General features: G+C 43.8%; 2 protein-coding genes across 5 annotated transcripts; both read left to right on the forward strand.

The window, feature by feature from the left end:
- The first annotated feature begins 16,770 nt into the window (after window positions 1-16,770).
- On the forward strand, window positions 16,771-100,414 carry LOC126036496 (uncharacterized). Of its 2 annotated transcripts, none has more exons than XM_049796375.1 (2): window positions 16,771-18,333; window positions 100,129-100,414. In XM_049796375.1, exons 1-2 carry the CDS (start codon window positions 17,446-17,448, stop codon window positions 100,234-100,236), a joined length of 996 nt encoding a protein of 331 aa, XP_049652332.1. In that variant the 5' UTR covers window positions 16,771-17,445; the 3' UTR covers window positions 100,237-100,414. The 2 variants fall into 2 exon arrangements, with proteins under 2 accessions (XP_049652332.1, XP_049652331.1); XM_049796374.1 differs by lacking the exon at window positions 16,771-18,333 and adding an exon at window positions 23,008-24,570.
- On the forward strand, window positions 18,453-116,005 carry LOC126036497 (uncharacterized protein K02A2.6-like). 3 transcript variants are annotated; one of them, XM_049796378.1, is made up of 2 exons: window positions 18,453-19,706; window positions 115,959-116,005. In XM_049796378.1, exon 1 carries the CDS (start codon window positions 18,457-18,459, stop codon window positions 19,231-19,233), a length of 777 nt encoding a protein of 258 aa, XP_049652335.1. In that variant the 5' UTR covers window positions 18,453-18,456; the 3' UTR covers window positions 19,234-19,706; window positions 115,959-116,005. The 3 variants fall into 3 exon arrangements, with proteins under 3 accessions (XP_049652335.1, XP_049652333.1, XP_049652334.1); XM_049796376.1 differs by lacking the exon at window positions 115,959-116,005 and adding an exon at window positions 25,532-26,129 and having other exon boundaries at window positions 18,453-19,284; XM_049796377.1 differs by lacking the exon at window positions 18,453-19,706 and adding an exon at window positions 24,657-25,943.
- Window positions 116,006-144,179: the final 28,174 nt, after the last annotated feature.

Genomic DNA, 144,179 nt, shown 5'->3' on the forward strand with positions numbered 1-144,179 from the left:
TATTTAACGCAGTTGTTCCTTTAGTACTCTATTATGTAGCACTGTGGAAAATTTAAGTCTGCCAGAAACTGTGTCTGCTGGGCCACTTCTGTGTTAGCTTTACCTTCCAGCATAAGGTGTCTGTCTTTTGCTTTTCCCAAAACTCTGCAAAAGCAGGAGCCCCAGAGTACGGGATGTCAGTCTGAGACATTCTTGAGTCTGCTCTAAAAACTAACCTAACACCTTCAGACAAATGAGCACACTTGAGTGCTTGTAGGGACAGTCAAGCGTTCTTGTCCTGGTCACTTGTACCATATGAGCTGTACTGGTACTTTCCCCAGTGTGCAGCAAAACACGACCACAGGCTTTGGAGGTGCAGTAAAGTACCCTCAAGTGTTTAAGGCTCTGCACCAAACTTGCATGAACAGCTCAGCATTATGTGCCTTTGTCTTGGCTTCCCTAGCTGAAAGGTCACTGTTACTCTTGGGCAGGCTCTACAGACATATTTGTATAGGCATGATAACACCGAAGTGTAAGGCTATGCAGGAAGAGTGGCTGGGGGATGCATAAAGTGAACCTTCGACAAAGTCTTCCCTCACTATCCGTTGGATCAGAGTAGCAACAGGTCATTTCTGTGATATGTCCACCACTCCTTCTCTGCATAAATGACACACATAGTAGAGGGCTGTATTCTCCCTAATCTTGACTGGGCTTGTGAGTCACTTAAGGATGTACAAGTTATTTGGGTCTAACTGAGTGCCTATCTTCCCACACAAAATGAGACCTTCAGGTGCCACATCTGGCCTTGTCTTCTGGCCTCTCCTTTAGGGAACAAGTCTTGGTAAAATGTTGCTGCCCAATGTCCACTCAGTCTACAGTCTAAAAAATTATTACATTTTTAATAGCATTTTGATCAATTTTTATCAATTTTGCAGAAGTTTCAATTCCTCCCCCTCTTCCCTACATTTGATCAGACCAGTGGCTTGGGAATGGAGATAACCCCAGTGAACAGGGGTGTTCTTCTGAGGGACAGGCTACAGGGTGAACTCAAACTGTTCTGCTTGCATTGCTGGCCAGGTTGGGCAGCTGGCACGCAGCTTACAGCAGCCTGGCTGTCTGGCAACGAGAAAGGAGAAAAAAGAGGTTTGCCTTTGCACAGTTGTATGGGATATTAAAAGGAGGGATAGTATAGTGATGTATAGAATACTGATGGCTTCAGACATCCATGCCTGTTCTCCACACTGCTCCACCAGCTTTTCGTATTGGAAGGCAGGTAGCACCAATCTTTCCCTGCTAATTTCACCTGGACTTTCAACAACATCTTACAGGTTCACTTGACCTCCATTTTGCAGTTTATACAGTCTGGAGTCCTCTGCCCTGCCGAAGTGAGGAGGCATTGGCCATGGAGGCAACTGAAATGTGGACCTACCTGGAAGTTTTGCAGAAGGTGTTTTCTGCTCCTGTGTGGGAATTCAGAGCCATGAGCTGGTGTTGCAGGAAGTTGAGAGTAAATGTTAACTCCTCTGACCCCTTCTAGGATATACTTAACTTCTCTCTGCTTTGGGGCAAGGCGGGATAGAAGGCACTTTTCAAGCAATGTCTGATTAAACAATTAACCTTGCTATACTAGCTTTTCTTGTTCTACCCTCCTATTTGTCCCTTTGTTTGACCCCAGGCTGTTCCTGTGAAAATGACAGGTGAACAAAATCCACTCAGAAAAGAGCAGGCACTCTTATGTAGTTCATGCAGGCTCAGTTACAAAAATATCACTACAAACACTACAGGAATTCAGTATAACAATTAGGACAGTGAAGTTACCAAAGGAGAAAGGAAGGGTCTGAACTTCTAGAATGACAGAAAAAGAGGTGGTTTCTACCAATCACTGTGGTGTGGGGCTGCGGACTCCTTAGGCTAGCTGGGGCCTTCTATTGGCCCTTCTCATCCCCTATGTAAGAGGCAGGCTAGACTGTCTGACAGGAGTGGAAAGGGGATCCTGGGCCCACAACAGTAGTGACTCTGGGTTGAGAGGGAAGCGAATGGGAAAGCTCTGTTTGGAAAATGCCTAGGCTTGCAGGCTTAATAAGACACAGTATTCTGTTCAGATTCAAACGGATTATGATTATCTCTCTCATATTAAAAAAAAACATCAAAGCTCCATCCAAAAGTCCAAGGGTGTTAACATCGTAAAGGCACTTGAGTTTTGATAGCTATTGGCATACAGTGTGTTGAATAGTTAATACATTTAGTTAGCCACAACTCATTAAAAGTAAAATCAACAGCATCTGAATTATGATAGCATCTCTCTGCTACCAGGAGCAAAACATCACATTTATTTACATGTCCACAGCCTGTTCCAGCATCAATGAAATCAGGTCTTACTCATGAGTTAGGTTTTGGCTAAAAGTCCTCTGTTGTAACCCCAATAATGTGGCTATATGTAATAAGGTTCTGAGAGTAATGGTTTAGTATACAATCTCAGCAGTGCCAGAAGAAAGCATGTTTACTCCTGCTTTTCTAATTACAAAAGTTTCAAGCTCTGCTGGACCTGCAGGATCCTGCATAGGTGGAGTTCAAGGAAGTATTTGTAATAGTGGTTATCTTATGACTGTTCAGACAGCATTGAACTACAAACCCTGCTATATTTTTGTGAAGCAGGAGCCTGGGAACACTAGGTTTGTATGGAAGCAGGCTGGAGCTAGGTTTCATTGGAGATGGCATGGGATGTTTACCCAGAAAACAAGAAGGGCCCAACTGGTGTCCTGTACTAAAAAAGGGTCACATTTTGCTTACAGGTTTTTACCTGGGAAAATTGCAGATCCCCATATACCTGGTGACTCAGATTGACTCTTGCCCTGGTCCTAGAAAAAGCAAATGAGAGCAACAAATATTGTGAAGTAGTTGAGTGATTAGCTTAAGGAAAGCCATGTGGATTTCAAAGTTCTCTGAGGAGGCCTGTGACCATATGCAGGAGTCATGAGTTCTAATTAATCTTTCAGGAAACAGATCCATGTGACTGTTAGGCCAGCTTGCCCATGATTTTTGGTGAGAAAAAGCATGCAGAAAAGAGCACTTGGTTGTTACAGAGAGAACGCCACTGTTAGAGGATGGTCCTCAGACACCTCTGCCCTTAACCAAACTTGGGGAAGATACCTTTACCTGCCTTCTACCTCACTGCTGTGATGGGGTGTAGCAGGGGGACCAGCTAAGATCCAGTACTTCCCAGTAAAACCCGGTTCTTCACAGAGTTGGCTGTTTATGAAGGGGGCAACATGGTCCGATATCTGAGTGTCGGGGGCAGCCTGGTCTCTCTTGCTAACAGCGAGATAGAGCTGATTAGGAAGGACATGCTCAACCTAGCGTCTCGTAACTTGCACAATCTGTAAGCAGACTGTTACACCCATGGGGACCAAGGACGGTTTCTTCTTGGAGGACTGATTTTGTAACTAAAGATAAGCATGTGCTATAGAAGCAGGATGTAGGAGTAGGATTTAGAAAGAGGAGGAATGCTGCGAGCAAGCAAAAATTAACCGCGAGAAAGGTCAAGCCGAACTTAGATGTCAACCAATCATGAGCTCAACTTTTGTAATATGTATTAGGTGATTAACCGCTGTGCCAATCAGTGTAAGTCACATATCGTTTATTGTCTGTTTGAAATGTATAAAAATCGGTTGTTGTATTTAATAAAGTAGATCCTAACTTGCATCAAGCTGGGTCTCCGTCTCTCAATCGCGGCATCTGAGCATGACAGAGTTCTGGCTGGTGGTCTCAGAGCTACCTGTCAGGTCTTCCCTGACAGAGCAGTGAGAGGCACTGAGCATTCTTGTCACAAGTCTGAGAGAGGTGCCTGCTCTGAAGGTGGCTCACCCCTGTGGCAGCATATGTCTAGGCTTGAAAGTTGCCCTGGGAAGATTTAGCCAGCTGCTCTGGTATGACCCTGTCCTTGGTCAGAGCAGGGGAAATGTGAGGTTTTCTTCCACAGCTGAAAATACCTGAACAGCAGAGGACAGCTAAGGATCAAGGTGTGCAGTTTTTTGGTTAAGAGCAGATAGGCAAGAGAAAAAACATGATCCTTTCAGATAAAAACAGTGATCCAAATTCACATGGGTCTTTTCTCTGAAGAATGATGGTCGCTCCACAGTTAGCAACGAGCCTCCTCCCAGCTCTATCTGGAAAGTGTCATCCTGAGTAAACACAGGCACAGACAGGAAACAGCCCTCCCTACTCTTCTCATCTAGCTGTTTAACATTAAGTCCTTATTTCTTCTATGTGCATACACAGAAGGGTCCAAGTTATTGATGCCCGTGGATTTGTGCAGTTCGCAGCACTTGGGAACAATCAAAACACTTTTGCTTTGGCCCCAAATAACAAACCAAGGAACCCAAAGTTGGTCACAGGAAATGGACTGAAAATGCCTTTCATGCATTACCAACAGTCCGAAAGCAGGCCTGTGGCTTCAACCCCCTGGTCTGTTGTCACTAAACAATGACTTCCTCATCGTTTGCAAGGAATGGTTTGGCCTCAGTTTGGCTGTTTGCTTATCAAGCACCATAGGAATGGATTTGTTTAAATGTCCAGGAGACTGGGGGGAAGTCTGAAGGAAGGAGGACTTGGTTCTCTTCTTAGAAGAGATTCAGATTTACTTAAGTAAATTGAACATACCTAAGGCCATGAGCCCTGATGAGATGCACCCAGGAGTGCTGAGGGAGCTGACAGATGTCATTGTGAGGCCACTCTCGATTATCTTTGAATGGTTGTGGTAATTGAGAGAGGTTCCTGAGGAGTGGAGGAAAGCAAATGTCACTCCTGTCTTCAAAGAAGGCAAGAAGGAGTACCCAGGGAACTACAGACCAGTTAGCCTTATCTTGACTCCTGAGAGGGTAGAGAAACAACTAATCCTGGAAACTATTCATTCCTGGAAAGAAGGGATTAGTCAACATGGATTTACAAAGAGGAAGTCCTGCTTAATGAAGAAGATGATAACCTTCTATAATGAAATGACTGGTTTGGTAGATGAGGGGAGAGCAGGTTGCCTACCTTGACTTCGGTAGGGCTTTTGACACTGTCTCCCACGTGTCTCAGAGAAGGTGATGACTTATGATGAGCAGACAGTGAGGTGGATTGAAATCTGGCTGAATGGCCAGGCCCAGAAGGTAGTGATCAGTGGCATGAAGTTTGAGGCCAATAGCTAGTGGTGCACCCTGGGGGTCAATACTGGGTCCAATACTGTTTCAGCATCTTCCTTAATGATGATGGAATAGAGTGGACCCTCAGCAAGTTTGCTGATGACATCAAACTTGGAGAAGTGTCTGATACACCAGAGGGTCGTGCTGCTCTTCAGCAGTTCCTTGATCTCATACAGTTCAGCAAAGGGAAGTGCAAAGTCTTGCACCTGGGGAGGAATAACCCCATGTACCAATATATGCTTGAGGCCAACTGACTGGAAAGGAGCTTTGCAGAAAAGGATGGGGGGTCCTGGTGGACATCAAGTTGAACATGAAACAGCAATGTGCCCTTGTGGCAAAGTAGGAAGATGGTATCCTTGAGCTACATTAGGAATAATGTTGCCAGCAGGCTGAGAGAGTGATCTTTCCCCTCTATTCAGCACTGGTAAGGTCACACCTGGAGCATTGTGTCAAATTCTGGGCTCCCCAGTACAAGAAGTGAAGGACCACAAAGATCATTAAGGGCCTGGACCATCTTTCGTATGAAGAAAGGCTGAGAGAGCTGGTACTCTCTCAGAGAAGGCCCAGGGGAGATCTTATCAAAGTACACCAATATCTAATGGGAGGGTGTAAAGAAGAGGGAGTCAGGCTTTTTTCAGTGGTGCCCAGTGACTGGCAATGGGCAGAAATTGAGACACAGGAGCTTCCCTCCAAACATCAGGAAACACTTTTTTACTGTAGGGGTGACTGAGCATTGCCACAGGTTGGCCAGAGAGGTGGTGGAGTCTCCCTCCTTCAAGATTTTCAAAAGCCACCTGGACACGGTCCTGGCAACCAGCTTTAGGCGGCCCTGATCGAACAGGGGGTTGGACCAGGTGACCTCCAGAGATTGCTTCCAACCTCAGCCATTCTATAATTCTCTGATGTTGTAAAGTATTGAAGACATGCAAAAGATCCTACAGGTCAGGTACTGGCAGTTGAAAGCCATGAGGGATACTTAAAGGTCTCTAAAATTATATCAGACCTGTGTTTAAATGCCTGAATTATGCCTTGAGTGTGTCTTGGCAGTAACTTCTCCACAGAGCAAAGCTGTTCCACTCAGAGCTGTATCTGCGGAAGGGCAGGGCCAGGATGTGGATCCTGTTGAAGAGGAAGAAGATATTTGACTTACACATGTTGGCTCATTTGGTGTGTCAAATGACACATTGCAGAAATTCCTGCAGTTTTTTCCCAACCATGAACTTTTTACAGCGTTGTTTATTCTTTTTTTTTTTTTTTTTTCCCCTGGTCAGGTTTTGATTCTATTGTTTGGCAGTTTGGGTCCTTGTAGGACCAGATATGTTTTTAGATTTTATGGTGGCAAGGGACAATTTGAAACATGTGGCCTCAAGTATCATGGTAGAAAATTTCTGGGAGCTTGAATTCCTTTATAGATCTGGGCCTTACTGCTTGATACTTCAAAGGTGAAGATTACAGTCTTGGCAGCTCTGAGCCAAGTGCCTGGGACTTCGTGCTTTTGGAAAGAAGGTCTGGGCCAGGAGACTTTGACAGAAAAAAGTTGAAATCAGGGTTGGTCACTGGGGTCTTTAAGCTGAGGGTCTAGGCCTGGGGTCCATTTGGGATTCGTGTTTGTCATGGTTTAACCCCAGCTGGCAACTAAGCACGACACAGCTGCTTGCTCACTCCCCCCGGTGGAATGGGAGACAGAATCAGAAGGGTAAAAAAGTGAGAAAACTCAGGCATTGAGATAAAGACAGTTTAGGCAAAAGCCATGTGCTGAAGCAAAGCAGAACAAGGAATTCATTCACCACTTCCCATCAGCAGGCAGGTGTTCAGCCATCTCCAGGAAATCAGGGCTCCAACACACGTAATGGTTACTTGGGAAGACAAAATGCCATAACGCCAAATGTCCCGCCCTTCCTTCTTCTTCCCCCAGCTTTATATACTGGGTGTGGTGTCATGGAATACCCCTTTGGTCAGTTTGGGCCAGCTGTCCTGGCTGTGTCGCCTCCCAACTTCTTGTGCCCCTCCAGCCTTCTTGCTGGCTGGGCATGAGAAGCTGAAAAATCCTTGACTTGGTCTAAACACTATTTAGAAACAACTAAAAACATCAGTATGTTATCAACATTATTCTCATACTAAATCCAAAACATAATGCTATACCAGCTACTAGAAACAAAATTAAATCTATCCCAGCCAAACCAGGACAGGGATGTGCTGAAAAAAACCCTTTATTGATGAGAGGAAATTTTCAGGGTTGTGCTACTGTTGCCTACAGACACACAATCTTTCCATCCTAGATCACCTGCCATTGCATCCTGCCTGTTTCTGACTATAAGCTAGACTAATATGGAAAGCTACTGGAACAAATACCATTGTACTGGATTCTTCTCTGTGGAGAAATTTAGATGTTTTATTTGGGCTTTTTCCCGGTGCAAACTATGATTGACAGGACAGCCTTGCTTTCATGACCATTTTTTACTGTTGGATCAGTCCCCAAAACAGAAGGCCTAATTCTCTCATCAGAGTTTAAGTGAGGATCTGAAATGTGTGGGATCTGAAATGTACTGGATCTATACCTCCAACAGATCTTTGAAAATCTATGGGTGAGAAAACAAGCCCTAGATGATGCAGATTTCCTGTATATAATGGATAGAGTAGGCATATTTGCTGGCATCATGCAGAAGGGGGACATATAATAGAGCCAAACTCAAAGGAGTATTTGTTAAGCAAGTTTTCCTTTAAAGACAGAAAGGCAGAGCCATCTTCTTGCATTAAAAGCAAGGGGAGCAACACTGATTATACTGTGTGAGAGCAGCCCTGAAGGTGAGTTCATACTTTATGTTTGAGATAAACAGGGGACAGAGCAGGTCTTTTGGTTCTTGGCAAAAGCATTTGCAATGAACTGTGTGGCTGACACTCTTCTACAAAGAAAAGACAAAACTTGCATACATATTGAGGATAACTTGCATACATATTAAGTTTTTGAGTTCATCTCAAGGAAAAGTGAGGTCTCTGCTTACTTCAGCACTTTTGCTCGTCCAAGGTTACAGGATGCTGTACCAGCAAAGTGCTTTGGCAACAGTGCAGCTCTGTGACTAAACTTGTCATACACTCATATCACTTTTGCTGCAAGAGCAAGATGTGGTATCCCAATAAAAGCTCAGGCCTGTGAGACAGCTGACCCCCTCCTGTGGTATTTGTGAGCGCTGCTTTGTTAATAAATGCTCTTTGGCACACTCCTGCCCTTCAGAGCTCTGTTGATAGAGGTGCTGGTCTAAAGCTTCCTTCTGGGTCCTTCCTGTGCAGGCCTATGTCAGAAACTGACAGTACAGCTCCTCATTGCAGCATTTCAGTCCAGTGTTTTCATTGTCCTCTTCAGAACCTCTGCTGAAACCTGTCCTGAGGCAGAATTGAAGAAAGCCTAGCTCTGCAGCTAAGATGCTCTGTGGTTATGCGCTGCTGAGCTGAGGGAGATCTTACGCATCTGTGCCACAGAGAGACAGGAAGGGTCTAAAGGACATTCTGGTTTATGTTCTGTCCTCACTGGATTTTTAGTCCAAGTGAGGACCCTAGCAGACTCCTTTCTTCAGGTGAGGCCAGCAGGCCTCGTGTAGACAGAGGGTTTAGGAAGCAGAGATGTAGGGTATGTGACACCTCTTCACAAATTTACTGCAGTGAAGGCCTACCTCATTGATTTCACCAACCTTTTCTGACATTCGTTTCTGTACAGACCCAAACACAGAGAGTCCTGAGGTAAATCTGGCTCTAAGCCTTCAGAAGAGACTCTTTTCCCAGTGCCCCAGGGTGTCCATCTTCATAATTATCATGCATACTTCTAGAAAGGATAAGAAAGCATGTGTAGAGTGCAAAGGTTTCAAGCATTCCTGGCACTAAACCTGTTGAAAAGTTTTAGTACTTCATATGTTTTGCAATTACTCATGTATGGGCTTTCTGGTATCTGAAGAGTTTTTGAAAATGTTTTAGTCTTTGTATTTCAATGACCCCAAAACAGCCAAACTGAAATACATCATAATGGAGGAAAACAAATCACCTTTGAGAGAGTAGACTAGAACATTTCAGATTGAAAGAGGTTTTGTTTGCGCAAGTTATGCACAGTCAGAGGTGCTGAAACACATAGTAGGCCTAGCTGAATTCTTTTCAGCCTAGTTTTGAAAGCCTTTTTTAACAGCTAGGTCTTGCTGAATTTTAGTTGAGGGAGGGCAACTTTTTAAAGCTACTTTGGCACTTAAAATATAGAAAGACACTGCTGGGTTTTTTGAATATGCATTGGAAGGTATTGAGATTCCGAACTCCCCTTCCCTCTAGTACCTAGCCAATTGGGATCTAACTCAACCAAGACCTTCCTCCATCCATAGAGACTGCAGTGTATTTGAGAAGCTGACTGTGTGATGTCCAGCTTTGTCCTGAAGCAGAGAGCTCTGAGGCTGTTAGACTGACAGTACAGTCATTCCGGACTTCAGCCCTGGCTGAAGGTAGGGAAAGTATTAACAAATCTGCAGGAAGGCTGGCAGGACTCTGGGACTTGGCACCATCTGTGTGCACTGTTGCCTCTTCCTCTGTGTCAGAGGACTTTCAGGAGTGGCATGTCATGGCACAGCAGGAGGTAGAGCATGGTGAGCAGCTCTTCTTTTGCTTCCTTCTCCCGTTTAGGTCACATAGTTGTTTTAACAAAGGGGTACAGTTCTGATACCAAACCCCAACTCCACCCTCTTGGGTATGTAGTCCCACAGCAGCACTGTGCTTAGCAAACTGCTGCTATATAATCTGTAGCCAGTCTAATGGCATAGAGAAAAAGTGGGGGGGGAGATGTTGTTGTGCTTGTACTCCTTGCATATGATTGGCTTTTCTTAGGGGTCTGTTTAAGCTGCAAAACTTAAGGGGGCATAGTTCTGTCAAAGGATAAGCATGGCTTTGCTCTATGGCAAAAATCTGCAGTCAGGGAGAGAAAGCTGTAATACTTGTGTGAGAATGGCATGCCTAGCACCCAAACAATGCAAGATTGTCAGTATTTGGCTAAAATGTGTAGCACATAATAGCTGACATGGACCAGTCTTTCCCTTCTTGAAAAATACAGATGAGAACAAGCCAAAATTAGCTCACAGAACTTGGCTCAAACATTCAGGAGTGAGCAGGTCAAAGGGCAGGGCTGTGATCAGATGTCCTGCTTTGGCGGCTGGTGATCAGGTAACTTCCAGCCACTTCTCCATCAGACCTGGGATGCCCACCACCACTACATAAGTGGCTGTTCTTTGACATAGCCAATCCATATGACCCAGTTGAGACACATTTAAGCTAACCCCAGATCACTGTGACACCCATCTGTAGGCATTTGCACATGCAAGCTGTGCTGGCCAGATGGAATGAGTGGAAGTCTTTTGAATTTAACTACTTGAATTTAAGCATATATTTATTCCCTATTGAAATCAGTATGGAGTGAACCCACACCTTGCTATTTTGCTGACTGTTGTTGCACATTCATCTTCATTCTAGTTATACTGTTGGGCCTCTCTTCTTTGAGAGAGCTTTGAAAAGCTAACAGTGTGTGAACACCTTACAAATTTAATTCTGTATGCCTTTCTCAGTCCTTAGGAGTTCTTCTCCTAAGGTCATTTGATGACTGTAGTATGTGGCTTTTGAAAACCACAGACAAGAAAGTATGGGCATAACATTCCTTTATTTATGCAATTTTATCAGTGTGTTCACACGGAAGAATGTATTGGTAGATGATATCACTCATGTCAGAATTAATAGCAGTATTTTATACCTATACACTTTTATAAACATAGAACATTTAATACCTAAGCCCAAGATTCTGAGTTGTTGAAGGAAATGGGACATCTGTTGAATAAATCTCCCAGGAGACTCAACACAAAGAACTGTTCCACACACTTCTACAGGTGATGCTGTACTCTTCTCCCTGCAACACCCCCTCCAAGTCCTGATAGTCCCTTTCCATTTCAAATGGAAAAATAATTCACTACTGAACCCAAATTTGCTTAAGTAATTAATCATGACCATGTAAGCTAGTGCTTTTTGTGGGAAAGAAATGAATGCTACTTCTTCAAGACAGGTGAAAAGGAGTGATTTCATTCCCTTCCATCTCCTAGATCCTCTGACACTAGAAACTTCCTTCTATTTATATTTTATTTACCTAGTCTCCTGGGACTTAAGTTTTATTTTCCCCAAAGATGTCAACAGAAAATTACTTACTTTTCCTTTGCAGCAGAGACCCAGCTGATCTGTACCTGAATGTTGTTAGTCAATCAATACCTTAATCAAGGTAGGCTGTGTTTGTTCTTTAACCTGTGTCTCTTTCAGCACATCTTTCAGAAGGGGTCAGGAGAGTATTACATCCTCTAACAGAGATCAGGAGGGATTTTCCCTCTAGAAATTAAGAAAATCTAAAATACATGTGTCAAAATCCTCTCTTACCTTTTGGGAGAATAAGAGAATAAAAATAAAGTATCTGGGGTTCTCTCCACTTTTCCTTGCTTTCTTTCAGTCAATTTGAGCCCAGTTTCTTTTTGGGAGGAGAAACACAAATACATTTCCTGAGACTGCAAGGACCCTATGATCTAAGAAGACAGTCAGAGAAAACCTGTGCTGTATCCTGAAAGTCTGCATACCTACAGTTGCAAGAACAAGGGAGTCTTTCAGTGATTCTATAATGGACTAAGCTTAGGGACAGTTAGAAAGGCCATGAACATCTTACTATGGCCTTTTGCAGGGAAAGATTGCCTCTGTGAAATGGTGTGTGACAGGATAAGGTGGGGACTTCTCTGTCAGTACGAAGTGCTCTGTAACTAGTCACAACAGCTGGTTTAGTGCAATAAAACTGCTGCAAAGCAACAGGGGAAGTACTCACACGCGTCAGCTGTGTTGTCTCACTCTGTGAAGCTTCATGGTGTGTTTTATTCAGGTCTTGCCAAATAGACTGTGCTAGGATGTAAGAAGTCAAAGTGGAGCTGAAGTTGTGAAAGGACCAAGAAGAGCTGTAGACAGATGTCCAGAATTCATCTGCAGCAGCAATGAAGAGACCAGGAAGAAGCAATTTTAATTAGAGAAAGCCAAGTCCCCCTTGAATTGGCTAGCTCTGGCACTGTTACCTCTTTCTTGACATGGCTGAACACAGCTTAGCGTAGGCTAACGGGGTCTTCCTGGGAGAGGTCATCATATCTCTTTGTCTCACTGCTATGGGTACAGCATTTGAAGCCAACATAGGTATTATGACACATCAAGGTAAACATGGCCTCCCCAGAAGATCAAAGGACAGGTTATGGACAGGAAGGCCAGGTGTCAAGGGAAGCTGTAGGCAAGTTCACCTAAATCAAGCCGAGTCTTTCACATTGGGGAAATTTGGGTTGGGCTTGGGAGGGGCTGCTTCCAAGGATAGTCACCAAGAAGCACAGTGTTGTCAGTGTTAGAAGTCTAAGTGCCAGTCTCATGGTACTTGGTGTCTGAATTTGGACTTTAAAGAAGCAGCAAAATGAATTTGTAGCTCTTAGGACTGGGATATGAGAAATGTTCTCTGAAGGTAAGGGGAAAGATGAGACCTAAAAGGACTCAAAACAATAATAATAATAATAAAAAAATCTGACTGGGATTGGCATTTCTGTGATCCTATTCTGTTTGTGTCCCTGGGTGACTAATCCTCATTTCCTATCCATATATTCCAGGCTTGAATGAAGCAAATGTTAACCTGAAAGATAAAATAACAATCCACATGCTGGACCTTTGGACCTCTGACATATATACTTCTGATATGGAAGAAACGTCATGCAGTCTAGGTGGACAACAGCTCTGTTCATTGGCAGCATGATGAGGCTCAGATCCTAGTATTCTGAGAGGTGTAGCTTGCTATGGGACTTGCATACTGACAGTGGACTAACTCAAGAATTGTTCTAATGCTGCTTCTTTGGTCTGCAAGTCCAAGGTTTTGTTCAAACTTCAGCTGCAAGCACTGCACAACAGGAAAGCTGCAGTGATACTGGTTCAGGGCTTGGAGGATGCTTCTCTGTGGAACAATGTGTGCTTGGAGCTGATGGGCTGTAAGGCCTTGAGTATTTTCCTCAGCACCTTCCTACTGTTTCCAGGACAGTTAATGAGCAAAGCAGTGATGGAACTGTGGAGATATGTGATAAATTCAGCTCTCCTGAGGAACTGGGACTGGCAAACAAGAACTGTCACTTTATCTTTTAGTAAAGCAGAATGCTTCATAAAAAAAAACCTGCATTCAAGCCTGTGGAGGCATTTGCTTGCTTAGCATATGCTAAAAACTGCAATACATTTATGCAATAAATGGTTTCCTCCTCCATAAAATTTATTTTCCTTGATGTTTTTCAGATGGGTACTGTCCTGGGTTCAGCTGGGATAGAGTTAATTTTTACAGGAACCTGGGAGGTGGGGGCATAGCCAGGGCAGCTGACCTGAACTAGCCAAGGAGCTATTCCATACCATGTGACATCCTGCCCAGTATATAAATGGGGAGCGGGCCGGGGGGTGGTCTCTGTTTTTTTGGGTGGGGGAAGTGGCGGAGCGTCGGGTCCCGGGTGGTGAGCAGTTGCACTGTGCATCACTCTTTTTGTATACCTTTTTTTCATTAGTGCCGTTGTTGTTGTTGTAATCTCTTTTGTGTTTGTCCCAGTAAACTGCCTTTATCTCAACCCTCGAGGTTCCAGTTTCTTTTCCTTTTCTCTCCTCCGTCTCCTCCCCATCCCACCGGAGGGGGGCGGAGGAGTGAGCGAGCGGCTGCGTGGTCCTTTGTTACCGGCCGGGCTGAAACCACGACAGTCCTTTTTGGCGCCCAACGTGGGGCAGAAGGGTTGAGATAACGACAGATCTGGCCAGAGCGTGTTGAAACAAATTTGCCAAACGCATTTCTTAGATATATAGATGTTAGTCACAATGTTGTTTCATTTGTTTACATGGTGGCGTTTTGTAAGCTCTTATATGCTCTATGTATTGCCTGTAGTTGCGTATCTCATCTCTGGGAGAGTGATTGGGATTATCATTTTGCTGTACTGGGCAATGTCGACTTATGAAATGATTACATCACTGGTCATGAGGTTAAGCTGGTATCTGTATGAGGCAGTGATATCATTTCCATACTTTGGGCGCCTTCTGTCGGATTTTATTGGTAATTACACCCAATCCATGGGGAAATTAGGGGGGGATACCTCCCCCCGTCCGTTCACCTCCCTCTTCTCCTTCCGACTAATTACAACAGCTTTTGAGAATTTTGAATATCCTTGGGATGTGCAAGCCAGTGTGCTGTTAGTGCTATGCCTCCTGAATATGTTTCAGGTCTTGTTTAGGGCTACAAAAACGCTCTTTAAGAGTACCACTCAGAGATCTCCCCCAAAGCTGGAGACTCATGGGTGGCACGGCATGTGGGAGCATATGGGCAAGTATCTAGAGAACTTCTCACCGCCAGTGACTTGGAAGTTCACTCCCGAACAACTACAGAACCCTTATGAAGTGACAGAATATTTGAAAGAAAAATGCTGTGGCTATTCCAAAGACATACAACTCGCTGCACTGTGCTGGGCTCTGGCCAATATCTACCAAACACTGCTTGATATTATGCAGCACCCTCGGGGGGAAAAGGGGGAAAAGATGGAAAACAGGACAACATGTACCGTGGCTACCCAAACCCTGACAACAGACACCGTGGCTGCCCCTACCCCGACAACAAGCACCGTGGCTGCCCCTACCACGACAACAGGTACCATGACTACCCCTACCCCGGTGACAGACACTGCAGCTGAACCAGAGAACCAGCCTGTGCCAGTATCAGTCGCCCCTGTACAGAAAAAGAAACACACAAAGAAATCAGTTCGCTTAGCGAGAGATGAAGATGAACCAGGGTCATCGCGAGAACAGGAGGTAGAGGCAGAACCTGAAATAATTACCCGATCTCTATCCATGAGTGAGTTGCGTGACATGCGAAAAGATTTTAGCCGCCACCCAGGTGAGCACATTGTTACCTGGCTGCTCCGATGCTGGGATAGCGGGGCTAGTAGTGTGGAATTAGAGGGTAAGGAAGCCAAGCAGTTGGGATCTCTGTCTAGGGAAGGGGGCATCGACAAGGCGATTGGGAGAAAAACACAAGTCCTCAGCCTCTGGAGGCGACTTTTGTTAGGTGTAAAGGAAAGATACCCCTTCAGGGATGAAGTTACATGTCACCAAGGCAAGTGGACCACCATGGAGAGAGGTATTCAGTACCTGAGAGAATTAGCCGTGCTGGAGGTGATTTACAATGATCCAGAAAATGCGCAGTCACCCACAGATCCAGATGAAGTCCAATGCACACAACCCATGTGGCGGAAGTTTCTACGAAGTGCACCACCAACCTATGCCAACTCATTGGCAGTAATGTCCTGGAGAGAAGGCTATGGACAAACGGTGGATGAATTGGCTGTCCAACTCCGGCAATACGAAGGGAGTCTCTCTTCCTCCCTACGGGCCTGTGTCTCAGCTGTGGAGGAGTTGTCCCGAGAGTTCCAGCAATTCAAAGTGGATCTGTCCTCCTCCTCACCTGTACAGGCCCGCATCGCAGTTATTGGGAGTAAGCGTTCCTCTGCCCAAGAGAGAGGAGAGAGAAAGTACACTCGACGGGCTAACCTGTGGTTTTACCTGCGTGACCATGGAGAGGACATGAGGAAGTGGGATGGAAAACCCACTTCAGTCTTGGATGCACGGGTACAGGAGTTGCGAGAAAAAGCAACCAGAAAAGAGAATTCTTGGAAAACTGCTGCTCCAGTTTCCCGTGAGCAGTCCCCCAGACGCAGTAGATGGGCTGATCTCATTTCTGATCCCCTTGAAGGGACTTCCGATTTACGTGTGCAGAAAGTGAGTAACGGATGTTCTAACCAGGATTAGAGGGGCCCTGCCTCCAGCCAGGTGGAGGAGAGGGACAACCGAGTCTACTGGACAGTGTGGATTCGATGGCCTGGCACATCAGACCCACAGGAATATAAGGCTCTAGTGGACACTGGTGCACAATGTACCCTAATGCCATCTAGTTATAAAGGGGCAGAACCCATCTGTATCTCTGGTGTGACAGGGGGATCCCAAGAGCTAACCGTATTGGAAGCTGAAATGAGTCTAACCGGGAATGAGTGGCATAAACACCCCATTGCGACTGGCCCAGAGGCCCCGTGCATCCTTGGTATAGATTATCTCAGGAGGGGGTATTTCAAGGACCCAAAAGGGTACCGTTGGGCCTTTGGTATAGCTGCATTGGAGACGGAGGAGATTGAAGAGCTGTCTACCCTGCCGGGTCTCTCCCAAGACCCTTCGGTTGTGGGGTTGCTGAAGGTTGAAGAACAACAGGTGCCAATTGCTACCACGACGGTGCACCGGCGACAATATCGCACCAACCGAGACTCCCTGATCCCAATCCATAAGCTGATTTGCCAACTGGAGAGCCAAGGAGTGATCAGCAAGACTCACTCACCCTTTAATAGTCCCATATGGCCCGTGCAGAAATCCAATGGGGAATGGCGACTAACAGTAGATTATCGTGGGCTGAATGAAGTCACGCCACCGCTAAGCGCTGCTGTGCCAGATATGTTAGAGCTTCAATATGAACTGGAATCAAAGGCAGCTAAGTGGTATGCCACAATTGACATTGCTAATGCATTTTTCTCCATTCCCTTGGCAGCGGAGTGCAGGCCTCAGTTTGCTTTCACTTGGAGGGGCGTCCAGTACACCTGGAATCGACTGCCCCAGGGGTGGAAACACAGCCCCACCATTTGTCATGGACTGATCCAGGCTGCACTAGAAAAAGGTGAAGCTCCAGAGCACCTGCAATATATTGATGACATCATCGTATGGGGCAACACGGCAGAAGAAGTTTTTGAGAAAGGGAAGAAAATAATCCAAATCCTTTTGAAGGCTGGTTTTGCCATAAAAGAAAGTAAGGTCAAGGGACCTGCGCAGGAGATCCAGTTCTTAGGAGTAAAATGGCAAGATGGGCGTCGTCAGATCCCTGTGGACGTCATCAACAAAATAGCAGCTATGTCCTCACCGACTAATAAAAAGGAAACACAGGCTTTCTTAGGTGTTGTGGGTTTTTGGAGAATGCATATTCCAAATTACAGTCAAATTGTAAGCCCTCTCTACCAAGTTACTCGGAAGAAGAACGATTTTAAATGGGGGCCTGAGCAACGACAAGCCTTTGAACAGATTAAGCAGGAGATTGTTCACGCAGTAGCTCTTGGGCCAGTCCGGACAGGACAAGATATTAAAAATATGCTCTACACTGCAGCTGGGGAGAATGGCCCTACCTGGAGCCTTTGGCAGAAAGCACCTGGGGAGACCCGTGGCCGACCTCTGGGGTTTTGGAGTCGGGGATATCGAGGATCCGAGGCTCGCTATACTCCAACTGAAAAAAGAGATCTTGGCAGCATATGAAGGAGTTCGAGCCGCCTCAGAAGTGGTTGGTACTGAAACACAGCTCTTCTTAGCACCTCGACTGCCAGTGCTGGGCTGGATGTTCAAAGGGAAAGTTTCCTCTACGCATCACGCGACTGACGCCACGTGGAGTAAGTGGATCGCACTGATCACACAGCGAGCTCGCATAGGAAACCCCGGTCGCCCAGGAATGTTAGAAGTGATCACGGACTGGCCAGAAGGCAAAGATTTTGGAATGTCGCCAGAGAAAGAGGTGACACGGGCCGAAGAAGCCCCGCTGTATAATAAACTGCCAGAAAATGAGAGGCAATATGCCCTGTTCACTGATGGGTCCTGTCGCATTGTGGGAAAACATCGAAGGTGGAAGGCTGCTGTATGGAGTCCTACACGACTAGTCGCAGAAACTGCTGAAGGAGAAGGTGAATCGAGTCAGTTTGCAGAGGTGAAAGCCATCCAGCTAGCGTTAGACATTGCTGAAAGAGAAAAGTGGCCAGTGCTCTATCTCTATACTGACTCGTGGATGGTGGCAAATGCCCTATGGGGGTGGCTACAGCAATGGAAGAAGGGCAATTGGCAGCGCAGAGGTAAACCCATCTGGGCTGCCGCACTGTGGCAAGATATCGCTGTTCGGATAGAGAAGCTAGTGGTAAAAGTACGTCACGTAGATGCTCATGTACCCAAGAGTCGAGCCACTGAAGAACATCAAAACAACCACCAGGCAGATCAGGCCGCCAAGATTGAAGTGTCTCAGGTGGACCTGGACTGGCAACGTAGAGGTGAGCTATTTATGGCTCAGTGGGCCCACGATACCTCAGGCCATCAGGGAAGAGATGCAACATATAGATGGGCTCGAGATGGAGGGGTGGACTTGACCATGGACACTATCGCACAGGTCATCCATGAATGTGAAACATGTGCTGCAATTAAGCAAGCCAAGCGGCAAAAACCCCTGTCGCATGGAGGACGATGGCTGAAATATAAACAGTGGGAGGCCTGGCAGATTGACTATATCACACTCCCACGAACACGCCAAGGCAAGTGCCATGTGCTTACAATGGTGGAAGCAACCACTGGGTGGCTGGAAACATACCCTGTGTCCCATGCCACTGCCCAGAACACTATCCTGGGCCTTGAAGAGAAAATTTTATGGCAACACGGCACCCCAGAAAGAATCGAGTCGGACAACGGGACTCACTTCCGAAACAACCTCGTAGACACCTGGGCCAAAGAACATGGCATTGAGTGGGTGTATCACATCCCTTATCACGCACCAGCCTCCGGAAAAATTGAACGGTACAATGGACTGCTGAAAACTACATTGAGAGCGATGGGGGGTGGAACTTTCAAGCATTGGGATACACATTTAACAAAAGCCACCTGGTTAGTTAATACTAGAGGATCCGCCAATCGGGCTGGCCCCGCCCAACCAAGAGATCCACATACTGTAGAAGGGGATAAAGTCCCTGTAGTGCGCATGAGGAGTATGTTAGGAAAGACAGTCTGGGTTAGTCCTCCCTCAAGCAGAAGCAAACCCATTCAAGGGGTTGTTTTTGCTCAAGGACCTGGGTACACCTGGTGGGTGATGCAGAAGGATGGGGAGGTTCGATGTGTACCTCAGGGAGATTTGATTTTGGGAGAGAATAGCCAGTGAATTGGGCTGTATGATATTTAACTGCTAAATAACCTGCCAATGCATGTCATTGTATCTATAGTGTCTATATGCCATATCAAGGGTATTATTGTGAGAATTATCCAAATGACTACAGGATGGACTTTTGAAACTGAGCCAAGTACAACAGCGATAGAACTTGAACTGGCACCCACCAATTTCCTCAAGATCAACATCTTCGACCTGCAGACCAGGGGCATGAGTTGCACCAAATGTACTAGCCACAAGTTCCAGAGGCAGCGTACAACAACCCAACATCTCACACCATCTCTCTCTTATCCTGAAGAACTGTTACAACAGATAGAGCCCCAAAATTGATGGACACATTAGAGGGATAGCCCATAGGCTAAAGGAACACCGTGTGTGTGTGTGCGAGGTCAGGGGGTGGAGTCCATATACTTATATATAAGACAAGGAAAGTTGTAGTGGTTGATTGGAAAAAAAAAATAAAAAAAGTAAGATCTGGGCATGATGTAGATGGTATAGAATAAGGGGTGGATAATGTCCTGGGTTCAGCTGGGATAGAGTTAATTTTTACAGGAACCTGGGAGGTGGGGGCATAGCCAGGGCAGCTGACCTGAACTAGCCAAGGAGCTATTCCATACCATGTGACATCCTGCCCAGTATATAAATGGGGAGCGGGCCGGGGGGTGGTCTCTGTTTTTTTGGGTGGGGGAAGTGGCGGAGCGTCGGGTCCCGGGTGGTGAGCAGTTGCACTGTGCATCACTCTTTTTGTATACCTTTTTTTCATTAGTGCCGTTGTTGTTGTTGTAATCTCTTTTGTGTTTGTCCCAGTAAACTGCCTTTATCTCAACCCTCGAGGTTCCAGTTTCTTTTCCTTTTCTCTCCTCCGTCTCCTCCCCATCCCACCGGAGGGGGGCGGAGGAGTGAGCGAGCGGCTGCGTGGTCCTTTGTTACCGGCCGGGCTGAAACCACGACAGTCCTTTTTGGCGCCCAACGTGGGGCAGAAGGGTTGAGATAACGACAGATCTGGCCAGAGCGTGTTGAAACAAATTTGCCAAACGCATTTCTTAGATATATAGATGTTAGTCACAATGTTGTTTCATTTGTTTACATGGTGGCGTTTTGTAAGCTCTTATATGCTCTATGTATTGCCTGTAGTTGCGTATCTCATCTCTGGGAGAGTGATTGGGATTATCATTTTGCTGTACTGGGCAATGTCGACTTATGAAATGATTACATCACTGGTCATGAGGTTAAGCTGGTATCTGTATGAGGCAGTGATATCATTTCCATACTTTGGGCGCCTTCTGTCGGATTTTATTGGTAATTACACCCAATCCATGGGGAAATTAGGGGGGGATACCTCCCCCCGTCCGTTCACCTCCCTCTTCTCCTTCCGACTAATTACAACAGCTTTTGAGAATTTTGAATATCCTTGGGATGTGCAAGCCAGTGTGCTGTTAGTGCTATGCCTCCTGAATATGTTTCAGGTCTTGTTTAGGGCTACAAAAACGCTCTTTAAGAGTACCACTCAGAGATCTCCCCCAAAGCTGGAGACTCATGGGTGGCACGGCATGTGGGAGCATATGGGCAAGTATCTAGAGAACTTCTCACCGCCAGTGACTTGGAAGTTCACTCCCGAACAACTACAGAACCCTTATGAAGTGACAGAATATTTGAAAGAAAAATGCTGTGGCTATTCCAAAGACATACAACTCGCTGCACTGTGCTGGGCTCTGGCCAATATCTACCAAACACTGCTTGATATTATGCAGCACCCTCGGGGGGAAAAGGGGGAAAAGATGGAAAACAGGACAACATGTACCGTGGCTACCCAAACCCTGACAACAGACACCGTGGCTGCCCCTACCCCGACAACAAGCACCGTGGCTGCCCCTACCACGACAACAGGTACCATGACTACCCCTACCCCGGTGACAGACACTGCAGCTGAACCAGAGAACCAGCCTGTGCCAGTATCAGTCGCCCCTGTACAGAAAAAGAAACACACAAAGAAATCAGTTCGCTTAGCGAGAGATGAAGATGAACCAGGGTCATCGCGAGAACAGGAGGTAGAGGCAGAACCTGAAATAATTACCCGATCTCTATCCATGAGTGAGTTGCGTGACATGCGAAAAGATTTTAGCCGCCACCCAGGTGAGCACATTGTTACCTGGCTGCTCCGATGCTGGGATAGCGGGGCTAGTAGTGTGGAATTAGAGGGTAAGGAAGCCAAGCAGTTGGGATCTCTGTCTAGGGAAGGGGGCATCGACAAGGCGATTGGGAGAAAAACACAAGTCCTCAGCCTCTGGAGGCGACTTTTGTTAGGTGTAAAGGAAAGATACCCCTTCAGGGATGAAGTTACATGTCACCAAGGCAAGTGGACCACCATGGAGAGAGGTATTCAGTACCTGAGAGAATTAGCCGTGCTGGAGGTGATTTACAATGATCCAGAAAATGCGCAGTCACCCACAGATCCAGATGAAGTCCAATGCACACAACCCATGTGGCGGAAGTTTCTACGAAGTGCACCACCAACCTATGCCAACTCATTGGCAGTAATGTCCTGGAGAGAAGGCTATGGACAAACGGTGGATGAATTGGCTGTCCAACTCCGGCAATACGAAGGGAGTCTCTCTTCCTCCCTACGGGCCTGTGTCTCAGCTGTGGAGGAGTTGTCCCGAGAGTTCCAGCAATTCAAAGTGGATCTGTCCTCCTCCTCACCTGTACAGGCCCGCATCGCAGTTATTGGGAGTAAGCGTTCCTCTGCCCAAGAGAGAGGAGAGAGAAAGTACACTCGACGGGCTAACCTGTGGTTTTACCTGCGTGACCATGGAGAGGACATGAGGAAGTGGGATGGAAAACCCACTTCAGTCTTGGATGCACGGGTACAGGAGTTGCGAGAAAAAGCAACCAGAAAAGAGAATTCTTGGAAAACTGCTGCTCCAGTTTCCCGTGAGCAGTCCCCCAGACGCAGTAGATGGGCTGATCTCATTTCTGATCCCCTTGAAGGGACTTCCGATTTACGTGTGCAGAAAGTGAGTAACGGATGTTCTAACCAGGATTAGAGGGGCCCTGCCTCCAGCCAGGTGGAGGAGAGGGACAACCGAGTCTACTGGACAGTGTGGATTCGATGGCCTGGCACATCAGACCCACAGGAATATAAGGCTCTAGTGGACACTGGTGCACAATGTACCCTAATGCCATCTAGTTATAAAGGGGCAGAACCCATCTGTATCTCTGGTGTGACAGGGGGATCCCAAGAGCTAACCGTATTGGAAGCTGAAATGAGTCTAACCGGGAATGAGTGGCATAAACACCCCATTGCGACTGGCCCAGAGGCCCCGTGCATCCTTGGTATAGATTATCTCAGGAGGGGGTATTTCAAGGACCCAAAAGGGTACCGTTGGGCCTTTGGTATAGCTGCATTGGAGACGGAGGAGATTGAAGAGCTGTCTACCCTGCCGGGTCTCTCCCAAGACCCTTCGGTTGTGGGGTTGCTGAAGGTTGAAGAACAACAGGTGCCAATTGCTACCACGACGGTGCACCGGCGACAATATCGCACCAACCGAGACTCCCTGATCCCAATCCATAAGCTGATTTGCCAACTGGAGAGCCAAGGAGTGATCAGCAAGACTCACTCACCCTTTAATAGTCCCATATGGCCCGTGCAGAAATCCAATGGGGAATGGCGACTAACAGTAGATTATCGTGGGCTGAATGAAGTCACGCCACCGCTAAGCGCTGCTGTGCCAGATATGTTAGAGCTTCAATATGAACTGGAATCAAAGGCAGCTAAGTGGTATGCCACAATTGACATTGCTAATGCATTTTTCTCCATTCCCTTGGCAGCGGAGTGCAGGCCTCAGTTTGCTTTCACTTGGAGGGGCGTCCAGTACACCTGGAATCGACTGCCCCAGGGGTGGAAACACAGCCCCACCATTTGTCATGGACTGATCCAGGCTGCACTAGAAAAAGGTGAAGCTCCAGAGCACCTGCAATATATTGATGACATCATCGTATGGGGCAACACGGCAGAAGAAGTTTTTGAGAAAGGGAAGAAAATAATCCAAATCCTTTTGAAGGCTGGTTTTGCCATAAAAGAAAGTAAGGTCAAGGGACCTGCGCAGGAGATCCAGTTCTTAGGAGTAAAATGGCAAGATGGGCGTCGTCAGATCCCTGTGGACGTCATCAACAAAATAGCAGCTATGTCCTCACCGACTAATAAAAAGGAAACACAGGCTTTCTTAGGTGTTGTGGGTTTTTGGAGAATGCATATTCCAAATTACAGTCAAATTGTAAGCCCTCTCTACCAAGTTACTCGGAAGAAGAACGATTTTAAATGGGGGCCTGAGCAACGACAAGCCTTTGAACAGATTAAGCAGGAGATTGTTCACGCAGTAGCTCTTGGGCCAGTCCGGACAGGACAAGATATTAAAAATATGCTCTACACTGCAGCTGGGGAGAATGGCCCTACCTGGAGCCTTTGGCAGAAAGCACCTGGGGAGACCCGTGGCCGACCTCTGGGGTTTTGGAGTCGGGGATATCGAGGATCCGAGGCTCGCTATACTCCAACTGAAAAAAGAGATCTTGGCAGCATATGAAGGAGTTCGAGCCGCCTCAGAAGTGGTTGGTACTGAAACACAGCTCTTCTTAGCACCTCGACTGCCAGTGCTGGGCTGGATGTTCAAAGGGAAAGTTTCCTCTACGCATCACGCGACTGACGCCACGTGGAGTAAGTGGATCGCACTGATCACACAGCGAGCTCGCATAGGAAACCCCGGTCGCCCAGGAATGTTAGAAGTGATCACGGACTGGCCAGAAGGCAAAGATTTTGGAATGTCGCCAGAGAAAGAGGTGACACGGGCCGAAGAAGCCCCGCTGTATAATAAACTGCCAGAAAATGAGAGGCAATATGCCCTGTTCACTGATGGGTCCTGTCGCATTGTGGGAAAACATCGAAGGTGGAAGGCTGCTGTATGGAGTCCTACACGACTAGTCGCAGAAACTGCTGAAGGAGAAGGTGAATCGAGTCAGTTTGCAGAGGTGAAAGCCATCCAGCTAGCGTTAGACATTGCTGAAAGAGAAAAGTGGCCAGTGCTCTATCTCTATACTGACTCGTGGATGGTGGCAAATGCCCTATGGGGGTGGCTACAGCAATGGAAGAAGGGCAATTGGCAGCGCAGAGGTAAACCCATCTGGGCTGCCGCACTGTGGCAAGATATCGCTGTTCGGATAGAGAAGCTAGTGGTAAAAGTACGTCACGTAGATGCTCATGTACCCAAGAGTCGAGCCACTGAAGAACATCAAAACAACCACCAGGCAGATCAGGCCGCCAAGATTGAAGTGTCTCAGGTGGACCTGGACTGGCAACGTAGAGGTGAGCTATTTATGGCTCAGTGGGCCCACGATACCTCAGGCCATCAGGGAAGAGATGCAACATATAGATGGGCTCGAGATCGAGGGGTGGACTTGACCATGGACACTATCTCACAGGTCATCCATGAATGTGAAACATGTGCTGCAATTAAGCAAGCCAAGCGGCAAAAACCCCTGTCGCATGGAGGACGATGGCTGAAATATAAACAGTGGGAGGCCTGGCAGATTGACTATATCACACTCCCACGAACACGCCAAGGCAAGTGCCATGTGCTTACAATGGTGGAAGCAACCACTGGGTGGCTGGAAACATACCCTGTGTCCCATGCCACTGCCCAGAACACTATCCTGGGCCTTGAAGAGAAAATTTTATGGCAACACGGCACCCCAGAAAGAATCGAGTCGGACAACGGGACTCACTTCCGAAACAACCTCGTAGACACCTGGGCCAAAGAACATGGCATTGAGTGGGTGTATCACATCCCTTATCACGCACCAGCCTCCGGAAAAATTGAACGGTACAATGGACTGCTGAAAACTACATTGAGAGCGATGGGGGGTGGAACTTTCAAGCATTGGGATACACATTTAACAAAAGCCACCTGGTTAGTTAATACTAGAGGATCCGCCAATCGGGCTGGCCCCGCCCAACCAAGAGATCCACATACTGTAGAAGGGGATAAAGTCCCTGTAGTGCGCATGAGGAGTATGTTAGGAAAGACAGTCTGGGTTAGTCCTCCCTCAAGCAGAAGCAAACCCATTCAAGGGGTTGTTTTTGCTCAAGGACCTGGGTACACCTGGTGGGTGATGCAGAAGGATGGGGAGGTTCGATGTGTACCTCAGGGAGATTTGATTTTGGGAGAGAATAGCCAGTGAATTGGGCTGTATGATATTTAACTGCTAAATAACCTGCCAATGCATGTCATTGTATCTATAGTGTCTATATGCCATATCAAGGGTATTATTGTGAGAATTACCCAAATGACTACAGGATGGACTTTTGAAACTGAGCCAAGTACAACAGCGATAGAACTTGAACTGGCACCCACCAATTTCCTCAAGATCAACATCTTCGACCTGCAGACCAGGGGCATGAGTTGCACCAAATGTACTAGCCACAAGTTCCAGAGGCAGCGTACAACAACCCAACATCTCACACCATCTCTCTCTTATCCTGAAGAACTGTTACAACAGATAGAGCCCCAAAATTGATGGACACATTAGAGGGATAGCCCATAGGCTAAAGGAACACCGTGTGTGTGTGTGCGAGGTCAGGGGGTGGAGTCCATATACTTATATATAAGACAAGGAAAGTTGTAGTGGTTGATTGGAAAAAAAAAATAAAAAAAGTAAGATCTGGGCATGATGTAGATGGTATAGAATAAGGGGTGGATAATGTCCTGGGTTCAGCTGGGATAGAGTTAATTTTTACAGGAACCTGGGAGGTGGGGGCATAGCCGGGGCAGCTGACCTGAACTAGCCAAGGAGCTATTCCATACCATGGGACATCATGCTCAGTATATAAATGGGGAGCGGGCCGGGGGGTGGTCTCTGTTTTTTTGGGTGGGGGAAGTGGCGGAGCGTCGGGTCCCGGGTGGTGAGCAGTTGCACTGTGCATCACTCTTTTTGTATACCTTTTTTTCATTAGTGCCGTTGTTGTTGTTGTAATCTCTTTTGTGTTTGTCCCAGTAAACTGCCTTTATCTCAACCCTCGAGGTTCCAGTTTCTTTTCCTTTTCTCTCCTCCGTCTCCTCCCCATCCCACCGGAGGGGGGCGGAGGAGTGAGCGAGCGGCTGCGTGGTCCTTTGTTACCGGCCGGGCTGAAACCACGACAGGTACTTACCTCTATCTTTTTCACATTGATTAGTCAGTCCCACTTGTAAATGTAGAGCTATATTTGTTTTCCATTCTGGGTTTTACTGGTCTTATATTTCTGAAGGTGATGATGGTGTCCTGTGGTGCAAGGTATACATAGGAAATTGAGGGCAGAGCTCCTACCTCAGACAGCAAACAGACTCGATATCAGAGCCACTGTCATGTGGATAGGCCAGAGAGTGAGGACAGGAGAATGAGATAACATATGGACCTTGGCAGGAAAAGTCTTAGCTCTTCTGCAGGAGGCAATGGGGTCGATGGCTAGTTGTCTAGAAATAGTGTGAAAGAAAGGGTCCCAAAATGCTACATTTTGTACAGTTCATTTCCACCTCCAAGCAATGTTCAACTGTTACAAAGATGATCTAGGTCAGAGTCACAGCTGTCTGAAGAGCAGATGCTACAGTACTTGCTGTATTCAGCAGGCTATGCTGCTCCAGTCTCTGGGATGTTTAATAAATAGTCCTGATTGCTACTGTTAATGAAGGGAAGCTTTCCACTCTTCTAACCACCAGCTCAGACCAGTCAATTATTGAACTCTGTGAGTTAAAAATAAACACAATGCAGTAGTTCTGAGAACACCATCTGTTTTACACAAGGTAACTAAAGGCGTTTCTCAAATTGATGGTGGTCATGCATGCAAATTTCTATGCAAGCCCATCTTAACTGGTCTTTACAGGTCATTATTTCTGTGCAAATATTTGTTTAAAGGTTTAAGTGTAATTTCCATCTCTGAATCTGGCTCTTTGTCAGCTTTTTCCTGGCTGTGCAGAAAGGTGAGATGGTATTCAGGCCTATTTTAGACAGGCAGCAGAACTTCAGCTGTCAGCCTGCCTGTGCCAGCCTACAAGCAAGAGTCCCCTCTTACATCTTGTGCCTGTGCTGGAGGCAGGAGGGCAGGAGTATGACAGGTCCTCTCTCATGCCAATCAGAGTAGAGCAAAGGGCCATACACAGCAGCAGGCTGTCTGTGCCTGGGAAACACCCAGGTTGGCATGTCCTGACTGAAGACGAAAGTGTTGCATGTTGCTTGTTTCCCATGTTGGCTGGATTACACCTTGATGGGGTATTCAGAGCTGGCTAAGACTATGTCATTAAAGCTCCAGGGCATGTATTTTCCCTTTTCATCTATTATTTCATCAATTCTTGTATGTCTGGTTTGCCATTTGATGAGATTTTTTTATTTGGACTGTCTTCAGTTCACACTTGGATCCTCACTGTAATTGCTCCAGCTCCTTTGAGGTCCTCATAGTATTTCCGGGAGTTAGCAGAATAGAGTTCCTGAGCAAATAATTTATTTTTAGCTTGCAGACTTGTATACGACCAACCACAGTGGACCTGGGGTTGGTGTACATTACTAGAAACAGAGTATTTCATCGCAAAATGACTACTCATCCTTGCAAATCAACAGAGATTTTTATTTTAATATGCCAGCAAAGGTGAAAAATGTTTTCATTTTAGGTTGACTGAAAGCTCACCAACCAAATAAAAACTTCTGTCTTGCTGAGCATGCAAAGCCCTTGAGAGAGTTTTGTTCAGGGACAAAATGTTTCAGTCAAAAGCAAAACACGTCTCTCATTTTTGTTTAAGATCCAGCTGAACTAAAGTAATGAATTCTTGTTACAGGTTAAAAATGGAAATCTTTTGTTTTGTTTTAAATGACGAATATGTGACATTTGGGGAGAAAAATTCCTAACCAGGTAGATTTGCAATTGAGCAAATTAATTGTTTCACTGAAATATTTTCCTTTCTCTGCAAAAAAATGCCAGTTGAATTTATTTGTTCCATTCTACTTCTCAGTTGGGACTTAAGAAAACATTCATGAGCTCCTTCTGGGAACAGCTGCTAAACTCCTGCCTGGCATGGCACATATGGCTTCTAGAGCTATATTCTAGTCTCTGTAAATTCAAGGAGGGTGATGTCATATAAAAAGCTCCCTCTCAACAGCTAGAAGAACCATGTGTGATTAACCAAACCAAACGTATGCAATTATCTCATAGGATTTGCTGTCCAGGAGACAAAGCTACAGAGTGAGACAGTGGGAGGTCCAAGAAAATTCCAGTGGCTGAGACTGGAAAAATGATAGAGGGATCGTAGTACACAGCCAGGATACTCACACAGATCTTTCCTTCCTCCTCCTGTAGTCAAATCCTGGCTAAATGCTGGTTACGCTTTCACAGCTAGCAACCAGGAACTGTTGAAGGGAAACAGATGTCTGAAACATTGTGCGTTTTTGCACTTTTGGAAAGTTTTACTGGTGAAACAGATGAACTTGGCTCTTTGTGATTGCTCCATTGAGGGAGTGGTACTGGAGTAGTAGCTCTGCTGGTGAATCAAAGGAGCAGGTAATGTGGCAAGAGAGACAGTGTGAAGTGTGATGTAGGAGCTGTAGTGAGCTCCATTGTCATTGCTGGATCTGGCAAAAGGTACATTAAGCACCCTTGTATTCCTTCAAGAAAAGCTGCATGCTCCTGCAGTGGTAATCCTGCAGGAGGTTTGCAACCTTGCTGCGGTCTCAGAAGCCAGCTGTTGTCCTGCAAGTGCTAGCAAAGAATCACACTGTTGTAATCTTAAGCACACACTATTCTCCAAGTTCTCATTTCTTCAAGTCCAGTAGGGAGCCTGTCTTAGAGTTTTTTACCTTCTGATGGGACAGGGAATAATTTAACTCAGTTTCAGTGTAGTTTATGTTTCTTTAGTATCAGATTGGTTTACACATCAGATACTCCAAGAATATTCACTACCGATAATTAACCCAGAGAGCATGTGCCATAAAATACTGTATTGCTGAAAGCTTGTGAATGGGTTGTAGTCTGTCATTCAGCAGAGTACAGACTTTTCAAGCACTCTGAAAAGGGCATCTAAACTGTGCTTCATTCTCATATTCTGTTCAAAGTGTGTCACTAAATTCAGCTTAGAAACCATTATCTATAAACTGAGAGTCAGTTTACAAAGTTTCCTGGTAGAATTTAACATTCAGTTCCTACTAAGAAGAAACTGGGCAAAACTGGGAAACTCTAATCCCCAAGAGTTCAGAAAACTCCAGTTATTTTGGAAAATAATTTTAAATTCTTTGCTTTGAAAATTATTTTCAGTCCTCTGCACTCAAAAATACTGATATTTACTTAAAATCGTAAAGCAATATATTTTGCCATCTTACTGTCTTCTTTGGGTCTTTGAGTCTTTTGGGTGCCATTTTTTTCAAGGTTTTTTTCTGCAACTGTGAAGGTCAGAACCTTCATTTTTGGATAAAAAGGAGCAAGTAAGATGATGTGACTTCAGGAGCTGGGTCTTTGGGCAAAAACAGTGTTTACAAGTATAGTTAGTTGGGTGTTCTGTCTTTAAACAGTACCGACTTATCTAAGAACATAGAGGGATAAAAATTGATGAAGAAGTTAGTGAAGTTAGATTTTGCACATACTAACAAAACGAAATATGTACACAATGTATCAGGATGACCGTCCCTGAGGTTGTTAGAAGTGATGAGTTAGAGAACTTCTAATCAGGAGTTGGCTATCTTTGAAGAAGAAACATCCTGGAAAATACATCAACTATACATATTCTTATTATCATGTTCATACTTAATTTTGGATAGTTAGCTAAACTGTATCGTTCAGTGAACTACCCTTATTATAATACTAAAAATCACATCCACTAGGCAGGAGACCCTGGCCCAGGCAGAGACCCCTAATCATAGAGCATGCATAGTAAGAATAAAGATTGTGTAACTATGCAAATTACTAACCAATTGGTATTAGAGAGAAGTCTGTGGAAACCTACCAACTGATAAGAATGTATATAAAAGGAACTTTGGAGAATACTGAGGTGTGCTAGCTTTATGGAGTTACCACCTGGCACCCAAACTTGTTCAGCTTTGTAATAAACAATATCTTGTCTCTGTGTGGGAGATTGGCTCATTGCATTCTGGGCACTGAAACCCACTATTGGGACAACACAACTGTGTATTTGAGGCTCCACATCAGGCTCCTGGAACAGCCTGAGTTATCTGCTCAGTGGGCAATGTGCCTCAGAGGCGGGTTGTGTAAACCACAAATCAAGTGACTGCACAAAGCATTCCTTTTTATATATAGGGCAGAAATTCCAGTTTGTAGTGAAAAACAACTAAACCTGGCCACATTCACAGCATTCACTGAACAGAAAGTTGAGGTAACCCTGCTGTTAGTCTGTAGTGGAATTTGAGAATAGTGTCAGCTTTCTCCTGTACATTTTCACATCAGCTGAGACAGGAATCCACTCCTCTAAGTTAAGCCTCATTCCTATAACTCACTTATCATCCCCTGGGTACTATGTTGTTGCAGACACAGCCTAGGGATGATGGGCAGAGGCTAGCTGAGGTATCGAAGAAGGACTAGACTCTTTGACCTTTTGCTCCTGTCCTCCATTCCTCCTACATTCTTCAGCGACAACCCTATTCATGTTTCAGTCTAGAAGGAGTAGAAATGGGCTTTTTCCCAGGAAGATAAGTGGGATTCCCTTCAAAATTTTGTCCAGTGTGTGTATGGGAAATTTTAGGTCTCTCTGCTGTAGGTTAAGACCAAGACTCCGGTTATCACAGAACCTGGAATGTGGATGGAAGAATCTTTATTGCCAGAGATGAACCTCCCTGCTGGAGCCTATGGACTGTTTCTCTTTGTGACCCTTGTCTTGGACAGCTCTCCTTGGGAAGGGAAAAGTCTAGCAAAGGCCTCCCTGACAAGCAGGAGACTCCAGCTGAAAGACCGCCTGTCTCCCTGCCTTTCTGCAGTCAAACAACAGGCAATGGGAAATATCTGGAAATAGGTTTCCCTCCTGTAATGGCAAACCCATCCTGCACTAGCAATCCAAGCATTGCAGCAGGTGACAAAGCAACCTTTCTATCACAGTAGGTTGTGATTGGATCCGGTCTACCAGAACATGTTGGGATTGGGTACTGCAGTAAGAAAAACAGTAAAGTCTTTGAATTTGCAGGGAATAAACAGTGATCCAAGAAGTCTGTCTCCAAAATCAACTGTGCATTTTGTATGGTTTCACCAAACCAGATTAGCAATCAAACTGGGAGTTCTCCAGGAACACACCTATCAGGCCAAGTCCAGCAAATCATTTATGAGATCTTATGAACATCTCCAATGCTACAGTATATTTTTCTGGAAGCCTGCAACAGTAGTCTGTCATTGTTGTACCAGATGCTATAAATATGCATAACCAGCTTTTTCATAAAATGCTTCACTTCAAAAGAGAGAGAGAAAAAAAAAGAGGAATAATAAGAGGGGCATCAAGCCATAGAGAGATTAAACCGTTTGCCCCCAAAGTTAGTGATCACACCAGGAGCATGTCCTGCATTTCTAGACTTCAGTTATCACCCTCTCTGTTGAACTATGCTTCCCCATGGTTTTGTCTTAAGGTTGTGTCTGAAGCCACTGTAATCATATCCACCTTAAGAAATCAGTTATGTTGCTGAATCAAATCAGTATGTTTGGTAGCTTAGGTTTCCAGCTGAATGTCACTGTGTGTTGACTAGGCAGGAAGAGAGAGACCTTTGCTTGTGGCTTTTTTTCTAATGATAGACCACTGACCAGAGCTAGGTAGAACATTTCCATCTGAGTAATAGCCTCTGGGAAATAAAATTTTTACAGTCAAAGTGATCCACTAAATTGTTATAGTTTCAACAATATTTAGTTTAAGAAAACCAAATCTGAATGAAAATTGACCCTAAAAGCTGTGACCTTCCATTTGAATCAGTTTTATTTGACCAGGTCCACTTGAAGAAATAAGACTAAGCAGATCAGTATTGCAGGAAAGTGCTTAGAATCCACAGAAACTAAAAAACCCAACAAAAACTGGCTTCCAAAATGATGTCTTCCATCTCAAGCTGGGATGAATATATGAATATGAAATATGAAATGTCAAGTGTTTCTCATAGCTTTTCTTCCTATTGTAGGTCTGAGTCAGTACAGCAGGGTACCCTGAAAATCTACCTGCCTTCCTAGGAATGAAGGTCCAGTGAAACACTTCATCATACAGTGCTTAGAAGTAGAGCAACAGCATGTTTGCCACAAATGCTGCATGTTGCAAGAAATACTTAATGCTGATTTCAGTTTTATACCCTGAAAGGCTGAAGTTCTTTGAAAGAGAGAAAAACTCAAGCAAGGCTTGCTGTTCCTTTTTTCTCAGTCTTCTATGCTGTGTCCACAATATTTCCTTCCTTGCCAAAATCCATTCCCAATATTGTGCAATAGCAGGCAGCATGAAATTTCCAGCTAACTACTCAGGTAGAAAATGAGGCTGTCATTGGTTACCTTGCTCTGCTGAAAGCAGACAGGCTAGACAGTGATGGCAATGGTACAAACATGTTGGGCCTGTGCTGCTGGTAGAGCCTGGGTAGTATTTCTCAAGTGACACTGGGGTGATCTCTCTAGGGTGATCCTGACAACCGTGACTCCTGGAGTGCTGGTTTCACACTTCACCCTCACAGAGATGTTTCTGGTGTTTGGCTTCTGTACTTTGAAGCTAGAGCTTGTAGGCTTCTTCAAGTGATTACAAGTCCAAAGGTGGAAGATTAAATTAAACTCAACAGAGATAATATCACAGCATGGGGATGATACCTCCTGCTATGCAAGCAAAATGATTAAGTAATCTGTTAGTGTTCTCTGGGGAATGGCAGTGAATCACCACGGATAACCCATACCTTTTTATGCATAAATAGTTTTCTGAGACACAGAAACTGAATGGGTCCTCCACAGGCCAAAAACTGTTTATTTTCCTCTTTTTGCAAGGAAGGCACCATATTTCTCATATGTCTAATCAAACCAGACATTGCAAGGGGAAATGTTTGGTTATGTGGAACAGGGCCAGAGGAAAAGCTAACCTTCGTAGTCAGGCTGCCAGTGTTTAAGCAGATGGACCTGTGAGAAAAACAGACAAGGCTGGTTTCACCTTTTGATGGACAGTTATCTTGTCACTCGACAGTTTCAGCCTACTCAGTGGGTGTTGCCTTTAGTCATTGAAGGCATCTTGAGAGCTAAGTATCTACATTTTCATGAGATTTTCTCCCATTAAGTGGAGTAGTGGGATTCCTTCTAAACATCTGATCTCCTTGGCATCCTAAACCTTTTTGTTGTAAACTGGATTCTGCAATGAAAACCCCCACATTTTAAAAAGAAAAATGTTGTCCAAGTTAGATAATGTTTTTATGTTTCTTTGTCTTGTTTTCAGTGATACTTTCTTCTTTCTTCTCTTCTTGCAGTTTATTTCTCTTACTAAGTTAGCAGACAGCTGTGTTTGCTATGATAGGTTTCCATGATAAATGTGGCTGAAACTTGGGGTGTTCTTTAGGCCAGAGATGGCATGCAATTGTGCTCAATATTGCAGAAAATGCCTTGAGTAACTCATGCTTAACACGGATGAAAGCATGAGGTATGTGCAGCGCATATGGCAGTATCACACGCATTGTGCTGTCATTGTAATTAAACTGGCTCAACTGGTCTATGATATCCTGGTGTAAGTTTTAGACATTATTGATAGCATAAACCCCCTCCTAATTTAATCAAAATAAAACAATAACTGTAAGGAAGTAGACCTGTGGAAGCATGCATCCTATCTGAATGTCCCCACACAGGAGAGAGGAAAAAACAATGATGTTTCCCACAAAACAGTTTCTTACTGTGTAAGTCTATGAATCCAGTGTCAATCTTTTTTGACCTTGCAGGTACCACTAGGGATGGCCATTACTGCCCACATGGCAGCATATACATTTATTTCTCTACACACGCAGGGGGTGTGGTGGTGGGAAAGAATCTAACAGAGTTTGGTTTGGCAAGCACACACTCTTGAATGCTGCTCTGGTTTTCAAATGGTGGGGTGTGGTTTAGAGGGAGTGAAGCTCATTTGGGCCACATTGCCATCATGGGGACATGAAGCAATCCCTGCCATGGGGGCAGGTGAGGGATAGAAACCAGCTGTGTTCAGTGCAAAAGACCCCAAATGTTGTGGGGAGTCATCAGTTCACTGTGGTTTTGACCTGAGAAATGCTAGAACTATGGGGAGATGCAGCCAGCAAACCTCTGTACTGTAAACTAGTGGAAAAGAGAGCATTTTCAGAGATTTCTCATCTGCCTTCTTTAAGATTGTTTAAATGTGCATAAATTGAATTTAAAATAATTTTAATTTGTAATTCTAGAAAAATGACACAGTTTGACTGCAAATCTGCTTTTGGCCTTTTCAGTTTGTTGCTAGGAGTCAAGACAGGGTTTTTTTTGATAAAGTTGAAACTTTTTATTTGTTTTGGGAAAGCTGACTTCCTGCCCAGCTGGCAAGCACATAGCTCCTCCCTCTTCAGGCTTTCAAAAAACCATGAAGAATACCCAAAAAAGGCATTCAGCCAACCTGATTCTGATCCCTCAGAAACTTATTCTCCATTGCTAGCTGTGAGAAATCTTGTCTTTATTTTTTTTTCTTTTTCTAAGGAAGCAGAGCTGTTCTCCAAACTGGACCTGGGATTTTTTAAAAAATTCACACTATGTGTGATACTAATTGCAGACAGCTGAAGATTGTTGTGTTAGGGGACCAGGCAGGATCTGAGCATGTGTCCCACAGTTGCACAGAGTGGTTTTCCTACTTTCACTAAAAAGCCTTTCTGGGATGTTTTCCTTACCAGAAAGAGGAGGGAACTTATAGTCACTTTTGCAGAGGCTAAGTTCAGGACTGAACTTTGCTTTTCTGGTTGATTTTCCTTGCTGCCATACCCATGGGACTGGATTTCTGCTTAGAAACTGCCACATCTGGCAAATGCAAGAAGTACAAGACTTTCACAACCCACCTCCTCTTATTTCTGCAGCTCCACAGTACAGCAGCCTTTTCTGCTTCTGGATCCTGTGCACTAGGGGCAGGTGGCTGGTATGGTCTGTGTGCAGCCAGGCTGATGCATACAGTTCATGTTGCCTCAGAGCCAAGGGTAGAATGGAGCACATGCAACAGCTCTGCATTCACCTTGCAGGAACTCATTGTTCCCTGTAGCCCTTACCAAGCTCCACCTCTCAGAACTGCCTAGAATGGGATCTTGTCTACTCTTTGTGCCTCCAGGAGACACTTGCCAGAGTGCAAAAAGGAGAGAAAACAGAAAGGAGACATCTTACCTCCTATTGTGGGAGGGAGGGGTCCTGTTGGAGGTAAAGTGCCTGTCCTTTTTGCAGCATAGAGAAGTCCTCCCTTAGCGGAAAAAAACAGAAGAGCCAAGCGTGCTCAGAACTTGCCATCACAGTTACAACCTGTCAAGAGAGAAGAGAAGAGAAAGCACAGGTCAGCCCAAGCGGTGCTGAGTGTCTTAGTTCTGTGCATGGGAAAGGTAGTTCTGTTCCCTCCAAGTGTTAGCTAACTTTGAGTGCATCGAACAACACGTGGATTACAGAGCCAGGGTGGGGAGGCAGGGGAAATGTCAGGGAGAGAAGCTTGTAAATCAGAGAAGAGACTCCTGGATGGGGACAGAGCAGCAAATGGGACACTGGGAGATGTATTGTGCATTTATGACAGCCAAGGAAAAATAAGAATCTCTGTGTTGCTGCCAGCTGGAAGCCTCCCTTGGCACACTGAGCCTGGGGATGGCTCATTTGGCTTGCAGCAAGAAGGAGCAAGCAAGAAATCCTCATTTCTGCAGCCAAGAGGAGCAGGAAGGTTCAGCTTACACCGGCTCTGGGGAAGTGCAACCAGACAGTGCACTAAGCCAAAGTGGGTACAGAAACCTGACAGCTCCGCCCAGTGGAGAGCTGTCTGCACTGTTCTTTCCCTGGGCTGCGTGCCTGTGGTGGACGACGTGGAGGGAGGTGAGAGTCTGGACAGTAGACCTTCACCCACCAATCGTCCTGGAGGGCTCCCTGGCCTGGATGTTACTTGGAACGTCGCTTTTAGCAAACCATCTGATTGCTAGGCTGGGCCTAAGGACAGTTCTGGTCATCACCCTTGTCTGATGGCCTCACACTCCCTGATGAAGTCAGAAAACTTGAACAAAAGGGGCATCCACCCCAGACAGGGACACATTCCCACCCATAGCTCAGGAAGCACTTTCTGGGAAAGGCAGAGCTGTGCATAGAGACCTGGCCTGCGGGGGAAGGCAAGAAGCTGAGAGCTTATGGTCCAAGTGCTGGCTGAGGTGAGGGATTTGGGTTTAACATTCCCAATTCTTACCTCCTGTTGTAGTCTAGGATAGGTATAGTTTGTGCCTCCCTTAAAATGGAATCACAGAATTACCTTTCTTCCCATGTCCTCTTTTTTCCTAATCAAAACACTTGGCAAGGCCTTAGGTTTTATGTAGCCACTCCAGTCAGAGAAGACAAACAGATACTGACAGAGGCTGTACATAAATATAACTCAAAAGGTGCTGGAATGAAAAGCCAAGGTGACCTGAACTAGTGAAACTGAAGCTATGCTGGCTCCTGTTGGGTGACAATTGGGCCCTGTGTGTTCCATCAAGAATTTTATAGTCTTACATTTTGGGTTCTTCTGCCTCCTTATGCTTTGATACTTAGTACAGTAGTGACCTCTGACACCAAGATCTCCCATAGCCTTTGTCCTCCAAAAAATGTTTTACAGATGTGGAGCTAAACCATTGACAGGAAGGGAGTTTCCACTGTATATGTCAGTGTCAGCCACCTTGGGCTTCTCACATTTCCAGAAATAGCACTTAGGCTTGGATTCATTCACCACCTAGGTAAATTCCACCGTGTCCCTCTAAATGAATGCCATTTTGAGATTTGCATTGATACAACTAAAAAAATTGATTGTGGGAATGCAGTCCAGCATCCCATTACACTTAATTTGTCAGAGTGTCACTCTCTCATCTGAGCGATGGGCACCTCTAGACTGTTGCAACCCCTTGGCTGTCAAGAACATAGCAGGGCCCTGGGCATCCCTGGTATCATGCTTGGCATAAGAAGGGGATGTTTTGCAGTTGAGGAGGGAAGCACTGAAGAAAGGTGGCAAATCATGGGCAAGAAATGGGGAAGTGACAATGTCTTGTGAGGCCTTCAGTAGCAGTCACTTGAAATGGCAGGACTCTGCTCCATGGCTTAGGCAGGCTGGTACAGTGTTTAGAGCCGGGCCTGAAGAGACCTAGGCTGCTTCCCACCAATGAAGAGGCCAACCAGAGCTGCAGTCTGCATGGGTGAGATCTTGCACAGCTTGTGCTGTTATGGAATAAGCAAGCATATACACTGCACTGCGTAATGCTAACAGCAAAGCTACAAACCCCTAAACTGTCTCTCTTCAGGACTGCTCTTCTTTCCACCGAAGATAGTGAGCTTTTCTGTTGATGACCCGCTTGAAAACCCCACTCTCTAAACTATGGTTAACATTTACCATCCCCCGCCTCCTTGAACTCCAGTGCTCTGTGGGAATCCCCCTAGTCCATTTCTACCTCCTAAGGAGCTCCGTTTCTTTGGAAGGCTTTACTCTTCCAACTCACCTTCACGCCTCATCAAGTTGTCACAGCCCTTTTAAAAAAGGTATCTGCTTTGAGCAGGTGCAGGAGTCCTTGAACTGCCTGGTCCCTGTTGTCTTTGACACTGACAACAGGAGCGCACCTGAAATTCAGACTCAAATCACCGGCCCTCGTTACTGTGTAGGCGATCACCTCTTGTGGAGTACCAGTGACACCCGGTGGCCATTAAATAAATTCGGACAGTCACTTTCACCTGAATTCCACCGTTCTCCCCTCCCTGCCCTATCCTCGGTGCATTTGCAGGGACATTAAATACAGGGTGCAGTAACATGATACTCACAAGTTCCGCAGACAGCCTCATTCAGCTCCTTCACACCTCTCAGCGATCCAAGACAAACGGTGAGCAACAGATTTCTTTCATCTCCTGAGAACTGTGGGATCAAGTGCCAGCTGTATTTGTTGCACTACATAAGAATAAAACATCTCTGGGAGATGAAAGATCAGATCTTAAGAACAAGATGTGTGCTAAAGAAATGACTCCCCTAAATTAGCTGTACCCAGTTTATAATCCCTAGCAAATAGCAGAAGATTGAAATGATGGTGATTTGTAACAACGTACCCCAGAGCTGCCCGGAACATCTTTGCAAACCTTGAGGGTTTGCAAAACAGGAGTGAGACTGTGCTGTACACAAGCCGGTTTATCCTTGCAGTAGCAGGCAAGTACTTGACCAGAGTTAGTCTGATCATCTGTAGATTTTATCCCTTTTTCTTTTTGCCTTGAGAAAATTGTGAGTTATGTGCAAGCAGGAGAATACCCTTCTACAAATTTACAGTCAAAACTGGCAGATTCTGTGCAGCTTCGCTAGCCTACAGCTGTCCACAGAAGTGTTAGGGCTGGCAGATACCACCTGAGATCATCCAGTCCAACCACTCTGCCCAAGCAGGGTCAGCTAAAGCAGGTTGCCCAGGACTGTGTCCAGTCAGATTTTGAAAAGCTGCAAGGGTTGAGACTCCACAATGTCTCTGGGCAACCTGTCCCAGTGTTTGACCACACTCACAGTAAAGAAATCTGCTCTTCTGTGCATATGGAATGTCATGTATTTTAATTTGTGTCCATTGCCTTTTGTCCTGTCACGTGGCACCACTGAAAAGAGCCTGGCTTTGTCTTCTGTACTCCCCTCATGAGGTCTTTATATAAATTGATAAGTTCTCCAAACCTGCTCCAGGCTGAACAGTCCCACCTCACTCAGCCTTTTCTCACATGACTGATGCCTCAGTCCCTTAATCATCTTAGTGGACCTTTATTGGTCTCTTTCCAATATGACCATGTCTCTCTTGTACTGAGGAGCCCAGAACAGGACACAGTACTCCAGGTGTGGCCTCACCAGTGCTGAGAAGATGGGAAGAATCACCTCCCTCAACCTGCTCAGGTGCCTGGGCTTACTCTTCCCCAGATGCAGAACTTCACATTTCCCTCTGTTGAACATCATGAGACTCTTGTTGTCCCATTTCTCCAGTCTATCAATGTCTTTCTGAATGGCAGCATAGACATCTGGTGTAGTAGCTACTTCCCCCACTTTTGTGTCTTACGCAAACTTGCTGCAGGTGCACTGTGTGTAATTGTCCAGAGCATTAATGAAGATGTTAAACAGTATTGGCCCTGGTAGAGACCCTAGGGGGTACATCACTGGTGACCAGCCTACAGCTGGACTTTGTGCCACTGTTCACAACACTCTGGGCCAGCCATTTGGCCGGTTTTTAATCCATCTCGGTCCCCACTTATCTAACCTTTTTTTTTTTTTTTCCCATTCTCTTTTAGGATGTTATGGAAGACAGTGTCAAAAGCCAACCTAAGGCAATGTAAACAATGTTCACTGCTCTCCCCTCATCCACCAAGCTAGTCAAATTGTTGAAGAAAGTTATCAAATCAGTTAAGCATGACTTCCCCTTCATAAATTTATGCTGAATACTCCTGATCCTCTTCCTGTCCTTCATGTGCCTAGAAATAGTTTCCAGGATTAGTTGTTCTATCACCTTCCAGGGACTGAGGAGGGCTGGACTGGCCTGTGCTTCCCTGGCTTTTTCTTCTTGCCCTTCTTGAAGACAGGGTTGACATTTGTTCTCTTCCAATCCTGAGAACCTCTCCCAGTTACCTTTCAAAGATAATCAAGAGTGGCCTCCCAATGATATCTGCTAGCTTCCCTTAGCACTTGTGAGTGCAAGCTGTCAGGTCCCATTGACTTCTGCATGTCCAATTTGTCTAAGTATTTCTTAACCTGACCTTCCTTCATGAGGAATAAGTCTTCCCTGGTCCAAATTTTCTTTGTGGTCTCACGAGCCTAGGATTCCTGAATGCTAGTCTTGCTAGTAAAGGCTGAGGCAGGGAAGGCATTGAGTGCCTTGGCCATTTCATTTGGCACCGTGTTCCCTGCTCCATTTAGTGGCAAGCCCACATTTTTCTAACTTTCTTTCTTTCATGTTCTTGTAGAATCCCTTCTTGTTGCCCTTCACATCCTTCACCAGATTCAACTCCAGATGGTCTTGCTTTTCTAATTCCATTTCTGCATGATCATACATCATCTTTATCTTCTTCCTTGGTCACAATTCCTCCTGTTCCTAGTCATCCTCACAGAAGATCTTCCTCCATGCTTAGGAGGAAGCCAAAACTAATACATTTGATGCTGATGAAGCTGGCTGTGTACTAAGATCACAGCTGTTGACATTGACTACCTAAAAACATTTTGTTCCTTCCCCCAGGCTTTTTCCTGCCTCATGCTTAAACATTAAGCTCTTTAGGGCTAGGATGACTTTTTTTCTGATTTTGTATGACAGCTAGCATAGGATTTAGGGAAGAGTAGCCATAAGAGTATAATACTGCAATAGGTAGCATGAGCAGTACTGGTAACACTAAATAGTTTTTCACTTATTGATCTAGAGAAACTACATGCAAACTTGCTCCTTTATTCATGTTTTCACTTCAGTCATAAGGAAAGGAGTATTTGTTCATCTGTGTTTCTGCCATAGACCCACAGAGTCATCAGCTGGGTTGTAAGTGCAATGCATAGTAGGCAAATAAGCAGAAAGGCCTGAGATGATGGAGTGTGCTTTTGGCAAAAGCCCTCCCTGGGAGCAATTCTCTCCTGTCCTGGGTAGGCATGGTCCATTGGGATTCCAGATGGTTCCCTGCATGCTGCAAGTCAGACACTTCCCTGTCAGAGAGGAAAAGGAAACTGCAGCTTTAAAAAGAAATCAGATGACAAATTTTCCCAAAACTCCTGCTAGAAGATACACTCTATAACCACTTAAGAGGATCTCAAGAGCTTTACTCTTGAATCACCCAAAGGTACCCAGTGGAGACAGTTTTCCAAATGGAAAAAGAAACTCCCTATAATATTTATTAGGAAAGTTAGGAGAGATCTGTCTTACCTATGGTTGCACTAGTTGTGAGGTACTCTAGGAAACCAGATTTTTTTCTTTCACATTAATAGCTGGATGCTTCTTCTCTGCAGTGAGCATATCTCTACCCCATTAAAAAAAAAAAGCAAATGGGATCACTGTTGCTCTGAGTGACATACTTCCATCCAGTGATTTTACGAATTAGCTCAAAACCCAATGCATCATTTATGTAGCTCAAAACCCAATTCACATCACTCAACTCCAACAGAATTATATCAAGCAAAGACAGAGGGATCAATCTAGAATCCAGCTAATGAATGCTGTTGAGAAAGATGATTGCTTATGTGAACTCAATTTTAGCAAATAATTTTATTTACGTCAATTCTAACTGCTTAGATCAGGTTTGTATTAGTAATTTTTATGAACTATGGTCTTCTCAAGCTTTTTAAAATTTGGTGCTCATAAAACTGCTGATGAAACTAGAGTTTCAAGTTTATCATGTGCTACTAAAATGCATTTTTAAGTCATATATAAAATTCAGCTCTGCTGTGACCGCACATTGGCGTTGTGGTGATGCTGTTGGCTGATCATGATACTCTGAACAGCATGGCTTGTAGCTTTTCTTTATAGTCAAAGTTAGGATGAAAGGACATATGTTTCTGAAGCAGGCATGTGAAGTAAAGTGTTGCTTTTTTAAGCAGATAGACACCCTCAAAGACTTGGCAACCCCATGGCTCACTCCGAATAGCTCTGGCAACTTGACTGCCTTAGACTTAGTTGACCTGGGCCTTTGTAGGGTTCAGTTATGAAATTTAGTTATCGGGCCTGAAAGTAGCTCATGGTTGCAAGAGCATTCCAGACACCTTCAGAAGGCCTTGAACAGAATAAACAAGAAGATAGAAAAAGAAAGATCCCAATTAGAAAAACACAGGTGCACATTCCACGATAAAGGGAACTGGGCACAAACAACCTCAATTCAGGGGCTTATCTTGACCAATTGGACTAAGACAAATCTTGCATGCTCTAATTAACACAGCCAATTATGTTTGGTGTTTATGCGCGTGTATAGAGTGAGTATAACTAACTTTATCTTATACTTATGCGCGTGGACAGTATCGTTGTAACCAATCACCACTTATGCTTGTGCACGTGGACACCAAATGCTTTCATGCAGCAGCCAATCAAGGTTTCTAAACAACTTAGAGAATTGTATAAAAATGATCAGCTAAGCTCAATAAAGTGGCGACTTTAATCATCATATTGGTGTTCTATTGTCCGGGCCCTGCACGGGTTAATCCCTAAACCCTACAGGCCTTACTCATTTCTTAGCCCTGCTTCTTTCTCTTCTCTGTGCTACAGCCTAATGCTACTGTACAAAGGATAAGCATGATATTTCAAGGCCTTACTGCAGTTTTGGTGAGGACATTTAAGGAAAGGGTATTTCCTGAGGTCTGGGCTAATCAGGACTGACCCTAAATACCAGTGTGGGTCTAGCCAAAATGTTTTTTTCTCAGTAAAGAGATTTCAGCTCAGACCTTATCTGCAAGACTTGTCTGCGTCTGTTCTAATGGCCAATCCGGTCACATACTCACAGAATAACTTAGGTTGGGAGGGACCTCCAGAAGTCATGTAGTCCAACTACCTATACCAATCAGCTCTAAACGGATCAGCATGTTTAGGGCTGCATCCAGCTGGGTTGTGACTACCTTCAGGGATGGAGAACCTCCAAATTCTGTGGGCAACATCATCCGATATTTGACCACCCTTAGGCTAAATCTTTTTTTCCTAATATCTGATCAGAATTTCCCATGTTCCAACTTGTGCTCATTACTGTTTGTCCTATCAGCATGTACCTCTAAGAAGAGTCTGGATCCATCTTCTCTGTACCCTCTGACCTTGTAGTTGAAGACAGCAATGAAGCCTCCCCTTCACCTTCTCTTCTGTAGGCTAAACAGACCCAGTTCCTTTAGCCTCTCCTGATATGCTATGTCATTCAAGTCCCTGACCATCTTAATGGCCTATACTGGACAGGCTCAAGAATGCAAAATTTTTCTTGTAATGGGGAATGAAGGTGATAGAGAGCTGCCTTGCAATGATATCTACATACTGCTGGATGCATTCCATATGAACCCATGGACTTGTGTATGCCTAAGTGATACCTAGCCCGATCTTCCTTTTCTGTGGGTACTGCTTCACTCCCACTTCTGCTGGGAAGCTTAGGGACCTGAGAGGTGTGAGGACAAGCCTTACCAGGCAAAAGTGAGGCAAAATGGCACTGAATATTTCAGCACTTCCTGTATGCCTTTTCATTAGATGTCCTGCCCTAAGCAACAGGCCCACATTCTTCTTAATCTTCCTTTTGCTGCCCATTTTCTTATACAAACCTTTCTTGTTGGCCTTCAAACTCCAGATAAGCGTTGACTTTCCTGATCCGATACCTACGTTAGTGGGCAATGTCTCTGTAGTCCCCCCAGGTAGTCTTGCTTCTACCTGCTGTGCACTTCCTTTCTGTGTTTGAGGTCACTCAGCTTCTCTATGTTTATCCATACTAGCACTCTGCCATGCTTGCTTGACTTTCTGTATATTGGGATGGACTGTTCTTGTGCTCTGAGGAGGCTGGCTGTAAAGATTAAACAGTTCTCCCAGGACCCTTTAACCTCCAGGGCAATTTTTCTTGGGATTCTTCCAAGCAGGTCCCTGAACAGTTCAGATTCTGGTCTTCTGATGTCCAGGGTTGTATTTCTGCTCTTTGTCTTGTTCATTCCCCTCAGGATCTTGCATTCCAGAGTCCTATGTTTGCTGCAGCCAAGAATGCCCTCAAACGTCTTACCTGTAACTAGTTCATCCTTGTTTGGAAGTCACAGGTTGAACACAAGGTCTTTCCACATCAGTTCATCAGTCACGTGGATCGGAAATTGCCTTCAGCACATTCCAGATATATTGTTGCTTCTTGCCACTAGCTGTATTGCTCTTCCAACATACATCAAGGTAGTAAAGTTATCTATAAATATCAAAGCCCGTGATGGTGGAGCTTTCTGCAGCTGCCTAAATAAGGTTTCATCTGTATCCCTTTCCTGATCAGGTGGTGTGTAACAGACACATCATATTAGCTGGTTTGTCCTCTAATCCTTACCCACAAGCTCTATACCGCTTTGTCACCTGTCCAAAGGCAAACTAATATGCATTCAGGCTACTCCTTCATGTACAGTACAATCCCTTCTCCTTACCTTCCCACCCTATCTTTCCTGAGAAGCCCATATCCCTCCATTGCAGCACCCCACCATCGCAGCTTATCTTACCTCTCCCACCTTGTCTCTGTAATCCCAGTGAGGTCATAGATCTGCAACTGTGCATGGACATGTAATTGCTCTTGCTGGTTCCTCATGCTTTATTCGTTGGTGTACAAGCATTTGAGATAGGCTGGAAGTCATACTGTTTTTACAGTGGAAGTGTGAGAGCTTCCCTGTCATGCTATCCCCCACATTTGCTCAGCCCCATGTGCCCTCACTTCCCTTCAGGTTACAGTAGACCTCCTAGGCATAGCTAGTTTAAAGCACTCCTCATTAGGTCAGCAAATCTGCTTACAAAGACAAGTCTTGCCCCACTTCATCAGACTGTCAACTCCTTGCTAAATACTCCTCATTTCTTACAGAAAGTCAATGGTCATAGAAGCCACAACCCTGCCTTTAACACTTGCTATGCAGCCAGGTGTTGGCCCGCTCAGTGACACCACTTCTGCTCGAGCCTTTCCCTTTTACTGGTGGGATTGAGGAGACACCACCTGGGCACCTATCCCCTTCACCTTCACCCTTGCTCCAGAGGTCTGTAGTTACTCTTGACATGCTTTAGGTCACCCTGGCAGACTAAAATGTTTCTCAAAAATATGGTTTTGCAGCCTAAAATATTTCTCAAAAGTATAATAAAAAATATTTTTGAAAAAAAAACCCCAAACCCTCTGTTTTCTGTGGAAAAGGGAAAAGAAGAGAAATTTGAGGTCTAAAAAGCCCTCTCCATTGCTGGGCTAGATGGGCAGAATTTGGCTTTAACTGTAATTGACTGTGAGCTGTTCAAGGCAATTTGAAAACAGAAAAGAAATAAAGTTCATCATCTGTAATTTTACTTTGAATTATTTGCTAAACTCCATAGAGGGAGCTGGTATTCCTTCTAAAGCTCTTTAAAATCTGCTTATTATTTCTCCCTGCCAGACAGACTGCTATCTTCCAGATATGAGTAAATAATAATTTACAGTGTAAAATTTATATAACAAAGTACACTTATTCCACCACCACCCCCCCCCCCCCAGTTCATGAATTGTCTGTGAAGTAATAATGAAATCCTCATTATTTTGGCAAGTGTTTGTGAATTTTCTGTACCTAATCTTGATTCACTATAGATATTCACAGCCCTCTGATCAGTTCTAAAGGCCCTATAGGAATATTTGAGTTTCTTCCTTGGGTGGCTGAGATAATGAATGGAGTTCATGAGAATTTCAGATGACATGCTTGATTTCTGAAAAGAAAAAAGGCACTAAAAATAGTTCCTTACATGTAAAAGTAAAAATTAAACTCCTTAAATGGAGTTTGAAGGCTGAACAGGAGTATTCATGGAAAAAGAGGTTGAACTTTAATAGCTTTCCACAAATGTATTGTAGAAGAATGCTGAAATACAGAGAAATAATTAGAATAACAAATAAACTCTCAGGCATTTATGGTAAAATGTGGGCAGATGCTAGCTATGACAGCATTTGGAAAAAGGGAACACCAAAGTATTTGCTGTGGCAGATTTATTTTCTGTCTCACCCTCTCTCCCTCTCTGAATATCCCTCTGCTGTCTGCCTTTCTCTCTCTCCCCCTACCAGCAGCCTGTCTTGTCTTTCTCCCTTCACTCTTTCTAACTCTGTGTTTCTCTGTTCCTTCTGTCAGTCTCTCTCAGACTCTTTGTCCCTCCATCTTCCCTCCTTCTTTCTCCTCTCACTCACCTGCCCCCAGCCCTCTCTCCTTTTCCTGTCTCTTTCACTGTCTCTGTCTCTCAAAATGACTGCCCAAATGTGAAGGAGGACTTCTCCCCAAAACCTCCCTGTTTTTTCCTGTGCTATTGGGTGGCCTCATTAAAGATACTTTTTTCTCCTTGCACACTCTGCCTGGTTAAGTGCAGTGTAATGCAATCACATAGTCATGGATGTTTTAAACCTACAGGAAAGCCAGAAACATCTATTTCAGTTGAACTACCTGCATTAAGGACGTAATCCCCAGCAAGAAAGCGGTACTCAGGATCAAGACTCTGCAGCTGTACTAAATTGTTTGATGAAAACTGGCGAAGTCAAAATGGGCTTTGAGAAGCAAAAGGTCTCTTTCTCCTAGCACAGAACATTTGATAAAGCTAAGAAGCAGTTTACTGAAAAGTGACATACTTAACTCACTTATGGCATAAGGCTAAATCATCTGGAGAGGCTAGGCTGCATGGTTGGGACTGCTGCATGCAGTTTACATGACTGAAAAGTTATCAAAATTTGTGAGGTCCCAGGCTAGTGGAGAAAAAACCTTTGCTGTTGATCAGCTTTTGATTGTGGTGAAGACCTTGAACTAAGCTTATCTGTTCTCTCTGCAATGTCTTGTGATGGTTGGTTCGTCAGCTCTTAGATAGTGTGATCATGGCTGAGAAAATGGTGAAAGACAACATAAGACTCATTTCCCTTCAGTAGATTTACAGAAGGGATTCAGTGGTATGTTTGCCTGTGATAGCAGGATTGGTTTTGATGATTAGAAAAGTTCCCTTCTGTCTCTTCTTTCTGCAGCCTTGAAAAGTACAGTTGCAGAAATCTGGCCTCATCTTAGTTTACTAGTTTGTAAAACTAGAATCTGTTGAATACTGGTCACTACTGAATTCCTATTGAATTAGAAGCTGGGTTCTTAAGCCCTTCCTGAGTGTTATTTCCTCCTATGGGGTCTTGCTTCCTCCTCCTGCTGAGGCTGATTTCCTACTCTGTCTTCTACTTTATCTTCTATTTTTGCTTTTGATAAGACAGCCACCTGTCTGAGAAACTGTTCCAGGTAATTTCTCTCCTTTCCACATGCCCATGCCTTGACAGGGGAAGCAGCAATTTTCCAGCTAATATTTCTGAGGTATTTTCTAGTGCATTTCTCAAAGAATCTCCATCTTTTACCTTCTGCATTTTGGCACCCACACCTTTGGCTTTTATCTTCTTGGGCTGGTTTTTTTTTTTTTTTTTTTTTTTTTTTTTTGCTTTTGCTCTTTCTGTTCCAAAATCACTGCTTCCTGACCTTGTCTTAATTCTTTTCCTCAAGGATAGTTCAGGCTTAGTTCTGTCAAAAATGTTCACAAACCCATTTAGTTAGCCCCAGCTTTCCTCTCTCCTTTGGCACTATGGGTAATTATAGGGCTGTGGAGATGGGACCTATATGGCAGGTTCATTTTGTCAGGTGAAACACCTCTATTAGGTGTCATGGTGCTGGGCAGAAGATAGTACTATGCTATTTGGGCAGTTGTCCTGTACAGTATTTCCCCAAATCTCCCAAACAGGCTGTTCAAGTATTATACAACTCTTTCCCCTCCTGTTTGCTGCAGTGGTAGTCCTGTGAACTCTGACTGAGACTTCCCTGGCAAGTCTGTGCAGCACCCACTGCCTCTTACTTCTCCAGACACTAGCCAGAGCAAAGTGCTGGACCTAGCAAAACACTCCTTGAGTAAGTATAATCCTGACACCAATTTCTGACTCAGCTATTGGTGAAACAGGCAGGGCACTGATCTAGTGCCCAAAACAGGATGCCAGTATGGAAACTGTTGGGTGATCTCATTTCCTTCTATCTGACTCTCTGGTGTGAGACACTTCTTTATGGGACGGTGATTCCCTTAGCTTTCCCTTTTGCAATGGGATGGGCTTATCCCACCTTCCTGCAAGGAGCCTGAAAAATCTCTCTGCATCTTGACAAGGCAAGTACCAAGGCAACTCAAGAGCCAATGTTTCAGTTTGGGGATGTTTTGGGAAACAGCTGCTCCCACACATGCCGACAACCTGTTGCACATCCCTGAGTACTTCTCAGCCAGGAAAGCACATGGGTATTGAAGATGACTTCAGGAACACAACAATGACTCCATGAAGGACTGAGCTCATCATTCCTTTCATCTCTGCACTGGTCACCCAAGACTGGGTGAAAACAGCAGAACAAGGTGAGGGTGTTCTTTTCCCACTCATCACATCTTTGACATAGCACCTTCAAAGACTATGGGATATGCAGGGGCTGCATGTGCTGGGGATGTTTGCCAGAGGAAAGTGAGTGCTACTCGGAGGAGCACCACAGGAGACTTAGCTATTTATGCAGAATTGTTGGGGCATAAAGTACCAGCTTGTCACTGAGCCACAAGTAGTGACTCTAATTCCCGTGTTTGGTGAGAGACTCTTATGCTCTGTTTGTGTTCCTGATAGCAGCACCCTGCTGCAGGACAAGGCAAAAGCAGTGGTCTGCTCATCTAGATGGATCATACCTTCACCCATGTTGGCAAATGTCAGAGAAATATGCAGCTGTTATGGTTATAGCCATGCAAATTTGCATTTGGCAGGAGCCTCTTCATGCATGCAGCTTACTACATTAGCTCTGGTCATCCCTGTGGCCAGTCAGGAAGCAAAGCCACACCTTGGAAAGCCCCAGTAACACAGAAGTATAGATGTCTTCAATGAAATGGTTTAGAGGGCATCTAACAACATGGTGAATTTTGCAAGGAGATGCATCTTCACACAAATGATGAAGGGTGACTAGGTCACCCTTATAGTACAGTTATCACTGTTACAATTGATTCCTGTTATCATTGTACATGAATCCCATCTTTTTTCTGAAGGGAAATAGTAGTTTGTCCTCATGCTCCCTCTTACTTTTCCAAGTTAAAAAATCCTGATGATCCTTTCAAAAGGAACTGTTATTTGTTATTCTTTATTGTTCTTCAAGTGAACTATGCATAAAAGTTTTATGTCATGCCCAAGGACAGATATATCTGAAGTCTTTCCAAGGGATATACTTCCTGAAAGCTCATAGACTCAGGAAGATGAGATCTGTTGGCAGAAGTATGAAGGGGCGGGGGGGGAATTTTCTTCTTCACGAGCAAGGGATTGAAGTACATTCAGTCTATTTTTTTTAAGCTGCCATGGTAAATCAAAAGAGACAGTATGAAAAAAAAAGAATTTATTTAACACAGAGAAAAAGTGACTTTAAAAAATACATCCCTCTGAAACAGCACCTTGTATTTCAACTTCTGAATCATTATTCTCAAGTATCTGCTAGTGCCCAGTGTGATGGAAATTCACCATGACAACCACCACACCTTACTGTATTTTTATATCCAGAGCATTAACATCCTGCTATGGTTGTGATTTCTGATACCTTGATTGATATGTGAAATTCCTTTGGATACAAACCACCTCATTCATGGACTGTATCAAGCTGCCTGTGTAAGAACTAAAAGTTGCCTTCCTCACAGGATACAGTTTCTTGCCTGAGGACAAAGATACAAAATAAAAGACACTCAGGTCATTCGTGATTTCAGTTACAGAGAGGTTCCTTCTCAAAGTGAATTTTGCAACACTGAATTTTCTGTTATAGTTATGTTCTTTCTCCACAAAAGCAAAGAGGACATTGGGACTTCAGCAACTTGGGACTCACACAGCCTATATTCCAGCTTCATGTATCTCAGTAGAGAAATCCAAATAGGGATCAGTGGTAGTTCCTTAACCTCAGGTCAAATTCAGGTGCTGCAGTGAGTGTGGCATAATACTCCTGCTTGAAATGCAGGTCTTTGTTAGAGAGAGAAAGACTTTGGGTGTCCTGCCTGCAAACACCTGCAGATGAGCAGCAAAATACACAGATACATCCTGGCTATTTCTGCCTGTGTCCTCTGCTGACCTGTTGCTGCCTGTTGGGAGCACTCTGTCCTCAAAGTACACATGGGTTAAATCCAGTCAAAAGCCTGTGTGTAGCTATTGGCACTGCCTAGATATAAAAACAGCAGAAGAACTCCAAACAGGTCCTCTTTCGATGACCTCCCTGACACAGGAATATGATACAGACTTCCTATTATCACACCCCCCTTCCCCAAAAGAAATGCAAGTACTAAATTTAAGACTTATCCTTAGCTTTCTTCTTCCCTCCATTAAAACTGGAAGCTTAATGTTCATGCCAGTAGCCTTAGGACATTTAGATTTTATTGAAAATTGCTGGAAACCCCGACACACACTTTTTTGGAGGCTGGAAGTATATTCTGAGGAAGGATCACTCCTTGCTTCCTCTGTTTTTGAACTGTCCTGCAGATACACACTTCTGGCCCTTATATGAGATGAGACCCTGGGCCAGATGACCTTCTGATCAAGAGGTGTATTGGGGTATTGTGTTGTACTCTGTTACTATGTGGTCCTATAACACAACATTGCCATTGCTAGTAACAGGCCATAACCTTTGCAATCTTTGGTAGTACGCTGCTACCAGGCTTGCTTTACCTGAACTTAACAAGATGTGCCTGCAGCTTGTTTTACCCGATTTAGCTATAACAGCAATTTTTTCTGATTGACCAGGTGCTAATTTGTTTTACTTTTCCTTAGCTTTGTAATGTTATATCACTCTAACATAATGATGTAGTGTAGAGAAATACAGGTTTGGTATGACAGCAGAGGCCCTGAGAAGTGGAGACAGAGGATGTTGTGTAGAGGACTACAGGCATGGTATGATAAGAGGCAGGGTACAGGGTACACGGTGGAGATGCCACAGCTGTGTGGTCTGCCCCCAGGGTCCATACTGGAAGTCCCAGAGGCAAGGGAAGCATGGTGGGGGGGAGCCTGAGGGTGTCTGACTTGAAGCTGGCAGTGCAAATCAAATACCTGCAGTCCCATAGTGCCACAAGATGAGACTGTGTCAGAGCATTATCATTTAGGCTGATCTGCTGTGAAAGCACTTAACTTGTGCATGTGTGTACACAGGAAAGGCTGACGGCTACTAAGATCTCATAAGACAACCACTCCAGAGAGAAAGGTGGCTCCTATAACCCTGTTAAAACTCCAGGGCAATTGCATTGTCTACCCTATGGTGTCAAAAGTAATGGCTTGGGCATGTGGATTGGATGGTTAATATCTAGCCTGTAAGGTTAGACAAGAGCTGATCTAGCCTGTAGCTGTTCAAGGCAGAATTGATTCTTTCTAAAGCATTCTTTCTAAAGCATTCCTGACAGTTGTGTGTCTAATGTTCTCTTTCTACTTCCTGTAATGGGGATCCTTCTTTCACAGGCAGGCATTGTTTGGGTCTCATTGTTGCCTTTACAAAATATTTCCTCTTGCCTAATAAAGCTCTACCATGAGGCAGTTTCAGGATTTGTCCTGTTTTTTTTTTTTTTTTTTTTTTTTTTTTTTTCTCCACTCTGAAACATTTAGGGCTATTTTTTTCTCCTGGCTTTCCATCTCAACCATAAGCATCAGAAAATATCTTTACTGAAAGAAAGATGAAGTTGTTACATAATATCAGGGGATAAGGCCTTATGGAAACAGCTCCTTGCAGTGCTGTGGTCAAGGCCACATACAGGTAATTCAGAATCCTTATTTGGCAAAGACAATCTCTTTGTGGCTGGAGCCAGGCTTTTGAGTTGTATTGTTTCTGCCCCTGTTTAGTAAAGCACATGTTTCTCTAGGCAACTGTTTGAAGAGAGAACAAGGCCAGTAAGAAATAGGCCTATAAACACTGAGGTCTCTGTATTTAGGAGTTTAGCTCCTGTTCAGATGCCCAGCTCCTACTAGAGAAAGAAGCTTGGAGAAAGTGCTGGGTAGAAAGATACTCCCAAGTGTCATTGCCTGACAATGCTGCAAGGGCATTGCCATATGACAATGCCGTGTTGGAGCCCATAGCGAAGAGGTAACAGATGGAAAAATCTGAGGGCAGGTTAAGTCAGTGACAAACTGCGTCAATATGGATCAGCTTTCTTGACCCTAGTGTTGGAAGCACATGGAATGATCCTACTGACAGTTAGCTCCAGCCCTGCTTTTAGCACAGTATGTCAAGTTCTTCCTCCTTTTCTGCTCCTGATAGGTTTCTGATCAACTTCTGGTCTTGCAGTTGAGGTGCTGTATCCAGAACCCAGTGTTGGTGATGGGTGTCCTAACTGGAAAGTGAATAAAGGACTGAAAACTCTCTGCACCCCTAGTGAAGCATATGGACAGCTAGCACAGAGGTTGGTTATAATCATGGATTTATATTGCTGAACTGTCCATCCTGTCCCTTTCCAACTGGCATCCTGGGTCCTGCAGGAAGGAAAAGGCAATGTTGCAATATAAGGATGGCATGTAAAATAAAGTTTTATAGGCCATTTGGAGTTGATGAAGCTGCTGGGTATTTATGCCTAGCCCCAACGAGGTACAGGAGAATAACACAAGTGGTTGTGCACTTACACGGTCACCGTTCCCAGGCTGCTGTCCTGAAAGCCTCTGTGAGATAGTCTGTCACCCAAACTGTGACAGTAAGCATACATCTCTAAAGAGGCTGCTTCAGAGAAAGCAAGGAAGAACCCCTTTTGGAAGGAAGCTTTAGCCTTATGCTTTTGGTAGTGATGTCTTCTCCTTCTGGCTCTCAAGAGAAGTTTTCTGGTTACTTCATCTTCATGGTGGGTTGTTTGGTGAACAAGGGAGGAAAGAGCATTTAATCTGAAGGGACTGTTTAGACTGCCATCTTCCTAAGTAAGAATCTACAAGATGGTACAATTTTTAAGGGCTCAGCCCACATGAGGCTCTGATACAAAGATTCCACTTAAGAAATTAACATAGTGGAAATCTATCAGGAACAGTGGTAGGCCATTGCAGATCTGACCAGAAGACATATATTCTGTTTAAGTAGAAAATACAAGGTTGTGAGATCTGTTTTCACGATTCTGCTGAACAAAACTGAGGACTTTCTAATTCTCACATGTGTTGTGGTTTAAGCCCAGACAGCAACTAAGCACCACACAGCCACTTACTCTGCCCCCACCTAGTGGGATGGGGGAGAGAATCAGAAAAAAAAGTAAAACTCATGGGCTGAGATAAGAACAGTTTAACAGAACAGAAAGAAAGAAACTAATAATGATAATAATAATAATTAAAAAAAGACAATAATAATAAAAAGATTGGAATATACAAGTGATGCACATTGCAATTGCTCACCATCCACTGACTGACACCCAGTTAATTTCTGAGCAGCGATCCTCCCCAGCCCTAGTGCCCCCAGTTTATATACTAAATGTGACATCACATGGTATGGAATACCCCATTGGCCAGTTTGGGTCAGCTGCCTTGGCTGTGTCCCCTCCCAACTTCTTGTGCCCCTCCAGCCTTCTTGCTAGCTGAACATCAGAAGCTGAAAAATCCTTGACTTATTATAAATATTACTTTAGCAACAACTGAAAACATCAGTGTGTTATCAACATTCTTCTCATCCTGAATCCAAAACATAGCACTATACCAGCTACTAGGAAGGCAATTAACTCTATCACAGCTGACACCAGGGCAACATGGTGATATTAAGACCTTGAGTCCTCCCTTTAGTATGACCCACACCCTCTTGACATACCTGCATTTATGACTCTGTTCTGTACTGTTGCTTACACTTGTCTGAAGTGGGTATAAAATACTAATTAATAGACAATATGTAATGTGGAAATTTTTACTCTCTGGTGGAAAGACTCAGAAGGCTCTTCAGTATGTGGAATAAGGCTATCAGCAGGGAGAAAGGTAGGTGTCTAACTTTTGCCAATCATTACAGGCCTGCCAAAATATTGAGCATTAGAAAGAAAGAATGAAAGAAAGAAAGAACGAACGAAAGAACGATCACCAAGAATATTGTCGTGGTTTCAGCCCGGCCGGTAACAAAGGACCACGCACCCGCTCGCTTACTCCTCCGCCCCCCTCCGGTGGGATGCGGAGGAGAATCAGAAAGAAGAAAAGAAAAAAACCCCGGAGCCTCGAGGGTTGAGATAAGGGCAGTTTACTGGGACAACACAAAACCAGTAGTTACAACAATAACAACAGTACTAATGAAAGAGTATACAAAAGGAGTGCAACTGCTCACCACCCGGGACCCGACGCTCCGCCACTTCCCCCACCGAAAACAGAGACCACCCCCCGGCCCGCTCCCCATTTATATACTGAGCATGATGTCCCATGGTATGGAATAGCTCCTTGGCTAGTTCAGGTCAGCTGCCCCGGCTATGCCCCCGCCTCCCAGGTTCCTGTAAAAATTAACTCTATCCCAGCTGAACCCAGGACAAATATCTTGGACTCTAATATCCTATGAGGAGATAAGAACCCTGGAAAATGGGTTTGCCTTCATCTGAGATTAGAAATCAAGATGTTTTCAGGAGTTTTAAAGCAGAACAACTGAATGAGCTTTATGTCTCTATGGAAATGGAAAATGAGGATATGCCTAATAAAAAAGAAATACAGCAATGCCACTGTACTTGATATTGGACAGGTAGGTTTGATTAGAGCAAGGAATATGAATGCAATATTACAATTTAATTGTGGCACCATCAGTCATGGACTGGGAGTACAAAAGTGTATAAGAGTCAGAAGACAGTCAGGTGAACCTGGAGAGCTGATCTCAGGGGTTGGATGCTGTATTGGGAACCCTGCAGAAGGCATTATTGTTTGAGGAGTTAGTGATCTTGAACAGGCCATGTCTGCCCTCTTGGGCCTTGTACTTAAGGCTTGAGCAGCCTGTACACTAGCTTGAGTAGCTGCTGTATGGCAACCTGAAGCAATATCCTGTGCTGGGCTGTGCCGTGCATGGGTGGGTTGTATGAGAGAGGTAACATTTCAGCCTGTCAGAAAACTTTCTATTATCTGAACAGCTTACTAATATAATCTGTAAATTATAAGATCTTTGAGAAAGGTAAACTGTATGTGGATCAAGGGGTGGAATATATTGATCCTGACCAGATGATCATTGTACATCAAGGAGTTAGTGATCTACAGCACAGTTAACCTGAGCACACCCAGGCTTATGCTGTGCTCTGCTGCATTATGCTGCTCATACAGCTTGGCCTGCATGCTTGTGTTGTGCTGCAGAATCCCTTGGCTGCAAGATAAACTCAGCCAGCTCATTGTAACTGCAGTCAGCTTCCACTTGGCACCTGTAATTACTACACCTGCATGGCCTTGCCTTCATCTAACAGAGCAGCAAGAGGTTTTCATGGAAACATCCTTTTACAAATAAAAATTTTTTCATGGTAGGAAATAATATAATATCTCAAATGACCAAAAAGATAACTTCTTTCCATAGATGGGATCTGCACAGTGTGCTGTGGGAAAATCCATCTAGAGTCCATTCAATGCTGCACGAATGTGGGGGCTCTCAAAACATGAAAGAATATAAGATTTACTTATTTTCTTTATTCCTCTTTTTATTCTATCTTATTGAAACAGCTGTTTTATTACACCATTTGTTGTTGGATATTTCTTACTGAGATCCAGAAAAAGCCCTGCACCACCTTTGCCCCTCTCATCCCTGGCCCCACTGGCACAGAACAGATGGCATTGCACAGGCAGCTGTAAGCTCCCTACTGGTGCCCTAAGTGAGCAACACATGGGAAAAGAAGTACAGGTGAGTTTGGGAGTTAGGGTTCATGGTACACACAGCTCACTCCTTGACTACGCAAGGATTGCCTCAAGATGGAAGCATCAAAGTATTTCTGTTCCTTCAGTGCATATGTGGCAAGCAGACGTCCTGGGACAACAGACAGTACTTTTTAGAAGAGTTTTAGCATACACTAAGGGGAAGGCAGAAGATTTACTTTCATGCTGATAAGAAATAGTTAAGTAGGGAAAGTGCTGTTGAAGGAGTGGTTTCAAGCTGAACAGCTCTGACAAAGCCTTTCTCCTATTTTTTGCAAAAGCATCTGGGACTTGCGGTGGTAAGAAAACATCTTTCCTCTGAAAATTTACCTCAGGAGTATGTGCTGATAAGTCAGCTGAGCATCTGACCAGCCGTCTAGCACATCTTGTGCTCTTGCATCTTTTCAGTTAGGTGTGCATGTATGTATGTGTTGTTATGTGGTATGTGGTATGTGGATGTTACCTCTCTCATATGCACACACACGTGCTGCTTTCTGAAAAGAAAAATTTGGAAAGTGAAGTCATTCAGCTAGCTGAGTGCAAGTGAGTGCAACTGTTCTTGGCATGGAAATTGCTTCTTTGCTCCTTTGTCCTCCACATGAAAATAAACCTGCATAGTAACTAAACAAGAGCCATCCATCAGAAAGCTGTTCACCATGACACAGTGAGTGTCATGCCTAAGTCTGCAGCAGAGAGACGATCTCTATACAGTCTTAGACAATGAGCAGCAAGAGTTAGTTATTAGTCCTGCAGTTTGGGAATACTGTGGACAATTTTCTTCTTTTTCTCTCAGTGACATAGAAGTGGATACTGTGATTTCCCTTACTCCCATACTCATTTTTTGAGGATGTTTATGTTGTTATCATAGCAGACAGAGTCCCTGCTGGGAATCCTACATGGTAACAGGTATTAACTCCTCAACCTTTACATTCTGCTTTGTAGTCTTGCTACATGCCTCAAATCATTTAATCTTGCTTTGTGCCTGCTTCTTCCAGGGAACTAAGGCTCACGCCATTTCACTGCAACTGAAATCATGTTGCCAGCCAAAGCTAATCTGTGTGCTGTGTTCTTTCTAATATTGTCTGGAGTCAGCAAAGCAGAACAGATTTTGGGGACAGGGATAAGGCAGAGTGGGTAGGAAAAGGAAATGCCATCATGGGATCTGTTTCCCAGCTTGACCTGGACATGATGTAGATGGTATGGAATAAGGGGTGGATATTGTCCTGGTTTTGGCTGGCATAAAGTTAATTTTCTTCCTAGTAGCTGATATAGTGTTGTGTTTTGGATTTAGGATAAGAATAATGTTGATAACACACTGATGTTTTAGTTGTTGCTAAGCGGTGTTTATACTAAGTTGAGGACTTTTCAGCTTTTCATACTCTCCTGCCAGTGGATGCTGGGAGTGCACAAAAAACTGGGAGAGGACACAGCAAGGACAGCTAACCCAAACAAGCCAAAGGGGTATTCCATACCATATGACATCATGTCTAGTATATAAACTGGGGGAAGTTGGCTGGGGGGCACCATGGCTCAGGGATTGTCTGGGCATTGGCCCAGCAAATGGGATTGTCTGGGCATTGGTCCATTGGCAAGTGACTTTGAAGCAGGGCCAGAAATAGAATTGTTGCGTAACAGGACAGAGCAGAGCTCAGTGTTGAGGAGCAACACTTGTGTCCCTCTGCCACAGTGACCTCAAACAGAAAATGACCCATTAAACCTTTATCTCTGCCCTTGGACAGTTATGGACCCAGCAGATCTTGAGAAATGCCAGCATCAGCTATTTTAACCATAAGAAGTGGGGCTCTGAGACATACTCCATATGTTTCTGGAGCAAGTGGCAAGGGATGAGTGATGTTATGCTAGCACTGTAATTGCCTGTTGTTTCTGGGGAAGCTGGATTTATGATTGTCTCTGGCCTGTACTTCCTCCCTGTGCATGGTCTTGCCTTCCAAGACAGAATATTCAGACCCCATTCTGCTAGCATTTCAAATGAGTGAAGAATTCAGCCACTGACAAAAAGGAGGCAGAGAAAAACACAGGCTTTCCATATGCTGATCATTCTCAGGGCTGTGCCTTTGGGAGACACTGTGCAATGTTCAGTCACTCAGCTGGGAGCTGGGAGCTTGCCCAGGATTAGCACTAACTCAGGAATTCCTAGTGGGATAATGTGCCGTAATGCTCAGCTGCTAAGGAAAGGCATGATAAACCCACATGGGAACATCCCAAATAATTATGTGATCACTGTGTTGCACCACAAGCTATTATGAATGGGATACATTAGAAACGAAGCTCAGTTGTGGAAATGGGGTATTACCTGTCAACTGAAGGCTAGATTCTCATTCCTTTGAAGCTGCATATTGCTTTTAAGTCCAGGTGCTTGTTAGATGCACAGACAGCAGGGAGCCATGATTTAGGAGCCTCAGTCCTACACTAGGCCTGCAGTGGCCTATTCAGTTTGGCAGTGATGAGGGAGAACTGATACCCTGCCTTCTAGTCTGTGGTTACTAATTTTACACAATTTTCAGTTTAATAGGAATTACTCCCTTCCTAGGAGGGACAATGAGATATTCCCATAACAATTTATGTAATTTAATGATGACTAATACCTTGGTCATACACACTCTATCATCCTCACAGGGAAGCTGGCAGACAAGCACTTTGATCACAGCTGCTAAGCTGTGGTTGCCATCTGCTGATGCATGTCTTCGAGCTGTTAGGAACGGTCAGAATTTTTCGCTGGAATACTAGTTTAGCATAAACACTGTTTTTTTTTTTGACTGTAACTGAGTTAGTTTTGCTAGATCTGTCTATTCTCTGCAGATCAATCCAATTCTCCATTGCAAGTCCAAGCATAAAAATATAGAAGCATATCACTGCTATATCAGATGGAGGACATCCTAGCTGAGCAGTCTGTTTCTAATCACATACAAAGCACATGCTGAGAGAAGAATAAGATCAGGGCATGTATGCCTGATACTTCCCTTGAGGATTCCTTAGCTTCCTGCTATTTTTAGCTCAGGAAACTCCATGAACATGGTATGCTTTTTCCATTTTGTAAGTCTCACGCAAATACCTACTCATTTTTCCTTTAAATATATGCCAACTTTTTTGCACTCAGAGCATCCTTCAGCAATGAATTCCACTAACACCCAAATTGCTACTTCAGCTGTAAGCATCATGAAAGCAGTAGTTTTTTCTCCATTGTATTCTGTATTCCTATGTATGTTAAGGTTTTCTAAAGTGAATAAATTTTCTACAGTATAAACACAAGAAGGCTAGTGTGCTTCAGGGAATTGTGAAAACCAGGGAGACTGAAGTCAGGAGGGTGTGAGACACATTTCCAGCTTTCATAAGTCACTAAAGTTCATTGGTAAAATGAAACTATAAATCAGGTGAAAAGGTGAAATTTTCAGAATGCTTCTTTCTCTCTTGCTGTCCACAAAGTAGTAAGAGTGGGGCTGCTTCACAGGGGAAGGGAATTCAGGAGTTAAGGGTGAGCCTAGCACAGGCAGGGACACTGGTCTCCCTGACAGGGTACCATCACACAGCACCTGAAGATGGAGAGCAGTAGCCAGAGTTAGACAAGAATCCAGTGCTGGCCAGACAAATCTACAGTGATGAGACAGGTCTCAAGTCAAGTCTGGTACATGGTCAGGGTCAGACTTGGGATCAGGCAGGGATCAATGCAGCTCCCAAGGTAAGGGGTGAAGAGTGTGTGGGTGGAAGTCCCAGATGAAGATTTTCACTGCCCTTTTTATCTAGCTTTTTCCCAACAGTTCCAGGTTACAAGGCTGTACCATGTCAGAGCTGGACTTGTACACAGGCAGCCAAACCCTTGGAGAGTAAGAGATTGCATGGTCTATTGGTGCACTCAGGGTCCTGACTCTCATTTTCCGGATGGCTGCACATCCTTCTTTTCCTGATAGGTCTCTAACACAAGAGACATCTAAACTTCTGTGCCCATTTGATTTACTGTTTTTACTGAAAAGCAAGAATGAGTTTTTCTGTCCAGCAGGGACAGTGGCAGCTCCTGTTGATGTGTATACTGGCTGGCTGGCAAACCCATACAGGCTGATGGGCTGGCTCATAGAACAATGATAATTGTTAGAATTATGCCTCTGGTTTTATGGCAAAGGGGACCCTGATTTGCAAACCCTTATCAAGATACTTATTTTCAAGAAACGTGTTGAAATTTTGTATCTTGCATTTACCCATGGCTGAAATAAGTTAGGATAGATAGTTAAATCCTTATCTGCTTAAGGAATCAGGGCCTCTGCCTCTTATGCATACCCTTAGGTGTCTGTTTTAGTGGTCTGAAGCTTGCTGAGAAGATGAAAACAAGAAATTGCAATAGGGAAGAAAGAATGGCTCAACTTCTACCTCTTAACACAAGCTTCTGTCAGTGTGGAAACCATTAGAGAGCTACGCACTTTAGGGAATTCCCTTCTTTAAAGGTATAGTAATTGCTTGGGCATATGAGGAATGGTGAATAAACTGGTGCTGATCATCAGTTATGCAGTCTGTAAAGATGACAGGTTTTGTTAGCACTTTGGCAGCTTCACACAAAACCCCAGCATAGAATTAACCTGAGTGCTAGGGAAGTAGTACTTTATTAGCAGCTACCAGTCTCATGTGGCTTCCTCAGTATACCTGCAAGCTGAAATCATCACCCTGACTTTGCAAGCCTGCATCAGGAGTAGGTTTTTTTCTGTCTATATGTCTGAACCTGTTTCTCCAGGTCAGAGACAAAAGAAGTCAGCTAAATTTCTGAATTACTTTGGTGGCTGCCAGGTCACTGGAAGACCCTAAATACTGGCTCACAAACACAGGAGCGCTACAATGATCAAAACATTTAGCTTGTACAGCTCTTCGTCTCCCATCACTCCCTGAAGTTACTGGGAGTAGCCTGTGAAACACCTCTTGAGCTGCTGAGCATTACATCATGATAGGTGCTGATTTAGGATTACAAATACCATTCACTGGGCTTCTTTCAGCCTCTCCAAGCTCCTGCCTCTGGGTATCCTTCCTTGCCCTACCTTTCCCACTTAATATTAAACCTCTCCTTTCTGGAAAGGTCTGGGCAGATTTGTCTCCAGCTGAGACTCTCAGCTTGCTCACTGAAAAATCCTTTTCTTGCTCTCTCCTTCATGGCTGTAAGTAGGCACTTTCTAGTGTGAAATCAAACCTAAAACAAATAATAATTTTATACTTCTGTATTTTGCCGTGAGCCTGGGGGGTTGATGGACATGTGATACTTGCTTATAGTAAAAGTAGGTTTTACCTCTGTTTCAGTAGAACACATTCACATACATTGCAAATATAAAAAGTGGAAAAAAAGAAGTAAGTTTTCCAATTAAGCTGCAACCTCTCTTTTTACAGATGGCTAAAAATGACCAAGTTATATTAGGAAAAACCTGAATTATGCACAAGTTTAATTTTATAATTCCTATTAATTTTGACACTGAATAAAAATGACAGTATTTTCTCAGCTTCAAATGGTTTTCCATAACTATGTTCAGTGCCTCTTTGGTAACTATTAATAGCTTGAAGAACATCATTGTAAAGAGGATGTTAACAGTATCTTCTGGTTGGAAATTTAATTTAAGCAATCTCCTAAGCACTGTATTAAAATTACTAGTCTGGGACCTTAGTGGGAGTTGGAACTTAAATCCTATACATGACTTCAAAAAATTTTAGAGGGTGACCACCATAGCATTTCACTTTTCTCATGAAACCCAGTACATATGTAGGGAAAATTCCATTTTCCTAGAGTGTAGGAAATCTGTTTAAGTATTCTGGCTGCTCCCATGCTAAACAAGCCCTCTTGAGGCAAATTGTTGGGGAACTGAAAGTGCTTTGCTTTACATGCCTCATGCTTTCTCCCTACTTCAGAGGATTTCTCAGCAACTTCCATTTTTTTGTTTCACTAGTATTGTTTGTAGTGTGGCAAGCAGAAACCCATTTCCTCTCCTAGCACCCTGGAAAGCAACACAGATGAATTAGGAGTGTTCTCCTCACTAGTTCGCAATGCTTTCCTGTCATACCAGTGTTACCAAACACTATGGGCACAGGCAGATTCTTCACGGATCCTCAGTAGAATGATGATGCAACAAAGTTGGTGTTACAATCAGAACTTTATTTTACCTGGGGTCTCTGAAGATTGGGTTGTTTTAACACATCAATCATAACTTGAGCTCAAAGTACACATAGAATAAGTCACTCAGTCCTTGGACGAAGTAGTTGATGGTGGAGGTGACCCTGACCACTGGGGAATCACAGGCCTGCTGCCCAGCAGCAGCTTCAGTCCTATTCCCACCTGGGACTTGCAGTTGTGCATTTTTATAAGCAGTGCTCATGTGATGTTATGCTTCCCTTTTCCCCTACATATGTCACCCTGACTGGTCCAGCACCCGGGACACTTTTAAAGGAGGGGTGCATATGTGACCAGCTCGTTTGTTGCTAATGGCCAATTGCTTCACCAGATGGCACTAGTCATGCAAATCATAACACCAGGGGTTAGGAGCAGGGGACACCCGTCACAACCAGAGACAAACATTTGGCAGAAGATAGGTATGGGCTTCATCTTCTTTAGAAGTTTTTGTCAGAGCCTTTTAAAGATATCTGAATTCACTACAGCTTATTACATTTGAGTTAAAGCGGGGAAAAGCCTAAAGTTCCCCAGAAAGGCAAAGGCCAACGAGAACCCTGAGCTTCCCAGGCTCAAAAGCTTCTGGGTGATTCTTAGGGCTTGGCCTCTTGGTCATGAGTTGTAGACTACTGTAGATCTGGTGAACTTCCTGAGGTCTCCTAAAGGCATTGCAAATACGTACCTTACAGTCCTCTGAAGGCATTCTTAGCAGTTTTGTGCCTTCCAAGGCATATTTATGTTTACCACTGTATTTTCCTCTGTGTACATGTGGGGCCTCTGTGTACATATGGCTGACACCACATCTCCTGTTTACTGCCATACCCACTGCAGTCTGCTTTCAGTGTATGTTCGTAGCAAACACTGCATTTGTGTGTCCACACAAATGCTGAAGTCCTGTAACTATCATTGTCCTGTATTCCTCTACTGGATATATGGCAAAATCAAGAGAAGGAAAGCAACCTGAAGAAAGAGCAGCTATTCTGTATGTACAAATGCCCAGGCAGAATTTTAGTATAGGGACAGGAAGGATCATTTGAACTAGCTTTGCAGATTCTCTGAAGATAAGAAATAGCCCAAGATGCTCACTGGAGCAAGCTGATGCCTGGTCTATATTCATTCCTCCTTCCCTCAAAAGGCTAGGGTTGAACTACCTACTGACTAGGGTACCCTTTACCACCTTGCAGTTTCCCCACTGCTATTGATCATTTCTTGCCCCCTTCTCTTTCTGTCTGGAAAGGGCAGTATTACCTGTCCCTTGCCACTGCTGCTAAGCAGCTCTCTGATTTCCTGCAGTATTCTATGCCAGCACGTGAGGAGATACAGTGCATTCAGAATTCTGAATTCAATTCTGGCTTTGCAACAGCTGATTTGGAAGTAATAGGAGCATCTCTTAACATCCTATGGCCTCATAGTGATTCAGAAGAAGGAGAGCAGACCTATTGAACAGGAACATGGGCACCCTTTAGATACACCAGTAGCCAGAAAAGACTCACTGTACTACCAGGTACTGTAGAACATACTGGTTATGGCCCACACATTCTGCAAACTGGCACACAGGAACACTTCTAGAACATCAGCTCACTGGGGATCTACAACACAGCAAAGACCTTTTTGCAGTATACTCCCTTCCTAAACACTTGACTGAATTGCTAACCATGCTGCAAACTGTGGTCTTTTAATGTATGGATCATATTCCTGGCAATTTCAGAGTGGATGATCATATACATCTGAGGGCAGAATGTGACCCTGTGATCTAGGAAAAGGATGAAACCAGCCTGCTGCCTGTGGGATAGCTCAAGCCCAGCTATTCTTCATTATGAACTGATCACATACACTTTGGATTGTCCTTTGTGAAAGGACTTAGTGGGGAATCTAAGAAATTTTCATTAGCTCTTAATCTCATACAAATCTTAGCCATGACTCCAAAGGCACCAAATCAGAACAGCAACATGTAATGTCTGCTTGGTATTGCAGTCAGTGACTGTCCAGAAAATGGGGCTGTTGCTGAATTGAACTTATTGCAAAACTCTCACCAAAACCAGTAGAAAAAAATAGGTCAAAATGAAGTGTTTCTGACTACAGAGATGAATGAAGCATTCTAACTTGCAGTTTGCCAAAGAACTCATCTTTGCTAGTGCTCCATAGCCTCATAAGACACTTAGGGATATAGGCACAAACATGCTTCAAGCGTGACCATTTCCAGCAGTAGGTGGGTGCTGGCCCCAGTTCTGATACTATCAATAGATGACATGTAGTGTTTATCACAGGGGACTGAGATTTGAGAGCATGTGACTGTCCACCCACAGCCTGGAACAGTTGTGCAGAAAGGAAATTCCTAACATTCTCTGTCCCTTTTTGCACATGCAACATTTCATGCTGAAGACCACATTTATATATTAACATGGTTTAAGTTGTTGGCAACAATTCCATGGTAATAATTTTCCCTTTTTGCTTTGATTCTGTGCATTCTGCTTCATGTGTACTTCACAGCTTATGCCAAGAAGTAGAAAAATAATAATAAAACCAGAGAAGCTGATATGACCCAAGAAAAATGAAAATTGCACTGTGATTTTCCTGAAATACTGAGTAGAATTAGGAGAAAATAAATCAGAGTTGACCGCTTACTGTGTTTTCTAGTACAGAACCCAGGGTAATGATATGAAACTAGATGCTAGCAGCTTTAATACAAATAAAGCAGATGGTTCTTCATTTAGTTTGCAGTTAGGTGTGGAACTCCATGCTGTAGGATGTTGATGATGCTGGAAATGTATGTGGTTTCAAGAAGGATAATGCACAATTCAAGGAAGACAAATTCTTAGAGGGTTATTAAATAGACACTCATCAGCTGTTGTTTATGATTTGCTTGGCCCATAAACTGTGGCAGACTGGGAGGGCTAGTAAACTATACTGGAGGGCAGTAAACTATAGGGCTTGATCTATTCTTCTATACTTACCTAGTCACCTGCTTTTGCTACTGTGAATGACAGGACACAGCCATATTGCAATTGAGAGTGTGGTCTAGCGTAGGCTTTCTTAAGTTCTTCTGAACAACAGTGCACAAGAGATGCAGGAGAGCAAAAAAGACAGGAATTATTTGAGACATCTGTAACCAGTGTAGTGAAAAGGGACACTTAGCTTGACAATGAGAAGAAAATGCTGGGAATTAAAAAGATTGAAATTCTATCAGAAAAAAATGAGGGAAGTCAAGTGGCATAATGTATGACAGTATTTGAACAGAACTTGAAGAAACCAAGCACCAAAAAGGTGTGATCATGAGGTGCAGCAGGGAATGTTCCGTAACTGGGAGCTGCTGCAGCTGCTATTAATAGACATCAAAGCAGGTGCAAAGAGACAGCAGGGATACCAGGAATCTGTTCAGGAGTGATTGATATGGGAGTTCTCATGGTTTAGTGATTTAAGGGAGACAGGACAGGATTTCATCTTGCTCAGGGGACAAGAAGAGGCCACAGTAGAGCATTCTTGGCTAATTGAGATTCTAGCACACAAGGTTGGGACTTGAGTCACACCTCTACTTGCTAGTAAACAAACAGAGCTTTGGATCTGGGTAGATGGCATTCTGTCCCCCCAAAACAGGCATCTAGTGCTGCTTTAGAGGTGCTTGTGTATCCCACCTGTCCTCCAAGGTCTAGAAAGACAAGTGTCTCCCTTAGCCCTTTGTCATGTCTCCAGGGCCCTTGTGGGTGACTTAAAGACACCCAAAGTGTCTGAAGATTGGCATTATATGATATACTATTGCCATCATGTACTGTACACTGTACAATATATTTAGGTAACTGCGTCCCAGCAAGTAGCACACAGAAGCATGGCTTTTTAGCAAAACCATGTCACTGACTGTTGTGGTTTAAGCCCAGCCAGCAACAAAGCACCATGAAGCTGCTCAGTCACTCCTCCCTCCCTGCCCCAGTGGGATGAGGAGGAGAAAATATGAAGAAATGTTTGTGGGCCAAGACAGAGACAGGGAGGAATCACTCACTGATTATGGTCACAGGCAAAAATCAGACTCAAATTGGGGGGAAAAAAAAATCAATCTAATTTACTACCAATCAAATCAAATCAAAACAAGGATAATAAGAAGTAAACCCAAATCTTAAAACACCTTTCCCCTCCTACTCCCTCCTTCCTGGCTCAACTTCACTCCTTGTTTTCTCTACCCCCTCCCCCCAGCGGTGCAGGAGGATGGGGGATGGGGGCTGCGGTCAAGTTCATTACACATTATCTTTGCTGTTCCTTCTTCCTCAGGGGGAGGATTCCTCGCTCTTCCCTTGCTCCAGCGTGAGGTCCCTCTATGGGAGACAGTCCTCCACAAACTTCTCCAGGATGGGTCCTTCCCATGGCTGCAGTCCTTCAGGCACAGGGTGCTCCAGCATAGGCTTTCCCATGGAATCATGGCCATCTTTGGGGGCATCCACCTGCTCTGGCGTGGGATCCTGCATGGGCTGTAGGTGGGCATCTGCTCCACTGCTCACCTCCATGGGCTTCAGGGGGTCAGCCTGCTGTCTCACCACGGGCTGCAGGGGCATCCCCTTCTCTGGCGCACCTCTTCCCCTTCTTTTTCACTGACCTTGCTGTCTGCAGAAGTGTTCCTCTTGCATTCCAATCTCCTCCCCCAGTGCAGGTTCTCCTTTCTTAAATATGTTATCCCAGAGGTGCTACCACTACTGCTGATTGGGTTGGCTTTTGTCAGAGGTTGGTCTGACTTGGAGCTGGGGAAGGTTCTGGCAGCTTCTCACAGGAGCCACCCCTGCAGCCCCTCCCCTGCTACCAAAACTGTGCCACACAACTCCAAAACACTAACTATTTGACATTTTAATATGTACCTAAATCTCCCAGGTCTTGGAACTCCACTGGGATGCTGAGTTGCTGTGGTAAAGAAATCCTTGTGGTTCAATATGGTTGTGGAAGCGCAATATTAACAAAAGAGCAGCAACAAACAGAAGAAACAGTGTTAAAACTTCTATAACTATGCAGAAAACTCAAGCTCTGCAGGTGACCCATGTAGTGAGAGCTTCACACCATCTTTGGCCCACTGAGCTCACTTAGAAAATATATTACCAGAAGCTTTCCTAGTATGCAAAGGCAGAAGGAGTAATTTGGATTCCTCAGACCTGTTGTAATAAAAGAGAGAGCAATACAAGGGAATAGGAATGGGAATAAAACTACTCTGATACCAGCCCTTATGAAATTTGGGAAAGGTTAAAAGCATTGTGAATGTTCCACAGTAAAATGTCTTCCATGTCTTCAATGCAGATGCACCACTTGGATTCCAAAACAGGGATAGGGCAAAGATTTCAAGGCTTTGGTACCAGGTGATTCCAAAGGAGGAGTCATGACGAAATTGGATCTCAGAGTCTCTACTGCTGTGAGCAGAGTAAAGTAGAAAGAGGAGTGGTGCCAGCACCAGAGAACAGTTTGTCAGGGAACAAGTAAGCTGCATGGGATAATGTGATCCCAAGTCTGGAAAGAAATGGTGGGAGCAGAGATCCCGATGTGGAGGATAGCAGCAAACAGCACTCCAGAGTGATTCCTGGTGACATTGTTTGGAAGGGGCTGACCACCTGGCCAGTGAACCTCTGATATGGGATGTCTTGCCTTCAAAACAAGGTGGAAGTACAGAATCATGTACCATACTGTCCCCTGCAGCCCCATGGTGTATCCCTGAGGAGGATTGTCGAGCCCTCTGCTTCTCATGCCTGACACTGGCACATGAGTGAGAGGAAATTATTTCCAATGTATGGACTGTTACCACCCTGATAAGTGATGTTAAAGATCAGGGCTTGGGACAAAGATGGCATTCAAGGACCGTTTTCCCTCTAGCTTGTATTTTGATCTGGTAATTTCATTAACCTTTTCATTACATAGATTACCCTGGCAGCTTCCTGAAATTAACTGAGAGATGCTTAGCAGGCTCTGAGGCTGTTTCAGGGCTGCTTTGAAGGGCAATTTAGACCAATTTTTGTCTCACTTTTCTGAAGCCGTGAGACAGAACTCTGTCTCTGGTCATTAATAGAATTACGCTGGCAGGTAGTAATACTTTATTAAAATCTCTGGTTTATAAAAAGAGGTTGTATTTAAAATACTTTTGGCAAAGTTGGGAGGGTTGGTTAAATTCAAAACAAAACTTAAAGTCATGTATGTTTCATTTTCTATTTTAATAAAAATAACAAATGGCTTTAAATAATTTAAATAACATATGGGTTATTTAAATAGCAGATTACTTTTTAGAATTCAAATAACTATTGACCTTGGTCATCTATTGGATGAGTAGTCTTAACGTTCTGTTGCAAGTACAGATTCATCATTTTGGAAGAGAAATTGAAGTTGTTGGAAAGAGTGATTTCTTTTGTTCTTCCTCTGGTTTCACTATGATGATCCTAGACAAAGCAGCTAGTTAAGGTACTGGACTGTGAATCTCGAGAACTGTGTTTCCAACTCCGTAAACAACTCCCTGAATTCCATGGGCAGATTGCCTCTTCAACCCAAAGAGTACAAAAGAATACATGTAGAAAAACCTGCTGGAATAGCATGCTGCACTTGACAGATACTGGTCTTCAGTGGCCAGTAGTGGAAGTGAGGTGTTCAAGGGTCTTGGGTCTTTGAAACACAGCCTGTGAAAATGGTAAATGCTTGTCTTTTTAAAATTACCTTTTTTCTTCTGTGTGCTTGGAAGATGAGATGGCCTTTGGGAGAATTTTCAGGAAAGAATCAGCCCCTGGTTTATTTATGTCCTCTCCACAGCCGAAGAAGCTGGTGAGAGAGGTGGTATGAGACTTGAGTGCCTTACCCTAAGCAGGCAGAGATTACTCTTGTATTTCCAGGACTACATGGGAGAGCTCTAGGTCTCCCAGTGCTCATCTGTCTTCTACCCATTTGGCTGCTCAACCACAGATCAGTGCCCATTGCCCTCATGATACCTGCCCAGACAAATGGTCTGTAAGCTTTGCCTGGCAGTGTAGTCTGCTTTCTTCTCCTTAGCAGATGGGTAAACTGAAAGAGTTAGGGATTACATCATCACCTCATCTTCTCCTCACCGTCATCTGAAGGAATGACTCACAGTTGCAGAATAAGAACAGTCTGTTTCAGGCTGCTCCAGAGGAGAGAGCTGTCTTTTTCTAGTAGGTAAGCTTAGAACATTTTGGAGACGAGACCAGGTGGCCAGGCTGTTTCTCTCCAGTGTGGATTATCACCAGAGTCACAGGTTGCCCATGAACTGAGTCAGAGCAGAATTCAGATGTCAGAGGTCCTAGTCCAGTACAGCACTGGCAAGGGGGCAGGCATCATGCCTATCTGTGCAGACTACCTGGGCATGGTGGGAACTGGGCGTTCTCTGGGGCTGTGAGATTGGGACCTGAGGGGAATGACACCACTAGCAGTTCCAGGCCTGACAGCCAGGCCCATCCCACTGCCCCAGGCAGGAGCAGGGTGGCTGGGGTCACTGGGGCAGCTCCAGCTGCAGGCATCAAGCACCTCCCAGGGGACAGAAACGGGGACAGGCCCAGGCTAGGCTGGGATATGGGCCCATGTCAGGGCCTGGCTCAGTGGAGCCCATGGCCAGGCAGGGCAGGTCTATGAGGAGCTCCAGATGGGCCCTGCTGCAGTGTCACTGGGGCAGGGGCCGGTGGCTCTGGGGGCTGGCATGGGGTCGTGGGCCATGGGCAGGTAGGAGGAGCCCCGGGGAGCCAGGCAGCATCAGGCAGGACCACTGGTGCCCTTCAAGCCCTGACACAGACACTAACATGTTGCACTACTCCCTTGGGTGACAAGATCAATGATATGTGCTTCAAATGTCAATGTAGATGTGAATATCAGTAGTGTGAAACTTGTTGGATTCTGAGTCCTGTTTTGTGCCTGCTGCTGTGTTAACTAGAAGCTGTGTGAAGCTGAGTTTCCTTTGTGATCACACACATCCAGGTGACAAGGCTTTACAAACTCTTGATGAGCTTGACATTTCTGAGACAGCATAACTATAAACAAACTAACTCCACATAGTACAGAAGCTGAGGGTTTAGAAGGCAGCAGACTGTGGGTTTCTTTCCTGGTACCAGGAGGAACACAGTACATCTTTCACTTTGATTAACCCTCATCCAATGGTGAAGCTCCCACTGACTGCAGCATGCATTGTTTGCTTTCTCAGCTATACTCCTGGAAAGCATCAGTATTTAAGCTTTCTGTCTGTCATCCAGTGGGAGAATGCAGGTGGTCTGGCAAGATCAGATGAAGTTGGGAGGGTCTATGCTGCAGCCCAAACCTTTAGCACTACAGGAAACTACTTCCCCTCCCACTTAACCTATTTTATTTTTCTGCCTGAGGAAGCTGTTGCTGTAGAGTTGTAGCCTTCACACTTTCCATTGTACAATATGGCGGAGGATTCTAATACAAGGAAGGAAATCTGCAATAAGTGAAGATGTTCCAATGATAGGTCTGTCAAAGTAATTAGTCATATCTATTTGAATAATGCAAACAGCAGAAGTGAATCCTAAAGTAAAGAAATAGTTGATAAAGAGTGAAATGTGGACAGGTCAGTTCTGGGTCTTCTGTTTTTCTTCTATCCAGTGGCTTCCCCAGAATGCCTTCAAGGCAGATGACTCTCAAGAGCTATCAACAAATTTAAGAGTTAAATTTTGCATGGTGTGGAAGGAATGTATCCCCTTAAATTTCAGTCTCCTAAGAGCAGGACAGCTTGCTTGCTGAGGTCCAATGTCTGTGACTCTATAGCCAGCCAGCCAGCCACCATCTTTTTCTCCCTGTTGGCAGTGTGATTTCCTCTCCTCCAAATGGTGGTTACACAGTACAACAGATTCACTGCCAGAAACTCTAGCCACTAAGGCCTGAGGAGATGTGAAAGCATTCAGCTATCAGCTCACCTCATGTCACCTCTTGCCATAAAGCATAAATTTTCTGCTTAGAAGTGTGAGAGACTGAAAGAGTTAATGTCTCAAACATTGTGGTGGGGCAATTTCTGCCTAACCTTGAACTCTACAGAACAACAAACCCTGCTCAGCAAGGAACCACAGGTGAGAAGTCAGAAAGGAGTGTGTGCTGGAGGGCACAGTTCCATGTTCTGATAGGCTGAGCAGGGCAGCTTACAGTGTATGGACAAAAGTCAAAGAACATCTGTACCTGCAGGGAGGGAGAAGTGACTCCCCAGATGACCCCCAAGCCCACTGACCCATTTTCTGAAGGTTCTGGAAGCACAAACTGTGCATGACGCCTAATTAGCCTAATGAGTTCAAGTGCCTGCCTGAAGGAGGGGCAAGGAGATTATAAAAGGACACAAGCTGAAGCCCCAGGTGTGCGTGCCCTCTGGAACTGGACCCCTCAGCTGGCTGGACCAACACTGGACCCAGAACTGGTGAAATATTTCTCCTCTCTCTCTCTGTCTCTCTCTCTCATATCCCTTTAGATGTAAACTGTTGACCAAGTCTGGGGCTAGGATTGCATCCAGCCACCCCTAGGCTCCTCACTGAGAGGGAGTCTAGAAAGCAAGGTGGTCCACTCTGAATCTTGTGACTTAATGGAAGGGCTCTCCTTATTTCCTTCCCTGAACTGATCCCAAAATAAGCAAGGCTTATAATATATGTTTGGTTATGTATGGTTAGCCCGTGTTACAGAGTTTACTGTCGTAGTTTCATGCCAATTCTTGCTGTGAGCAAATAAAAGTTAAGGTTTGTGAGTTAAAGGATCCCTGAATGTCATTTCACCTTAATCCTGACCTGGGGTTCAGTGGACCTGAGTCATTGTCTTGAGAAACTGGGACATGATAAGAAGGTAAGGAGATACAGCTGTAGTATAGCATGGATATCTCCTAAGGGAACAAAAAACCCAGCAAGCAGAGTGTTGTCTTTTCAAAAATATTTGCATTATATGTCTAAGAACTGGAAATAACCACCTGTAGATAGAGTGTGATGTCAGGCAGAGTCCTGGAACTAAGAAAGTACTGACTGACTGGGGAGGAAATTCTGTTTGCTGATTCTGTTCCTTTTGTTGCTGACCGTAGGTAAAAATACACCTGTGATATCCTGGGAGATGTTGACATACCTATGGGACTGATTCAATGGTGGGAATAAAGGTAGGTTCTTGAAGAAAATAGTTCTTTCCAAGGGAGTCACTCAATGGCTGGAAACTATTCTGCAGTGTTCATGAGATCTTTTCTCCTACTGGAAACAGCATACATTATTTTTGGCATACAGCTATTGGTGCAATGGTAGCTCAACAGTGGCAGGTCCAAAAGGATTTCAGCTTGTGAATGAAGATGAAAGACTTTCCCCTGCTTTGGTGAACATTGAGTGATAATTGCAGAGATTTCCATAAAAGGAGGAAGAAGTGCTGCTTCTGTGTGAGCACAATCTCCTCTGCCATTGGGATTACTTTTGCAAGCAGGATGTTCGGGATATAGCTTTGAAGCTGTGTTCTGTTGGTCACATTCATGTGGCTTTTGCCAAAACCTCTGGCTCTGATAGAATTAATCCCAGCATTCCCGCAAGGAAGATTAAGGGTATGCTGAGATACTAGTGATACTTTGAATGAAGATCCAACCAAATAATACAGATTTCCGTATTGGTGCCACAGTCCTCTATGAAAGACCCCTCCTATCTAGTCAGTAAGTTGGATCTCATACTGTGATCCCAGCCTATTTCCTGTGCTATGGTTTCATGCTGTGCTCCATGTAAGGTCATGGCATTCTTACCTTCCTGCAAGGCTAATGCCTTCTGCTAATTTCCTTCTGCTGAGATGTCATCGTGTTCTCTAAAAGTGTTCAGTTACTTGCCTGCTACCAAGTAAATTCCTTTGAGTGCAATGGATCATACTGGGTTAAAAAGCCTGTCCAAAAAAACCAGTCCTGACTGCAGTTCAAGGGTCTGGAGTACAGTATTAACAGAAAGTAAAGGTAGAAAAGAGCAGAAAGTGAAAACTTGAGCAAATAGCATTCTTTCATATAAAATGTCACACTTCTTTCCATTGTGCCTTGGAAAGTATAGAGACAAAAGTTGCCAGTTGCTTTAATGGCTTTTGAAATTTGAAGCTGGGAGTTTTATATTCCCTATCCTTATCCCCTACACTATGCAAATGAGAGAACTATGCTTAGCATTTTTGACACCACTGCATTTGTTTCCATTTAAACTACAACCACTGCCTCGCAGTCTGGGTGTAGGAGCAGAGGAAGAACTGATTGCAGAACTGTGAAGCAGCTGCCCTGCTCACGTGAACAGCAACATGTGAGAATGATGGAGTAAGAATATGTGAGCTATCAATTCTCCACCGATCCTTGATCCAGTCTGATAAGAACCTGACCTCAGTTCCATCATGTAAACAACTTCAAGCAGAGCTTTTCTGCAGAGTCCTGCTAAAGCTTGTAGACACTCAGAACAAGAGAGATGTGAACCTCCAGGCTTGAACTTCTACTTCTGGCTGGCAGCAGAGCCCAAAGGACAGGCTGCAGTGTTAACAGGAAAATACACCCCTCTGATATTTTCATGCCTTCTCTTTGGGATTTACAATGTAATTTTAAGGCTACTCAAGTAACTCCTCACTTTTTTTCCATGCTCATTTCCCACCCAGCTCCCATGTAGTGATAGAGTGATGTCTGTAAATCACTCTGCTTTTGGGCACAAGCCATTCCCTAGGTTGGGTAGGTCTGCTTTTCCAGTTTGTGCTGGCCTTGTCTTTCTCAGCTTTTTCTTCTCATGTGACTACTGTGGGTATCTCACTTCTCACCTGTAGTTGAAAACCAGGTGAGAAGGAGAGGGATGAGAACAAGTTGCAAAGACAATGAGTGAATGCAGCCTGCAGCCCCCATCCCGTGCACCCCTGTGCTAGCTAACAGATAGGCAGAATGCAGGTAACACCTGAAAGCCCGCCACATGGCCCCCACACCTCCCTCATTACCTTGCAGCACTGCATTGGACACAGGCCAGCACAATGTGTCTGGCTTGGTCTGACAGTTCTAACACTTCTGAAGGACTCAGAAGTGATCAGATGCTGTCTTTTTTTTTTTTTTTTTTTTTTGGCTTTCTCTAGAAAATCACATGAATAAACCACATTAATGCTATAGGTGCCTCTGGCATGTACAACATACAGAATTATGATTTAGAAAAGCATGTTTCTTTTTTGGGAATGTGATTTGAAATATAACAGGTTATATCATATTTTCACCTGTCATTAATGTCAGCAGGTTTTCCTAAGTAAACAAATGGATTTCCTATTGCAGTTTTCTCCTATAGGGCTAAGTCTAGTGTTTATTCCTGCTCAGAGCAGGGTTTCTCACTCTTTTTCTGTGGTATTGGTCATCTTGCTTTCTGGTACTTTTGAGACAATGGTCATCACAGTTTATTTGTAAAAAGACAGCTGCTAAACTGGCAGTATTAGTTTTCCTGATGTTATAAATTTTACAGTTTCTAATAAATCTTGTCCTGTACTACTATATTTTTTGTTGTTGTTGCCCTGTGATGGACTGATTGTTCCATAATGTGATGCTTGGTGTGTTAGGCCACTACTGATCTAAGAATATCCAGCACTGGAAATTGATGACAACTGACCAGGTACCCAAACTCCCAGACTAGCAGCCTGACTAGCAGAGCATGTCAATTGCATTCAGCTGCTGTCACTGGGGACTTGCTGAGTCCTACGTCTTTAAATGTAGCCATTCCAGACTTAGCTGTTGGATCAGGTTTTTATTCCTGCTTCCAGACCAGATAAAGTCTGTGAAAAGTGCTTTTCTTTCAGAGCAAGAAAAGCAATGTGCTTTCATGGTCTCTTAAAATACTTCAGGAAATACCAGCTCCCAGCTGCCCTGAAGGATTCTGCAGGAATGAGAAATCTGAAGTCTGTGTCCCGTTACTGTCCTGTTAATTCATAGCTCATCCTGAAATAAGTTCCAACTGTTGCATCTAGGACTGGAACTTTCAAGTTTCATCCTGCTAGTGAGAACACATGCTTTTGTGTCCTTTTAAAAGCATTTAGGACAGAAATGTCCAACCTGAAGACCAGGTATAATCTGAATCTTCTTGTACTAATTATGGTTAAACATTCAAAATTGTACCTTGTAGGCTTATTCTGTGTTTTTAACAATTACAAGACAAAATACACTGGAAATGTAACGAAAATGGAACAGGAAGTCTCTTTAGTTTGTCTGTGAAGGTTGTTTAATACTCCAGAAGCCAAGCCTGTTCTGTGACTGAGAATAATCTCTATGTCCTGAATAAAGCTCCCTGCCTCTAAATCTAAACACAGTTTACAAAAGATGGGGTTCCTTTATTGACGTTTCACTGTATTGAAATAGCAGCATAGACAAAGTGACTGCTCTGAGGTCACCAACAGGACAAAACTGACATTAGCCCTGCAGTCTCCTGACTCTCAGACTAATGCCCTATACAGTCAGCTAGAAGCACCGGAGCAATGCTTGAGTCTTGTGGTAACCAAAGGATCCCTTGTTCCTGACTCAAGAAGATGCTTCCTGTGACGCATGAAGGCTATCAGCTATCACCTCCTTCAAAGGTAAGAGGATGTAATTAATTTTTAACAAATCGATACTAAATCTACTGATCCCTGCATTTGAAAAATTCTGGAGTAACAGGGCTGCATTTGTTCTGTACCTGTCAATATTATTGCATCAAAAGCTAATCATGGGAAGGATGTAAGCATGTTTGAGGTATTTTGCCTTCTCTGCTCTGCTGCATGTGATGAAGGTAAAAGGTAAGGATCAGCTCTTTTTTGGGGAGCAATCAATGGAGCTACATGAAAACTTTTATCAATTTATGCTGTCTGGGAACCAAAACTGAAGTCTGTGGTAAAGGCACAAAATTCACCCTAAATTCCAAGTGTAACAAGCCAGAGAGATCTCTGTGTTAAAAGGCAGCTATAAAACCTAGGAAGTTTCATGATGCTGTGATTGACTCATAGTAGTTCATGTGGAGGTATGAGAATCAGCTCTGTTTTGGAATAGCTTGGGAAGATTATGAATTTGGATTTGTACATCAAATGAGGATTTTGTAAGCATTTTTCAAACAAACGAACTTTTTGTTTGTTTCAACATATGTTTTCAGCTATAAGGCGATCTCAGTTTTGGTTTCTCCTTCTCTCTCTTCTCTTCCTCCCCAGAAGATACCAGGAAACTGATTTGAACTTTGGTCCACCAATGAGAACCCTCATAAGCTTCCTAAGTGTTCACAAGGAAATATTTTATCAAGCATATCCAAGCCTCCTCCTGTTAATCTAGATTATTTCTGCTCACAGTTGTGCTCAGTATCTGGGCTTTGTCAGTTAGATACAATCCAAGGAAAGATAGAGATGTCAGTTTTTTACACGTACCTTAAAAAGTACCTTTTGCACTGAAAAGTAGCAGACATCTATAAAAACCTGCTACAAGTCAGTAATTGGCAACTTGTCTTGTGAACTGCTAAAGAATAATCCTGTATTTCTTTTTATCGTACTCCATTTTGAATCTCAAAAGCACGCTACTCTTTAGAATTTGTGTACAGGCTGATGGAAGTGTGAGAATGGAGCACTGAAATACCTGGGATTTTTGGAAATCAAGGACAGTTATTGAGGGACAGACAGCCTCCAGTATCCTTCTGAGCTAGTTTATATGTGTGGTGAATGCTTCATTATGTGTTCAGAAAGAGCCTCTTGCTTGGCTGTTATGTTCTTCACTGCACTTTCCAGAATCAGACTGTTTCTAGATTATCAATTAAACAGCCTGGAATGTTCACTCTCTATGCTAGTAAACATTTAAGAGCAAATGTTTTTATCTTCTGAGAGATTATTATCAAGCATTTTGCTTTTATTTTATTTATTTTCTGTTTGAGAAGAAAAGGAAAACAAATGACATTTTGTTTCTAGCTTTTTAAAATAAATGTAGGGGTTTTTTTTGCTTTTGAAACCCAGAAACGCTTTACAAAAATGTTTGGTGGTTTTTTTTTGTTTGTTTGTTTTTTAAGTTTCCAGCAACATGTACAACTCCTTTTCTCAATAGACATGTTTTGGAGAAGTGTAATTTAGATAGGCAGTTATTTACCAGAATCAGTAGAAAGTACTTCTCCATCCCTCAGCTGGCTGTGTGTTTAGCTGTTGCCTTCCCAAACCAAAAAAGACTTCACAGTAGAAGACGCTTTGGGATCACTTGGGCTGGCATGTTGTGTCTATATTTGGCACAACAATGCTAGGCAATTGAAGACATCTTTCCAGTCTGGTATTATTACTTCAACCTACTCCTTACCTCAGATAAACAGGCTGATTAAACCCTTTCTGTTGAAGCTCCAAAGCTTGACTTGATTTAACAGAGAAAAATAGAAGGAAATGAAGATAATTTAAATTGCTGAAGTTTTCCACTTGTATGGCTTGCATTTTCACATCATATAGATGTGTAGTTGCCTTAATTGTGTTATGCTACATTCATTATACTTGATGACCAATGCCTTTTGTCTTCTTTGCTGGACTTTTTGTTTACCTCTCCTTCCCCTAGCTGATAAGTGAAACTCTAAATACATGGGAAGTGGATATCATATTATCTTATTTTTACATCTGTGTCCCTATGTATTAACATAATTGCTGGAAGTAATTAGCAGGGCAAATTGCCTAAATAAGAAGAACTTTGTGCAGAGAACATGTAAACTCTTGTGGCATATTTTATGCGGAGGGGTCTCTGCTGTCTACAGCACCTATTTAAGCTCCAAGAGGCATTTGAACAGGTGCTTCTTAGCAGCCAGACATTTGTAATGTCTTTTTTCTATTGATGGCTTAGATCTCAACGGTTTTGCTTCTTACCAGGAAGAGGTCTTGATGATACCTTGATCAGAAGAGCAGATGATAAAGATGCCCTTTATATGGACAATTCAGTAAACTGCAGTTGTAACTCAGAAGTCATTGCTCTACGTTCAATGAGCTGACAAAGAGAAATGCCACTTGGCCGAGCAAAGGGTATCATCCGTATAGATGTTCTTCAAGATTTATAGGCAAAAAACACTGCAAAAGAACCAGCCATTCACAGAAGATGAGAACAGTGTAGAATAATTAACTTTCTGGTGGGAGAGATTTTTAAATCTCTGCATTTCATACAGGTTTATATAGTACCACATTTGTCTTTATAAGCACTTGGAAAAGAACCCAGTACCATTTCAAGAGATTAAAGTAACTCTTCAAGAAGGCTTTATTTTGGATAATACCAACTCAAAATATACAAAATAATATGCTACATGCAACGTTCTTTCAACCTGTCTTCCATTGACACCAGAACAAATTCTTACTCTTTTTAATGCTATGTGTTCTGAAAGCCCTTATAAAGAATCTCATTATTTGTTCCATAATGGCCAAACAGTGAGAAAACAGAAAATCAGTCATGGAAAGTCTCTAATGATACTTCATGTTTCTGTAGTTGCACTGAAGGTAGTCAATAGCCCTTTTTAAAAATAAGGAATTTTTCCACTGAAGGAAGCCTATTGTATTAGATATTTCTACTGCTTCACACCCTGTTATTAATTTACAATGTATGGCTTTATGTCAAACTCCTCCACTGAAACATAAACTAGTGATGGGGAAGAAAATGGGGAGGGTTCAGTTAGTTCAAATCCTGCTTTGATTCTCTGATGCTAATAGCTGCTGCAACATGTCAGTCTAAGGTGACCCTGTGAAGAGCTGCAAGAGTTTCCATAAGCAGCTGCTGGTCATGCTGTGCACCACCAGAAGCAGAGCCGTGCACCTGTGATGCCTTTTGCTGAGTGACGTGAAGACTAGTCTTGGTATTTCTTTCTGCCCTAACTCTATGAATTTGTGGTTTATAAACATTATTCACAAGGTACCACATGGTCATTTACATAAGATAAAAGCCTTGAGGGAGGAAGCAAGATATAAAAAGACATATTTTTCAGCTACTTCTTTCCCTAAGACAAACATACGACTTTGCTTCTACAGCTAATCTTCTATAGAATCTCATTTCTGTACATTTAATTAATTCCTTACACTCACTACCCACTGCTCAGAGGCTGATCCTTCTTCTTACTAGCTCCACAAACCCATTATCCCTTCAGGTTTCTGAAAGCATAAGGAGTGCCTGAATCAACATTACAGCCCCATGGTTTGAGGGGTGAGGTGAGGGTTGCTCCATATCTGCAACGGGCTCTATTAATGAGCTACCTTTTCTACTTGCTTGAATTGACAGAGGGAATATCCACTTCCTACTGTATTATCCCTTCAAGACTATTGCAGAGGATGTGGCTCTTCTCTTACAGCTTCCTCTGTTATTTTCACATTCTAGTAGCATTTAATTCCTTGCTGAAACTAAGTTGCCAGCAGAGCCAAGCCTGATGAGGTTGGATTGTTGAGGGGAAACCCGTTTTTGTTACTGGCCTTCTGTTTTTCTGCCTCCTAGGAAAGAACAGTCAATACAAGTAACTGCAGGAGGCAAGGTAATCTTCTATCTCCACAGAGGAAAGTTGAAAGGGGATTCAGCTCCAGCTGACTAGAATGATGAAGAAGTAGAAACATGATGAAGAAATAGAAACAGAATGGCTAGGTGGGGATGGAAGGTCCTGGTAAGTTGTTTTGCATTTCAAAAAAAAAAAAAAAAAAAAAAATTACTTTTTAATCAAATAAAATGGGAATTAAAAAATTTAGGTTGAACCAGGTATTGCACATGGGCTCCATTTAAAAGGATTTCTTTAGGAATAAAGAGGTGCCTTTCAAGATTAAATACAAACTATAGTTTAAACAAATGCTTTGGAAAAATCTGTTTTAAAATACAGAGAACTGAGGGAATCTGACTCAAATTTGTAAAAGGCTCTCATGTTGCAGAAGGTTTGTCCAAAAATTCCACAAAAACCTGTAGTAAACACTGTATATGCAGACCTATCTTTTGTATTTGCTCCTTGGTCTTGGCAACTGAATTCACAACACCCTTTTGTTATCAGTCCTCTACCTCTTTCAAGTTATTGCAGGGTAGTTAATGCAATTTTCCATGACTTTATTATGCTATAAAATTATGCGATGTATTTAGAAAAAGCCCATGGATCAACTTTTTTAGCCTAAAATCTCATTGCTTACATCTGAATTCACGTTAAGCTGAACTCTGGGCATTGCTGGTTTATGTCTATTTTCCCCCTTTACTTTGACTCCACAGGAGCATAATAAAATGCAGGTGTGAAGGCTGGGACTGTGTGTTTGTAGGTCTAAAGCTGGGGGAAAGAATTAGGGTAGGCCTGAAGGACCCTTTGAGAGATGGCTGTAACCATAGCTTTGGCTGGGGTGCTAAAGATACAGGTTGTGCCATGGTGATAGCTATTAATATCAGAAACACAAGAAGCATGCCTATGGCATGGAGAAACCTTTATGAATAGGATTCGGGTTGTTTTAGTGCCTGTTCTTAGATTTAGGCTTGGGCCTGATCAGAAGCAGCTGGCAAATGATTTGGGCAGGGCCCAAAGATTTATGCTGAAAGGCTATGCCTTTAGGCTGTAATTTTTTGTGCAGTGGCTATTGGGTGACTTGGGTCACTCAGATCATCACTGAAACTGGCCAGAAACAGGTGTAAACAGACTCAGACTGAGCAGAGGAGAGCCTGGGTACATGTTTAACAGTGGATGCTTGTATCTGAGCTTGTTGGATGGGAAGAGAGCACCTGTGTAGGGAGCAGACCAGCATTAATGGAAACTATGCCTGAGTGGAAATTGGCAGTAAAACAGGGCAGGATGCTGAGGCATGTTCTCTACTGCAGATTAAGTTTTGTGGCCTAGGATTTAGCTAAGGCTCTGGAAGAATGGGATGAAACGTCTGATGCTTGGTGCTGGAGATATTTTGTCCTTTGCTTGGAGTCTGGCTGAGAAGCTGGGGCCTGTGAAGTTTGGGGGCAGTGACCCTACCAGGTTGCTTAAGGACAAAAAGTGGGAAGATGCAGGGCTGACTTTAAAGGCTGGGTTTGAACTATCACCTTTCCTCCCAGTGGTCATATTCCCACATCCCAGCCCCACTCCCAGAGAGGGAGAAATTAAATAATTTGTCAGATGAAACCATAGAAACCAAGGTTGAAGCCACAGCTCACAGCAAAAGAAGGGTGTAAGGGGAGTTGGATCAGGTGGCATGTGCTATTTTTAATTTGTTTTTTACTGCTCAGACAGTAAAAGGCACAGGGTCCTCCTTTCATACCCTGTAGGTCTTGGCTACTCCAGCAGCATTGAAAAAAAAAGTATGTTACAAGTGACAGAGACAGGGCAATATGAGGGAGAAACAGTTCACTGGATTCATCAGGCAAACTTTTCCCTTCCCAGGCTGCACTGTAGGGGACAGTGATGATCTTGGTCCCTATTCCTTTCCCTCCTATAAGCCACTGAGATTCAGCATTGATTCATGTAACTGCAGACATTGCTGGGATTGAAAGCATGAACTATTAGCAGAAGTTGTACTTAAAAATAAACCCTCTTTTCCACATGTGCTCTCTCTTGCCTTGTCAGATCTGTTGGTGCTGCACTGGAAACAGCAGAAGACTGTGAATCTGCTGCTGCTCTTTGCACAGCAGCAAAGGTGGGAACAGAGAAACCCTTCCAACTACTGCACAAGAAAGGAGTTCCTGCCCCAACTGCACCACCATTACTGTGGTGTGCATGGGACATCAGTGAAGGCACAGCATTCTGACTTTCACCTGTGTCTTCTTGAGAAGAATTTGCTGGGAATGTCAATGAGCAGAGCAACAGGAGAGAAATGGTGGACCTAAGGCAGGACCAGGAGCTGTTAAATGGACTCTGAGAAATGCTATGCTCCTTGGCATATGTGGAAGGAGGCTTTGAACAGCTCTGAAGATGTTCTGAAGCTTAACCCTACACCCTGTTCTCACTTAGAAGCCATAGTGCACACAGCAAAGGTACAAGGCAATAATCAGACCCCAGGGGAACTAAAAGACCTTTCTCTCAAACCCTAGACAACAATCCCACAGTTGTGTCCCTCTGCACCAGATAAGGAACATGAAGTAACATGAGAGGAAATCTGTCTGTGGCTTTCTGTACAACGAATGCATGGGATACAGAACTCCCAACAGGTAAGAAGCTATGGAGTGATGTGCAGTGGATGTGGATGTGCCATCATGCAGGGCTCCCATTAGATGGCAACTCTCTCAAAAGTAGCCTGGCAAGGCATTTCTTGGGTACTGACTTTCAGTCACAGTCCCTGTATTGTACAGTGCATGTTTGTATGTTGTACATGTACAATGCAATGTTTGATCATGAACCAGGGAGAAAAGTCCATGGGAGGCAGGCAGCACTATGGGCATGGGGAAAGGGAAGCTAAATGGTGACCTGGGATTAATTCCTTTCTTAACCCTAGATGTTTTTTATGATTTGTTACCCTGTGCCTTGTTTCACCCAGGTAGGGATGCTAGATAGGATAGTACTGCCCTTACTTCACAGGGCTGCTGTCAGTGAATGAATTTGACATGGTTAGGAAGGAGCCATGCTGTATACAGTACACAAGTAGGAAAAAAGGCCTGCCTGCACTTTTTACCACTCTCCAGACATCTACATGTTGGTTTGTCCTCTGGTGCTCTTCAAGAGTAAGGCAGTCAGCTCTCCAAGCAGAGGCACCAGAGGCTCAGATTGACTGAGATCAGCCTCAGAAGGTCACAGAAGGGCACTTGAGCTGGCCTGACTCAAAGCTGTTGGTGGCTTTGTAAACCTCTATCTCCCTTTAAGATGATGAGCTCTGATAAAATACTGGGTGTACTGGCCAGTTTGTCTTGAAAGGATCTACTCTTTCACTGTTAGCTTTTAACTGTAGTCATTGATAATGACAGTTCTTAATAACAACCTTGACTGAATCAAGGAAGGTCATTGCAAGAAAAAACACCTAAATTTTTGTTAGCTAAAGCTGCTGCATGCACAAACATGGACACACTCATAGAATCATAGAATCATAGAATCATTTAGGTTGGAAAAGACCTTCAAGATCATCGAGTCCAACCACCATCCATGCCCACTAAACCATGTTCTGGAGTACCCTGTCTACTTGCTTTCTGAATACCTCCAGGGATGGTGACTCAGCCACTTTCCTGGGCAGCCTATTCTAATGTCTGACAACCCTCTCAGTAAAGAATTTTTTTCCTAATATCTAACCTAAATCTCCCTTGCTGCAACTTGAGGCCATTTCCTCTCATCCTATCTGCAGCCACCTGACAGAAAAGACCAGCACCCACCTCGCTATGCCTGAAACCAAGGTGCTTGGTATTTCTTCCTTCTGAAACTCTTGCTAGCGCTCTCTTTAGAGTACAGCTGGTCTCTAGCCCAGCTGAGACAGTCATTCGAAAAGTAACCCACAGACTGTTGGTCACCAAGAGGCTGAAGTTTCCGTAAGATATGTTCTGTTTGCTGCCAATCAATGTGCTCATGTGAATGGAAAAGTTCAAAAAAGACATTTCAGGGGTAATGTGTGTGTGAAAATGACAGTTTTTTGCAAGACATGTACTAGATTTCAAGAAAATATTTTTGAAGGGATGCCTGCAAATTCTGGGTGGGATTTTCTCATCAAAACCAGAAGAATTGAGTAACCTTAGAGAAACCTTAGTGTCAGTAATGACATGGTACAAAACCCAGCTACATTGGCTGGCTTTGAGAAGGACACCAAGGTCAAGTCTTCTCTTTGGTTAGTATATCTGTGCAAGCAGGTAACTGTAGTAGACAGGTCAGGAAAACAGACTCAGATTTGCATTTCTACCCCTCCAAGGTGTTCTAGTACTGCCTTTCCAAAATGGGGTCAGTAGGCACCTGCAGATGGATGAAGCAATAAGTTTGAAAGTGTTGGTTCCTGGGTCAGCAACTACTAGTTACACCTCCTTGTGAGATCTTTGCATCAGTAAACAGCTTTGGAGTTTATTGCTGGATCACCAGAACAAGAAAACAGCAGGAGGGTGAAGTCCAATATGCTTATTATTTTTACCTTAGGCTAGCCACCTGGCTTTGCAAGGACAAACTTTGAATGTGTCAGAAAATCAATACAGTCTAAAAATCCAGACTCACTATTGATTGTGTCCTTGAAATTCTCTTTTTGACTGGTCTGCTATTTTTGTTTGCAATTAGGTTGAAGTGACTCTTCTTGGTACCGGTAGCCTCTACCAGTTCATTCCAAGATCCTCCCACCTACCTACATTTTGCTCACTTTGCAATTACTTTTAAAGGGAATTCATTAACATTCTGCTGGAAATCATAAGAATCCTTTCTCTGCTTGATCACATTAAACAATATCTATGGTGGGCAAACCATCTCTATTACTGGGGATTTGACTCAGAAGTCTCAGTGGGATACCCACAACTAATTTCTGTTCTTGTTGCCCTGAAGATAAAACAGTAGCATGTGCAGATCAACCTCACAGCTTCTGTCCTCATCTGTGGCCACTGTGATGTGTCAGATGGGATTTTCTGACTTGCTTTGTTTGCTACAGGAAGCAGGACAGAGGCCATGTTGTCGTTGGTCCTAGCGGTGCATCACTCAGTGGGGAGGGGATAGGAGGGGCTGTCCTCCTGGTTTAAGTTTTGTTCTTGGCTGCAGCAGGCTTGTGTTGCATGCCCTCCTGCACAGGAATTTGCCTGCCTTGTGACTCCATGGTCAGTAGGCTTCTATTCGGGTGCGCAGAGAAAAGGTGAGGGTCTTTTAGCAACTGAAGCCCCGCACCCAGTTGGATGCTGACTGAAGGCTGCCCAGTGATGGTGTCCCCTCTGCACTGCAGGTCCTTTCAGGCAAGTGTGACACTGCTGCAAGGGCACACTACCAGGCCTTTGTGCAAGATGTACCTCTTACCACCAAGCTGTCCTACCTGAGGAATGAGATCTGATCCTTGCTTAATAGGAAAGGAGAAGTTCCTGAGCCAGACCTTTGGGCTAGTGGAGTGGTAAGATTCATAGATCTGGCCTGATAAACACTTATGCAGGTAAGCTGTTCCTCTCAATCCTTCTTGGCTGTCCTCACTCACTTGATGTATGAACCATGTCCCAAGGAATGACATTCTCAGCACATCAATATGCAGTGGTCATCCAGAAGTGGGCAGCTCTATCTCTGTATATTGTGGAAAGGCGTTGAAATCAGCCACCTAGCACGGGAAAGGGCTTGTTTGGAGACTCCATGAGAAGCACAAAACATGAAGAGAAGTATCTGCAGCCAATGTGCTCCACATCGACTGCTTAGCTTAAGAGGACCCACATGTAGAAAGTGCTAAATAGTGCTGGAACCCAATATAGAAAAACTGCACAACTGTCTGATCGCCCAACTCAGACTCTGGAGGCATGTAAAATCAGACCACCAACCTAGCTAGAACAGCACAGGCAAATCATCTTCTCAAGAGAAAGAAGGAAATCTTCCTGAAGGAAAAAGATTCTTTTCCAGCTCTCTGGCATCTGCAGACCATCTCTGGCTTTATCTTGCATAAGTAAGTGTTTGCCTCTTGCAGTAAAGACTGCAGATAGAAGGGGAGCTTCCACCATGATCATTCTCACCACCACTTCTCTGGACTTCCATGTGTTTTCACTCCCTAGACATATACATTTGGAGGACAGAGACTAGAGTCATGCAGTCTCATCTTTCTGTTGGTGGTCTTAGAGATGGTTGCTGAAGGGTCATGATGACTTGAGGTTGCAGCTACTCAGTTGATTGTGGCAGACTCACTTTTTTTTTTTTTTAAAGAAGAAGCAGGGAGAAGAAGGAGAGAATGGGGTCCAGAGGTAAAGAAAAGGCAAGGCTTGCAAAGCTAGTGGTGTGAAACACTGAAATAGCTTTGGGAGCAAATCTTGTGGTCTTTGCACACCAGCTCCATCTCTGGAATGGTATCATTGGTTTCAATGATAGCAGCATTTTCCCTTTCCTAGAAGTAATCTGCAGGACGGGGGTTTCCCTGAAGAATTGGATCTCACCCATGAAGTTGTGTAGGCAACTTGACAGCTTGATAGCTGGGTGTGTGAGAGAGAAATTTCATGGTGTTTATAAAAAGTGAAGGCTGAGGCAAACATGGGTTGCCACCAACTCCTGTACAATAGTCTGTAAACCTAGTAACATTATTACTAGTACCTACAATAAAGTGGATAAATTCTTCCATTCTCCTTACTTAAAACACTCTATGGTTTTTTTTGTGCGTGATTTTGTGGGTCACTGAACAAACAACAAATTTCTCCATTCCTCCAGGTGAGGTGATCCTTGGAAATGGGATTTGAGATTCTCACCTCTGACTTAATATCCCAGGGTAATTTTCAAAGAAACAAATATTGCAGGAGGATGATGGCATGGAAGAGTGCTTCCCACATCCAGTGTTAGCCATGATTCTTTTATATGTATCAGAATGGAGGGAAGAGTTTACAATGGGCTGGCGTGTGGGACCTCAAATCAATGTAGCTTTGCTGGAGAAATACTGGTGTATGCTGAATAAGAATCTGCACTCTGGATATCCAAAGTACAAAAAGCTATTCAGGAAACAATCTGCCAAGGACAAGAGACTGTGCACCCTCTTAGAAAGCTTCTTGGGGATCTTTTGTTCTCCTTCTGAACATCTCAGGCCAAACAAACCACAAACCCACTCATCTAGAAGTAACTGTCCACCTACTCCATTACTGAGAGTAACTAGAGTTATTTGTGTTTTTTAAAATAGTATCACTAAGGAAATTTTTTTCTGGTAACTGATTAACCAAGATCATGCCTAAATTCTAGATGATGTACTTTTCCTCTGTACCTTTTTAAAGTGGGCTATTTTGTGAGCTGGAACATGTGTATTTGAGGCCAGCATCAGCTGCACTGTGAAGCTAAGACAAGTAATTACAGTGAATTGCTCTAATTTTCCTGGATCAGATCAATTCTTCATGTGAATATTAAATCATCTTGTTAGAGGTTGTGTCTAGAGAGAATGGGCTGTGCGGAGTAGTGAGCTGAAAAGAAGAGTTTGTACATGGATATTTCAGTGCACTTGTGCATTTGTTGGTGCATCCATAGGTACTTGTTCACTCTCTCTGTGACTCTTCACTGTAATTCAGCTTTCACCCTGGTGTGACTCCATTGGTTGAAATTGATTTCAGCTCTTGTCACAGATAGATAATCAAACCCATCAAAAATAGTTTTCTTCTTTTCCAAGAATAATTTGGTGGGTAAAAGGATCTGAGAGTAGAATTTTTTTCGTATATAATTATTTTGCCATTTGCCATTGTCTGTTTCACTTGAGAAGCTGTAAGGCTTTAGCCACTGTGTAGCAGGTTTGGGGCTTACATCACAATAAACAGGAAAAAATCCATTTCACACAAAGACAAACAGTCTTCAATTCCAATAGAATACACAGCACTTTGTATTCAAATCATCAGCCTGGTCTCTCCTGTTAACTTCTGTGGGAATTACTCAGCTCAGGATTGCTGGCCTGGATGCATGAAGGCAGGACAAAAACTTGTTTTACCAATTCACTCATGACAACACCTCCAGGCCTCTGCCAAGCTCAAAAGCCCATAGAATAAACCCATAGCCAGGTGCAGCTGTTGTCCTGAAGGGAGGATATATCACCTGAAATGGGAAAGTCTTCTTCAAAGGCACATAGTAGCAGAGACATCTCCAGATTCTCCCAGTAGTATCCTGCATTCCAGACCATCTTGATTCAGATACAATTAACAGAGTGGCTGACAGATAACACCTAAACTCAGTTTCTTACAGTCCCATGAGCACTCATAACCTGCCTGCCAGGTAGATTCCAACTTCCTTCCAGATGCCTCCCTGACTGAACAGCATTATGTCAAGAATGTTTCACAGCCGATTTGGAGTTTCCTGGGATGCTAATAGCAACAAGTAACAGCTACTCTGACTCAAAAAAAGGCTCACTTGAATCTCATATTTTACCTCTTAGGGAATGCTGGAGAAATTATTAAGAAAACATGGATTTAGATATGTTGACTCTTGACATTTCCTCCCAGCACCTAATCTATTTTGCAGACTAGTGGGCAATGCTGTGCAGGTGATGAATCCTCCCTGCTATCCTAGTGCAGAACTGTTTGCACAGCTGGACATTAGGTAATGGTGGAAACCTAACATTTTAGTCGCTCAGCTTATCTTCAGGCAACTCATGTTCTGTGTCCGCATCCAGCTTCCAGACCTAAGTGTATTTTGACTACCTATTGGTTTTCAGCTAAAGTGTGCCCATGGTGTCTGCTACTGCTCTCTGTCCCTCAAAGGATACCTTGCTGTGTAGGCAGCAGGAGCCTGGTACTCCCTCATTCTTCCAGTCCTGACAAGCCTCCTTGATCTGTATTGTTCGGGCATCTGCTTACCCCAGTCCCCACATAGGAATTGTTGCTAGATGAGATTGCTGCAGATTTTGTCCTAAATGTGCAAGCCATCCTTGTGCTCCTGATCTGGTCCTTATAGTTCCAGAAAAAACTCCCTGCTAGCCACATCTTAGTGATTTCTGCTACTGAGCCAGAATATCATGATATACAGGAAGCACAAAAACTCTATCAAAAGAAAGTGTTTAAAAGCCTTTTTTCACCCTCCTTTTCTTCACTTATTCCTAACCCTCCACCCAAGGCTGCTTGTGATAGCATTCAGTGACGGCTTCTGCTCCTGCACATTGCCCAGACTTTTCCCAGAAGGATCACAGACATCATGTTTCTTCTGGTGCTACAGCCTGGCTGGTTTAGCATAAAAGCTGTAAGCTCTGGAACACACCACTGTATATTAAACCCTGATTAGTCTTACCACAGGAGCTGTTTGGTCAACTCTCTTTCTGCCCCCCAAACAACTTCCGGTTCTTGTGGGACAACAGTACTTACCTCCTATTCCCTCCAGACATCAGGGCCTTGGCTTCTGGTGACAAAATTGTTCTGTGCAATGACAAAGTTAATTGCCAGCAGCTTTAATAACATCAATAATGCTATAAACAGTTATTGGCATCCTTGATATTGCACCAAAAGTATTGCAATGTGAAAAGAATTGAAATAATATGTTTGACCATTTCCCCCTGCTGAAAAGAAAGAAAAAAAATATTTGGAATTGAAAAGCAATTTTCATTTAGGATATCACTTGTTCTTTCTGTGTATAGGACTTGCATTTGTGTACAACTATATGCATACTTGGAACGTTGGACCAAGATTCTTTGAAGCAAACACTACATCACACATATAGAAAAAAATATTAGTAATGGCTTAAAGATGACAATAAACCCAGCATTATTCTAGTAAAGATGAGGACACATAATTGCTGTTATTTGTAGAATAATCAGCCTGCTGCTTGACTTAATAGAATTATAGCTGTGATGAGAGGAACAGTGAATGAAGTTCAAAATGGATCATCTTTGTGTCACCAAAATTACACCTGAAGTCATGAATCTAGAGAGTAATTTGACACAAACCCCACACATTTAATAACAACAGAAAAAGCCTACTTCTTTCAGCACATACATACTGGTACATAATTCCTTGACAAAACCAAGCCTTTAGTTAATCTCTGTGCTAAATAATAAAGTAAAAAGCTTTTCTCAAACCTTGCAATTTGTGACAGGCTTGGAGACAGAAAGAGCTGTCAGCCAACTCCATTGCCACAATCTTGCCCAACCAAAACCAGTGTCCCCTATGGCTCTTCTCTGCACAGTCTCTGTAATCTGCCAACCTTCTCTTTGCACAGTGACATTTATTTTCAGGTGGTCTGTAGTCAGTCTTCAAATAGCACTATGCATGGATTTGTCTGTGCTGCTGAACTGTACCCTTTCCATAACAATTCAGAGCTCATCAGAGGCCAGCTACTAGACAAGTCATAAAAGCTATCACCAGTGGAGTTACAGGATATCATTTTACATTTTCTTCATCTTAACTAGAAAGTGAAAAAGGGCAGAGTCCCTGCTGCAAGAAACAGACCAGATAGATAGTCCAGACCTTTGCAGGTGGGAGAAGAAGTCTTTCTCCACACTCACATAACTATAATCTCTTCTCCTGCTTCTGTGTAGGGCCTGCTGTCAACACAATCCAGCAGTCAGGCTCTCATGCTGCTACCTGCATGCTGCAGTGCATTGTGAAGCACCAAAAAGAGCTGCTGACATGCAGAGATTGAATGCAAACTCTGCCAAATGAAAGATGGATATCCAAAGCTACTAGGTCTGAAGCTGAGGAAAAGTATTAGGCCCAGTGTGTGTCTCTGATCACTGCAGAGGGAGAATGAGCTGTTTCCAAATATATGCTGCACATACAAGCACACACAAAGCTTAAGTGTGGGGAAGGAGGTGACAGCTTACTGGTATCGATTTGTCATGCCCATATCACTGGCTCCTCCATTTGCAGGCTCAAAGGATGTGATAACATCAATCAGGGGAGTCATCAGCACAATCCACAGTTTTGTCCTGGCCCAGGGATGTGCATGTGTTTTCAGTTTGTGTGGCAGGATGTTGGTAGTGGGGCAGGGGCTGCAGGGGTGGCTCCTGTGAGAAGCTGCCAGAAGCTTCCCTGGCTCCAAGTTGGATCCACCTCTGGCCAAGGCTGAGCCCATCAGCAATTGTGGTAGCGCCTCTGGGATAACATATTTAAGAAGGGGAATCTGCAGCAGAGAGGGGAGCTGGAGGTGAGAGAAACCCCTCTGCAGACAGCAAGGTCAGTGAAGAAGGAGGGGGAGGAGGTGCTCTGGAGGAGGGGATGCCCCTGCAGCCCATGTTGAGACGGCAGGCTGTCCCCCTGCAGCCCATGGAGGTGAGCAGTGGAGCCGATGCCCACCTGCAGCCAGTGGAGGAGCCAATGCTGGAGCAGGTGGATGACCCTGAAGATGGGGTGACTCCATGGGAAAGCCCGTGCTGGAGCAGCCTGTGCCTGACAGACTGCAGCCTGTGGAAAGAACCTATGCCAGAGAAGTTAATGGAGGACTGTCTCCCATGGGAGGGACACCATGCTCTAGCAGGGGAAGAGTGAGGAGTCCTCTCCCTGAGGAGGAAGAAGCAGCAGAGACAATGTGTGATGAACCCAACCCCCATTCTCCATTCCCCTGTGCCTCTGGGGGGAGGAGGTAGAGAAAATCAGGAGTGGATCTGAGCCCAGGAAGGATTTGTTTTATTCCTCATTATCCTTGTTTTAATTTCATTGGTAGTAAATTAAATTGATGGGTTTTTTTCCCAAGTTGAGTCTGGTTTTTTTGCCTGTGACCATAATCGGTGAGTGATCCCTCCTTGTCTTTGTCTTGACTCACAGTTATATTTTCTCATCCCCATCCCACCAGGGGAGAGGAGTGAGCGAGCAGCCTCTTGGTGCTTTGTTGCTGGTTGGGCTTAAATCATGACAGTTTGCCAGATCAGTTCCAGAGAAAGTATAGTCTCAGATGTCATGAATGTCAAGAGGGCAGTTACACAGGAGATGACAGTGACTTTAGCTAGAAGCATAGTTAAAAGCACCTTTCACTGTCATTCTGCTGAAGGAGGCTTGCTGGTAGGCCTTACAAGGATGTGTGGTACCACAGCTGACCCAGTCAAAATATCCATTCAGGGTCATTACAGCACCTGATTGTCTCTAGCTTTTTGCATATTGACAGAAGGGACAGAATGCTGCAGAGAAGACATTGGATCTATAAGTGCATTGCCAGACTCTTCCTCCTGAGCTGGGAGAGAACTGTCTTCATTCTAGAACTGGGAAAATGGCTTCTCTTGCCTCCCTGCCCACATTTCACTCTGCTGGCACTCTGAAACCCGTGTGTGCCTGCTGTTTGCGTATCATCATCATGTCTTATCAGCATACAGTCCATTTGGCCATGTTCTTTTCACACCTATTTTTCACTGAGCTCCATCTGGGGAGTGACTGACACCACTGTTTAGTCACACAGCTATTTGTAAACAATGAGATGAAATGAAACAAATCTCCCTCTTCAAAACAATTCTCCTTTCCTGTTATGAAGTTCCTCCTTTGTCTTTTGATTGTCTTTTCTTTGTGAGAAGAAAGAGACATAGAGCTCAATGGAGACAGACAGGCATATGAACAATAACATTCTTATTAAAAATCAGAGGCTTCTTGATAGTGAAGTGTTTGGTACTCATAAGTAATATCCTGAACTGCATAAAATACATATGCAGCAATCATTCACTGTACACAAATCAATGTGGAAGAAACAGACATTTATGAATTACATTCTTGCCAATCTTGTTCAAGCATGCTAAGCTAATCTTGTTCAAGTATGCTGACAGGAGCCATCCCAGTCTTCCACTCTCTTCTCTCTGTCTTTCATGAACACTTGGATCTCGGTAAGAAAGTTTGGTGCTGGATTCCTGTGATGGTCTGACAAATTATAGTCAATGTTTCCAACATTTGTTAAAGAACTTTGGTGGAGAAGACAACCTCTGTAGAAGTGTTGGAGTTTTGTGAACAGGAAAATGTGGCTGGAGGAGAGGGCTCCACGGAGGGTGGGACTGTGCTTCTCAAAAGCCACAATTCCCTATCTTAAGTGACCATGAGAAGGAGGACAGCATATGTGCCTGGAGAAGGGGGCCCCACAGAAGATGGGACTGTGCTTCTATCTTAAGCAGTCATGGCAGCAGGGAAAGAGAGGCAACTCTCCAATCAACCCCAAGCTCATTGACTGATTCCAGAGAACCCTGGGAATGTGAACTGTGCCTGTCGAGACCACCAGCTATAAAAGAAGGGAGAACGTGTTCTCAGTGCGCACCCTCTGCAACTGGATCTCTAGGCTGGTTGGACCAACGCTGCACCCAGGACTGGTGAAACCCTTTTCTTCCTTTTCTTCTTTTTCTTCCTTTCTTCCTTCCTTCCTTGCTTCCTTCCTTCGCCTCTCCCTCTCTCTCTCTTTTCCATCTCTTTTCCACAATCACTGTGCCTCATCCTTTTAAACATAAACCATTGACCAAGTCTGGGATTAGAAGTGGATCCAGCCACTCCTGGGCTCCTCTTTGAGAAGGAGTCCATAAAGCAAGGAGGTCCACTCTCAACCTTGTGACTCAATGGGAGGGCTTTCTTTCTGACACAGTTTCATGTTCCTTTTTCCACTTCTTTTTCTACACCTCCCTTTTCTTTTCAAACAGAAGCTTAACAACATGATGCAACGTTCATATTGATAAGTTCACTTATACTTGGGCAAGGTTAGCTTGGTTGAACAAATGCTGATTGTTGTTTGAACTCCCCTGATGTCATTTCACCTTAATTCTGACAAAGGAAATCCGTGAACCTGAGTTGCTCCACGCCTGGGATGCAACAATTCCCCATACAGGAAGTGTTCTGCCCCCATATATGACCGTGGGAGTGTTGTAGCATTTCAAGCTGACCACTCTAAAGTTCTGCCTGCAAGTCCAGCTGTACTGCCTCAGTTTCTGTATCATCTCCAGGACTCTGGACTGTTGCTGTTGGGGTTACTCAAGGTGCCTGAAAATAGTTGCCCAAATATGACACAGTTCCTGTGCTTTGTGTATTTCTAAATGGATAGCAAAAAGGGCATCAGCAGAAGCAGCAGTCTACTGAATTTTTCACATTCTTCCTGATAAACTATTCTCCACGGCTGCTAGACATTAGGGAGAACATTTTTCAATATGTTTCTTAATACAACATAAATCTTTCAGCATATGTGCAGAGAAAAAAGGGAGTTTCAACAGTAGATAATGTATCTTTTGACCATGTTGGACAAAATTTCCTGGTGTGAAGTGATAATGGTTGATGATGGTCATTTCTGACTATCTGACTGTACAAACGAGCTGTCACTACTTATGTGGTTTTGACATCAGTCAAACTTAAGAGGACAATGCAAAGCCATCTGGCTTGCTTGAGTACAGACTACTAATAATGAGGGAAAATGCCTAGGCAAGAAGAAGGACATGTTTGAGATAATTTCTATTAAGTAAAACTTTTCATTTGTTTTTTCCTTTGCTAAGACAGCAGAGAAATACTCATCAGCATAGGAACACAACAAGAGGCAGTAGACACTTCACTGTCAAGAGGATTATTTGGGCCTGCTCACCTGTTGATGTCCATGGAGTTGTAGTGTTCATAGCAGCTGAGATCCTTTTTCAATATCCTGCTAAAAGTTCTCAGGTCCCCAACCAGGAATGGTTAAGCATGTCTCACTTCAAGTTGCAAAGCTGTGCTATCTACTTTAAGGAGATATTTAATAAGCTTATATTAGACAGGCTGTTAGGTTTAACAGAAAAATATTTTTATTTCTAGTGTTTCATTTGAAACCAGACACTTGAAAATGTTCAGGGTCCTACTAGGTCTTAAGGAGAAAAAATTCTAGATCTAAAGAAACACTTCTCTGAGGGCATGTATTTTGATCAAAACATGGCTGTTCTTCATGTAGATTTTAAATAGTAGCCATTTTAGAAAATGTTTTTGCTCTTTTGCTTATTATTACCAACCTAGTTTCTCTAGTGCACTTCCCCAGTCCCACAGAGAACAATGAGGCCTGGTCTGGTGACTCTGGTTGACATGGCTGCTGATTCTAGCTTGCCCTGGACTTAACTTCTTAGGTGGTTCACTGCAGGCAGTGCCTAGGTTTGTGCTGCTTTTCCTCCTCCTGAGCTGCTGTGGTGATGTGTGAGGGGACTAGACCCAGAGGGTCTGCGTCTGCCACTTCCTGTGTGGACTAGTTGTTCCTGTGCCAAAAGAAAGAGGAGGAGGTTTGGCGTGAGTTAGCTCATTACCCATAGTAGCAGTTTAAGTACTTCTATCTTCCTGTATATATGTGTAATATGAGAAAATGGAGTAGTGACATGTTTTCATTCAACATTGATCTTCAGGGATAGGACTGAGCACTAGAAAACTATAATGCAAGCAGAAAGAACCTCTGTCTGTTCATACACATCACTGCAGGCAGCTGGAATATGGTGTAGATTGCTGATGGTGCATTAAAATTGCAAAAAAGTAATTTAGCTCTACCAGTTCAGGTGGAAAGACAGAGTCTGTCAAGGCTCTCATATACTTCAGTACAGAAATTGCTCGTTTGACAAATCTTTTTCCACCCACTAATCTTACTCAACTTCAGATACAAATGCTCTGTCTACAGCTCTGGGTGTAATTTTGGGTAGAACAGCACTGCTCTTGTACTGTGATGGGAGATAAATAAATCAATGGTTGATACCCAGACAGCCTGGACTTGTCTTTTCTGTATCCTGACAGAGAATAAATATGACTGTGTGAGGCTGTATGGACGGTGTTGATAGCATGCTGTTCTTCAGGACAGATGAATGCCAGTCATGGTGGAGAGCACCTAGTCCCTGCTGATCTCCAGGACCCTGCTTGCAGCAAGGCGAGCTGAAGGTGAGCAGTTGGTGGAATGGGTGGAAGCTTTTCAAAGCAAATGCTGCTCTCTGTCTCCCTGCAACTGAGTGCTGAAGACCAGCTGTTTCCAAGTGAGGCTGTGAGGAAGCTTGTGGTGGAATACTTTCAGGTAGAGATTTGTGGTGTAAATGTGTCAGTCTATAGAATGATCAGACTGTCACATAACAAGGGAAGTTATTCACAAAATTATCAGTCCTGGGGAAATCTTAATAAGAAATTTCTACTTTCCTCCTTGTTTCTACCCACTACCCCTTACTAAACTGTGGAAGAGAACAGTGGCAGAACACAGGTTCCCAAGGGATGATCCCACCTGATCCCAAGGCATTCCAAAGGATTTTCTAGCCTGTGAGTATTTAGGGAAGTGGAAGAGCCCTTTCAGCATGGAAGAGAGAAATCAGGGCAATAATGGATGCTGAATCAAGTCTCCTGTAACTACAGAGGTGCAGATACATTCTGCAACACTATGCACCTGTGTAGCAGGGCCACAGCAAACTCACACTTTTAATGCTGGTGTTAAGAAACAAATTCCAGTGAATACACTCATGAAAAAGGAGTACAGATGAAGACTAATTATGTACACCTTGAAATGCCTTGATTTTGAGAGTAATTAAGTTCACTGCTTAATCAAAGGCCTTTGAGTTAAAAAATTGAGCCAACGAATATCACAGACACTTGCAGGATTGTTGGATCCAGGCAGGGGTGTTCAGGATGACTATAGGGCAATTCCATCCCTTGCAGATGGATTGTTACTTCTATGCAAGTGGGAAGGGAAGCACTGATGGAGTAGCTGAACACTGCTACACTTGTGAATGGTATGGACAGCCACAAATTACCACTGTAAATTAGCACCAAATTGCTGCATTGGCTGTGTAGTGAAGGGGCACCTACAAATGGCACCAGCTCCCCCTCACTAAGAAGTCCCACCAAGAGTAAGATAGCTCTGCTTGTCTTCTGTTATTTCCAGGTATGTTTGTTGCTGCAAGCCATCAGAGGGGTGGGAGGGGGATGTGCTGTCTTTTTCTTTCTCCTTTTCCTAGCAGTGATGTTGAAAGCAGGCTATTGAGGATCATCTTCCAGCCCCCTGCTCAGAACAGCTTGCCTGCAACTTCCCTGAGTCATTTGCCTCTAGAGACGCTTGCTTCCTTGATGGAGCAAGTGACATTGCAAACGTTTATCTGTGCCTCATCCAGCCTTCAGGACTGGTAAGTCTCCATCCCAGACTCTTCTCATTCTAAAAGATGGGAAGGCTGGTTGGAAAGCTACCCAAGACTGTTGTGCACACCTTGTCACTTGGACAGAAAATGTGTGATGAAAACTGCATTGAATGAAATGATTTGGCTGGTTTATCTCCTGTCCTGTGGCTGGCAGGGAATGAACTTTCCTTAAAGAAGAGGAGTACAAAAGAATTGGGATGCACCCTTTTCATTTGAATGTCCCAGATCCAGAGCTCCCCAAAGCTTCTGTAAATACAAGTATGTGCTTGTACACCCTGAAATCCTGATTGCAGATGTAGATGAGTCTGCAGGATTTTCTCAAGTCTGGCACTGGTTCAAGGTTATCTTTGGGTTTGGCACTTGGCTGGGTAGATGTGTTTAGTGGTTACAGATGTCTGCAAGGCTGCATAAAGCTTTTACGTACAGCCAGTAAAACTCCTGTGCAAGAAAGCTGAGCATGCCAGCCCCAGTAAGGGTGCTGTATTTAACATGTTGTCACCACTGCTTTCTGTGCATGGTATCTTCCCAGCAGTGTTCCCACTGCGGCCCATGGAGTTTTGCTGCTGTCAAAAGAAGTAAGAATGTGCCTGAGCTGTTTGCAATCCTTTCTCCAGGAATGCATCTGTGCTTAAAATACGTGGAAGAAATGAGCTGAGAAGCTTCATTTGTAGCTGAGGTATTGGGTGTTGCAGATTACAGGGCATAGTCTGAGGTTTCTACTCTGTCTGGCTCCTCAGTGCTGTACCCATATGAACTGTGCAGAATCCAGAACAATGGTGTAATTTCTGCTCTTGTGCAAAATGTATACCTTCCCCTCAAACATGAATGGCTCAACATCTGTGGGGAAGGATTTACCTTAGCATAACTTACTTCTCAGTCTTCCCTCCCACTGCATGATTGACTCAACACAGTCTTCTTGCATCATTCCTTTCATCCTGATCTTACTGTATCATCTGTTTCTGCCATGTAAAAATTCATGGATCCCTTAGAAAACAGGGTGGTTCCATATTCTAGGAGATAACTGCTGAAAATGTAACTAGCATATGACTCTAATGGCTTTTCCTTAACTACAGAATGAAATCAGATCTTGATCCTGAACTATTACTGCCACTTTCATAATACAGATTTAAATCTATTTAAAAAAAAAAAAAAGGGAAGAAACCAGATTTTTTTTGGCAAAGTCTGCTCTAATTTTATAATGTCTCATACTTGGTGAGTGTGATTATGTTGCTATAGTGATCTTAAATTATGACCAGGATGAATTTTTACTCAAGGTTAATTAAGAACTCATCTGGCTCAAAACCACCTTATCCACTTTTCTGAGCCCTGGAAGAATTTGAATCTCCACAAACATTTTCTCAGAGCCTCCAATTTTCCAATAATTTCATTGCTGTAATTTTGAAACAATGTTCTTTAAATGGTCCCCTGAAATACATTTAAATTAACCAAACCCAAGATGTCTGAGAAGCACAATACCAGTTTCAACAGTGTAGCAATCACAGAGTTTTCCTCCTCTCGTAGCTAAAGAGGATGAGACATTAGTCCCATCTTCAGATAGTCCTGAAGTCAGAGCAGTCAATCCTTCAGCTGGACAATGGAAAGTGGCGTTAGAGTCCTGCTTTTGAAAGAAAGAGCTTTGTTTTTTATCTTATAATGTATGGGGACTGCCCGTATCAATGTGTCAAGGTTCTCTGTCCCATGGGACAAGAGAGTGAAAATATCTTAGGCCCTGTCCTGGTTTCAGCTGGGATAGAGCTAACTGTCTTCCTAGTAGCTGGTACAGTGCTATGTTTTGAGTTCAGCATGCGAAGAATGTTGATAACACTGATGTTTTCAGTTGTTGCTCAGTAGTGTTTAGACTATAGTCAAGGATTTTTCAGCTTCTCATGGCCAGCCAGGGCACAAGAAGTTGGCACAGGACACAACCAAGGCACCTGACCCAAACTGGCCAATGGTGTATTCCATACCATGGGACGTCCCATCTAGTTTAGGAACTGGGAGGTGGGGGGGGGCAGGGAATCGCTGCTCGAGGACTGCCGGGGTGTCGGTCGGCGGGTGGTGAGCTATTGCCCTGTGCATCATTTGTACATTCCAATCCTTTTATTACTACTGTTGTCATTTTATTAGTGTTATCATTATCATTATAGTTTCTTCTTTTCTGTTCTATTAAACCGTTCTTACCTCAACCCAGGAGTTTTACTTTTTTTCCCGATTTCCTCCCCCATCCCACTGGATGGAGGAAGTGAGTGAGTGGCTGCGTGGTGCTTAGTTGCTGGCTGTGGTTAAACCACGACAGTCCATTTTGGCGCCCAACGTGGGGCATGAGGGGTTGAGATAACAACAAACCTGACCAGAGCTTGTTAAAACAAATTTGTTCCAAGCGTTCATTATGTTGATTTATGAGTTCTTAGAGTTGTTGCTCTGGCTTTTAAAGCTCTGTTACGTATCACCTCGCTTGCTGTATATAGTTCCTCTTCTACTGCTTATCATCTGTGGGAGGTGAATTTTTGCTTTGATGTATAGTATAACACTGGTTTATGGTATGATAAAGTCATCGGCTGTGGGATTAATCCGGTATTTGCACTTAGCATTGTCACCTCTATACTGCAGGAGCCACCTGTGGGAAACTATTAATAATTATACCATTTACCTTTCCTCCATGGAAAACCAGTCTATGGGTGGGGTACCTTTCTTCCCCTCTCCTTTCTCCTTCAGTCCAGTTACAATGGTGTTGGAGAATTTTGGAAAATTTGAATACTCCTGGGGTGTTGGGACTAGCACGGTCCTAGCCCTACTGCTAGGAATTAGCATACTTCTGAAAGTGGTTCAGCTCTCGTTTAAGGTTAAACAGCTATTTAAGAAGATCACCCAGAGATGTGCCCCAAGGCTGGATAATTCTGAGTGGCAGGGTGTGTGGGGTAGTATGGGCAAGTACCTAGAAAAGTGGGCACCTCCAATGTTTCGGAAATTCACCCCTGAACAAGTGCAGGATCCAGAAGAACTAGTAAAATATTTGGAAAAGGTATGCTGTCACCCCAGCAGCTCCAGAGAGATAGAAATCACTGCAATGTGCTGGGGCCTGGCCCATGCCTGTCGAGCCCTGTTCGACACCTCTCAGTACCCTCAAGGGGAAGAGAAAGTCTCTAGACTTAACAACGAAACGATGACCACCGCGGCCACCCAAACCTCGACAATGGGTGCTGCAGCACCTCCAGGCCAAGGAGTGCAAGGAGCACTGCTGCTACCCAAACCTCGGCGACAGACACTGCAGTTATCCAGAACCCGGCGAGCGATACTGCAACTGAACCAGAGGACCAACCTGGACCAGTATAGGTTGCCCCTGTACAGAAAAGGAAATATACAAAAAAATCAGTTCACTTAGCGAAGGATAATGGTGAACCAGGGTCATGACGGGAACCGGAGGGAGAGGCAGCACAGAGGTAAACCCATTTGGGCTGCCACACTCTGGCAAGATATTGCATCCCGGCTAGACAATCTGGTTGTAAAAGTACGTCATGTAGATGCTCACGTACCCAAGGGTCGGGCCACTGAGGAACATCGAAACAACGAACAGGTGGATCAGGCTGCCAAGATTGAAGTGGCTCAGGTGGACCTGGACTGGCAACATAAGGGTGAGCTATTTATGGCTCGGTGGGCCCATGATACTTCAGGCCATCAGGGAAGAGATGCAACATATAGATGGGCTCGAGATTGAGGGGTGGACCTGACCATGGACACTATCATACAGGTTATCCATGAATGTGAAACATGTGCTGCAATTAAGCAAGCCAAGCGGTTAAAGCCCCTGTGGTATGGAGGGCGATGGCTGAAATATAAATATGGGGAAGCCTGGCAGATTGACTATATCACACTCCCACAAACTCGCCAAGGCAAGCGCTATGTGCTGACAATGGTGGAAGCAACCACCGGGTGGCTGGAAACATATTCTGTACCCCATGCCACTGCCTGGAACACTATCCTGGGCCTTGAGAAGCAGGTCTTGTGGTGGGTGACATGACACCCCAGAAAGAATTGAGTCAGACAATGGGACTCATTTCCGAAACAACCTCATAGACACCTGGGCCAAAGAGCATGGCATTGAGTGGGTGTATCATATCCCCTATCACGCACCAGCCTCTGGGAAAATCGAGCAATACAATGGACTGTTAAAGACTACATTGAAAGCAATGGGGGGTGGAACTTTCAAGCATTGGGATACACATTTAGCAAAAGCTACTTCGTGAGTGAACACCAGAGGATCTGCCAATCAGGGTGGCCCTGCCCAATCAGAATTTTTACATACTGTAGAAGGGGATAAAGTCCCTGTAGTGCACATGAAAAATATGTTAGGGAAGACAGTCTGGGTTACTCCTGCCTCAGGCAATGGTAAACCCATTCGTGGGATTGCTTTTGCTCAAGGGCCTGGGTGCACTTGGTGGGTGATGTGAAAAGATGGAGAAGTCCGATGTGTGCCTCAATGGGATTTGATTTTAGGTGAAAATAGCCAAAATTAAACTGTATGATATTAGTTGCTATATAACCCTGCTACTGTATGTTATCATTACTACAATTGCTATATGCTATATCCATAGTACTATAGTAAGAATCACTTGGATCAAGCAAGAAAGAACTGCGATAAAACTGAGCAAAACGCAATAGTGATGGAACCAGAACTGACTCCAACATGCAACAATCCAACGGTGCACACCATCCTCCTGCTATGTCAAATGTCAGCTGCTCGTCACACCGCACTGAAGCCCAATTCTACTCTACCGACTGAGAGGACTTTGCACCATGCCTCCTGCCCAGACAGACTGGTATGACAGATGGAGCCCAGAGTCGGAAACTAATTGAACTCAGCAAATGTTTTATGAACATAACTCATGAACTAAAGGAATAATATCTCTCTGTGTGTATATATATATATATATCATTGTTCATATGTCTCAAAGGACTGGAAAGGTGGTGATGATTAATCAGGATGTAACTAAAGGTATGGGAACTGAGCATGACATCAATAGTATAGAATAAGGGGTGGTTACTGTCCTGGTTTCAGCTGGGATAGAGTTAACTGTCTTCCTAGTAGCTGGTACAGTGCTATGTTTTGAGTTCAGCATGCGAAGAATGTTGATAACACTGATGTTTTCAGTTGTTGCTCAGTAGTGTTTAGACTATAGTCAAGGATTTTTCGGCTTCTCATGGCCAGCCAGGGCACAAGAAGTTGGCACAGGACACAACCAAGGCACCTGACCCAAACTGGCCAATGGTGTATTCCATACCATGGGACGTCCCATCTAGTTTAGGAACTGGGAGGTGGGGGGGGGGCAGGGAATTGCTGCTCGGGGACTGCCGGGGTGTCGGTCGGCGGGTGGTGAGCTATTGCCCTGTGCATCATTTGTACATTCCAATCCTTTTATTACTGTTGTCATTTTATTAGTGTTATCATTATCATTATAGTTTCTTCTTTTCTGTTCTATTAAACCTTTCTTACCTCAACCCAGGAGTTTTACTTTTTTTCCCGATTTCCTCCCCCATCCCACTGGATGGAGGAAGTGAGTGAGCAGCTGCGTGGTGCTTAGTTGCTGGCTGGGCTTAAACCACGACAACAGGTCTCTAAATCCTGCTGTTCAGAAACTGCCTTTTGACATGGGAGTGAAGGCACTCAAAAAAAATTTTAAGCTACAAGGCTGTGCCTCAGATGAGGGTCTCACTTATGTTTACTGTGCTGTGCACTATATTTATACTGCTGCGCACTGACACCATCATTTCTGTTCAACATACTTTCTTATTTCCCTTCTCTAGCTGTAGTCTGTTTCCAAGGCCAAACTTCTGGGAACAGCTTTGTCCTCTTCAACTGTACTGCAGAGCATATCATCGTGTCATTAGTTCTGCTTAATTCTATACATACCAGTGTGCTTCTTATGGTGTTGGAAAGGTCAATTTGACAATATGGGATTTTATGAGGGATATAATGCAGAAGCCTCTGGAAAACTACATGTACTTGTGGAGACAGAGCATGGAAATTGATGTGAATAAGAATCAGATGCCTAAACAAACTAAGAAATAAAAAATCTAACCTTTTCACCTGGATAGTCCTGGAGAAGGAATGGTAGGCTAGTCATCAAGAAGGTTTTTTTCACCCCTCAGAACAAACAAAGCCAAACATAACAGAAGCTTAGCTCTGGGCCATGTTTTTGCAGCTTAGGCCCATCTGTCTGTGTAGTGCCTGTGCTTTTTTTCTGAGCTGTGGAGCAGTTTTTATATTTAGTGACCCTTCCATAAGTGTCTGGAGAATAAAGAAACAACAACTGAGGAAAAGAATGGCTGGAGAATTAAGCTTGGACAGTTGGGCAGGATTCAAACTCTGATCTTTGGCAAAGCAGAGGCATACCAGCTTCTGCTCACTTATGTGCTCATACTGGGATCACAAATGGGGAGTTAAAAGCCCAAGACTAACAAAATTTTTGTGGATTCCCAAGGCACATGGGAAACTTGCTTTCTTTTCAGCATCTCAACATTTAATTGTAATACTTCTCTCAGATAAAACTGGCCTTACCTTATCAATATCGCTCCTGATATCTGCATATATCCATGACACTGTCTCCATTATGTTCCTGAAATAACTCCCCAAAAGAAAATATTTCCTCTGCCAGGCTGTTGGTACACATACTCCTTGTGGTTAATATCCTACTTTTGACTGTGCCAGTTCTCACAACAGTTTCTATTCAGTGTTTATTGTGCAGATGCAAAGATTCTCAGGGATTACCAAACAAGCCTCAGTATCTACTTCCAAACCCAAAGATAGTCTCCCCAAACTCATCTGCTCCCCTTTTTGTTCCCCCTCTTGCTGCTTTTTAGAAATCCATATTGAAACTCAGATACGATGACACAAAGTTTTTTAGGTTTTTCTTGCACATAGAAGGCATGTGTGAATACAGATAGAGACAGACCTGTTTCTCAAATCACAGCCTGATCCTTAAGCATGATTTTAACTTTCTTTTCCTTCTGACTTGAGATTACAAAAAGCTGCATGTGTTTACTACATAATTACAAGATGATAAAAGCTGTACGATTTCAGCAATAAAGCATACATATTCTGCATGACTTCCACAGTCTAACAGATTTTTCCATCTCCAGTTATACTTAGTTGGCTTCCTAACACCACAGACAGGTGTTAGAATCATTACATGTGAGGCATACTCTGTTGGACAGAGGCAGGTGAATTTTCTTTTTTCTTTTATGTAGTAGCCTGAGTGGTACACCTCCCAGGGGCAGCTGGTTATAAGGACAATAATATTCTTAAGGTGCATAGCATATTCCTCTTTCTGTGTCCACTCCACTTCCAATCTGTTCATTAGGGATTCCTACTGCAAACAAGACCCTAGTCTGAGCTGAGCCATCATCCAAGCAATGTGGAATATATGATTTAGATATCAGATCTACTGACTCCCACCAGCCATATACAAATGGTCCTACAAATGTGGCAGGTGGATACACTTGCCATTTTGTCTCCAGAATGATCCATTGTTTTCGTGAAGGCAGAAGTTTCTTGCTTTAACCTACAACCATTTCCTATGAGTCTTCTTCCATTGAAATATCTTCTCAGCCTAGCTCAGGCTGTAATCCTAATCTGTAATGTGAACAACTTGTAACACTGGAACTTAACTTCCCTCAATGTTGAGAGTTTATTTGGCCTCCAAGGTGCAGTCTGTTGCTGGTTGTAAGATTGTCTTGGAGAAGGATGGATACTCCCCGTACTATATAAAACAAAAGTGCCTACTACAGTACCAAAAAAGAAGACATCTTCAGAGTGCCTTGTTTTGTTACCTGTTCTACATACTTACAACCAAGTGTGGAGCTCATTGCAATTTTTCAAAAATGTGCATGGGATAATTGTCTCATGTGCTGACATTAGGAGTTTTGAAAACTGACTCAGCATAAGCTACTTATGAAATATTATCCCTGTGTTTGGACCAAAGGAACAGAGAAGAACAACAAGTATCCTCTTTAATGACTAACAGAGTAACAGTGTTATTGCAAATAAGCATATCCTTTCTTTGTGACTTAGTCCAGCAAAACTTGCAAGGAATCCCAAGTACATCAGCTGCAAACCTGATAATGCCATCGATTTCATTTTGGTTATATAATATATTATATAGGAATACTGTAAGTTTTTTTAGCTGAACTTAGTTACATTCCCCTTTTCCACAGTTAATATGCATATCATAGAGCATATAATCTTTTGAAGGAATAAGTTCAACAGAAGCATCATTATTTGTACTAACACTGCCTCTTTAATTAAGTTCTAGCATTGGAATTGATTGACTGTGAATAAATCTTAGTCATTTATGGATAGATTGGAAAATCAATTGTATAAATGTTAACAGTTCTGTGAAGAAATCAATTTGAAGGTGTAGGGAGTTAACCTTTGGCTGGCTGCCAGATGCCCACCAAGACACTCTCTCAATCTCCCTCCTCAACAAGACAGGTGGAGAAAATAAGAAGTAGGTTGAGATAAGGGCAGGGAGATCACTTATCAATTACTGGTTAACCTACCACAGAAGGGCAAAAAAATAATACTAGTGAAATGTAAACCTGTAGGGTTTTCCTTCTCCTTTTGTTATTTTTTTAACTGGTACATTCATAAATTCCAGGTCATACTGCCAGAATTGATATTGACTTGCGTGTTTATGCTTAAGTAAATGGTGAAATATGACAATTTTTGCTGAAAATAGGAGCTGGATTTTCCTGTGTTCAGTACAGCAAATGTGCCTTTCAGTTGCTTTTTGGAACTTCACCAGTTTCACCCAGACAAGATGGCAGAACTCATTTATGTAGTGTTTAAATTGGAAGGCCAAGCAGTTGTACACCATGGAAGGAGGCAGCAGTGCTCATGCTTTGGACAACCAGGAAATCAGGGCTCTGAGATATGCTGCAAAGTGCATGCAGATTAGACATATTCTACAACTAACAGGTTGTAACATTCAAGTTCAGAGGTCTTGGCCAGGCTGAGGCACGAAATGTATTATTACTGTCCCAGCAAAGATTGTCCTAGACCTAGAATCAGTGTAGCAAATACTTTACAATCCAAGCTCAAGCAAGCAATATTTGAACCATGAGGCATGCAGAAATTAAGTGACTTGTCAAGGTCATCCTAGAAGTTTGTGTTAGAGCCAGGGATTGTAGCCAGTTCAACAGACTGAATTGCAGTGCCCCTGGCAAAGTTCTTGAGCAGCTTGCTGGCTTAAGTCAAGGCAAGGACACTACTCCCATGCAGCCTCCTTCATCAATACATCACTCATAAACTGTTGGCCTGGCAAGGTGCCAAGTGGTGGAACTCTACCAGCTCTCACTAGATAGGCTGCTGGTCTGAGAACATCACCTGAGGTTTGGTTCACCCAGAAGAGCAGAACTACTGCTCTTGTTAACCATTCTTGCTAGTTGCTGGTAGCCAGTAGCCACACCTGCCAGCTGATCCCTGCACTTGCTTTTCTCTGTGAGGTCCCAATAACATCCTCTTCAGAGAATGCAGCTCCTCAGCTAGACTACAGTGATGTAGAGAACTCACATGTGCTTCTAGCAGTAAAAGAGACTTCTGCAATGAATACCATTCTCCCCCTTTCTTCTAGATATCCCACAAAATAGCTGTCAACAACATAAGACCAAGGTGGTTTCTCTCTCTGGGGACATCTGGACAGAGCTGGTGTCCGTGTTTCTTTCAATGCAACCATGACTTAGGTAGTTCCTCTGACTCTGTGACACACCTGGTTTTTGTCACACCTGAAGACTGGAGATTAGGTCTGCTCACACTTGTCCTTTAGTCCTTTTCATTCAGCTCCTCCCCAAAAGCTGACAGAATGCTTCTCTTGTCTTCTCACCATGCGAGGCACTCGAGAAGAGAATCTCCTCACTCAGGTCTCAAGCTGACATCAGCAGTTGCAAGGAAAGGTCTTCCATAGGTTCATGATGTAAGGTGTAAAGTGAGTTTAGGGTGCTTGAAAGCTGAACATGAACTCAGGATCTATCTGGCACATCTCCACAAGACAATCTTTACCTTCTTGCTGAAGGAGTGATCTGGAGATAGCAGTAGTTCAATAGTGACTGTTGTTTGTGCCTTCCAAGAAAAGCATCTTGACAGCAGCCCTTAAGGCACTTGCAAGACTTGGAATAGTATAACACCGATTTTACAAGTTGGGGAACCAGTGTGGGAATTAGGCAGGGGAATCACTGCCTCGTCAAGAAACTCAGTTCTACCCACTGCAGATTCGTATGTGGGAAAGTCCCTGAAGAAGCAACTCCTGCAACATGCATCCAGATTTTTGGGAATGGGAAAGATTTTCTGGAAAAGAAGTGACAGCAGAGAAAACAAGGGTCTGGAATGAAATAATCTTAGGTTGACTTTAGGAAATGAAACATATGAGAGATCAGAGGTAATGTTACAAGGAGGAATTAATATTTAATAGCAATTCCTTTTTATTAAATATGTATTTTCAGCCTTTGGGACTGTAGCTGACAAGCCCCAGTTGGCAAACAGTCTGAGATATGTATGTTTCCAATATAATTCGTACTGCCAGCTTTAAGAATTGATTCTACATTATGTAAACAAAGGTTTACAAGACTTTTCTGTGCAGATTGCAGACAACCATCTTCTCCTTTCACAGGTAAGCAGAAGATATAGAAGTTATGGGGACTGCTTCTTTAGGCCCACACACTTAATCTGCTAGCTGAGTGCTGTTGGTGCACACAAATGGAGGTGCACAGGATCTTCTGAGGAGATGCTTCTTTTCCAGAGGAAGCCTTGAAGTGCTTAGCTCTGTGCTTGTATAATGGCCTCAGCTGATGCAACACATGAAAGCTTGACCCACAGAGTCAGTGGAAGCCCGTTAGTCATCTTGGAGACATTACTCCTTTTCTAAACCTTCTGCATCTGTCCAGGTAGGGAGTTTTTGCTCTTCTTTTGTGCCCTTTCTGTCAAGAAGCTGGTATTTCCCCATCTCAGACCTCCTGACAGCTATGCCTTCACCGAGAGCTGACCCTATGTGTGAAGGCTGCAATTCCAGCCATGCCCTGTCCTGGCTTAGTTACACACATGGTTAGGCTCTCCTTCAGTTTGCCAGGGGAACATCGACAGACTACAGTGTTCTTGTTGTCCTCTAATGGATCCAGGCATGTCCAGCCCTGCTTAAACCCATCCTTGATCAATTTTTTGGTAGAAGAACATAATCTCAAGGCTCTGCTTGGCTCTTGTCTGTGGTAGAGGCAACTCTCTTCCCACAGGAGGAGAGCTTTCTGGTAAGGAATTGGTACTTCTGATTAGTATGATTCCTGCAGGCTTCCCTGCTCATGGCTTCCTGTCCAGTACTTGCTTGGGCTTCTTAACCTGTCTGATAGCTAAACAGAAAGTCACAGCAGCTTTGGCCCAGGGTAACAGTATTTTTTGCTGAGATGGCATACTAAGTGTGTTTTTTTGCTATGTTTGGCTTAGGAAGTGAAAGCAAAGTGCCCTGTAACAGCTGAGTGACATGTAGGTAGGATAATGCCTCTCACCCGCCATGGCATGGTGGAGCCCAGCAGGTATTTGGGTCCCATGAGAGAGAATAGACCAGATGTGGAGGACCTGAAAGAGTAGCTGTTTGTCTCAGTTGACAGAACACCACCTGTTGAAATTCAAAAAGATGTGAGGAGCTTGTTGCCCATCTCAAAGGGAGAGATATGCTATGGGGAGATCACTTTCATCCACAGGCAACTTCCTTTTGAGTCTCCTGCTTGGTAGAAGCAGCTGCCTTGTGCAAGGCAGGTCAAACACTGTCCCTTCTTTGAGAGCATCCAGCAGCTGTGGCTGGTCTTACTCATAATTTCTGAGTGGGGAAGGGATTTGCCCACTACTGATTCTCACGTCAGTCTGAGATGAAAGAGGGAGACAGAAGATAATTAGAAACATCCCTTGAAGCAGAGAAAGAGTTCTCTGCTGAAACCCCAGTCTGGACAAATTGTCAGAGGTTTTGGTTGTTCACTTTCCTGAAAATGTCCTTTTGATTTTATTGAAAGTTCAACTTTGGAATTCAGGGCCTGTCAGGCAGGGCTCTTAAACAAGGGAAGGCCAGGATTTCTATACTCTCTTTGGAAAAAGTGCTTAAAGTCAGCTAAGTTTGGAGCAATGGCTAGATTTTAGCAAGCAGTCTGGTTGACAACATTTTGAGATAAAGTTAAGGTCTCTGTGTGGAAGTCTGTTCTATTCTCAGTACTACTGTTGGGTGCACAGAAAGAAAGGAGTTAAGAAGAGGTTTGGAAAAAGATATAATGCAGTAGTGAGTTGGAACAGACTGATGTCTGACAAGTCAAGGATATCTGAAAGCCATTTCTGCAGAACTAAATTCAGACAGAAAGTAAACCAGCACCTTTAGAGTTAATTGAAGGTAGTGGCTGTGGGCTGGCAGTGATAGGAGAGAGACAGTGGGGTCTTCTCCTAGTGCATATCCCGCCAATGTATTACAAACATGATTGTCATAGGGACTGAAGGCAATATAATAAGCAGGTCTGTAGTAAGTCAATTCCACAGCTTCTTTGCCTCATGTCCTAGCACACAGCACACTGGCAATGAAGGTAAAGAGGAGCTTGTTGCTATGAGCATGTCTCCTGTTTCCTGTACTATACTGCCATTTAACAGCAAGCAGCAGCTTGTCTTTGAAATGTGACAGCCTCCTAAGAGCCACCCAGGGCTTCTGGAGTGGGTGAATCAGGATCACTGAATGCTCACTGTAAGAGACCCATTGCGGGGCAGGGGGGCAGGGAAGAGATGAATCCCAGCTCTGCTGAAGTAAGTGCAATCTCACCGCAGTAATCTCTCTTCAGATATTGGCAGGACCTGGCAGCATCCTGTGAATCATAATTTCCTTAAACTTTATGCTATATCAAAAGTAACTAATAAAAAGAAATCAGGAAGAATCAAAATGGCCACTCTGCAAGCTCTGACTGAACAACAAGATATGATTTTATCCCCATTCCTGAGCTTTCTGCTTTGCCTTTGGCAAGGCATTTATTCCAAGTTGAACTCAGGTGCCTTCTGTTAAGTCTTGGAGTAGGAAGATGCAACAGCCTGTTAGGTGTTTCAGCTTTGTCAGGTAAGCAACTTGCTGCTTGCAAATGTGCCTGTGCTTCTGTCGTGTCCCAAAGTTGGAGCGACCCAGGTTCGTGGAATTCCTTTGTCAGAATTAAGGTGAAACGACACTAGGGGAGTTCAAACAACAATCAACATTTATTCAACCTAGCTAACTTTGTCCAAGTACAAATGAACTTGTTAACATGAACCTTGCAACATGTCATTAAGCCGCTGTTTGAGAAGAGGAGGGAAGTATGGAAAAATGAAATGGGAAAAGGAACATGAAATGTATCAGAAGGAGAGCCCTCCCATTGAGTCACAAGGTTCAGAGCAGACCCCCTTGCTTTCTGGACTCCTTCTCAGAGAGGAGGTCAGGGGTGACTAGATCCACTCCTAGTCTCAGACTTGGTCAACGGTTTATGTTTCAAAGGATGAGGTGTAGGGACTGTGGAAAAGAGAGAAGGAAAAGAGGGAGAGAGAGAATGAGAGAAAGAAAAAGAGAGAGAGAGAAGAGAAGGGTTTCACCAGTCCTGGGTCCAGCGTTGGTCCAGCCAGCGTAGAGATCCTGTTCTGGAGGGCACGTGCCGAGGACTCGTTCTCCCTTCTTTTATAGTGTGTTAGTCGATGGCCTCGACATGCGCAATCCCATTCCTGGGGTTCTCTGGAATCAGTTGGAGAGCTTTGCGGGGGGGTGGGGGTGGTTTCATTACAGAGTTACCGCTCTTTTTCTGCTGGCATGACCGCTTAAGATAGAAGCACAGTCCCAACTTCCATGGGGCCTTCTTCCTCCAGGTGCATATGCTGTGCTCCTTCTCCTGGTCACTTAAGATAGGGAATTGCAGCTTTGGAGAAGCATGGTCCCACCCTCTGGGGGGGGCCTCTCCTTCTGCCACATTGTCCTGTTCACAAAACTCCAGCGTTTTCACAGAGGCTGTTTTCTTCACCAAAGTTCTTCAATGAATGTTTGAGACATTGAATTTGTCAGACCGTCACAGCTTCTAATAATCAGGAACAGAATGTCTGGGACCTATGGAGCGTAGGTCAACAGAAGGTGGTATACAAATAACTGCAAGACTTGTTGGGTCTAAGGAGCTCATGGACACACACCACTCCCGCATACAAATGCCCTGAGGCAAGCAAAGAAAAAAGGACTGAAAACAAAGTAATAAATGGAGATTGATTGCTTTGCTTCCTTTGCTACTATGGATGTTTGCCTGAAATAGTTATAGCTGGACATGCTTTTAGGATGCATAATTTTATAAAGCAGTGAGATGTATTTTACTGGCATTCAACTGTGTTACTGTGCTTCTGCAAAATTCAACAACCAGAAAAACTTTTTATATCATTACTGTTTTGTATAGAAAATGAACAAGAGTTGTCATACTCTCTTTGTAAAGAATACTTTTCATATCCATAAATTATTTTCTTTCCTTTGAAAGACGCTTTTTCCAGAAAAAATATTTTTTGAAAAATCAAAATTCTAATACCCCCTATACACTTCCTATATGGCCTTTACATGAATAACACCACCATATTTCCTCAAAGGATCTTCATCATTTTTTCAGCCCCTATCTTCTGTAGTTTAGAGCAACAGTTTAGCAATAATTAAATGAGGTTTCTAAGAAAGAGAGTTTCAAGTTTTTCTAAGCACTAAAAGAGTATTTTAACTCTATTTCATTTCAAGAAGATATATGTTTGATTCAATCTATTTTAAGTTTTATTTTTAAATTTCCAAAAGGCAATAGTTGTTCTTCAGTGCCCCATAAAAAAAAAGGGATTTTTTTTTCTTTTAGTTTTATTTAATGAGGGAGGTCTTAGTGCATTCCCCCCCACCCCCCCCACCCCCAGCCCATGTTTCTGCATCATATATTTCTGCTCTTATAGTCACATTAAAAGCTTGCCTTTGCTTTCTGAGTCTTTGCTGAAAATGTGAACAAAGAAAGCTGGACAATGGACAAAAGACAACAAGTGATGAGCTATTCACTGAGGAATTCAGCAGATGTTAGTGAATTGTTGAGTAACTCTTTCCTAGGAATATGTCTTATTAAGACCCTTTGCTCTAGCATCGAATGGCTTACTTTTGGTTTGTCACTTAATTAGCACTACGATCTATAAATTGTTATTGGATAATTAAAATGGTTAATTAACTATCATGTCATTGACAAGATACATAAGGTCTGTAACCTAAGGGAAGAAAGGTTTAGGTTGCAAAGCCTTTTCAGTAAGAGTATTCCTTAATTACCTTTCACCAACAAAAAAGCTACTTGCTAAATGAGGACAGCAGAATGAGTTTTTTTCCTGAAGGAAACGTAAATTGTCCTTATGTACAGGCCTCATGAGGGAACAATTTTGTTTCTTTTCAATGTCTCTGCCTTCCACCAGAGACAGGACAGTGAATTACAGTACCATGGGCCTGTCCCATCTCCATCCCTCTGTCTAGAAGGCAATGAATTTTTTGTTTCTGGACATTTAGGTGTGAGGTAACCCCAAGAACAAAACCACAACTTCTGTGACACAAACTTTAGCTTTTTATTAAGTGGCATGCATAAAACAGTTTGTTAGCAATTTCTCTTCCAAGCTTGCTATTCTGTCATAGACACACATACAACTGTCTACACTGACACCACAGACCCAGGGGAAATTGTCAGTTGTGATGACCCTCTGCCATGCTTGGACACTGGTCAGCAGCTCAGCTGCTACACACAGTGACAGCACCAGGGCAACAGCCGTTTGTATGGTGCTGAAGGTCTGTGTGTGCATGTTACCCACTAGAAGCTCTTGTTTTCACTGGGTGTTGCTTTCTAACGTAGATGCTGGGCATTGGCCTCCAGAAGCAGCTTCTTCTATGAAAACTTCTACTCATAACTGGATCCAAAATGATCACCCGGCTGTATTTTTGAAATCACAGGTGAAACTTCCAAATTCTGATATGCATATATCCTTACATTATTTCCTTGATTTTCTTGGGCCATATTTCCAAGTTCCTCCAACAGTGCAAAAAGAAAAATTTACATTTAAACATGGCGAAATTAGATTCTTAGTTAACCCTACAAATCTAGGAGCTGGGACTTTAAAGAAAATCAACAAAAAATATGAGACCCATAATAAAGCGGTGAGAAATTAAAAACCCATCTACAGCTCCCCCAAAACATAGGGATATTGTTCAGCTTACTGGTATACAGATAAATCTCATTGCCTAGGTCGAAGTTCTTAGTGCAATATTTTCACTAAAGACATGCACACTGTTGTTAAAATTAATTAGATTTCTTTTTTGCAATTGAGAATCCAAACTTTTATTGTGATACTCAGATATTTAGCTTCTTTTAATTGCTGAGTTTAACACCTCTGAGAGTAATGGATTATTTTGTTCTGGTGGGAAAACCAGAAATATTGAAAAAATATTTTTTTTCTGGGTGACATGCATTTTTGTCATCATAAACTGTACTATTTCATTTTTCTGACACTATTTTCCTGATACCTCTTCCTCCATTCAGAGTTATTTTAAAAGCAAAATTTTTATATCAAACTCAACATCTAGAATGTGTTCTTTACAAAATGAGCAAAATAGTACAATGATAATTTCAGCCAAAATCATAAAGTAATTTCAAACTGCACTTCACAAAAATTCTCCAAAAAGTTATGTAGCCCTAAGAGCGTACTTTGCAGTGAATTCTCTCTTTACAAAATGTTGCCCAGCTGTACTGTGTGCTCTCTGACTTCAGTAAGGGAGCCTAGAGTCATCAACACTGCTGTGAAGCAGAATTGTTATTCAGATATGTGATTTTACTGAGGCTTACAGTGCAGGAACAGGTCCATGCCAGAGAATTGCAAGGACATCCAGCTAATAAGGCAGGGTGGGGGTTTGTAACCCCATGAGTGACCTCTAAATCTGCAGTAGCACTTCATTTCTTGCTAACTTAAAAATGCTGTTGTGGAAAATGCATCACCTCAATGATGAGGACAGTGAAAGGTATGAATGGCAGTTCCCTGCATGTCCTTAAGGGCAAATCTTTTATTCTGTGATGCCTAGGTATGCAAACGTACTCTGAAGTGCTAGAGAGGGTGGGAAATAACAGTGTTTCCTCAGGAGGAATTTATGTTGGCCTGTTCACCTCGGCTGACCTTGACATCAGTTCTGCAGCATATCCTCTTTCTGTAGTCTCTTTTCCCACCTTGTGTACTCCTGTTTGAGAAACAGAGTATGTCAGAGTAGTGTACCTGAGGTGATGTATTACATAAGATAATACAAATCAAATGTTTGCACACAACCTGAAAGGAATGAGCTAGTCCCTGGAAGACTTAATATCTTTAGAAACACTAATGTGTCCTTTGCATAGAGCTGGGGTCTCAAGTGTGAAAATCACTAGGTGATTGCATCTAGTTATTTGTCTATTTAGGTGTTCAAATTTGGAGGTAAATTCATCAGCAGACCTGGGAGTAAAGTAATGCTTTATACAGGAATGAAGTCATTCCCAAATGCAATGGCAAAGCGGTGGCCTGTAAGAACCATTTTGGGGTGTACCAGGCATTCACTTAGGGCCCTTCCCCAGGCAGAATTGCAATACTCTGCCAAAATCTTACTCCTGTCCAGTGCTTATATATTCTCAAAGGTTTCTGTGTGATGTCAGATGGAGCATGAATAGAATTTTTTAATAGAATTTTTCCATTCTAAATAGGAAATCTGAAATGAGAAGTGATTTGTATGCTGTGTATTGTCCTTATCCAGGAAAGGCTTGAATAAAACTGGCTCATTTGTTTTGATATGTTGTACTTTTAGCTTTTATAGAGAGACAAAGAAGGAAAAAAGAAAGCAAGAGAAGGAAAATTGCTGTGGAGTGATTGCAGTCATATTTGTCAAACTGGAAGATTCATGTATATCTGCATGAAGAATCTTCTCTTCAAATTGATTTAAGGGAAAAGCATTAAATCATGGAAAAATGAGAAATGTGGGAATGGCTTAAGTTACAATCTTTGTCTATTCTATATATTTTTTCTTTTTTTTTTAAAGAGAAACTATATGTTATGTCAGACAGAGTGAAAGCTAACTTAATATAGTCTCTTGGAAATCCAAGGAGTATAATATGGCTGTTGTAAAACCCCACAGATTGTGAAATATATTTTATAATGTCATTTTAATGAACTCATTGAATGTTTTATATAAGGTAAAGAAACCTCAGAAACAATGGTAAATAACATGTCATTTATTAAATGAAAGAATCACTTAGGGTTCTGTTGCCAGGGTATAGGTGAAGTTCATAATTCCTGGTGGCACTGGCAAGTTTATATGCGCTTGACCACAATGTATCAGCCTGACAAGATGTGGTGCATATGGCAAAGAGCATCACACTGGGATAAAGGTGACTAAGGCCACTTCAGCTGGGCAGTTACTGTTGTCTGTCTCTCTTTTAAGTTGATTCCACCACGTCTCCTTACTACGTGAGGTTGCATCTGCATTCCCTCCAGGCACCCTTGAGGCAAAATTGTCCCCTTGGCACTCAGTTGCCAGCTATAGAAGGGGGTTTCTGGTATTATGATTGCTGGTATTATTCAGAGGAAACATCAGAGCACTTGGAGCTTGGAAATCCTGCCTCCACAAAGCCTGTTCACAGCAATATCAGTCAGTCCTAGCTCCTGTCAGCTTCCAGCTTTGTTATTTCCCCTTCAGCTGCTGATATGCAACATCAAAGATGACCAATGTTATTCCTTGACAGAAGCACTATGTTATTCCTAGAAGGCCTTGGATGTTGCCCATTGCTAGAGTAGGTAAGATCTATGTTCCTCACAAGCATGAGCTTATGCGCTCCAAGAGAAATAATTATGTGTGCCAGGTTCCCCACAGTCTTGGATTCAGGTTGTTTCTGAGATGCTATGAAAAGGAACTCAGTGGATGCTTGTCTGATTTTCCTCCATGGTGTCGTGGTTTCAGCCCGGCCGGTAACAAAGGACCACGCAGCCGCTCGCTCACTCCTCCGCCCCCCTCCGGTGGGATGGGGAGGAGACGGAGGAGAGAAAAGGAAAAGAAACTGGAACCTCGAGGGTTGAGATAAAGGCAGTTTACTGGGACAAACACAAAAGAGATTACAACAACAACAACGGCACTAATGAAAAAAGGTATACAAAAAAAGAGTGATGCACAGTGCAACTGCTCACCACCCGGGACCCGACGCTCCGCCACTTCCCCCACCGAAAAAAAACAGAGCCCACCCCCCGGCCCGCTCCCCATTTATATACTGGGCAGGATGTCACATGGTATGGAATAGCTCCTTGGCTAGTTCAGGTCAGCTGCCCCGGCTATGCCCCCACCTCCCAGGTTCCTGTAAAAATTAACTCTATCCCAGCTGAACCCAGGACATTATCCACCCCTTATTCTATACCATCTACATCATGCCCAGATCTTACTTTTTTTTATTTTTTTTCCAATCAACCACTACAACTTTCCTTGTCTTATATATAAGTATATGGACTCCACCCCCTGACCTCGCACACACACACACGGTGTTCCTTTAGCCTATGGGCTATCCCTCTAATGTGTCCATCAATTTTGGGGCTCTATCTGTTGTAACAGTTCTTCAGGATAAGAGAGAGATGGTGTGAGATGTTGGGTTGTTGTACGCTGCCTCTGGAACTTGTGGCTAGTACATTTGGTGCAACTCATGCCCCTGGTCTGCAGGTCGAAGATGTTGATCTTGAGGAAATTGGTGGGTGCCAGTTCAAGTTCTATCGCTGTTGTACTTGGCTCAGTTTCAAAAGTCCATCCTGTAGTCATTTGGATAATTCTCACAATAATACCCTTGATATGGCATATAGACACTATAGATACAATGACATGCATTGGCAGGTTATTTAGCAGTTAAATATCATACAGCCCAATTCACTGGCTATTCTCTCCCAAAATCAAATCTCCCTGAGGTACACATCGAACCTCCCCATCCTTCTGCATCACCCACCAGGTGTACCCAGGTCCTTGAGCAAAAACAACCCCTTGAATGGGTTTGCTTCTGCTTGAGGGAGGACTAACCCAGACTGTCTTTCCTAACATACTCCTCATGCGCACTACAGGGACTTTATCCCCTTCTACAGTATGTGGATCTCTTGGTTGGGCGGGGCCAGCCCGATTGGCGGATCCTCTAGTATTAACTAACCAGGTGGCTTTTGTTAAATGTGTATCCCAATGCTTGAAAGTTCCACCCCCCATCGCTCTCAATGTAGTTTTCAGCAGTCCATTGTACCGTTCAATTTTTCCGGAGGCTGGTGCGTGATAAGGGATGTGATACACCCACTCAATGCCATGTTCTTTGGCCCAGGTGTCTACGAGGTTGTTTCGGAAGTGAGTCCCGTTGTCCGACTCGATTCTTTCTGGGGTGCCGTGTTGCCATAAAATTTTCTCTTCAAGGCCCAGGATAGTGTTCTGGGCAGTGGCATGGGACACAGGGTATGTTTCCAGCCACCCAGTGGTTGCTTCCACCATTGTAAGCACATGGCACTTGCCTTGGCGTGTTCGTGGGAGTGTGATATAGTCAATCTGCCAGGCCTCCCACTGTTTATATTTCAGCCATCGTCCTCCATGTGACAGGGGTTTTTGCCGCTTGGCTTGCTTAATTGCAGCACATGTTTCACATTCATGGATGACCTGTGAGATAGTGTCCATGGTCAAGTCCACCCCTCGATCTCGAGCCCATCTATATGTTGCATCTCTTCCCTGATGGCCTGAGGTATCGTGGGCCCACTGAGCCATAAATAGCTCACCTCTACGTTGCCAGTCCAGGTCCACCTGAGACACTTCAATCTTGGCGGCCTGATCTGCCTGGTGGTTGTTTTGATGTTCTTCAGTGGCTCGACTCTTGGGTACATGAGCATCTACGTGACGTACTTTTACCACTAGCTTCTCTATCCGAACAGCGATATCTTGCCACAGTGCGGCAGCCCAGATGGGTTTACCTCTGCGCTGCCAGTTGCCCTTCTTCCATTGCTGTAGCCACCCCCATAGGGCATTTGCCACCATCCACGAGTCAGTATAGAGATAGAGCACTGGCCACTTTTCTCTTTCAGCAATGTCTAACGCTAGCTGGATGGCTTTCACCTCTGCAAACTGACTCGATTCACCTTCTCCTTCAGCAGTTTCTGCGACTAGTCGTGTAGGACTCCATACAGCAGCCTTCCACCTTCGATGTTTTCCCACAATGCGACAGGACCCATCAGTGAACAGGGCATATTGCCTCTCATTTTCTGGCAGTTTATTATACAGCGGGGCTTCTTCGGCCCGTGTCACCTCTTTCTCTGGCGACATTCCAAAATCTTTGCCTTCTGGCCAGTCCGTGATCACTTCTAACATTCCTGGGCGACCGGGGTTTCCTATGCGAGCTCGCTGTGTGATCAGTGCGATCCACTTACTCCACGTGGCGTCAGTCGCGTGATGCGTAGAGGAAACTTTCCCTTTGAACATCCAGCCCAGCACTGGCAGTCGAGGTGCTAAGAAGAGCTGTGTTTCAGTACCAACCACTTCTGAGGCGGCTCGAACTCCTTCATATGCTGCCAAGATCTCTTTTTCAGTTGGAGTATAGCGAGCCTCGGATCCTCGATATCCCCGACTCCAAAACCCCAGAGGTCGGCCACGGGTCTCCCCAGGTGCTTTCTGCCAAAGGCTCCAGGTAGGGCCATTCTCCCCAGCTGCAGTGTAGAGCATATTTTTAATATCTTGTCCTGTCCGGACTGGCCCAAGAGCTACTGCGTGAACAATCTCCTGCTTAATCTGTTCAAAGGCTTGTCGTTGCTCAGGCCCCCATTTAAAATCGTTCTTCTTCCGAGTAACTTGGTAGAGAGGGCTTACAATTTGACTGTAATTTGGAATATGCATTCTCCAAAAACCCACAACACCTAAGAAAGCCTGTGTTTCCTTTTTATTAGTCGGTGAGGACATAGCTGCTATTTTGTTGATGACGTCCACAGGGATCTGACGACGCCCATCTTGCCATTTTACTCCTAAGAACTGGATCTCCTGCGCAGGTCCCTTGACCTTACTTTCTTTTATGGCAAAACCAGCCTTCAAAAGGATTTGGATTATTTTCTTCCCTTTCTCAAAAACTTCTTCTGCCGTGTTGCCCCATACGATGATGTCATCAATATATTGCAGGTGCTCTGGAGCTTCACCTTTTTCTAGTGCAGCCTGGATCAGTCCATGACAAATGGTGGGGCTGTGTTTCCACCCCTGGGGCAGTCGATTCCAGGTGTACTGGACGCCCCTCCAAGTGAAAGCAAACTGAGGCCTGCACTCCGCTGCCAAGGGAATGGAGAAAAATGCATTAGCAATGTCAATTGTGGCATACCACTTAGCTGCCTTTGATTCCAGTTCATATTGAAGCTCTAACATATCTGGCACAGCAGCGCTTAGCGGTGGCGTGACTTCATTCAGCCCACGATAATCTACTGTTAGTCGCCATTCCCCATTGGATTTCTGCACGGGCCATATGGGACTATTAAAGGGTGAGTGAGTCTTGCTGATCACTCCTTGGCTCTCCAGTTGGCAAATCAGCTTATGGATTGGGATCAGGGAGTCTCGGTTGGTGCGATATTGTCGCCGGTGCACCGTCGTGGTAGCAATTGGCACCTGTTGTTCTTCAACCTTCAGCAACCCCACAACCGAAGGGTCTTGGGAGAGACCCGGCAGGGTAGACAGCTGTTCAATCTCCTCCGTCTCCAATGCAGCTATACCAAAGGCCCAACGGTACCCTTTTGGGTCCTTGAAATACCCCCTCCTGAGATAATCTATACCAAGGATGCACGGGGCCTCTGGGCCAGTCGCAATGGGGTGTTTATGCCACTCATTCCCGGTTAGACTCATTTCAGCTTCCAATACGGTTAGCTCTTGGGATCCCCCTGTCACACCAGAGATACAGATGGGTTCTGCCCCTTTATAACTAGATGGCATTAGGGTACATTGTGCACCAGTGTCCACTAGAGCCTTATATTCCTGTGGGTCTGATGTGCCAGGCCATCGAATCCACACTGTCCAGTAGACTCGGTTGTCCCTCTCCTCCACCTGGCTGGAGGCAGGGCCCCTCTAATCCTGGTTAGAACATCCGTTACTCACTTTCTGCACACGTAAATCGGAAGTCCCTTCAAGGGGATCGGAAATGAGATCAGCCCATCTACTGCGTCTGGGGGACTGCTCACGGGAAACTGGAGCAGCAGTTTTCCAAGAATTCTCTTTTCTGGTTGCTTTTTCTCGCAACTCCTGTACCCGTGCATCCAAGACTGAAGTGGGTTTTCCATCCCACTTCCTCATGTCCTCTCCATGGTCACGCAGGTAAAACCACAGGTTAGCCCGTCGAGTGTACTTTCTCTCTCCTCTCTCTTGGGCAGAGGAACGCTTACTCCCAATAACTGCGATGCGGGCCTGTACAGGTGAGGAGGAGGACAGATCCACTTTGAATTGCTGGAACTCTCGGGACAACTCCTCCACAGCTGAGACACAGGCCCGTAGGGAGGAAGAGAGACTCCCTTCGTATTGCCGGAGTTGGACAGCCAATTCATCCACCGTTTGTCCATAGCCTTCTCTCCAGGACATTACTGCCAATGAGTTGGCATAGGTTGGTGGTGCACTTCGTAGAAACTTCCGCCACATGGGTTGTGTGCATTGGACTTCATCTGGATCTGTGGGTGACTGCGCATTTTCTGGATCATTGTAAATCACCTCCAGCACGGCTAATTCTCTCAGGTACTGAATACCTCTCTCCATGGTGGTCCACTTGCCTTGGTGACATGTAACTTCATCCCTGAAGGGGTATCTTTCCTTTACACCTAACAAAAGTCGCCTCCAGAGGCTGAGGACTTGTGTTTTTCTCCCAATCGCCTTGTCGATGCCCCCTTCCCTAGACAGAGATCCCAGCTGCTTGGCTTCCTTACCCTCTAATTCCACACTACTAGCCCCGCTATCCCAGCATCGGAGCAGCCAGGTAACAATGTGCTCACCTGGGTGGCGGCTAAAATCTTTTCGCATGTCACGCAACTCACTCATGGATAGAGATCGGGTAATTATTTCAGGTTCTGCCTCTACCTCCTGTTCTCGCGATGACCCTGGTTCATCTTCATCTCTCGCTAAGCGAACTGATTTCTTTGTGTGTTTCTTTTTCTGTACAGGGGCGACTGATACTGGCACAGGCTGGTTCTCTGGTTCAGCTGCAGTGTCTGTCACCGGGGTAGGGGTAGTCATGGTACCTGTTGTCGTGGTAGGGGCAGCCACGGTGCTTGTTGTCGGGGTAGGGGCAGCCACGGTGTCTGTTGTCAGGGTTTGGGTAGCCACGGTACATGTTGTCCTGTTTTCCATCTTTTCCCCCTTTTCCCCCCGAGGGTGCTGCATAATATCAAGCAGTGTTTGGTAGATATTGGCCAGAGCCCAGCACAGTGCAGCGAGTTGTATGTCTTTGGAATAGCCACAGCATTTTTCTTTCAAATATTCTGTCACTTCATAAGGGTTCTGTAGTTGTTCGGGAGTGAACTTCCAAGTCACTGGCAGTGAGAAGTTCTCTAGATACTTGCCCATATGCTCCCACATGCCGTGCCACCCATGAGTCTCCAGCTTTGGGGGAGATCTCTGAGTGGTACTCTTAAAGAGCGTTTTTGTAGCCCTAAACAAGACCTGAAACATATTCAGGAGGCATAGCACTAACAGCACATTGGCTTGCGCATCCCAAGGATATTCAAAATTCTCAAAAGCTGTTGTAATTAGTCGGAAGGAGAAGAGGGAGGTGAACGGACGGGGGGAGGTATCCCCCCCTAATTTCCCCATGGATTGGGTGTAATTACCAATAAAATCCGACAGAAGGCGCCCAAAGTATGGAAATGATATCACTGCCTCATACAGATACCAGCTTAACCTCATGACCAGTGATGTAATCATTTCATAAGTCGACATTGCCCAGTACAGCAAAATGATAATCCCAATCACTCTCCCAGAGATGAGATACGCAACTACAGGCAATACATAGAGCATATAAGAGCTTACAAAACGCCACCATGTAAACAAATGAAACAACATTGTGACTAACATCTATATATCTAAGAAATGCGTTTGGCAAATTTGTTTCAACACGCTCTGGCCAGATCTGTCGTTATCTCAACCCTTCTGCCCCACGTTGGGCGCCAAAAAGGACTGTCGTGGTTTCAGCCCGGCCGGTAACAAAGGACCACGCAGCCGCTCGCTCACTCCTCCGCCCCCCTCCGGTGGGATGGGGAGGAGACGGAGGAGAGAAAAGGAAAAGAAACTGGAACCTCGAGGGTTGAGATAAAGGCAGTTTACTGGGACAAACACAAAAGAGATTACAACAACAACAACGGCACTAATGAAAAAAGGTATACAAAAAAAGAGTGATGCACAGTGCAACTGCTCACCACCCGGGACCCGACGCTCCGCCACTTCCCCCACCGAAAAAAAACAGAGCCCACCCCCCGGCCCGCTCCCCATTTATATACTGGGCAGGATGTCACATGGTATGGAATAGCTCCTTGGCTAGTTCAGGTCAGCTGCCCCGGCTATGCCCCCACCTCCCAGGTTCCTGTAAAAATTAACTCTATCCCAGCTGAACCCAGGACATATGGCTAATACTGTAATATTAGACAAGGTGGTCCATCAAGAGTCTAGGAGCACTATGATTACAGTGAAGGATCTGCCATGACTTCCCTAAAAGACTGGACAGACACTGACTGCCAACTTCTCTTGCTACATTCTTCCAACATTGAACTACCTCCTTGCAAGAAAAGGACAGATTCTTATTTTGCCCAGGGGATTTCTTCACTGTAGAAATCTGGACCAGAAAACAATGAGCAAAGCACATGGCTGAACAAAGATTTAAATCCATATTCTTGAGTATGAAGCTGCCGGACAAACCTCAAACCAACTTCTTCCTTTAGCAAGTCTAACATAAATTAGAACTATATATTTTATTAAAATTATGTATGTATTTATATACAAATTAAGTCCTGTGGCTTCATCCTCAACCCTTGTAGTGTGAAGAGCAGGGCTAATTGCTGCAGAATCAGCTCAAAGCTACCTTGGTAGCAGGGTTACAGTTTACTGTTACAAACACCATGTTTGTCCTTTTTCCACTGTCATCACTGCTTCAGATCTATCTTCCCTTCTAAGTGGAGAAAAAGAGGAATTCCAAAAAGCATGAAGGTGCAATATGGTTCTTAGCATGACAGAGCTGCAGAGAGACAACACAATAGCAGTAGGATGCAGTTTTCCTGATAATTCTGTGGTATGGTACTGTTGGTGACATGCAGTAACAACTGCTGAATCCCAGTGGTCAAATCACTGCTGCCTGGTGGAAATCCAAGTGAGATTGTGCAGTACGGTGTCTCTAAACTTGCCCATTTAGGTGACTGAGCATGGACTCGAGGAGAGTCATTGTGGCTTGTTGAATCATTCATTATACAATCCTTGGAAATCTAAGTTGTGACATAATCAGGTCCCCACTTCCCTCAGACATTCATGTCCACAGATAGATCCTATTTGGTATAGCACAGCTATGGTTGTTAATACTGCCATGGGTTCTTACAAATTGTTTTGACTTTTAATCTTACCTGTAAGAGTCCCTAGGGTGCGGGGATTGTTTTTTTGCTTGTTTTCAGTTTTTGTAATGTCATGCTTAATGATTAGGTAGTGAGACTCAATGGGAAAGACTAACTAGGGTGACTTTTTATAGCCGCTGAATTTCTAGGACAACCTGTATCACACAAATCTCAGGCTCAGGAAACACAGGGACATTTTTAGCTTCAGTTCATAGCCTAAAAATGACTGGAAGCCCTTCAATTCAATAGCTGTTGTCAAACCTAGTAGAAAATCAGAAATAATTGGGAATCAGGATGATTGTTTTGCATCCTGATGTAGGCAATGAACAGCAGTGGCTGCATCCTGATTCACATGGGGTTTTTATTTGTATTAGAAATCAACACCCTGCATTATCCACGCTATATGTATTTTTGATCCTTGCCTCTGATCCAGAGTGAATCAAGTTGTTCTGTAGCTGGGAATCTTGGCATAGTTTGAGCCAGCAGGGTCCAGACACACAACATGGATGCACCTCAAACTGTACTCGGTTCCTTCAGTTCACTACCAGCATCTCTGTGCAGTTCAGCAGACCTTGTATCTTCCTGGGAACCCTGTGCATTCATACCATGTGCAATATCATGCACATTGTCCTCAGTTACATGGTGTGACATTACATTATAATAAAAGGCTTTTGTTTGTGTACCATCCTGAACAGCCACAGACAATGTACCAGGGCCCAGAAGAGAACATGTCCCTGGTCACTATTTACTTTTAAGACTTGTGTGGTTGTTATCAGAAGGGCTTCATGGGAGCAATAGAAAAGACAACTAAAATCTGGCACCATGTGGCTTTACAAATACTAGTGAGTGTTGCTGATTAAGCCTTCCAAAAATGAAGGCATCATCTCTTTAGGACAAATAAAGGACAGGCATCTGTGTTTGGGACAGTACTGTGGAGCCACGGTACTACTGAGAGATGCATGGTACAGCATAGTGACTACTGGGCCTGTGATCTTTACCAGTTTTACATCAAAGGTGGAGTCTGCCTTTTTAGAGGATGTGTGGAGCTCTGCCTAGGGGTGGATGATGAGCCAAATGAGAATTTATGGGTAAGGATTACAGAGCAGTCCAGTATGGGCGACTTTGTAGTGAGTGTCTCTTATAGACTGCCTGACCAGGATGAACAAGTAGGTGAGGTCTTCTACAGACAGCTAAAAGTAGCTTCTTGTTTGTAGGTGTTGGTCCTCATAGGGGACTTTAAACACCCCAATATCTGCCCTGCACAGCAGGACATAAACAATCCAGGACGTTTCTAGAGAACACCGATGACAACTTCCTGACACAAGTGATAGAGGATCAAAGAGAAGAGGTGTGCTGCTGGACTTCATACATACAAACAAGAAAGGCTCACTGGGGATGTGAAGGTTGAAGGCAGCCTTGCCTGCAGTGACCATGAGATAGTGAAGTCCAGGATCTTGACAGGAGGCAGGAGAGCAAAAACCAAGATCACAACCCTGAATTTCAGGAGAGCAGTCTTTGGCATCTAGAGGGATCTGCTTCAAAGAGTCCTAGAGGGCCCTAGAGGGAATAAGATCCAAGAAAGGTGCTTGATATTCAAGGATCACCTCCTCCAATCACAAGATCAGTCATCCCAATGAGCAGGAAGTCAAGCAAAGATAGCAGGAGATCTACATGGATGAATAAGATGCTCCTGGCAAAAGCCAAACACAAAAAGGAAGCATACAGGCAATGGAAGCAAGACAGGCAACCTAGGAGGAATGCAGAGACACTGAGCATGCAGAGACACAGGACAGCCCAAGTCCAAATGGAACTTTCTCAAGGGAAGTCAGAGGAAACAAGAAGGCCTCCTATAAGTATGTATGCAGCAAAAGGAAGACTAGGAAAAATGTGGGCTCACTGGCTGAATGGGGTTAGGGGCCCTGGTGACTTATGACTTAAAAAGGCTGAAGTACTGAATGCAATACTCACCTCAGACTTTAACAGTAAGACAGATCTTTAGAAATCACTGGCCCCAGAGACCAGGTGGCAAGTCTGGAGCAAGGAGGACTTGGTTATCTTCTTGTTGGAAGAGATTAATATTAGGGAATACTTAAGGAAATTGGAAGTACATATGTCCATGGGCCCTGATACGATGCACCCCTGAGTACTGAGGAATTTGGCTAGTGTCATTTTGTGTCCATTCTCAATTATCTTTGACAGATCATGGTAACTGGGAGCAGTGCCTGCGGACCAGAGGAAAGCAAATGTCACTGCTACTTTCAAGAACAGCAAGGAGGACCCAGAGAACTAAATGCCATTCAGCCCTACCTTGATCCCTGGGAAGATGATGGAGCTACTAATCCTGGAAACCATTTCTAGATGCATGAAGGACAAGAAAGTGGGTTTAGGAGTACTTAGCATGGATTTATGAAACATAAATTGTGCTTAACCAACTTGATAATCTACAATGAAATGACTGGCTTGGTAGATGAGGTGAGAACAGTGGATATTGTCTACCTGGACTTCAGTATGGCTCTGACACTGTCTCCCATTAGTTCCTCAAAGCAAAGCTGTTGAGTAGACAGTGAAATGGGTTGAAAACTGGCTGAATGATCAGCCCCAGAGGATGGTAGTCAGTGGCACAAAGTCTAGTTCAAAGCTAGTCTCTAATATTGTACCTCAGGGGTCAATACCAGGTCCAACCCTCTTCATTGTCTTAATTTATAATCTGGATGATGGGACAGTTACCCCAGCAAAGAGCCATTAAGTTGACTAAGGGACTGGGGCATCTCTCCTGTTAGGAAAGGCTGAGAGAGCTGGGACTGTTTAGCCTGGAGAAAAGAATGCTCAGGGGGAATCTTGTCATCATGTACACATACCTGAAGGGAGGGTGTAAAGAAGGTGAAATCAGGCTCTTTTCGGTGGTGCCCAGTGACAGGACAAAAGGCAATGGGCACAAACTGAAATACAGGAGGTTGCCCCTGAACATAAGGAAACACTTTTTCACTGTGAAGGTGACAGAGCATTAGCACAGGTTGCCCAGAAAGGCCATGGAGTCTCCATCCTTGGAGATATTAAAACATCTTCTGGACATAGTCTTGGGCAACCAGCTCTATGTGTCCCTGCTTGAACAGGAGGGTTGGACAAGGTAACTGCCAGAGGTCCATTCCAGCTTCAACCATTTTGTGATTCTGTGATTTTGTGAAATGACCCCACTTCCATCCCGAAGTTAAAATGTTACCTAGTCTTTTAAGTTTGTACTTATTTCTGGGGCTCTTACTGCCTTCTCTACTATGTAGTCTTAGAATGGGAATCCTTTCTGCAGATCAGGGTACACAGCATCTGGGGATATTCCTGGAGGGAAGAGAGGGGACACTTATCAGATAGGCAATGCCATTCTAAAAGGGAGTCTTTAGATTGAGAGAGTCATCCAGCTCCACAATAGGGAGTTTCCACTGCTTGGTCTGTGGGAGAGGATAAGTTAGGAACAGAGGAGAGAAGGACTTCAGAAGAAAGGTCACTGTTTGCAGTAGTGCTAACTGTCTGTGTTCATTGTTGCTAGCTTTGGGAGTCAGGGCCACTAGCTGTGCTAGTCTGCGTTATACTGCTGTACCCCAGGGTGACCCATCCTGGTTCATTCACTATGAGAGCTCAGTGGAGATCTGCTGCTTTTCTCCAGGTTACAATTTTTACATGGATTTTGCTTTTGGAAAATGCTCTTTCCTTGTGACACGTAGTGTAATGCCTCACTGAAACTTGTGAAGCTTATGGGTCACTACAATGTTTCACTGGAATTGTCCCCTTCTTGGTGTCATGTCATGGAGTGTTTCCCCAGTGACTGCTAGGATGTAAGGGAACTCAGTGCAGTAACAGATGGAGGATTTTTAGAAGCACAGTCCAGGAATGTACTGAACATCAAGGTGTGACTGATGGCTGACCAAACTACTCTCAACAGGCTAATAGATGAGAAACAACCATCTTTGGCAAGCACACTAAAGGAGTAAATAGTATGCTTCTGATGGTCTTTGTTTTCAGTTATTAGACTAAATCTGCTTGATCTTGCAAGGACACCACATTTCTCTCAGTCAACAAGAAGTACCAGCTGCATGGGGGGGCCTTGGTCTCTGTCAAGGTGGTATAGGCCTGAGACAGAGAAAAGAAAGTGAACAGTTGTAACCTTCTCCCAAAATGCAAGTTATTAGTGAGATGCCAGCTGTGGTGAGCCATGGTGGTTCCTGGATAATCCATGCCTGTCATGCTGCTGGCAGGCAATGGTAGAGCAGAGAGCAGGATTTGCCCACAGGAAAGAGTAGCAGTAAGTACAAGCTGTTCCTTCATTTAGAAAGCATGTACATTTGGCTTGAGAGAATGAAGATGAGGAGGTAATAAGCAGTTTAGCCTGCTGCAGGGGGAGGATTGGGGTGAAATAAAGAGAAGCCAGTTGGTGCTCTTTGAACACAGGATTAAGTCAGCTGGAGTAGGCAGTAGTGAGTAAGGAAGTGAAAATGAGAATCTCACTGTAGTGTGAGTTGAGTTGCACACTGAGTTGCTACAAGGCTGTGTAACCTTGAGTCAGCTGGAGATGTACAAAGGGACTGGAGGGCAAAGGATAGATATTGCAGCTCAGAGCAATTAGTGCACTATGGAATAATTGCTACTATCACCAACACAAGAGGGACAAGTACTCTTTCAAAACAACTAACTGGCAGAACCAGATCTCATTAGCAACACTAATTAAGTCACTGGAGCCAGTGGGCAGGAATGAACGTTTCTGTGGTACTTCGATCCTGCAAATTGTTGAATTCCTGTCACTGCTGTTCAAACGCTTGTTCCCCAGTTGTACTGTATTCACAGTTTTAATCTGTGAGTTTCTCACTTTCATTTGGAAATCAGGTTTGGAAAAACTGCTGACCCATAAGCCTGTCACCAAGTCTGATCACCCCATTGCAAAAATATTTGACAAAATTAATAATTTTTCCACACAATGCTGGGCCATCTGTGTATGAGAGAGACTGTGCAATGAGAGGCCTTTGTCCTCTCTCTTCCTGAATCTTCCAATACCTGCACCTGTATTCTCATCAGTCAAACGTTGCCTCCATGTGTCCTCCACAGTCACAATTCTATGGAAAGCATGGAAGGCCACTGCAGTCAGCATTGGGGTTTAGTCAGTGAAGAAACTTAGATGTACTGCCTTTTCTTGGGCACATTAGGCTGGGTCTTATCTGTGTCTTTAACCAGGCACCCTGGGAGTTGCTAAGGAGGTGTGAAAGGCCTGATGTAATCTTTGATATAATTGTGGGCTAAGATAATTTAAAAAGGTAACCAGTAGTCTGCAGAGCCTTTAAGCTCTCCTCTTTCAGAGGCTTTTTAACTGCAGCTCAGTCCTGGCTGATTCTGTGCTCTCATGCTCTTGCTTCATTGAAACTGTAGTATTAGTTTCATCTTAGCTTCTCGTTTTCCCAAGGTAAGGGTGCTCTTTGGCAATGACTGTATAGTGGTCTGAGGCTTGACCTGCTGTTTGGTGAGTGTGGGTGCTGTCACCAAAGTTGAGGGAGAAGTGAATATGACTTATTTTATGCTGTTTCTTGTGACTTCCTTGGTGTCCCCTTCCTGTGAACATCACATCATTTTGGTAAGGAAGAATTATTATTGCTCCATCTGGCTAGATGACTGGTGGAAGAGTGGAGAATTAGCAGGAAAGGGAAGAGAGAAGCAAAATCCTTTTGCTACTGTGGAAGCAAAAAACTTTCTGTTGGACTTCATCAAAGCACGGAGAAAAGTTGTTAGGACATGAAACGGTGTTGCAGAGAAAAGTCTTTCACCTATAGAAATGACAAGATAGAATGTTGTCTGGGGTAACGCTGAATAGTTTTTCCACTAGCAAAGTTGGAAATAAATATCTATACTGTCAAGTGCCAAGGATGAAGCTGTTGTAGATTTGTATCCCTATGACTTGGGCATGGGGAGGCACACAATGTTCCTTCTCCTCTCCTTCCTGTCTCTAACTCCCTGCTTCCCTGACCAAAGCATCTCTGAAAAGAGAATAGAGAAAGACCCATGGGAGTTATGGAATGAAGAATGAGCATGCAGAGTGATCAAGGGATTACTGGAGAAGCTAGTGCTGTTCAAACACATTGCTGTGGCTCAGACCTGGTGAGGAAAGGGTTGGGCTGACTTCTGCTTGAAGCTGGTACTGAAATGTAGTATATATGTTCTCCTGTCTTGGCTGGGAGAAGTGAATAGGCCTAGCAGAACCTGGTCCTCTGATGCCAGTCATCAGCTGGATGCAGTAGTAAGGCCGGGGTGGCTTTTGCCTCCAGCTTGAAAGGACTGGGCTCTGTGTCAGAAGCTGTCAACATAATTTCTGTTGGAAGAGGAATGTGCTGCAGTCCATGTTTCCCTGGCTGTGTCCTGGATAGTCTTCTTATGACCTATTTCCTACTTGCATATCCTCTTGTAGCTAATTATGCTCATTTATTTGTATGGTCACAGTTCTGCAAAAATCCATCTGTTACACAGATATGTGCTGATATTAAAACACCTGCTCTCCTGCATTACCTGGGACAAATTCAGACCATGTGATTCCTTACTAGAGATTATGTTCTGCTTTCAGAAGCATCTGTGTGCTTCACATCTTTAAGTGACAGGACTTTTTTAGTAGAGGTACTAGCAATGAAAATCTGTTTCTATGTGGAACTCAGTATAGCATGGCTAATAAAACACATCCTCCTGCAAGTCAGCAGATGCTTTCTAATGAATTTTGGTAGTGACAGAAAAATGTTGCAGCAGTGGTCTTATGGGAAAAGAAAGAAAGGATTTGCTGCCTGTGGAGATAATGGAAAGCAGGATGGGGAGAAACATCTGTGACTTGTTCTGCTTGCAGCAGGATTTGAAATAAAACAAAACAAAGATCAAATATGAAAACACTGTGCAAATGAGTGTGCAGGGACTAAGAAGTGGTGAGGATGGAGCTTTTAACAGTTACTAATATATTGAAAGGGATTTCACGTGGTCAAGAAGTATTGCACTGACTTCTTTAATAAACCACCTGTGGGCTGGTAGGATTCCAGGCATAGGCCAGTTTGAGCAGGGAGTAACACTGGTATGATGGACCACATGACAGGACTGATCCCAGTTGCTTCCAAATCATAAGCAAGGTCACCAGAAAATTTCAGGTCATAGTTCAAAACGAAGAAAATGATGCATTAATTAAAAAAAAATAAGAGAGAGAGAGAAAAAAGATTACTGGCATAGTTAATTCTTTATGAAGCATACATTCCTGTGCTGTTCTGTTACCCACCCCAGGACTCTCAGGGCTAGGAATAGACTTTGTCAAATGGAAATAGGTAGCCTCATGATTCTAGGGTCTGGATCAGAGAAAGGAACAGTAAGTATTGTAAGGATGATGATGCATCTTGTCGGGGATGGAGCCTGAAACATATCCTGATGCAAGAAAAAAATCTCACCAGGAGCAGTAATAGTAAAAATTATTCCAATATTCACTGTGAATAAAGGTGAGGGCTCCACCTACACAGAAATTCAGGTTGTCGTTGTCTGTAAGCACATCTTCTACATGTGTTAATGCTAGAATAATAAAATCAAATATGTATTATGGAGATATTTAGGCAGCTATACTATTGCAAATAACAATGCCTGCGTTGTCCTGAACGCCCACTGCCTGTAAAATTCAGCATGAAATAAGGTCATGTCACAGTATCCAAGGGCAGGAGATACCAAGAATGATAGGGTAGCTCAGGTGTAACTATTGGATTGTACATAGCACAACAGCGGCCAACCGTTGTCAGCGGCCAACTATGCCGAAATTCCTAGGCAGATCTCCAGGATGAGTTGGAGAGGAGGTATCTTGCCTTCCTGTGTCTCCTGTAGTAAATTGACCTTCTGCTGACAAACTTTTGAATTATTTGGAAGGCTAAAAAAGTGCCAGTTGTGGATAGAGGGATTTAAGCAGGTATGAGAGACTATACTGAGAAGAGAAAGGATAATGTTCTCCACTGCCCAGTGCTAGCCACAACACATCCCAGGGAGCAGTGTGGAAAAGTTTTTATTCAAGTGTAGAATGTGGGATTGTCTCAGGCAGAACAGTATTGCTTTCTGGACGGTGACCTCAGTAACAGAGCCCATGATCTTACTACACTGAAGTGCCTAGCTGATACAGGCAGTAACAAGTAGAATAAATAACTCAGATGAGGGACAGTAAGTCTAACTGCTTAAATTAATCTCAGAGGAAACCCACTTGAGATAAAGCCCCAGATTCTTACCATCAAAGTGTTTAGCTACTGACTGCAAGAGGACTGCTGTGGCTAGGCATGTACCCTGGTCCCAAGTACTGAGACATGGTGTATACCTGACTATATGGCAAGGTAGCTAACACTCTGCAGTTAGACTGGAATTGCCACCTCACAGTTCCCATTACTAGTCTGTAAAGACATGTGGACTATGATCCAGGCTGTTGGATTCTAGTCATGCTTCTCCTTCATCTTGGTGATGATTTTAAGGCCAAATTAGTATCTGAAACTAAAAATATGTGGTTAGTTTTCATAAGACTGGAAGAGAACCAGCCAATAAACATTTTTTTGTGAACATTTTCAATGGAGATAATCTCCCTGCCCCCCTTTTTACCATCTTATTCAGAAATCTCTGGATTTCATAAATAAGGAATAAAAATTACAATCTTCTCTTCCTTCTCCCCTATTCTTATTAGACAAAATAGAGATTCTTTTTTGTTTGTTTGTCTGTTTGTTTTCTAGTTAAAATGTATATTAAAAAGATTAGTCTGATGCTAAATAATATTAATTAAAATATATATTTCAGCTCACAGTTTTCTATTACCTCTCCTCCACAAAAAACCTACCAACCACAAAACATTGAAAAGCTGAAAATCCCACAAATCTTTTCCTAAAAGATCTTCCATTTTGTTGTATGTCTGGAATGTTTTTGGTCCTTGTGTCTGGGCAAGAGGTGCTGAATGAAACATCATTTACTGAATGCAGAAATAAAAGGCATTAAATCTGTTTGGACACTATTCAGTGGTGCACCTCCCACCACGCTGGGGTGGGCCCATTTCTTGTCACACATCCTGCCATGGCTCACTGCTGCTCTCAGGCTGCTGCAGACCAAGGACACCATGCACAGTGAACAGCTTCCTTAGGTGGTGAATGGGCCCTCTCTGGCTGGCTGCCAAGCACACTACGGTCAACCTGCCTGAGCCCACTGTAATTCTAGCCATGACCCAAGAAATCAAGGATAAGCTTAAGCAAGTCCCGTCATGATGCTCTCTTGATGTTTGAAATCTCTTTTATCAAGGTCTTTTTGCAGCCCATGCTGCAAATCTGACACCAGGTGCATCTATCTGCACTAATTGTGCAGTTGCCCTCCTAATGCAGAACAGCTCCAACACTTCCAGCTGTCTGTGTGTTTGCAGAGTGTGACCCTACTCTGTGAGAACAAGGAAACAGAGATTGTGTCCAGGGCTTGGAGAATGGATTAAAACAATCCTGATACTTCCTTCTCCCTTTTAAGTATGTCTGCTTGAATATTGCCTGTCATTGTGGGCCCTCAAGTGAGGTGGGAAGGTGTTTGTAGTTTGTGGTCTCCCTCAACTATCCACTTGAATGTACAGATCTTGTTAACTGGCAGGTAACGAGACCTCATCTCTGGGTCCTGCTTTTCTTCCTCTTCAGTCTGGGGTGTAGCTGGAAGGATGGCTTTTCACAGCAAGCCTTGCCGAGGTGGCAAAAAACCACTAGCTATGAGTTAAGATAGCCTTGTTTTGTATTGAAGCATGGACCAAGTGCTAGAATGCCTTGGCAAAGGCTGTCCTCTGGAAAAAACTAATTTTCCTCATTGTCTAAATTTGTCTTTCCTTTTTGTCAACTAATAATTAGGCAGAATTTTTCTCACCTTGTTCTTGCAGGATTAAGACCAAGAAGAAGAAATTGCATTTTTGCAAGTTATATTCTGATCTTCTTTTTGTACTCTAGAAGGTAATCATAAATTGTACTAATGTCTTGTTTCTTGTGTCTCTTAATTTAAAACAGAGTAGAATCTGTTTATATTGCACTGAGATGAGATTGCCAAATTCTCAAGCCAGTTGCCCTCTAGTCATGCACGGGAAGGGGAGGAAATTGGCAGAAAAGGCTGCTAAAGCAATCCTTCCCATGCTTGCTATGGGGCTTTGGAGGGTGCAGAAAGTAAAGCAGGTTTTTTCCCCACTGAAATTATGGTACTTCAAGAGCAAGACAAGCCCACCTGGAAACAAAGCACCATGAAGCAGATCGCTCAATCCTCCCCCCCAGCCCTGGTGGGATGATGAAGAGAAAATATAAAGAAAAGCTTGTGGGTCAAAACAAGGATAGGGTGGGATCACTCAATACTTATGGTCACGGGTGAAAGACAGACTCAACTTGGGGAAAAACAAAATCAGTTTAATTTACTACAATAAAATCAAAACAAGGATAATGAGAAGCAAAATCAAATCTTAAAACACTTCCCCCTACCCCTCCTTCCTTCCTGGCTCAACTCCACTCCTGATTTTGTCTACCTCCTTCCCCCAGTGGCGCAGGGGGATGGGGAATAGGGATTGGGGTCAGTTAGTCACACATTTTCTCTGCTGCTCCTTCCTCCTCAGGGGGACGACTCCTCACTAGTAGCCTGCTCCATCATGGGGTCCTTCCTGTGGGCTGCAGTCCTCCATGAACTTCTCCAGCATGGGTCCTTTCTGTGGGCTGATCTTCAGGCACAGGCTGCTCCAGCACGGGCTTTCCCACGGAGTCATGGCCATCTTTGGAGGCAGCCACCTGCTTTGGCATGGGGTCCTCCATGGACTGCAGGGGGAGAGTCTCCCATCTCACCACGGGCTGCAGGGGTATTGCCTCCTCTGGCGCCCCTCCTAACCCCTCCTTCTTCACTGACCTCCGTGTCTGCAGAGGGGTTTCTCTCACATCCCACTCCTTTCTCTGCTGCAGGTTTCCCTTCCTAAATATGTTATCCCAGAGGCACTACCACTGTCACTGATGGGGTCAGCCTTGGCCAGAGATGGGTCTGACTTGGAGCCAGGGAAGCTTCTAGCAGCTTCTGACAGGAGCCATCCCTGCAGCCCCTCCTGCACCACCAAAATCCCACCACACAAATCCAAAACAGGGATCAATATTTGTCTACTAAATGCAGGTGTTCTTCTCTATAAAGCATATATTTTCATAAAAACTTTGGGTAGTGTATGTCTTCCAAGCTGTCGCATCACTCACAGATTCTGTTGAAGTGGACTGACTGTGTCCAAAATGAACAGGCAGGAGGAAGATTTGATAGACAGGTGGGCACAGAAACAACCTCTTTTTACAAAAATTATTAGAGAAATAGTAAGACTGTATCTGAGCAAGTTCAAGCTGAAAGGAACTTCCTAGGAGTGCTTGATCCTCCTCTGTGCAGAATGTATTCTCAGTGATCTACTTACAAAAAGAATGATCTTCTGCTGTTGACATCCCAAGAACATTTGTGGGTAAAGCCTATTGGACTTAACACTGTCTGTAAAGCAGGCAAAATATTAGTTTTTTCCTCTGATGCATCTAACTAATGAGAGAAAATGCATCCTCTGGGTCTACAGAAAGTGGATTTATTATTGCCCCTCTGATGTTATAAGAGCAGAAAGGAGGGAGCTAAATGAGAGGAAATCAATACTGTACAAAATTCCACAAAAAATGTCCATTTTTAAACTTAAAATACAGCAGAAGCTACTTAAGTTTCTGTTCTTTAAGCCACATATTTTTCTTGAGGCAGCTCAAGGCATGACTGTCATTAGCTTTCATTGTGTAGAGGGTTGGTGGTGGAGCCAAACTTCCACCCAATCTCTTGCTCACTCCCACCATCTCAATGGGAAGAGGTGAGAGAATAGGAAGAACAGGAGTAAGAAAACTCATGAGCTGAGAGACAGGGAGACTGTTTACCAACTACCATTGTGGAGAAAACCAACTTGACCTTGGGAAATTAGCTTAATTTATTGCCAATTTAAAAATAATTTTAAAATTTATTTATATATTATATGCATATAGCTAGAATACATATCTTTATAGATAAAATAGAAATTATTTATAGTTCATTAAAATATGTAATTTCTTATTTATAAATATAAAACCACATACATTATACAATAAAATATTATATATAATTATATAGTTACATATAATTATAAAATTACTATTATGTACTTGTATGTGTATATATATAATAATGAAATTATTGATTTGACCACTGGGAAACAAAACCAGAAAAGAAACAAGCATTTACCAGCTTAGGGAAAACACTTTTCCTCCCCTCTTTCCCTGGATCACCCTGTGTCTGGCAGTGGGTCTGTTGGAGCTGGTTGGAAGCATCTGAGTCTGGCACAGGGCAGCCCTGGCCTCTTCTCACAGTGACCACACTGCAGCACCATGTTGCAAAAACCTGGACACATGCAGTTTGCAATGTAAAGAAAGTCAAAACAAACCCCAATTTTTCCCCCCAGTAAACTCTAGCAAAAGCATTTAGTTATGAAACTTTTCTAAGATTATGGATACTCCTTGTCACAGACAGACCTGTTGTAAAAATTATTGAGAAGTTCAGGCATTTAAAAACTGGTAACTGGTAATACATCTGTAAATGCAGGAGGAATACATTGTTTAAATAGTGACTTCAATACCTGACAAGTTTAATTAAACCCACAGCCTTAAGGTAGACAAGTCAAAATTTCCTCTTTGTTCCATGGAAAGGTTTTCAAAACATAAACTTCCAGATGCAATTGGAAATACCGGAAAGACGTATATAGAGAGACTAATTAGATTGAGCAGAACTGAATAGGAGTAATAAGTTTACTGCAGTTCTGTCAACCCAAAATAGCTTATAGTTTAATTAGATCTTTGGCAAGACGGAGTTTCAACAAAGAAAGACAATAATGGAAGAAGACTGGAGATGTCTTACCTTTTGGAGAAAAAGGCAGAGGGAATATTTAGCGCTCCAGGAAAAGAGCAATCTCTCAGGTTTTTTTACTGTAATTCTGGATGGAAAAAAAATCTTAAAACAGCTTTGAGGAGCTGTGATTTGAGTCCAATATCAAGCAAAAATTTAAGCTTCTTCAGCCTCTTCCTTGGCTGGTGCTGGAGGATTGAGGCTAAAAATTATGTGGTTGGGGAATGGTGTGGAGTTTGGGCAGGAATTGGAGGAAAACATAAAAATGATGTGTAAAGACAATGAGGAGGAGGAGAAAGAAGAAAGCAGGGAAGAAAGGGAGGATGAAGAGAAGCAAGGGAGAGAGATGTGGAGGATACCTTTTACTGTGTAGCAGCTGACTATTACGATGTGAAGCTGAGCAATGATACCTGATGCAAGGTGCTGCTGTCAACACATGGCCCTGGGAATATGTTGGCTTTTAGTTCTTGTAAACCAAACAAAGCAGAGTCCTCAATGTAGATGTCTAGGCCTTGGTGGGAATTGCATTCTCTTCTCTGCAGGCTTAAGTGCCCCAGTGGTACCTATCTGTGTGTCCTGGTCAGGACAGACATGCTTATTTGATTGATTCGCTTTACCACTTGACCTAGGGAAGTGTCTTCTATCTTCTTTGGGACTCCAAGTGCCCTTGCACCAACAGTTTTCAGGGATCCTCTAGGGCTGCCTGATTTTCAGGTGGTGTAAGTTGTTGGTCAAGCTCTGAGACAGGGCAGGAGCTCCAAAACTGGCTTGGATACCCTACTGGAAATAAATATGCCATGTAGCATAGAGAGGTTATTTATCCACTGTACAGGCTGATTTCCACCAGGTGTCCCATCATGTGGCTAAACCACAGCTGTGTGAGAAATAGATCATTCAGCCCTACAAAGACTCAGGAGTCCAGTGTTGAGCCAAAAAACTTTCTGTGCCTTTCACTGATTTATCACTTGGGTATCTGAAGTTGCCAGCTGGTTCTGAAAGCTTGAGGCAGTGAATTTGGCAGTTTGCTTTTCTCATGGTGAGTTCTGCACAACGTTAAAACAAACAAACCAACCCCAAAACACTGTTCCCAAGTTTGAGTAACTTGAATTACTGCAGTAACAAAGTTATTACTCACACTTGGATTCATTAGCACTCTTAAAAACTTCAAATGCCTGTTTCCTCTGATTTATCAATACTTTTGAACAAGTGAAATGTTTATTTTTATTCTGGTAGCTTCTTATCTCTTCCCTTTTATTTAATACAAGCAAAAACCTGACACATCAGATTAATTACTCTAGCCATTGCTACTCCCCACAGCTCATTCAATGGGACACCCATCTATCATGGAAAACAATTTATTCTAAGAAGTTTTCAGTGTCTCAGAGACAACCTTGTGCAGGCATTTCCAACTGTTTTGCCTATATTTTCCACAAAAAGACAACTCCGCTTTTCTATGTCTCTAAATAAAAGATACTTGTCTTTAAGGCCTGTCAGCCTAGTTCATATACACACAGTCTCCTCTCACTCCAAAACAGAGAGGACTCAATCCTTGTTATGGTGCATTTCCCACTGTTCTTCAGATCCTGTTATGTACATAAGATCTGCCCTACCACAGAGAAATGACTGCCACAGAACATCCTGTACCCTGAGCAGGAAGGCTGTCAGACACTGTTTGGCTCCTGTCCCGTCATTTTTCTGGCAGCTTGTTGTGATGTTCCTGCTTCTGGCCTTTGAAACCTGTCCGTGAGCCTGGTTACTGATGCTAATCCTGCTGGGCAGCCCCAGAGAAGGGGCTTTGCCTACCATGCTGCTGAACCCCATGGACGTGACTGGAGCATGCCAAGTCTGGCCTGGGCACACACAGAGGATGCAGAGGGCTCTAGGGTCTGCTGTCTTCAGGATGGGGCTCCACATCTTGGAGCTGGGAGCTCCATCATGGAGCTGTCAGTCTGCAGAGCAGACATCCAGCAGAACTGCCATTCAAGATTTGCTTCCTGGTCCTGTTTTCATGGAGGACACACAGAGGGTATGTCTCAGCAGTCTCTCAAGACAACAAATGAGTGCTCTAAGCAGCTCTACAGAAGAACCCTCCTCCTCTTCTCTGTATTGTTACTGTATTTACCCGAGTATTTTTGGCTTTGTCTAAACAACAGGAAGGACAATGACATGCAAATCTATTCCTGACACTGAATAAGGCACCACTGGGAGCAAGTTCTCTAGCATTAGTGTCACAACACTATTAATTGTTCTGCTTTGAGGAAGAACTAATAATACCATGTAGATGCGCTGAAGCCTCTCTTCTGCCTTGGGATGCAAATATTTAGGAGTATTTGAAGCTACACAGAGAACTTCCTGTCAAGGAAGACATGTAAGGCACTGTGATTCTCCTTGGAGCTAGTTTACACAGCAATGTTGGTGAACATAGTGATCTTTTCCAGGATGACAGCTTGTCTTTGAGAAGTGTGAGGCTTAGAGTATAACCACATGAGACCTGACTGGGGTTCCTCCAGAAGAAAAGTTGCTTAACAATGTTACTTTCCTCCTCCTACATCTCCAAAAAAAAAAAAAAAAGATGAGAGGGGGACAGAAAACACCCTACCTGGCTGCTTCGTTCTCTGGGCTTACTCAGGTCATGGAAGTAAGGGGAGGAAAACCAACCAAACCATTCTCTTTGTGGATTCAGTGAACTGCCAATTGGAGTCAAAAGATAATGGGATTTTGCTCTTACTGCCAGCTTTCTTGTGGGTGAGGTTTACATACAGGCAATGTACTAGTTCAATGGCTGATTACTAAACAGTGTGGTTCTAGTCCTTGTAGTGATGCACACCAAGGAACACTTTTCATTGGCCTACCTTTTTGATTTGTTTTGGACTGGGACTGGTAGTCACTGATTTTTAGATGACACATCCTGGAATTTTGTAAAGGGACATCCTCTTGTATGATGGCAAGATTAGTTTCTCTCCATAATCCAACACAAAAGCTTGGAGGCCTCTCAAGCAATAATAGACCCCAAGGAAAGGAAGGAAGACATAAGCCCTTAGGTATGCAGGAAATGCAAATGGACATGGAAGCAGGCTCAGTTATTCACAAACCATAAAAGGAACCAGCAAAACACTTCAAGAAACCTGGAGAAAGAGAAAGAATGGATCTTGTGGAAAGAACTTTTTCCAACCATGTTTTGTTAACACAAAATTATAATGTTGTAAGTAAGGCAATAAAAAAGAAAGGATGACTCCTCAGAGAAGAAATATGAACTAGATTAAATTTTAAGTTACTTTTAACTGGGGGCAGGGGAAATAATTTTGAGGGTCTTAAAAAGTGTAGTTTGTTTCTGGCTTCATTTTCAACAGGAGGAAAACTGACAAAGGATTACAAAAACCCCATGTTGCATCATTATTGGTACTGATGTTACTGAAAAAAAAAATTACCTTGCAACATGCTGTGTTAAAAAATAAATAAATGCTTAAAATGCATTAAAGCCTTTTTTTTTTAGGACACATAAAAATACATTTAGTCTCAAATTGAACTTTTTTGGTTTGTCTCCCATACAATTAATTTCAGACTGACTAAACTAATTTTTGAAAAGTGTTGTTCTCATCAAAACCTGTGTTACTGATACAAAGCTGAATACTTTTCACAGTTTGGAAAACTGTTAAAAAGACACAATGGAGATTTAACTGAATTGAACATGGAGATATGCAGTTAGTTTCTACCAACTACAGTTAAAATTTTTTCTTTTATTAGCATTATTAAGGTCATGGCTAAATCATCAAAAGCTTTCTTCCTTGTAATTCAGCTACTTTTTTCTTTGGAGAAAGAATAATTTTCTTTCTACTTTCTTCTTATATTTTCTTTTTTTTTTTTTTCTCTGGTAAATGAAAGCCATGTGTATCTAATGAACTATTTTAATTCATACTTCAGTTGTGGAACTCATTGCCACAGGATTTTGTCAGAATTGTAAGTGGTCTCAGGAAGGGGTTAAATGCTGTAGTGAAGCATATGTTTATTCCTGGTTACTTTAACAAATGAAGATATGATGATAGTCCAGGTATTTCAATGCAGGAAGGTGTTTAAGGTTGCTTTTGTGGAAGTTGATGAGGTATAATAAAAGAAAAATTCATTTTGCACTGGACTTACAAATCTGTTGAAGGCTGCAACCGGGGACAGGATACACAATTAGGGGACTTTTAATTTGATTCAAGAAAGCTGGTTTTGTGTTCACAGCTGGGTGGTGGTAGCCCATTAATCTTTACTGAAGTACCTTCCTTTTGTGTGTTTGATATATTGTGGCTATGTAGTTTGATCAGGTATTAGAAAGGATTGTCTCTGTTTTCTGGCAATTTTGGATGTTACAGAGATCTTCAGGTTGCAGACTTAAATTTTTGTATCAGGTTTTCTCTATAGTATGGATATGGCTTCTTTCATAGCCGCATGCATATTTTCTACTGCAATAAAGCAGCAAATAGTCTTCATCCAGCCAGGAAGATTGGCATTACGGTATTACCATCCTCAAAGTATAAGAAATTAATCTGCTTCTCTTTCCTTAGAAAGAATCCACTGAAAAAGGGTAAATTTCTTCCAGGTTTGATTTGGCTGTAGTGCAAAGGAAGAATGCAGTGGAAACCATGACATCTGTCAGCATTTCCATCTTTACTCAGTGTCCTGGTTTCAGCTAGGATAGAGTTAACTGTCTTCCTAGTAGCTGGTACAGTGCTATGTTCTGAGTTCAGTATGAGAAGAATGTTGCTAACACTGATGTTTGCAGTTGTTGCTAAGTAGTGTTTAGTCTAAAGTTAAGGATTTTTCAGCTTCTCAAGCCCACCAGTGAGAAAACTGGATGGGCACAAGAAGTTGGCACAGGACACAGCCAGGGCAGCTGACCCAAAGTGGCCAATGGGGTATTCCATACCATGGGATGTCACAGCTAGCATAGGAAACGGAGAGGGGAGGGGCAGGAATTGCCGCTCCGGGACTAAGTGGGCATCTATCCGTGGGTGGTGAGTAATTGCACTGTGCATCATTTGTACATTCCAGTCTTTTTATTATTGCTGTTGTCATTTTATTAGTGTTATCATTATCATTATTAGTTTCTTGTTTTCTGTTCTATTAAACCGTTCTTATCTCAACCCACGAGTTTTACTTCTTTTCCCAATTTTCTCCCCTATCCCACTGGGTGGGGGGGGAGTGAGTCAGTGGCTGCGTGGTGCTTAGTTGCTGGCTGGGGTTAAACCATGACACAGCTCTTTAAAGAATGCTCACAAAATGTCTGTGAATTAAATTAGTTGATTTATAGAAGGATTGTTTTGTTTCTTTGTCATAAAAAGTGTTTTGATACTCTGTTTTCAGAGATCCGTACAAGATAGAATCATAGAATCATTTAGGTTGGAAAAGACCTTCAAGATCATTGAGTCCAATCATCAACGATACCCACTAAACCATGTCCTGAAGTGCCTTGTCTGCATGCTTATTGAATACCTCCATGGATGGTGACACAACCACTTCCCTGGGCAGCCTGTTCCAATGCCTGACAACAATTTCAATAAAGAAATTTTTCCTAATATCCAACCTAAAGGTCCCTTGCTGCAATTTGAGGCCATTTCCTCTTGTCCTATCTCGAGCCACCTGACAGAAGAGACTAACACCCACCTCACTACAACCCCTCTTCAGGTAGTTGTAGAGAATGATATAGTCTCCCCTCAGCCTCCTTTTCTCCAGCCTAAACAACCCGAGTTCCCTCAGCCACTCCTCGTAAGACTTGTGCTCCAGGCCCCTCACCAACTTGGTTGCCCTTCTCTGGACATGCTCCAACACCTCAATGTCTTTCCTGTAGTGAGGTGCCCAAAACTGAACACAGTACTTGATGTGTGGCCTGACCAGTGCCGAGTACAGGGGCACTGTACTCTCTGCTCCTGCTGGCCACGCTATTTCTGATGCAGGCCAGGATGCCGTTGGCCTTCTTGGCCAGCTGGGCATACTGCTGGCTCATATCCAGCTGGCTGTCGAAGAGCAGACCCAGGTCTTTCTTGCCAGGCAGCTTTCCAACCACTCTTCTCCAAGCCTGTAGTGCTTGCATAGGGTTGCTGTGACCAAAGTGCAGGACCCAGCACTTGGCCTTGTTGAACATCATATGATTGGCCTCAGCCCATCAATACAGCCTGTCCAGATCTCTCTTGCGTATTCCCAGGACTTAAAAATGTACTCACATAGTATGGGGGTTTGGTAACATAGATTTCCAGGTATAGAGACAGAGATCTCCATTAGTAAATGCTAGCTTGAGAACAGCAGAAATGAAGGAAGAGGTCTCATAATTCCCATGGCAAGTCATTGGAGGGAATTGAGATAAGGACAGGCTTGGAGACATGGTGAAGACAGAAGGGGAGAAAAGCCTTTGCTCAGCATAGGGGTGAGGATGTGAAGGGGAGCTCTTACTGCTGCTACATCTACCTGAACAGATATCTCAAGGGAAAACTGATCAATTCTTTTAGTTTTAATCAAATCAAGATCCAAGTGGTTTATTGATTTATTAAGTACACATAACTAAGCAGGGAATGATACATGCAGAGTCCAGACTGGGGCTTCTATAAGTACATAGTGATAAAAGAAAGGCCAGTGAAAATGTGGGCCCACTGCTGAATGAGGTGGGAGCCCTACTGACACGAAACATTGCCCCGTGGTACCTAAGGTATCAGTGCCCTCTTTGCCTCAGTCTTTACTAGCAAGACTGACCTTCAGGAATCCCAGGCTCCACAGACCAGGGAGAAAGTCTGGAGCAAGGAAGACATACCTTGGTGAAAGATGATCAGGTCAGGGAATACTTAGGAAAATTGGAAATACAGAAGTCCATGGGCCCCGATGGGATGCACCCACAAGTACACAGGAAGCTGAGTGACATCACTGCAATGCCACTTTTGATAATCTTTGATTGATCATGGTGATTGGGAGAAGTGCCCAAGGACTGGAGGAAAGAAAATGTCACTGCTGTCTTCAAGAAGAGCAAGGAGGACTCGGGGAACTACAGGCTGTTCAATATCACCTTGATCCCTGGGAAGGTGTTGGAGTAACTAATCTTGGAAATCATTTCCAGGCACATGGACAAGAAAGTCATCAGGAGCAGTCAGCATGGATTCACCGATGGGTAGTCATACTTGACAAACTTGATAACTTCTATGATGAAATGACTGGCTTGGTAGATGAGAGAAGAGCAGTGGACAATGTCTACCTAGAGTTCAGTAAGGCTTTTGACACTGTCTCCCATAAAATCCTCGTAGAGAAGCTGATGAAGTTTGGGCTGATGAGCAGACAGTGAGGTGGATTGAAAACTGGCTGAACAGCCAGGCCCAGAGGGTGGTGACTGGTGGCATGAAGTCTAGTTAGAGGCCAGTAACTAGTGGTGTACCCCAGGGGTCAACACTGTGTCCAATACTGTTCAATATTTTCATTAAGGATCTGGATGATGGCTCAGAGTGTACCCTCAGCAAGTTTGCAAGTGACACAGAACGAGGAGGAGTGGCTGATACACAAGAAGGTTGTGCTGCCATCCAGAGGGTTGTCTTCAAGCTGGACAAATGGGCTAGCAGAAACCTCATGCAGTTCAGCAAGGGGAAGTGTTAAGTCCTGTGCCAGGGGGACTAACAACCCCAGGTACCAGTTCATGTTGGGGGCCACCCAGCTAAAAAGCAGCTTTGCAGAAAAGGACCTGGGGGTCCTGGTGGAAATCAGATTGAACATGAGCCAGCGGTGTGTCCTTGCAGCAAGGAAGGCTAACAGTATTCTGGGCTGCATCAGGAGAAGTGTTGCCAGCAAGCCGACGGAGTGGATTCTTCCCCTTTATTCAGCATCGGTGAGTGTCAACACAGCCACATATGGAGTGCTGTGTTGAGTTCTGGGCTCCCCAGTACAGGAGAGATATGGACATACTGTGGAAAGTCCAGCAACGGCCACTAAGGTGATTAAGGGACTGGGGCATTTCTCATGTGAGGAAAGGCTGGAGAGAGCTTGGACTGTTGAGCCTGGAGAAGAGAAGACACAGGGGGTGATCTCATCAATGCACATAGAGA

The sequence above is a fragment of the Accipiter gentilis genome, chromosome Z, assembly GCF_929443795.1.
Source record: "Accipiter gentilis chromosome Z, bAccGen1.1, whole genome shotgun sequence".
Classification (NCBI taxonomy): domain Eukaryota; kingdom Metazoa; phylum Chordata; class Aves; order Accipitriformes; family Accipitridae; genus Astur; species Astur gentilis.

Coding starts and splice junctions, on each gene's coding strand:
- LOC126036496 (XM_049796375.1), top strand. CDS start 17,446: ATGGCCCTACCTGGAGCCTTTGGCAGAAAGCACCTGGGGAGACCCGTG. Junction 18,334..100,128: donor CCAAGATTGAAGTGTCTCAG/GTGGACCTGGAC, acceptor GAAGTGGCTCAG/GTGGACCTGGACTGGCAACA.
- LOC126036497 (XM_049796378.1), top strand. CDS start 18,457: ATGGACACTATCGCACAGGTCATCCATGAATGTGAAACATGTGCTGCA.